The following is a 121,896-nucleotide window of genomic DNA, read 5'->3' as shown; positions in this document are numbered from 1 at the left end:
TGAATACAAATGACCCCCAGGTTCAAGAGGTGAGTGCTTGGGGCCCAAACTGCAGCACCACTCTAAGTGGAAAAGCTTGAGCTGACAAGGTGGATCACTGGAGACTGCCTTTGAAGCACAGTCCCCAATCCCTTCCTGTCTGCCACCAAGTAAAAACCTCCTCCACCATCCTGCCACTAGTGATGGTGAGTTAATTAACCCTGTCTGGCCCGAGTTCCATCACTGTTACTAACAGCTGCTGCAATGCTCAGGAGGGGAGTCCCCAGCAGGCAGGTTTGTGTTGAAAGGCTGTGCATGTAAACTTACAGAGATGCTGACTAATACAAAGTCTTATTCTCTACCCCACACTGTATACTGAATTGTGTGCAACTCCACCACATTTCAGGTTAAAATTATAATCAGTCTCATGCTTATGTGGGGGGTGACAGAGTGCTGTGGGTTGAATCCAGGACTTTCCAGGACAGGCAAACACTCTCCCGGTGAGCTACATTTCTGGTTCTACAGTCCAATTTAATGTGGGGCCAGCCCCAATCATATTACAAAACCCAAGTGATCACCCACTACCATTTGGCTTGTTACCTCTTGAATACAAAATTCCCAGCAGGGGCCGGGCGATGGTGGCACACGCCTTTAGTCCCAGCACTCGGGAGGCAGAGGCAGGCGGATCTCTGTGAGTTGGAGGCCGGGCTGGACCGACAGCCTCCAAAACAATACAGAGAAACCCTGTCTCGTAAAACCAAAAAAAAAAAAAAAAAAAAAAAAAAAAATTCCCAGCAGGAAGGCTTGGACAACACTACTCCTTGAACAACCAGGTATTCTGGTCCTAGCGAGGGTTTCGTGTAATAATAGAAAGGCATTTCAGGCAACAAGAATGATGTCAAAATGATATAATGAGAGGCAGGTTTTGTGAGAGCTTTAATGGCACAAAATGTTTATAGCTACAGGTTACACGTGTTCTGTAAACTGTAAGGAATGACGCAAGTGCTGATGAGACAGACGAAGGATGCTTACCACTCTGGCTCAGTTAATGCCAGGAGTCCAACAACTGGTTCACTGTGAGATTCGTCTTGGGCCAAGTCTCCATTTCACTCTGCTGTCAGCGAGTGACTGTGGCCATGTTCTCGGTGCTGCTTTCCTCTTGACTTACAAACATCTGAGCCAGTTTTCATCAAGCTTAAAATGAAGCCTGCTTTTCATTCCAAATTGTAAACAGGAATAAAGCTTTTAAAACATTATCTTAAATTTCAACTCCTGGTTGAATTCTGCTTTGCACTCGACAAGAGTCTGTGTAGGAACATAAATGCCCTGTATGTCAGGGCTGCAAATCAACACTGCACAAGCTCACTGACAGACAGTTGTACTGTGACCATGTTCCATCACATTACTGATGCTTTCAAAAAACGGCAAAACCAAATTTAATTGTAATGTTGAAACAAAATCATAAGTGTCCCCACAGTTCAATGGCACTGCTGATAAACTGCTACTGAATTTATAAAGAAGGTGACGTCTGCCTGTGAGGTCACTTAATGAGCGATCGCTCTGCTCGCTCACACAACCAGCACTGTGAACTGTGCTGTAGTTTAGCCTCAGCAGCCTTGCCAATCTGATTCAGGCTTTTCAAAAACAAACCAACAAATAGGCCATCAGATTTACTTTCTTCCTAAAGAAATTCAAATATAAACACTTGAAATAAATAGGCGAGAAGGCAAATCAAGCGTCACCAGGTTTAAAAGCAAGACAGGAAAAGGGCAAAAGACGCCCACAATCATTTAGACATTAAATGCCAGAAAGAAAATAACTCACAAAAACTACTTTGGATATATTATCTTTCTTAAAGATTAACAGCTATGTTCTTGAAAAATGATAGAAATAAATTTCTTCCTATCTGTGTTACTTTCCATTTCCATATAACACACCAATTTTATAACCCTTTATGTGAGAGAGGAGTTAGTTTCTACATGCTAGCAAACCTGGTTGCCATATTTATTCAAGTCAACCTGGTGCACCACATAGGTTGCTAGCTTTGAAATTCACAATGGTTCTGCAACTACAGCACAGTCTGCATCTTAAACAGTAATTAATTATATATAAAACATAGAGTCCTTCAGAGTCATGCTATGTTCTGAAATCCAACAAAGTCTACTTGAGATAATCTGCAATCCTGATGCTAACAATTTGGTCCTAAAGCTTCACATTTTAGAAACAGACAAAAGAAAGTCTGCCATTCAAAGAATTTTCTGAGTACTGTGGAACATCAGGAGTTTGACAGCACTGAAAAGATAACCACGTGAGAAAGGCACCAGGGTCTGGGAGATCCTAGGGACACATTGGGAAGACCGCGGCGAAGTGAGGGACTCGAGAATGAATGGCATCTTTCCAGAGCTTTGTCAACTGCTCCCACAACCCAGGTCTGCTTGTTGCAGTTACACAGGTGCTTAGAATAACTCTGAAGTTATTCTTTAGAGTGTAAAGGCTTCAGGTGTAAGTAAAGCTTCCTAAAACAAGAAGCCTCTATTAACACCATGAATCAGACTCATTCCAAGTCTCTTCTTAGAAAAAAAAGGAAGGAAAGAAACTAGAAAAACAAGAAAGTCATGAGAAATTCACATGCAGGTAACACATGAAAATACCAAATGCACAAAAATTCTCAAAAGCAATTTCATGTATGTCTAGGCCTGAGGCATTCCTTAGAAATAAAGATTCTCTATCATAGAAAAGATAGCATTGCAACATAGTAATGCTAAAATCTGCCAGTATGCTCTATTCTTCTAGTTCCTGTCACTCATACAGGCTGCCTCCTACAAATTGAAGGCGGAACAGGAGGCTTAGGAAAAGAGCGGCTCCAAAGCTGGTTTAAAGTAATTTTTATTGCCCAGGATATTTTTTTTTCCTCGTGTCTTGCTTTTTTTTTTTTTTTTTGGTTTTGTTTTCTTTTGTTTTTAATAACTATAAATTCAAGCTTAGGTAAGCTTGTCTTTGTCCTGGAAAACAAAAAACTAAATAAAGCTTTTTTATAGTATTGTTTGCAAACCTGACCTCATTTAGAAAGAGATGTAGTTGCATGGCTAGAATACAGCTTCTAGCATGAATGATGCAGGTGTGACTCTGTTGGTACTATGAGGAGACCATGGCATTGTTGACAAGATTATAATCTGCTGGTGGCATTGCTGAAAAAAGCCCTTGCAAATTTCTAAACGACAGGAAACTCTGTTAGGAATCTCTAAAGTGTCTTACAGGCCAAAAAGGGGGCAAGGTTAGTAAATTACCTCAACAGAGTTTGAGTAAAATACTGGATTTGAGAGTTACTGGAATTGGGTATGTAAAAATAGGGTTGTGGTTGGGAATCATGCTTACAATAGGTCTCAAATTCAAACTACAATACACCACTTCACAGGCCACGCGAATTTCCAGGAGCTTTTCATTTCCCTCAGTAGGAGCTGGCAGAAGGTGTGCTCAGTCGTTTTCCAATATAGATGCTGAAAGGAAGCAGAGCATACCATTTTTCATCTGTTTCCACAATTACACCAGCCTGGCTCACAGGGTGATCTCTATTGACAAGCTGGTAAACGTCTGTAAGTCTCAGCTCACACTTCCCAGACTCCTGAGCCACACTCACCTCCTTCTTGTATCTGCTAAACAAGCATGCTCTCACTGAGCTACAGCCCACTGACTAGCTCAGACCAGATGGTTTTATAGGATTCTGTTTACTTAATAAGTCAGGACTGGAAATCACAAGGGCACTGACGTTTAAGACTAGGTCAAGCTAGGAAAGAGACTCCATCAAATCACAAAACAGAGTTTTCCCCAGTCCCCAAGTGTTTGTTTGGATAAAATCTTCTATTGCTATTTCAGATATAGAGAGATGGCCACAGAGTCAGTGCTTTTAAGATGGGACTTAACATGACTTTCCAACACCAGGTAACTCCTTCCACAGCAAAAGCAAAGAGTACCAAGGAAAACAAGAAGCACACTTCTCAAGGCAATAATAGCAAATTAAATCCCCTTAAAAACATTCATTGGCAGCAAGTTAAACTTAATAAAGCAACCAAGAAATAGTTTAAAGATACATGAAAGCAAGAAATACTGCAAGGCCCCCACACCAAGCTTTTTAAGGTAAATGAACTGAACAGCAGGCAGATATTAAGAGTCCCCCCCAAGCGCCACAGTCCCACCCTGCTTCTTCCACAGGTGCCTCCCACTCTGTCTGTAAATACTGGTCCTGTCTTTACCAGCAGATCTTCCACCACGGAGACAGTGAAAGATGCACACGTGTCCATGCTCCAGAGCAGGCACGCCCCTCTGCTACACCTAGCCACTCACAGCAAGATCAGGGATGATCCACTTCCATGCATCAGACACAGAAAACTCACTGGGCATGCTCAGAGTGTAGCAGGGCAGTCGTCTTAAAAAATTAATTAAACTAATGCTTACAAACTGAAATCTTTCAGAAGTGTGTTTTCTTAAAATTCCAATCAAGGGAGAAAGGCCGTTAATTTAAAAGACATGCCACCAGTTAATGAATTAAGGTAAATGAGGCTGACTCTTGAATAAATACCACAAAGTTAAAAGAAAAAGACAGTACCTACAGCAGCCTACCAGTGTATTCAAGAACCCTCCTCCACAATGGTGTGTTTTACCATCTAGGGGGAAAATAGTTTTGCATTTACTCCCATATTTATATTTAATAACATAAATAACCCACAATTAGCTAAATTTTGAATAACTCCAAAAAGAAAGGTAAACAGAAGACCCCTTGGGAAGTTATTACCCAGGGAAGGAAGGAACACCTTGCTGCCCATTACCATTAAGCAGTGCATTGTCATCGGGTACTTACCCCAGCCCCAAAGCCAGCACGTGAGAAAGGAAGAGAGACGGGATGAAGACCTTCAGGAACTCTGCAGAGAAAATGCCCCCTTTCTTCATGGCTCCGCTCTTCCTCATGCTTAGAGACACAGCACGCTTAGGGTGTCTGAAATGGAACTCTCTGGGGAAGAAGTTCAGAGGCTGGTTTCAGAACATAGGTGCTGCAGATCTGCTGGGACTACACCAGCCCCACAGACAAGAACATAAAACACATCGCCAAGATGCGTGGGAGACTTACTTGGGTGGGATGTTTTCGGGTCTACTGGACCAGTCTGATACCCAGTCTGCACTTTTCTTCAAAGCCTCAACTTCTTTCTCTCCTTCTACAACTTCTTCTTCTGACTAAAAAGAATTCAAACAGTGAGAGGGGAGGAATAAGAGAACAGAAAAGAAAGACCAATTCTTTTAAATAGAAAACAAACTAACCAGTCATCCATTAGTAATTTTTACGTTGGAAATCTGTTTTCAGAAAGGGCTCAAAACCGACCTAGGAGCATCCCAGAAAGAGCAAGTAAGAGCAAGTGAGGAGGCTGACGTAGGCTGCACTGAAGGACAGACTGTAACCTGGGAAAAGCCCTCTTTAGGGATGTGAAGACATTCATAAGGACCATGTTTCTTACTTCCTAAAGGGAGATTGTTTTTTAAAGAGGAATTACTGAACATTTCTCAAGATTCTGAAACTGGGTAGTCAAGGTTTTTTTTTTTTTTTTTTTTTTTTTTAGGGGGTAATCTATTTTAAAGTGAGTCAGAAGTTAACATCTATTGTAGTAAATAAATGAAAAATATTTTTATTGTTAGTGATAACCTGAGTTTTAAGGCCAGAAATTTTTTTTATTTTACATTTCCACAAGCTTTTTCTTATAGCCAGGCTGGCCTTTGATCTCCCAAGTGCTGGGATTATAGACTTGAGTTACCATGCTTGGCAAACTCTCTTTTAACAGAAATGAAGGGATGAGAAATCCCTAAAAATGACACACTTGTTGAATTTATTCAGTTTTAAAGGTGAGACTGTGACTGGCCCACTCACAGGACGCTTTTCCACAGCCCCACCTCCTAGAGACTCAGCTGTCTGGAAAGGGAGCTTGAGCTTGGCTCTACACATAACAAACACCCTTTACTACCAAATCCAGGCCTAAGCTCAGGGGCTGTTTGAGTCCCTTTGTCAGCATGGCCCTTATCTAGTTCTGCTGAAGTTGGCAAATTCCACAAACAGCACAATGCAGCATTTAGGATGGCGCTTTTTCCAGCAGACACTGAGATTACTCAGAATCATGAGCTGGCTCTTTGGAGAAACCCCGAAGTCATCTCTACAGAAACAAACCAGCAGGCACACAGCAAGCACTGAGCAGCCTGTGTGCACACCATTTCTGAGTCTTCAGCCTTTTGGTTTTCCTTTTGGATTTATATCTATTTATGAGGGGTGGTGCATGTGCTATAGCACATGAGTAGAAGCTGCTTTGCTTCCTCCGTGTGTGCTGGTGCTCCAATGGAACTCAGGTGGCCAGGCCATCTCACTGGTCCTCTTGTTCTTTTGGTTTGGTTTCAGCAATGCTGGAACTTAAGCCTAATGCCTCCAACATGCTAGCAAGGGCTTTGCCTCAGTAAGTACACCCCAGCCTTATAGCATTTTTTTCTGTTTAGTTCCTTCTTGGCTCCCAGGAGTCTAACTGCTTGCTGATTTAGTATAGGGTTTTTTGAACAAGTTCGTACTTTCTCATTTTCAGAGAAAACAAAGTAAGATTTGTGCTTTGAATTTTCAAGATAGTGGGATTTTCTCCAGAGGAATGAAGCAAAGTTATCTCTGGATTCATACAGTTGTTTCAATCCATAGGCATATTTCTAAACTTATTTTAAGGCTCTGCATTTCCTTTATTAATCTTAAACTTGCCAATCCCAGAGTTTGGGGAGAGGGTGGTGAGACAGCCTCACCAAACACTACAGGCTGACCTCAAACTTACTATATAGCCTAGCCTGGCCTTCAGACCTCATGATTCTCAACCCTGAATTCAGAAACTACAATACAGATTGTAACATCATGTTTGGTCCATTTAGAGGTTTTGCATCATCTTTCTGTAATTAAAAATACATCAAAGGGGCACCTCATCTAACCACATAGGATTCTGCTCTTCCCACAACCACCTCAAACAGTCCTGGGAGGTGGGGGGTTGGCCGTTACCTCACACCCATTTAATTCTTCATTTTCTGGCCCATATCCAGTTCTCTTCAGGTCTCTAAACAGGGACATTAAACTGCAAGTCTGAATCCACGTACAGATAAACCACAGTCTCACAACTGAAAAGGAGGCTATTTCCAAAGATGGCAACCTAAAAACACAATGTCTGCACGAGGCTGAATATACTTCTTGCTACACAATGGAGCCTCATGGGCACCATCATCCTTTCAATAAGAGGAACACTCTGCCCAGGGCCGTGCCTGCTTGGGAATGCCCACAATGGGGTTTTGCAGACCTGGGAGGTCAATTTGTATGCCCAGTCTCCTGGGATTGACTCCCTTCAGAGGTTAGTTTCAGTGGAAGGTCTGGGTCACAGGCTTAGATTTGCTCTCAGTCCTGGCTCTAACAGTGATTTGCTTTGTCATCTTAGATGATAACCACATGAGGACAAAGTGCCTCTCCCCATCTTCCCAATAGAATAACATTACCCCCACCACTGGACTGAGAAACTTAGTACTGAGAACAAATACTGGTAAGTACTGGTGTCTTTCCTCACTTCTCTGGGTAAAGCAGGAACATGACATCTCATTTATCCTTGCAAGGACAGCCTTAGTCAGCTGTTCTTAACAAAAAATTTACCCATTTATGAAATACCACTTTCCTAATCCCTACTAATTTTTCAATTACTTCATTAATCTTAGAAATATAAATGCTTTACTTGCAATATAAAGCATCCACTAATTCTCTCTCTTCTTTTAAGATTCTTACTTCACAGACCCAACATTGTCTTTACAGGAATTACACTACCTTGCCAAAACCCATGCTTGCTTGTCCTAGCTGGTCAGTCTATCAGCATGTCTTATTCCCTGCTTAAGATCAATCTCACTGACACCTGTCAGAATGTCATAAGCTACCCCCACCCCTCTGATTTCTTTCCAATTTTATGGTGGCTGCATTCATCCTTAAGATCGCAGTTAAATTCAGCGACCACATGACCTGATCACACACTCATTTTTCTGAGTCAGGGCTGCACACATCAGTGTTTCATTGAGCCAGAAGTGCCCATGAGGGTTAGGGAGAGAACAGAACTCAGAAAGCAAATGAGTTTGGGAAAGACTTGGCTTCAGCTGGTGTCTTTCTTCGGGCTTTGCACAACTTGACATGACAACTCATGGGGCAAGGACAGAGGACTGCCACTTATTTGAGGGAGCTTTCCAACTCTTGAAGACACTCTGGAATATGTCTAAACAAAAGAATCAGACTGAAGGACATCTATAGCAGAGTACCAACACTTTCCTCTCCTCTGTCTAGGGGACACCCTTTTTGCCATGAACTTCGTGTGCTTTTTCCACACCAGTTACAGCATCCTGCATATGGCCAAATTCATACACACAAGCCAGAGATTCAAACATTTCAGCCAATCACCAGCAAGCAAGCCTCTCTACACAATGAAGTGCATCACAGAGTAAACTGGTGGTGCAGGTTCCAGCATGTAAGTGACTAAAGTGAGCATAAGTAAGCCAGTGTTGAGTGCATGGATTTTTCAGCTTCAGAAAGCAGCAGAGCAGTGAGGTATGGAGAAGCTGTGCAGGCTTCTGGCAGAAGACTAGAACCATGGCACCAGGCACACAGCTCCAGCACAGGGGCCTGTGCTTATGCAGTGAGAGACCACCACAAGATGTCTGCAGGCCTCACTCGGATATCCCCCAGTAACTTTCAAAATGACAAGAAACAACAATTCCTGTCTTCAGTTTATTGTTTTTATGCTTGTTGTGGCATCAAGGGCCAGTCTTAAACAACTGAGACTAAGGCCAACAGTCAATGTGACAGGTATATGAGCTCACAAATGTGCAGTTTTCCCCTGCACTCTGGGCTATAGGCACAAATCTTGTTGGAGAAAAACTCTAATGGTAAGCTACTAACTCAGAATGCAACCAGGCTTGGAGCCCAGCTCCATATTTCAGCCAACAACTCATAGGTGTTTTCCAAATCAAAGTAAAACACACACCCACCTGAGAGCTATGATCCCTGCTGGTGTGCATCTCAACATCAAACATGATCTGTCCATCTTCTTGTGGTGAAGGGCTAGGAGAGAGGAAACTTAGTCCTTAGTTTTTGTTTTTTACATTTATTTTTCTGGACATGTATGTCTCTGTGTATGACTACAAAAATTTCCTGGTGCACATGTGAAGGTCAGTGGACAACACTGGGAGTCTACTCTCCCCTTCTACCATGTGAACTCCTGGAGATAGAACTCAGGTCATTAGACTTGGCAGCAGTCACCTTCATCAACTGGACCACCTAGCTAACCTCATTCAGTAGTTTTAATTCTTGTTTTGTCATATCGTAAGACTTTATTAAAAAATAGAAAATGAAAGTTACAGCAAGATAGTTTTGAAACAGGGGCAAGTCTATCTAACACTAAATGAGCAAATCATATATGTTGAGAGTAAGAGGCAAATGCAAGGGAGTAATCTCACAGAGGGCCCAGACTTTGTCAGTGAATGCCTTCATAGTGACAAGCCACAATATATGGCCTGAAGATACAGAAGCACCAAACTTTCTTGTACTGCTGTCCAGTGATAGTGAAATGATCTTCAAAGTCCAAACCACCTGAGTTCTTTCATAAATAAGCCCCCAGACCTTAGCACGACTGACATCAGGCTGGAGGCACCATTCTGACCTTAAAATCCAGCACATAGACCCCCAACTCATGCCAAAACAGGAGCAAAGCCCTAATCCACTGAAAACCTAATCTGTAATTCCATGATCCAAGAAAGTCCCTAAATGAACTAAGCTTGTTTTTGGGCTCCTGTAGTTTCACTTCTTAACTGTTCTAGCTAACTGAAGTGTGTCAACCAGGATGTGGGTTGCGTGCATAAAAGACAAAATGGTGAAGCTCTGGGCTGCATGATTTAGGCTAGCTCCTTGTGCAGCCACTGGCTGTCATTACAAATTTTCTATTTGACTTTAAGAGTATCTATGTATGTTCTCTGATGGAATTACCTTACAACACTCTCTCTCAACATTATGCATACAAAACAACTCAACATTTCTCAGTCTCTTTAGAGCAGCATTTCTCAACCTGTGGGTTGCCACCGCTTTCACAGGGGTTACATTAGCAAATATCCTCATATCAAATACTTGTAATTTATAAAGTAGCAAAATTAGTTATGAAGTGCAACAAAAATAATTTTATGGTTGGTGGTCACAACATGAGGAACTGTGTTAAACACAGCATTAGGAAGGTTGAGAGCCACTGCTTTAGAGAATTCTGTGAACTATGAGCTGCTTTCATGGTCCTGTCAGGATCTGTCCTTTCCACTGTCACCATCTTGTGAGTATACGCTACAGCTTTTAACGGCTACACAATGCATGTGTTGGCTTGCTTCATGTCAACTTGACACAGCTAGAGCCATTTTGGAAGAGAGACTCTCAATTGAGAAAATGCCCTCTCCAGAATAGTGAATTTCCTTGATTAATGATCAATGTGGGACGGCCCAGGTCACTATGAGCAGGGCCAGTCCTGGGCTGCTGGTCCAGGTGGAACAAGCGTGAAAGAGTGAGCCAGTAGGCAGCAACTTCGGTCCATGCCTTGAGCTTTTCCCCTGACTTCCCTAGATGGCTGACTACAAGCTGTGAGATGAAACAAACCCGTTCCTCAAATTGCTCTTGGTCATGGTGTTCATCATAACAGAAACCTTAAGACATGAGACTACAGATGTCTTGTTGAGTCAGAAATTAAAGAGGTCTACAAATTGTAAAATAATTGCTATTATTCATAATATTTTTGGTGATGGAGCTGGACATGGTGACACACACCTTTAATCCTAGCATCTGGGAGACAGAGGCAAGTGGATCTCTGTGTTTGAGGTCAGCCTGGTCTATATCAGTGTTCCAGGACAGCCAATGTTACAAAGACACCACCATCTCAAACTAACAAAAAAACCTCAAAACAAAACAAATCAAAATTTTGTTATAGGAAACAGTTACGTTTCATCATGAAAGAATTATGTCTGGGTCCCTGAGATGGCTCCATGGGTAAAGATGCTTACCTGACAACCTGAGCTTGATTCCTAGACCTATGTAAAGGTATAAGGAGAGAACCAGATTCAAGAAGTTGCCCTCTAACCTATACACAACACACTGTGGCACATGTGCACAAAAAAGCACATGCACATAATCAATTAGTTTTTTATTTTCAAAAGGAGTCTTAAATGGGAATAGAAAAAGGTTCACATCAAACAAGCATTATGTAAATTTAGGAAACTTTTTTCTTGAACAAGCATGCCAGGCTTCAGAAGCTACAGCACAGAAAGCACACAGGACAAGGAATTCCCGTTTTTGTGCTGGTAATACTATGGCATCAAGGGTCGCCCCATATACCTATGACCAGGCCCGACAGTCAATGTGACAGGTTGACAAGCCCACAGAAGGGCTGTTCTCCCCTGCACACTGTGCTGCTGATAGCAATATTGTTCTTCACCAGTAAGCTGTTCACACCTGACGATGTAGAACAACATCAAGCTTGGAGCCTAGCTCCTCACAGGCTCAACCAGGGAGTCTGTCAAACCACTGCGATGTGCTTGTCCTGCAATGACAGCCAAAGGAGGAACTCTAGGGATAGGTCCACATTGGGCCTTTAGAAACTGCCTGGAATGGCAGGATAGAACACAAGGCAAGGCATGCTGACACATCTTCTAACCACCACTGCGGTGTCCTAGGACTCAAAGAGCCACCTGCTGCTGTCTCTAGAGTGCTAAAATTAAGGCTTTGTACCACCACACCTGGCATGGGATAGCTTTTAAACAAAACATCTGTAAAACAGGCTAGCCGTAGTGGTATAGGCCTGAAATCCAGCTATTCTAGACTCTGGGGCAGGGAATTTTCAAGTTCAAGGCTTGACCAGGCTACAGAGCAAGTTTAAAACCAGGCTGTGCAACTCAGCAGGGCTATTCCCAAAGCAGACAGTCACAGAGGGCTAGGCATGTAGCTCTGCAAAGGAGCTCTTGCCCAGCATGCTAGAGGCACTGGGTTTAGTCCTCAGCACCAAGATGAGAAAGTAGAGGAAAGGAGAAGACAGAAAAGGGAAGAGAGGGAAGAGGAGAAGAGAAAATGTCTATCAGCTGAGGTTAATATCCAATAATCCTAAGAACCCCTCCACCTACAAGAAACTCTTCCTGAAAACTTCAAATACAAGTCAAATGGCAGGGACCTGTCTGTTGCAATGTAGTGCTATGAATGTTTGTGTACACGTGTGTGTGCCTGTGCAACTACATGCCCTTGTGGAAGCTAACAATGATTCTCTTATTTCCTCGCTTGTTCCCCATCGTATTTTGTGACGAATTCATAGTCCATCACACACACATCACTGCCATCATAAGTTAAACAGGATGCCAAGCAAGTGACTTCTCTGCACCCTGTGAGCAACAGGCTCACGGGCACATGATACCAATGATCAGGCTCACATATGCACATGTACAAAAATAACCTAGAGAGGACAAAAAATGTCAGAAGCCCAAATAGAAAGCTCTAGTAATCCTTCAGCAAGTCCCTGGATATAAAACTTTATTCTGGCCTGGCATGGTAGCACAAAACTTTAATCCCAGCACTCAGGAAACAGAGACAAGCAGATCTCTGTGAGTTCAAGGGCAGCCTGGTCTACATAGAGTTCTAGGACAGTCAGGGCTGCACAGAGACCTTGTCTCAAAAACAAACAAAAACCCTGAAAGCCAGACCAGTGCTGCAGCTTCCAGAATTGATGGCAACTGTTCAGAAAGAACCATGTGCTCATTTCTGCTTGTGACAGGAGACACAGCAACAAGGCAGAGATAACACCAAGGTGGCAGGGTGCTCACTGTGCCAAACAGTCAACGAACCTGTCCTCCAGCTGCCTTGGAGACAGAACTGGGTCATAAGGCATGCAGGAAGGTCAAGTTTGGTTTAACTTCTTTCTGTTTTTCTCACATATTAGCCATGTGCTATAGACAAATTTCCTCCTGCTGCTGCTTACATTTTTAAATGTTCCTCAATCTTTTTCCTGTGCACATGTTATCTCCAACATGGTGAATCATCAACTAGCTGCAAATGAACCAGATCATTGCAGCATGAGTACTGTATGAGGCTAACACCCTGCAGGGAACTTCTCACCACTTCTGGAGATGGGTTGGAGCCCTGGCAGACCTTCAATGTGTGGTCATCCTCCTGCTCAGCCTCTTATAGGTATATCTTACCTATATCCAGCTTACAACTGTTGATGTTATTTAATATCTAGTCTCTCCGGAAGGAAAAGAAAAAAAGGTTTAGATGAAAATTAATTAACCATGTGGTTTGTGTTTTTCCTTTCATTCCTACATCTTTCTGTATATTTACTCCTCACCATACAACCTGTAAGGACTGGAATCAGCTTTCCAGAGGCAAAGAGCCATGCAGAGATATAACATTTCCTCTGAGAGCATGGATGGCCTTCAGCACAGACGTGGCTGGGACCTCATTAACATGCAGGTCCTTTGAGCAGAGCATTTACTCATTGCCTCATGTATGCCAGCCTGTTCCTGTGAAGTGTGCAAAAAGGCCACATGGTCCCTGCATCTGGCTGCCTAGTAAGGGAGACAGAATTAAAGTGACTCAACATGGGCCCCAAAACAAAGGAAAATGGGAAACTCAGATGAACTCAGTAAGTGTACATTATTTTCACTTAAAACTGCATTTAGTCTGTGTGTGTAGACAGCTGTACATGTGTGGATGTGCATATGGAGGCCAGAGTACAACTTGAGGAAGTCAGTTCTCTCCTTCCACCGAGTTCGACCCAGGATGAAATGCAGGTCAACCAAGCTCGGCAACAAATGTCTTCATTAGCTTACCCATCTTAACAGACTGCTACTCAATTTGAAACTGATAAACATCCGAAAATAATTCAATCTGAGAATAAAAATGACAATGGGGGAGGGGCAACAGTGAGCACTCAGGTGCCTATTCTTTAGCTATTCACTTTTTAATTTTTCCTGAGACACAATCTCACTGACTGGCCTGGAACTCTGAGATGTAGACCATGCTGATCTCGAACTCACAGGCTGCCTCTGCCTTCCAAGTGCTGAGATTAAAGGTATGCACCACCACTCCTAGCCTAGCTGTCTAGTTTAAACATGTATGATACAATAAATGTGGAGGCCCATTCTCTTAGTGACTATTTAAGCAAACGAGCCTTCTCCTCATGAGAATTACCTTCATAACCACACAGGGCCTTCACATACCTGTCACAGTGAGAACTGCCTCTGGAGCTGCTCTGTCCTGACTCATGCTGTGCATCCAGAAGGATCTTCTCCATGTCTCCATTGTGGATTGAGGATGAGGAAGGGACGTGCTCCAGGCCCCCATTCTTCCCGTTGCCATTATCATTGCCATTGCTGCTGTTCATGGGTAGCTCCACCCAGGAACCTGTTGGACGGGTCAGATAACCAGTCATAACCACAGTGGGGCTGAATCCCTCCTGTGCACACACATGTCCATATGCTGAGTTCAGATAAGAATACTGACTTGCCTCAAACTGAAGTCAAAGTATTCCAAAGAAAGTAAACAGACAGAGTCAGAATCCGTGTTGTTCTGTCCCAGAGGAACTCACACATTAAATCCACTCGGAAAGCAGAAATCTAAAACTAGACATGCTTGTCAGCCACTTTTCTTTCTGGTTAAAGCTAATATATGTCCAAACAATTCTTTTGTGAAAACTCAGGCTGTTCTGCAAAATTATGTCTCTTCCTTTACTAGACAAATTGTTAAAACCATTTCAGTTACACACAAATGCACTTGCCATGGGTGCCACAGGATCTTCACCAAATTAAATCAGCATATGACTTAGCAACATCATCCAGTCCATCTTCACAGACCACAGCTGTCTCCTAACTAACACGTACTGAAAAGCTCCTGGAGTAGAAACCTGAGTGTAATTACAAAGTTCCCACACCCAGAGCATGTTCTAAATGCAGCTTGTCCTTAATAAACCAAATGAAGTTAGAAACTGAGGGGGGGAAGTGGGAGTATCGGCCCCAGTCCACGCATATTGTCTCCCTTTCGTCCTGCCACGCTCTTTCAAGTCTTTCTCTTCCACACTGAACGTACCTTACAAGATTGTTCCTTCCCTCTTCTCTCCCAGGACCTCTACTTTCTAGTGTTTTCATTAAGTCCTGAGTGTGTGGAGGAGGGAGAAGCTACTGTAAATGGGCTACAGTCGAGACATTTGGGATAAATAGTTGAAGGGGGTGGAACCATAGGAAAAGGGGATGGGCCTTTGTAATCTGCATGTTCTTGAAAATTCTTACTGGTCCAATAGGCAGAATGATTAAGGTGCTTACACCTTAATAGGAATCAGTAACAGTGGACAATTAATCAACTTCACAAAAAAGACATGCTGTATATTCCCTGTTGCACAGTCCTTCGATTTAGGAAATGGTATCAACAGCAAGTACAGTGCTCACACCTGCACTACTCAGGAGTCTGAAGCCGGATGACTGATGATCAAGAATCAGTCTGAGCCTGGGTTGGGCTACAGAGTTAAAGCTCTTTCTCAAAAGAAAATGGAAAAACAAAATCCTCCCAAACCAAAACCTTACAACCTCCAAAATGTAATCAAGCAGTCAGTAGGGCCACATCTCTAAATCCTTGGCAGACCCAGTCCAAATCACCAAAGAACACCCTAAACCCTAAAGTGCACTCCAAATGAGGCAATGAAGCCAGATTCAGCAGGAGGGTGTGCTCACCTGGGGGAGAAGCTCATCTGCCTAGGAATGGAACTCCAGCACTTAACCCCTTCTGTCCTTGATCTCACCAGTCAACAGAGCTGGTGACACAGGGAACCTACTTCCCAGAGCTGCCAGAATCAACCAGCAACACAAATGACCATCAAACAGCAAGCAGACGCTTACTCACACACTAAGGAGTTTGTGTCTATTGCTAAAGAGTTAGCCTGTCCTCTCCATCAAAGGCAGCCCACCCCCACCCCAGCAGTCCTGAAATCACCAATTAATTCCAAACAACATAGGCACACAACAAAATCTAGCCTCATTCTACACTATCTACACTACGTGAAGATGGGCATGGATGAGAACAGAGGAGGAGCAAATAAAACCAGTATCACTAAGAGAGATCTAGTTTAATTAAATATTCAGAGTGTCCGTGGAATAGATAGGAATATGCCAGAGCACATCTAAATTTAGAGCTCTGTAAAATATTCTGGGGGGGGGTGACACACAGAGAGAATAAACAATCTTTCCATCATTCCCACTGTGTCTTGGGTTTTCAAACGTCTGTTAAAACGATTGGCCTTGGTTCTTACAGACAGCCCAGTATGCAAAATAAACAAAACCAAATGAAGCCCAGAGCTGCTCTGGCAGGAGCACTAAGGACCCAGGTCTCCAGACAGGCCCCTGAGACAATCAACATGTGCTTAGAGAATCTAATCAAAGAATGGTACCCACAGAACCTGGGCTTCTGCTCTTCACTTTACTGAAGGACTTCCAATCCACCACGCCAATTCTATTTTCTCCATTATAGTCCTAACATTAGGAACTTGAGAAGACACACCTAGAAATGCTTAGAAGAGACCCCTGGCCAGGCGGTAGTGGTGCACGTCTTTAATCCCAGCACTCAGGAGGCAGAGGCAGGCGGATCTCTGTGAGTTGGAGGCCAGCCTGGTTTCACAAGAGCTAGTTCCAGGACAGGCTCTAAAGCCACAGAGAAACCCTGTCTTGAAAAACGAAAAACAAAACAAAAAGTGGCCCCTGCTGTGCCCTCAACAGCCTGGAGCATGCTGCCCCCATTCCCATCATAAGACAGAATGTCCTCAAGTGGCATATACCAGCACCACAGCTAACAGCACAGACTGAAGCCACTCCCCATGCTAACCCTTACAGTTTATACCCAGACAGGTGCCTTAACCTCTGTGTCTCAGTTTCCTTATCTGTAAACAGGGATAACAGCTGTATCTATTTCAGAATTATTAGGATGGCATAAATAAAGCACACAGAAAATGACAGAATTGCCACATACAGATCAGTCACTATAAGTATATTCTGTATGTCTTCAAAATCCCTGGATTGTAAAACTATGTTCCTTGAACACAGAAATGTTAGTACATAAAACTAAGACTCAGGACTGGAGAGAATGCTCAGCAGTTAAGAGCACTGGTTGTCTACCAAGCGAGTTCCAGGACAGCCTCCAAAGCCACAGAGAAACCCTGTCTCGAAAAACCAAAAAAAAAAAAAAAAAAAAAAAAAAAAAGAGAGCACTGGTTGTTCTTGCAGAGGACCTGGGTTCAATTCCTAGCACCCACATGAGGCTCACAGTCATCTATAACTCCAGTTCCAGAAGATCCCCTACCTCCTTTCTGGGATCCCTGGGCACCAGGGACATTCAAGAAAAACACTCACACATATAGTTTTCTAATCTTAAAAACAAAATCTTAATCGTTCTTTTCTCCTCCCATTTCTAGTACCTACTTTTGTTGTTTCTGTGCTGCTAGGGACTAAGCACAGGTGCAACAAGCCTATTAAACAGTCTCATGTAGCCCAGGTATATCTCAGAATCCAACATTTTGTGTGCTGGATTATAGGAATGCACACCACTACACCTGGCTCCCATTCTTACTTTCAGAGGAAATCACTTTAAATGGTTTCACATGGAATTTCTACAAGTTTATTGTTTTTCTTATGAAATATCTTTTTGGGGATGGAGAAATGGCTCAGTAGTTAAGAGCACTGGCCGCCCTTCCAGAGGTTCAATTCCCAGCATCCACATGACAGCTCATAGCTGTCTGCAACACCAGTTCCAGGGAATATCTGACACCCTCACACAGACATACATGCAGGCAGACTACCAATGTACATTAAAATAAAAAATAAAGAAAATTTATTTGTGTGTGTGTGTGTGTGTATGTGTGTTTGGTTTTTTGAGGTTTCTCTGTGTAGTTTTGGAGCCTATCCTGGCACTTGCTCTGTAGATCAGGCTGGCCTCGAACTCACAGAGATCTGCCTGCTTCTGCCTCCCATGTTTATAGTTTTTTGAGACAGGGTTTCTCTGTGTTCCTCTGGCTGTCCTAGAAATCACATCGTAGATGAGGCTGACCTCAAAAGAAAATAAATATCTGTTTTTCAAGAAAGGGTTTCTCTGTGTAACAGTACTGGCTATCCTAGAACTAGCTTTGTAGACCAGGCTAGTCTCGAACTCACAGAGATCTACCTGCCTCTGCCTTCCCAATGCTGGGATTAAATGAGTATGTCACTACTGCCCAGCTGAAAATGTTTTTTTTTTTTAAATAAGCAAATGGATTTTGCATGTATGGTCCTTTAAGTCATGGTCTTAACCTGTGGGTCATGACCCCACTGGGGCCACATATCAGATAACCTGTATATCAGATATTTACATTATGATTCATAACAGTAACAAAATTACAATTATGATGCAGCAAGGAAGTAATTTTATGGTGGGGGTCAGCACAACATGAGAAGCTGTTAAAGAGTGGCAGCATCAGGAAGGCTGAGATATGCCTTTTCACGGTTACTATGTGCATTCTTTTGAATACCCTGACTCTCACGTTTACAATTTCATGCGTATGGGTGTTTGGCTGGCATGATGTTTGTGCACCACATGGATGCCCGGTGTCTACGAAGGCCAGAAGAGGGTGTCAGACCCCATGGAACAGGAGTTAACAGTTATGAGCCACCATGTGGGTGCTAGGAATCAAACCTGAGACCTATTAAGAGCAGTTGAGTACTCTCACTCCAGCTACCTCGAATCTCACCTTTTATAAAGACACAGCACACTTTAACCACTATCCAATGACAATGGTTAGCAATTACCCAGAAGACTATATTCCCAATATTTTACTACACTGAGGGTTTCAGTAAACATTCTGGAAGGTTATCTGGCTACGTGTAACAAGAACCTTTAAAAGTTATCCTTAACTCAGCAACTGTCTTTCAGAGATAGCCTAGGTATGTGTACACGTGTATCTGTGTGACTGCATGTGTGTACGGAGGTCAGAGGTCACCCTTAGGTAGTTCCTCAAGAGCCATCCTTCTTGTTTTCTGAGACAGCATCTCTCATTGGCCTTGAAGGTGATAATTAGATGATGATGGCTAGCCACTGAGCCCCAAGGATCTACCCATCTCTGCCTCCCCAATGCCAGGGTTTCAAGTGTGGACCATCACGCCTGGCTTTACAGAGGTTCTGGGGAACTCAAATCCTCATGTTTGCAAGCACTTTAATCATGAAGCTATCTCCCTGACCCCAGAAATATTCTCTACGGAAGCACACAGTGCCACAGGGAAAACTAGAACACCTTCCTTAGAAGGAAACCCGTTAGACAGGTGTGGTAGCTCACACCTGTAATCTTAGCCGTGGGAGTCTGAGGCAGGAGGGTTGCTACAAACTCAAGGTCATCCTGGGCTGCACAATGAGACCATGTCTTAAAGCAAAGCTAAATAATCTGGTGTTGATAACAGAAACGGAAACTTTTAAAACATTATCTTCTGAGTGAGACACACAACAAGGAAATAGGTGGGGAGGGGGAGCTAGTTTCTTCTGTCGCTGTCTTTCACCACAAGTCTAGGCCGCCCTGGACGCTATGCCATCTAGGGTACCTTAGAGCATGATTTTCCCTCAGCCTTCCCAGTGCTAGGATTACGTCTTAACAGACAAGACACATGCCTTCTCTTTCCACCTAATTGCTCATGTGCAGTCTCGGGTCCTCTTATGTGCTAACTGCCAATGCTCACAAAGTCCCCTCTTAAGGGGGAAAGGGAACAAGGCAAAGATTTCATGTCATCCAAGAAATACACGGAGGAAACCACCTCCAAGTCAGTTCTCTTCCTCACAAGCAAACTTGAAAGAGCTGAAGCTATTATTGTGAAACGACTGCTTACATGCTGGAAGCTGTCCCTTTGTGTTAGTTGGTACAAAGCCACGATGACTTATTTTCTAGTTGAAGTCTTCTGGAATAGCAGGAGTGGGAATACAAGTTCTGGTCAGTAACTGATCACATTACTCTTGCAGCTTGCAGGCCCTAAGCTTCCATCAACAATTAGTCCTCTTACATATCAGAGGAAACATTTCTTTCTTTTCACGACTTCCCATCTTCAGAGTCTTTCTGTCTGCTTGTTTCAGGTACTGGACGCTGGGACCCCAGACAACCCTGCAACAGTCCCTTACACTCTTCTGCACAACGGACACATCACACTGGTGACTGTCGAGACAGTGGCATCTCACATGCCATACGCTGCCTGTGAAGTGTTGTCAAAAGGAAAGGCAGTAACTACAATTACACAAGAGCTTCCATACTTTGATCTTCCTTATGTCAATTGTGCAGTTTCCTAGGTGTCTTATTCATCTCTTGAGAAACTTGACAGTTTTCTTAATTATAAAAGTTAACAACTAGAAACATCCTTTTAACTCTGGGAGAAATTAGGATATTTGTCCTCCAATTTGTAATAAAATTGAACAGTCCCTCTACAGTGGTAAACAGAATCAGAGCAAACTTTCACTGTTTCAAAATCATCAATAATTCGGACTAGAAAGATAGCTCAGAGATTGGGAACATCGGGGGAGGGGAGAGGGAACCAAGAAAAAGAGAGGGGAATAAGAGGAGGGGAGAAGAAGGACTTGGGGGAGCAGGAAGGTTGAGTCGAGGTAAGAATAGAGGAGAGCAGGATGAGGGATACCATAATAGATCGAGTCATTATAGGCTTGAGGAGAGAGCTGACACTAGTGAGATCTCCAGAGATCTACAAGGATAACATCAACTAGCAAACTAAACAATAGTGGAGAGACTACACTAAAAGCCCCTCCTTGATGATAGGGTTGATGGCTATCCTATATGCCATCCTAGAACCTTCATTCAGGGACTGATGGAAACAGAGACAGATACCCACAGCTAAACACTGAACTGAACTCCTGGAACCTAGTGATAGAGATGGAGGAGCGATGAGCAAAGGGGTCAAGACCATGATGGTGAAACCCACAAAGACAGCTGACCGGATAAGGGGGAGCTCTTGAATCCCAGACTGATTGCTGAGAGGCCAACAGGGGACTGATCCAGACTCCATGAATGTAGTGCCAGTGAGGAGGCCACAGAAATCACTGGGGCCTTGGGTAGTAGATCATGGTATATGAAAGATTTTTGGGAGCTTATTCTAAATAGAGGGATGCTCTCTCAGCCTGGACACATGGGGAAGGGCCTAGGTCCTGCCCTGGATGAAATGACAGACTTTGGAGATCCCCCAAGGAGGGCCTCACCCTTTTTGGGGAATGATGTGGGGATTGGGTGGGGGGCTGGGGAGGCTGGTGGAGGGACAAGGGAGGAGGGGTGGGAGAGGGAGCTGGGATTGACATGTGAAGCATTCATATTTCTAATTTAAATAAAAACATATATTGAGGGGGGGAAAGGTGGATCAGCTATTAAAGAGCACACACTGCTCTTATAGAGGACCAGAGTTGGATTCCTGGTCCCCACATCTGCTTGTATTCCAGCTCTCAAGGATCTAATGCTCTCTTCTGGACTCTATGGGTATCTGCACTCAACTGAGAGAGACATAGGTATATAATTTAAAATCATCTAACAAATTTCAAGCCGGGCGTTGGTGGCGCACGCCTTTAATCCCAGCACTCGGGAGGCAGAGGCAGGAGGATCTCTGTGAGTTCGAGGCCGGGCTGGACTACCAAGCGAGTTCCAGGACAGCCTCCAAAGCCACAGAGAAACCCTGTCTCGAAAAACCAAAAAAAAAAAAAAAAAAAGAAAAGAAATTTCAAAAAACTGCTATTAAAACTCTGCTGTGGGGCTGGAAAGATGGTTCAACAGTTAAGAGCAGTGTCTGCTCTTCCAGAGGACCTGGGTTTGACTTCCAGCATGACACAGAGGCTCACAACCACCTCTAACTCCAGTTTCAGAGGAATTGATGCCCTTTTCTGGTCCCAGTGGGCATCAGCAAGAACTCAGTGAACAGGCAGAGGCAGGCGGATCTCTGTGAGTTCGAGGCCAGCCTGGTCTACAAGAGCTAGTTCCAGGACAGCCTCCAAAGCCACAGAGAAACCCTGTCTCGAAAAACCAAAAAAAAAAAAAAAAAAAAAAAAAAGAACTCAGTGAACATACATACACGCAGGCACACCCATACAAAACCTCCTCTGCCATGATTCTTGAACTAAAGATAAAAATCTCAGGCCAGAGATAATCTGTATTCATTTCAGCTCCTGTTTTCCACAGCTGTGGAACTGCAGCCAGCAAAGTACTTGGACTTATCAGGAGTTCAGATAGTATTAAATTCCTGAATGAATTGTTTTGCTCAGCACCTTAAAAAAAACACTTGGAGGAATCAATAAGGCTTGTTTTGTTCAACTCAAGGCTGTGTGAGGAGCTTTACAGAGTAAAGTGACCTGGCATCATCTAACAGCTTTTCGGTGGCTTTTAAAAGTGCAGCCTAGCCCAAGTCCAATGCTTTCTATCTAGCAGACTTTCCAAAGTAACATCTGGTATCACATGTAGGCTGGGGGTTGGTCTGATCCTGTAAGAGCCACTAAAAATGAAGCAGAAGCTGTCTGGCCCATGACAAACACCTCAAAGCTCTATCAGACTTTGGGAAAAACAATCACACAGAGCTCAACCATTTTTGGTCCTGTTGTTAATAAAGAGTTAAGGAAAGTGAAAATCCCTTTGTATTCTGTGAAACCCCATACCCACACTGACCAGACTCTAAGTATTAGAAGACACTGAGCACAACTGACTCAGAAGGGGCCAGGCTCAGAAGGCACACATGTAAACGTGCACGCACACCCCAAGACAAGGCTCCTGCAAGCACCGTGGGAACTCAAAACAGAAGCGCCACTTCTAGAAAGAACACAACAGGTGTCTCTGTAGTCTCATCATTTCTGAAAATGTATGCTAAGGACAGGTAGAAAAATTTCAATTTCATAGTATGTGATAGGAGTAACATTTAAGGACACACTGACTAAATTTGTTTTAAAACCAGCACTTAAGTGATGTGTCTTATCAAAAGATGGGGCAGAACATCTAAAAATACCTGAATTCTTTTCATTTACTGATGTTTTGGTTTTGTTGTGTTCTGAGACAGTCTTACTCTGGGGCCCAGTCTGGTCTCTACTCTACAGCGCTGGAATGGCAGGCATGCGCCACCACAATGGGGTAAAATACTCAAATGGTCTTCTCATCCTGTAGGCTCAGCAACAACTCTTCGCCAAACTGCCTGGCCACGCCTGAAGCACCCCCTCTTATGAAAGACACCTCCTGACCTTTAAGCATCCAAATGGCGTTTAACGAACTTCGCCACGCCATATGCCAACTACCCCCACTGCCTCTTTCATAAGACACGAAGGACATACAGAAAAGGTTGGGCAAGAAGGTCGATCTCACAACAGGGGACACTCTGAGGACAAGATGTCTGTTAGAAGTGCACTCCGTTTGACTGCAACTCCATCCTGACCAGTGCTTGTGTCCTGGGTCTGCTGTGTTGTTCACTGTATTTCCTGACGTCCACTGCCCAGACTGACGATGGGTGTGATCTGAGGGGTCGTGCTGGTCACTCAATCTATTTCACACAAGAAACAGCACTTGAAAAGCCCTAAGCCTGTCATTCCAGAACGTGGGAGGCTGAAGGCAGGAGGATCAGTTCAGATCATCATCAGCTACACAGAGAGTTCGAGGCCAGCCTGGACTACATGAGACTGTCTCAAAAAAGAAAAGGTACTACAATAAAATGATTCAAGGTTAACAGCAACACTTAAAAAACTCACTTAAAGAACTTGGGAAGTTTTCAGAAAAAAAGGTAAATGACAGGGGCGGTCCAAGCACCCTGCACAAAACTCCGCTGACCCCTGGACTGGCTGGCGTGTGGTAGCAGGCGAGCCCCGCACACCTGCGCTGCCACACGTCCACCCACCACGCCCGGCGGGCCGCGTCCATCTCCCGGCGTCCCCGCCGCACGTCCCCGGCCCCGCTCCGCCCGCCAGCCCCAGCCCGCCGCCCCCAGCTGCGCGCGCCGCCCGCTTCCGACGCCCGCCGCGACCCTAAGCCTCAGCGCCCAGAGCGGAGGCGGCCAGCCAGCGCCGAGCGCCTGCTCCTGACGGGAACGCGCCGCTGTCAGTCACACGCGCAGCCTCGGTCCCGACCAATGGGCTGCCGTCTGCTCCCGCCCCCCGCACGGCGGCGGCGGCGGCCGAACGGCTCCTCCTCCCCCATCCCTCCGCCGAGCCCGGCGGCCCCGCGCTCACTGTTGAGGCCGGCGGGCGGCGGCAGGGGCTGCTCCCCTTCCTCGCAGTTGTTGTTGTTGTTGTGCAGGGGTGGCGGCGGCTCAACTAAGTGAGACATGGTCGGGAGACTGGGAGCGGCGCGGCCGCAGCACGACAGTATCCGGCTCTCGGGCAGCAACACAACAAGTCGAGTCCCCCGGCCCCCTTTTCTGCGTCTGCGCAGTCCCTCCCCGCGTGACATCAGGACCCTCCCAGACCACGTGATGACAACACTGGTGGCAGGGGGCGGGGTGTGAGCGGGGAAGGGGCGTGGCCGGGCCGACCTGGGGCGGGGCACGCCACGGTTGGTCTGGACGTGCGGGTGCCTGAGTAGTGCTGACGCAGGCGCTAGGAACGAATTCCTGAGTGAAACGCACTAACTAGCCAGAATGGTTGGGCAAGGCAGTTGGCGTTGTGTCGAGCCCAGGGAGGAGAGTGCAGCCCGGAAGCGCGGGGCGTGAATGGAGCTCCTCCCACGCCTGCAGCGGACACGTAAGAACTCAACCCTGGCTTTAAAGAAGCAGAAAACCCCAGTTCCTTCCCTTGGTGAAACATCCATCCGTGCCTCCCACAGGACACCGTGTGAGGTACCTTGGAGCTAATCACCCGGTTGGAATTTCTAAAATTTTAATTGCAAAGGTAACATGCGATCCTAGTGAAGAATCAATAATGGCTGGGCGTGGCGCATATCTGTCATCCCAAGCTGAGGCAGGAGGATAGCGAGATCTCTGCAGCCTAGGCTATAAAGTAAGCCCTCGACTTCAAACACAAATTAAAAAGCAACAACAACAAAAACCAGATTTACCCAAACCCTGACGCTTACCAATCTCTGGAAATGATCTAACTCTTGTATGCTCCTGACTGTTCCTAAATACTCCTACATCGTTTCTTTGCCAAGTTTCTCTCAATACGGTACTTGTCTTTTAACTTTGTTTCAGTCCGTAAAGTTGAAAACTTTCATGTATTTTTTTTTAAAGTATGACCTGGGAATATCCACACACCAAGCTATTCCATTTAGGACCAGCCTGTGAGACGGCTCAGCTTGCAGTGCAAACCTGGTGACTGAGTTCGTTCCCCTGAACTCAGGGTAGATGAAAAGCTAACTCCACAAAGTTATCCTCTGACCTCCACATATGAACTGTGGCATGCGCCCTCCTCATAAACCATACACACGCACACAATAATCTAAGATTTATTTTTAGTTACGCATGTGTGTCTGTTGAGGCCGGAGTACCTTTCGAGGCCAGAGGTAACATCTCGCTGGTGCTAAACTTTCTGGAAGTTGTGAGCCACCCAACAAGGGTGCTGAAAATCAAACTCAGGTCCTCTGCAAGAGCAGCACATGTTGTACACTGCTCACCCATCTCTCCTGCCCTAGTAATAATAACTTTTTAAAGATTATGAACTTATTGTAAAACTAACGTTGTAGCCAACTGACCCAATGATAAATATCTACTGATCTATTTTATGTACTGGCCTTTTTGAGAGGGGCTCACTGTGTCACTTTGTAACCCGTTCTGGTTTAGAACTCACTGTGAAGTTCAGTCTGATCTCCAGCCTTGAGACTCTCCCTCAGCCTCCTAAGCGCCAGAATTACAGGTGTGAGCCACCATGCTTGGCTGATATATAGCCTCTTTTGGGGGGGGCAGGGATTGGTTGGTTTGGGTTTTTGGTTTTTTCAAGACAGGGCTTCTCTGTATAGCCTGGATTGTCCTGGAACTTGATCTGTAGACCAGGCTGGCCTCAAATTCAAAGATCTGCCGACCTCTCTCTCCCAAGTGTGGGGATTAAAGGTGTGTTAACACAAAGCCTCTTAATGAATGCACACAACTTCCCCTCCTATTTCTCAGTACTTGTTAATTTTTTCAAAGAACTCTACCAAGCTAGCTATATCCTCAGCCCCATTTTTTTAAATTTTAGATGCTTCTCTTTAAAGATTTATTTTTAGCCAGGCATGGTGGTGCATGCCTATAATCTCATCAGACGCTGGCTTGGACTACAGAGCCAGTTACAGGACAACAGGACTATACAGAGAAACTCTGTCTCAAAACAACAAAAAGGAACAACAACAACAAAAAACAAGATTTCTTTTTTAAATGATGTTTATGTGTGTGGCTGTGTACACAAGTGCAGGAACCTCAGAAGTCAGTGACATTGATCATGGATCGGATCCCCCTTGAACTGGAGTTACAAGCAGTGGCTTGTGAACTAGGAACCCAACTCAGGTCCTCTGCAAAGAAGTATGTACTCTTTGTAGCTGAGCCATCTCTCCGGTCTACTTTTAGAGGCTTCTTCAAAAAAGTTTAAATTATTTTAAAATGTTTTTGTTTTGTTTTGTTTTTTGCTGCCTACTGGGCCATTTCCCCAACCTTGATTTTCAGGTGTAAAAAAAATTTCTATATTTTGATCTGAGGACATAGACACAGATCATTTCCATCCTATTGAAGCTTGTCCTATCTTTTTGACAAGTGTTCTCTGTGAGAACTTGGCTGCCTGTAGGAAGAAGTAAGGGGGGGGCACAACAAATGGAGCTTTCTCTTCTTAGATACACAAGATTGTATATGACATTCCAGTTTATCCTAACCACTCAGTTTTTTGCTATCTGCGATAATTCAATTACCAAGTAAACAAGTATACAACAATTCAATCTAGATAAGAAAGCTAAATATCAGATGTAGTGGCACACGCCTTTAACCCCAGAACTCAGGAGGCAGAGACAGGTAAGATAGATCTGAATGTGAGACCATCTCTGTGAATTCCAGGAAAGAGCTACATAGTGAGACTCTGTCTGAAAACAAACAAACAAAGTTTGAAGGCATTCATTCAACCCCAGGTTTGTTCCTGAACATTGTGGAAAAGAACCCAAAATAATGCCAGTATACATTTTCAAAAACTGTGCATATAAAGGTATATAAAGGAACCTACACAGTTGTATATATACTTTTCTGAGTGCCTCTCTGTTTATTTTTACTTTATGTGCATTGGTGTTTTGCCATGAGTTTCAGGTCCTCTGGAACTGCAGGTACAGACAGTTGTGAACTGCTATGTGGGTGCTGGGGATTGAACACGGTCCTCTGAAAGAGCTGTCAGTGCTCTTAACCACTGAGCCATCCCTCCAGTCCTGAGTGCCACTCTTTGGTGCCTATGCCTAAATCTACTGAAAACTGATTTTTAAAAATTATGTATGTAGCTGGGCATTGGTGGCACATGCCTTTAATCCCAGCACTCAGGAGGCAGAGGCAGGCGGATCTCTGTGAGTTCGAGGCTAGCCTGGTCTAGAGAGCAAGTTCCAGGACAGCCTCCAAAACAATACAGAGAAACTCTGTCTCGAAAACAACAACAACAACAAAATTATGGATGTATATGCATGTCTGAGTATGGGTTTGTGCATGTGAGAGCAGTACCCATGGAAGCCAGAAGGCATCAGATGCCTTGGATTTGGAATTACAGGCATCTGTAAATTAATTGCGCATGGGTGCTGAGAATTGAACGTGGACCCTCTACAAGAGCAACCAGTGTGCTTATCTCCTGGACCATCTCTCTAGCCTCCATGAAAAAAAAAATCTGTGAATACCCTCCAACTTTTTGAAGAAAAAAAAAGGGGGAGGCTAAAATAGCAAAACAATTAAACACATTATTCACATATACTACTTTATTTCCAGACTTATTTACTACAGTAACCAAGATAATAGTGTTAGCATAAATATAGACCTGTGTATTAATAGTTTAGACATAGACCCACAGGCAGATGGATAGTCAATTGAATTTCAAGAGCATTGTGAAGAAAAATGATCCTTTACCACTTTCCTCAAACTATGTTTTATACATCTCAAAAAAAAAAAAAAACCTCAAATGAGTCATAGACCTAAATGTAAATCCTGAAAGGTACTAAAAATTTGTCTTTGTCGCTATTAGTGAGGCAAATATCTTAGAAGTCACCAAAATACACAGTCCATAAGAAAAATGAATGTATAAAGCATGAGGTTTAAGAACTGCTTTCCAGGGCCTAGAGGGATGGCTCAGGAGTTAAGTGCAGTGGATGTTCTGCAGAGGACTCATTTAAGACACCACATGACGGCTCAGAGGGGATTCAATGCTGTCTTCTGGCCTCCACAGGCATGCCTCTTCCCTCAAATAAATCGATGTGATAAAATTAGCACAAAGGCCCACTTTTCAAAAGACCCTGTTAGGAATGGAAAGAAACAAGCCCCATACTGAGAGTGGACTTTATGAAGCACATCATATAGAGGTCTTCCATCTAGACTAGAAACACTGGGAACAGAGTTACACTGTTTTAAGATTTTGTTTGAATGTCAGACGCTGAACCAGGTCCTCTGAAGAACAATAGCTGAGCCATCATTGCAGCCCTCACCCCCAACTTTTTGATTGTGCCTCGTGTAGTCCAGGCTGGCCTGGAACCTATACAGCTGAGGATTTTGAACTCCTCCTCCCAAGGCTGCTGTGATTACATGTGTGCACCACTACACCCAACCTAGGTCACTACTTAATTTTCTTAAATTGATAAAAATGAAAACACAGGTGTTTGTGCAGTTAATGGATGTAAAAACATGGGTAATATAATTATGATCCACGCTTTTGGTATTTGGGAAAGTGTTTTTGCCAGCAATGTCCCAGATCTTTTTTTTTACACGAGCCTCTTTGTATTCAGTGCTGTTTGTTGAGGAGTGGTGAGACTACTGCAGACATGCCAATGACACCTCACATTCAAGGGCCGGAAGTGGGACCACATGGAGTCACTGCACACGCCTTTGGGGGAGGAACCAACAGTGACAAGTGACAGCCCATGCTGCTCTGCCATCACTTGCTTTCGGCTGGGCAAAGGCTTCTTTCTACCCCACATACAAGGACTCTCACTCCAATTCACAGAATGAACACTAGGGTGTCTCCCAGTCTGTTCAACACACTTCTGTATGGACTAACTCATCTGAAAGCCGGGTTCTGTAGGTCTACAGAGAAAAAGCAATTGCTTCCTCTCTCCCTTCACACAGTAGGAAATGTCCCAGATCTTAAATGGCTGTTTCCTGAAAGTTACTAATTCTGTCACTAGCACTGTACACACTAGTAGTTTAAACACTGAGACTGGCATGCTTATTATTTCAGTATTTTCTACTTGCAAAATAAAAACAAAAATCAATTAACAGAACTGACCATGAAGCCTGCACTCAAGTGAGGCTGTGCAAACAAGGAAATTCTATTTACAGAAAATACCTGAAAGTCAGGCATGATGGCACACACCTGTAATCCCAGCACTTGGAAGAGAAGCAAGATCATGAGTTCAAGACAACCTGTCTCAAAACAATTCCTCAACATTGGAATCTGCTCAAGGGTCAGGTGAACAGGAAGACATTACGATTATATTGGAGGATTCCAGTTCCTAGAGAAAAACAGGTCTAAGAAATCTGAGTGGGTGGCCTCTCTGCTAAAGTACTTTTTAACTGTCCAAAGAATCTAATTTACACACACTGCTGTGAACTCAGCACAAAGGTACATGAGGGTATGACCTGCCTTTGCGAAGAACAAATACTAAGTTTTTCCCAGTAAGGCTGGTACATTCCAAACATCAGACAGCTTCAGGATGTCTCTCGGAATATCACTGGTCTCCGCAAAGCGGCATTGAATAAGGGATTAACCTGGACATAATCGCTCTTTAGAACTGCCCTTAATGTATAGGGCATTGGTGGTGCATGCCTTTAATCCCATCACCTGGAGGCAGAGGCAGGCTGACCTCTGTGAGTTCAACGCCAAGCAGGTCTACAGAGTGAGTCCCAGGACAGTCAGAACTGTTTATATAGAGAAACCTTGTCTCAGAAGAAAAACAAAAACAACAACAACAAAAAAAGCCCTTCATTTGATCTTTTAATAGGTCTCTCCTAGATCAGAAACCTAACACTAACACTCCTCTATGTATAGTTTCAAAAACATACCACAAAGACTGGTCAAGACTTACTATTGCCCCCTAGTGGGAAATTACCCAAAGAACCTGCTGCTGGTCCTGTTTCTTAAAAGTTGTTATGCTAGTTCAACTTCCTGCTTGGAGAAGAAGTCTTTGCAGAATTTAATGTTCTGTGGTTTTCTATGTGAGAAGCAAGGTGTTATGGAGGAACATGTTAATTTCTGTAACATACTATGTTAACAAGTATTCTGTGACAAATACACACCTACACTCAAACACCATATATATAATTAAAAACAAAACTCTAGTCATTAAATCTCATGTGTAAGGAAGATTAAAAAAAAACACCTTAACAGGAAAAAAGTTCATGGATACTTTTTTTTTTAATTCTGAGAGGAAGGCTACACCACTTAATATCTAGAAGTTACTTGTTATGGGAGTGTATTATAGGTTTATGCATTAACCTCTTATTGCCCAGCCACCAAATGAAGATTGACATTTAACAGAAAGAGCTCTCACATTCTAGCACATCAAAAACATTGAAAGAGGATAAAATATAGGTACTGGTTTTAAGAGATTAGGAAAATACAATCAAGTTGACAAGACTAAGTTTATTCTGTAATTTTTATTAATAAAAGTTGACGATATAAAATGAGTGGCTGGGCTTATAGTTTGCTACACCAAAGAAATTAAAAAATCACTTAAGATGTTACAATAGCTTATGATAGCAATCCTGATATAAGCATCTTAAGTTTGGCAGGTTGGTTTCCTTTGACTATATAAAACTAACCCTTAAAGTTATGAATGAGAATCATAAAATTACCATTTGAATAAAAAAAAAGACATCTAAGAACTGTTTGGTGGTTTCAAAGCCAAACTGTAGTGAAACCACGATCCCAAAAGATCTGGAAAGTTACCCAATCAAGAATGAATATAGTTGATCCTTCTGAATGGACAACTATCTACTTGCAAGCCAATAGAATAAATAACAGACGAGGAATGCACCCAAGATCCCCAAATAAATTAGTAAAAGTGCCACCATTAAGAATTGTCAGACATATCATCATTGTTTAAATACAAATTCAAATTTAAGTCCAAAAGATACAGTAACTTTATTACATAAAATTTATCCTGTGTGCTAAAAATGTTAACGTACAAGACATAATATATGTGTAAGTGTAAAGGGAATTGTGGAGGAGTTTAGTCATTTTTCATTACTGAAGAACAATAAACAGTGGAAATATATAAGCACGCAGAGTCCTCTAAATTCAACATTGTTATATTACCGTTCAACCAAAATATACTGCCATTCTCATATAAATGCCTGCTCGTTCATCTTTGAAAAATAAAGTCCGTTCTCTCTCCATAAAGCTTCCTGCAACACTGACCAAGGCCCGTCCCATGCTAACTGGGGCACTCTCCGTCTTTGGCTAGGGCCTCAGCACTGGGACAATGTGGATCAATACACATCTGGTGCTTATGCAGTTGTTTGAGTCCGTGCAGCATAGCATTGTAACTTTAAAAGCTTGTCCCGAATATACCTTTGGAAAACTGAAAGAAAAGACATATCTATGGTAAAGTACAATTCATTCTGACTCCATAGCAATCAGTACAAAACAGCTCTTTCGTGCAGCATGGAGTTTCATCTACCAAGTTACTTCCAGAAGGAATTCCACTCTGCTGTGCCGGAACAGCAAGAAAAGTCAGCTTGTCTACTTGGTATTTCCTAAGGCAAAAAAGAAATTAAGCACTGGAAGAAGACTTCAGAGTGAAGCTCTACAACCGTGGTTCTCATTTACAGCAACTTTCATTAACAGAAGAGTTAAGCACAGACACAAAAAACAGAACCTTCTAGCATCTCTAGACTGTGAACCCTTAACAATATATGTTCAACACATGGGTGCACAGAACCACACCTCTCTGAGGCTCCATGGAAAAGAACACTTGTTAAAAAATAGCGCATAAAAATACCAAGGAGACAATAGAAATCCATTTCATTTCATTGCACCCAAGGATATGACACAAAATATTGGTTTAAAGAGGTAGATGAAAAAGAAAAAGAAAACCAGATTCTCCATTCTTTGTCACTTTTATTCAGTAGTAGTTTTTTTTTTCCTTATTTTCAGTGCCAGACATGGCAAGGAGTGATTACAGCCAACTGTTATTAAAACATTTGTTCGCAACATATACCCCCGTTACCACTGACCCCAAACTGACTCATTTTGTGTGCTTTCGTTCTTCCTTTTTTTAATATGCCACCACCGAGACCAGGTGGAAAGGGCAAGGGTAAGAGATGGAGGGGAAGAGTCCAGGAGGCCAGAGAGGAGGAATGCTACAAGCCACAGTAAGAATGAGCTGTATTTAATTTAAAAAAGAGAGGAGGGGTGTACCCCACAAATGATACAGTAATGAGGATACACAAATCCCATAGCATGACTGAAGGCGTTCACTGTGTTTGACGTCATCACAATGGAAGGCATAAAAAGTGGAGTACATCAATGTTGACACAGTCCAGTCCAGTCCACCAGGCAAGATGGTGCAAGAAGTCATTAAATTAAAAGTGCCCTTCCCTTCCCTAAATGACTAGCAGACATGGAGAACAGCCCGGGATGCGACCACACTGCTTTCTCCATGTGGCTATCAAATGTGTTGTCGAATGGCACACTGTCAAACACTGGAAAGGGGCGCCACAATGGACCGCTCTCTTATAGGTATGAATGCTAGATTCAACTATCTCACTAAGCAGGAAGTGGCTCCTCTGCTAGGAACACCAGCCTAATTCACTTTGTCTTGAAATATGTACAGATTGTTTGTAGTCGCTACAGCAATGATGTTTTCCTTGGGGTGCCAGGCTGTGTGAAGGATTTTCTTGTTGAAGTCTAGGCTGTCAACACTTATTTCATCTTTCTTTCGCTTGCCGCTTGCACAGACTTTGCGTGGCTTCAAAACTGTGCGGGGCTTATTGTTTTCTCGTGATGCTTCTAGAGTTATATCCCGCTTTGTGTTCCTGTCGAACATTCTGAAGAAATTATTGTAGGATCCAGTCATGACAACACTGTAAAAGTAGAACACCCAATCAAACTGTTAACAAGAGACTCTACTGTAACAGGTCAGTGACCAACCTGGTCTAGCAATGCACCGTCCAGGAAGCAACCTCTTTAAGTTTATCTGAATTAAGACACAGGAAATATTGATACCAAACCAAAAACACTAGAATCCTCTCTCCAAAAAAGCAGATCTAAGAAATTGTACAAAGCTGATAGCACCCAAGTACATTTCTCTTCTTGGTGTGAATTACATTAATAAAATAATTTTTGCCAATAGTAGGGCATGCAACCAACCATACTAGGGAGCTTCTAGAAGTAGCAACCTATGGAGTTCATTCTAATCTCCTCCAAAATGGGGAAGAAAAAAAAAAGTTGTTGTTGTTTCATGAAGCAAATTATGAGCTATTTTACTTGTCTAGATAGTTTTTTTGGTTTTTGGAGATGAGGTCTCATTATACAGCCCAGCTTGGCCTCAGAACCATAACCCTCCTGACTCCATATTCCTGGTGCAGGGATTATAGGCATATATTTACCATGCCTGGTTCAGATAATGTTTTATGAATGCTTACAATAGACCTGCTCAAGAAAATAACAAAATCTTCATTAACAAAAAAACCTATTGTACCTATGACACAAAACAATTGTTTTGGATTCTAATGAAAGCCATCATGGTTTCAAAACTCCCTGTGTAGTGCAGAATGACCTTGGACTCCTGGCCCTCTTATTCTTTTAAATGCTGAGGTTATAGGTTGTGTGCCAGGAGACCTAGCTTCCAAAAAACACCTTAACCAAACACTTACTCAAATCTTTCACTAAATATCTTCAAAACCACCTTTGATGTTTGTTTCCTTTCCTGGTTTACCCACCTTTCTACTGGAGTCAAACCGTCTCTGTATGAGCACGCATAAGGCAAACTGGGGACTGGTCAGCTAATATATGGTGTGTCACAAAGGGTTCTGAGTTATTCGGAATGCCAGTCCCTCAAAGAACAACTGGCAATATCAATCGAATTCAGGGTGGTGTATGTCCCTGACAATAAAACTATGTTTCTTTAAGAACAATTCACATAAATTAAGCTGGTGGTACCAATTCATGTTTGTAAAGTTTTAACTGTTACTTTATAGCACAAAATGCCCAGGTTATGAAAGACAAGAAAGGACTGGAGAATTCTCAGAATAAAGAGAACAAGTTACGACACCATGTCACTTTAAGACAAGAGCAGGTTTCTCTCTGCTGTGAAGGGACTGAAGCCACCTGGTGGGTCACTGAGCTCTCTGGACAGCACTAAAGTTGGCTTTGAGCTGTAGCTGTGGCAGATGGGGCCTCTGTCCTTTAGGAGGTGGTGTGGGGCTGGCTGAGGGGTGGGGGGAGTTGTTAGTGGCTAAGAACAATTTCTGCTTTTACAGAGGCCCTGGATTCTGTTCCCAGAAACCCATGGTGGCTCATGGCCATCTGTTACTCCAGTTCTAGAACTCACTACCCTCTTTTGGCCTCCACAGACACCAGGCACAAACATGCTTCACATACATGCAGGCAAACATTCACACCCATAAAATTAAGATAAACATCAGAAGAATAATTTTTCAATGCATAATTTAAAAGTGTGTGTGTGTGTGTGTGTGTGTGTGTGTGTGTGTGTGTGTGTGTGTGTGTGTTAGAAGTCAGAAGACAACCTTTAGGGATTGGTTCTTCCTTCTCTGAGGGTTCCAGTAATCCAACTCAGCAATTGGTAGGCTTGGCAGCCTTTTTGCTGTATCCATCACCCTGCCTGCCCTCAAAAATTATTCTTAATGTTGAGAGTCATCACTTTCTTGATAATGGAAGGGCACCGAGAACAACTACCAGACATGGGGAAACTGGCTGTTAGACCACACACCTACATACACCAGTACATTCTCTTCACATCTGTCTTTCCTGAACTCACATTTAGCAATGACATCACAGGTGCTTTCCCTGGAGGAGACATCCGAGTAGTGGGAGTAGCCTACTATATAAAACTTAGGCAATTATAATTTAAAAACCAGAAAAAAGACAAACACCTCAAGTTCCAGGGTTCTAACATCTAACACCAAAAAATCTGAGTCATATTAAGCTTTCTAAATTCAACTACTGCCAAATAAAGCATCTGTAATTGCTTTAGATAAGGCCTAAAGTAACTGCAAAAGTATGCTGTTTGAATCAGAATACACTAAGCAGTAAGTGCTTGCAGTAACATACAAATTACTTCTGTGGAGTGAGTGGCGTGGTTACAGACACTGAAGTACAATGCTGTATCAAGTACCCAATGCTGCCAAAACAGTTCTCCAAACAGCAGAGTAGCAATCCAATGAAATCCACCACTTTAACTGCTGGCATATCTGAGTTGTGGTTTTGTTTGAAATGTTTCATGAAACATGAGGCTGACCTCAGACCCCTCAAACACTCCTCCAGCCTCAGCTGCCCAAGGGGGCGGAACTACACCATATAGGGCTAGCAATGTCGTTTATATGGCTCACAAAAAAGGGGGAAAGATTTTAAAATGTAACTTAAACACCTGTACATTCTTGTTACAGCTCTTATTTACTTTGAAAACCAACACTTTAAAAAAAATCATTATCACTCTATTAATGATTACTAGGTTTATTTCACAAGTACCTGGAAGGAAAAAGAATGACTTCTGTCAAAAGAAAAGAAAATTACAGTCATATTTTTACCTAGTGTGACAATCAAGAGGGGATAAAACAGCAAGTTTCTTCCTTACCTGTCAGACCCATTCCAACAACATTCAAATTTGTCAAATATGCAGTCATTTTCATAGAGTGAGCAAAGTTTACTTCTGAGGTATTCATGGACCTAGAGAGAAACACATACTCCTCTCAAATCAGGAACATTAAAAATCCATTTAAACAGTAGACACAGAAACACACCATCTAATGTTACTTCTCTTAGTCCTTACAAAAACTCTTAGCAGGTACACTTTCCTGTGGCATAACTGAGGAAAACCACATTTCTGGGCATTGCAATGTACCCTGACATGCCTAACCATAACATCTGTAATTATTCAAATAAGAATGCACAGCCTCCATAGGTCATATATATATATATATATATGAATGTTTGATCCACAGTTGGTAGTCTATTTAGGAAGGATTAGGTGGTATGGCTTTTAGGAGGAGGTGTCACTGGAGGTAGACTTTGAGGTCAGCCTCCCTCTGTCTCAAGCCAGGAATCAGCTGTAAGCTCTCACTACTGTTCTAACACCATGCCTGCCTGCTTGCTGCCCATATTCTCTACCACGATGAAACTGTAAGCAAGTCCCCAATTAGATGCCCTCTCTTCCCCACCAGGAACAGGGTTTCTCTGTGTAGCCCTGCCTGTCCTGGAACTCACAGAGATCCACCCGCCCCTGCCTCCCGAGTACTAGGATTAAAGGCGTGTGCCACCGCCACCACCAGTCTTAAATAATTTCTTTCATATGTTGCCTTGGTCATGGTGTCTCGGTCACATAAGTAAAACAGTAACTGAGACATCTAAGTCAGAAGGTATTTGAAAATAGTAAATAAGAGACGGTGGCCCATTATTTTAAATTTACAGCTCAGCAAGTATTAGGCTTAGTGTCACCATCTCCTCACTCTCATTTACCCACATCATTTAGAAAGTCTACAGTAGGCTGAGATGGGTTGGTGGGTAAGTATGCTTGCCATCAAGCCTGAGTTTGATTCCCAAGATATGCAACATTAGAACTGAATCCTGAAAGTTATTCTCTGACTCCCACATGTGCTATGCATGCACATGCCATACTCCAATACATACATATACACAACAAATGAGTGTAGCTTCATATTATTTATTCAATATAAAAAGGCATCAAAGATGAATCTCTTTTCGAGAGTAATTTTGGAAATTATCCAACCTAGGATAAACTTAAAAGTAAGTAAATCTGCTAATTTAAAAGGCGGTCAAGAAGCACACATTTTCACACAGATGGTGCTAACAACAAAGATTGGAGAAAAAAAGGTGTTAACCATCAGCCATCTTCTTTTTGCTGAATGACAACATTAAAAAGTGACAGGCGCCACTAGGTACCTTCTACTTGTCTGTTTACTTATACTGCCCAGGTTGGTCTCAATCATCCTGCCTCATGTTCCAAAATTCTGGGATTATATATATGCTTTAGCACACTCAGACCTAAGCTTATTATAAATGTCCACTTTACTTGATGTAAGTAGTGACAGATTGCAGCCATGTCTATGACATTAAGTAGAAATTTCTAACACTCCGGAATTGCAACTGATGTAGGGTTAGGACAGGATTAGTAGAAAGAAAAGCAAACATCAGAAATAGCCTCCAGTCTCACAGAGGTCAGCAAGATGACCATACAGATTCTAATGCTTTCACATAATAGGACTTCATCCTCAATGGTAGTCCAATTCTACAGGCAGAACAGCAAGTCAAGTAACATGTAGGCACCAAATGCAGCATTCACAATGGGTACAGGGTTTCTCCCCAAACAAGAGGAGACATGAGGAAGACAGCTAGCTCTCCTGGATACTGCCAACACTTTGAAAACAAAACATTTCGCACTGATTTTCTTTCAATATAACATATATTTTGTTTGTAAATTTTGTAAGCACCATGCATTCCTAAGTCTGCTTCAGAGCACTGCTTTCAACACCCTGGTCCACAGGCTCTGATGCCATAGATAGATACCAGTCAAGGATAGTAGCTATATGACAGGGAGAGAATATTGAACTTACATTCTACACTGAAGAGGTAACTCCTAGAGACATTGGCTGAGAATTCAGGCCCTTTGTAACTTGAAACAATTAGCCAAAAGATGGATGAGTCATGTGACTGTCAGGTCAGTCTTAAGTCCCAGTTCACTATTGCTGTACATGGTCAATCTAGAGTGTGCCCTCTGTTGAGAATGCTTCCCTTAGCCCTGCTGCTGCCCACATTTCTCACTTCCACATACAAAGCAGCCCACCAAATAGTCAACATTGAACCACATGACTTAACAAAACTAAGTTTACCCACAATCTTGAACAAACAACATACACTTTACATAGGCAACACTCCAAACACCCTGTAAGAAAGCACCTCTAATTACTGTCCACAGGTACACTCTTCCAAAGAAACAAACTGCAAATACCTGGTATGTCTCCACAGGTCTGTTTTCCATATTCAAGTCCCAAATTTTGACTGACAAATAGTCTCTAGTCATCATATAGCGACCACTATGGCTGAATTTTACATCAGAAATAGAGGAGATGATTTCAGAAAAAAATGACCTATTGCTGGGATCTTCAGGTTCTTCAAACACTGAAAACAAAGGGGAAAAAGTTTAGTATCTGGGTTTGGTTAATCATTTTCTAATACATTCAAATGAGGGGAAAAAATCACAGACTAATACAGAAAAATTAAAACATTTTGCCAACTTTGGGGGCATGTTTCCTCACAAACTCCCTCAAGGAACTGAGTGATTACTGCACGGTGAGAGGTCTGCTTTTGCACAGGAGGGTTCGTGTGGGACACTACTCCAGTGCAGTCTGACTCACTGTCTACTGTTAGCACTCTGGAGACCATCCTCAGTCCTGCCCATCCAAATCTCCCCCCACTCCTGTGTGTGTGTGTGTGTGTGTGTGTGTGTGTGTGTGTGTGTGTGTGTGTGTGTGTGTGTGCGCGCATGTGTAAAAGTGTACCATATGTAAGCAGTGTCCAAGGAGGCCAGAAAGTATTAGATTCCCTGGAATACACACATTCAGACAGTTGTGAACTGCCATGCCCTTAACTGTTGAGCCATCCTTTCAGCCTCATCCATTTTAATACTAGTGTTTTTGTAGGGGAAGGGTGGCTTCCTAGTAAGTTGAAAAGGTTAAGGAAGGAGGGATGAGAAAGGAGAAAAAAAGGAAGCTCTGCTTGAACACAAGGCTGGAAACCTCAACCAACTTCCATCCCCATACACTCCCACCTCATGTGTTTCCTGTGGAATAAGCAAAGTCTCAGATGGAGCCAGGCACACAGGCCACGCTGAGTCTGAGTAGACCATTTTAAAGGAAGGGCAGAAACACTTACATTTAGAATGCCTGTCACAGAGCGCAGCTGCCCTCATGTCACATAACCGAATAGTTCCTTTACTGCTGCTGTACACGAATGTGTTACAGCTGTTGGGATGGAATTCTGCTGCTGTAATCACCTCTGTGAGCTCTTCCATATTGGCCGGCTTGATATCCACAATATCTAGATAGCATTTCATTAAGGAATCTCCACACAGAAAAGGAAAAATAACTAAGATCAAGTATTTCTTCTTAATAACACTCCATTTGTTTTTTATGAGCAAACCCCAGAACTGTTAAAATAGGTTTTGTATTTTCTTTTTCTTTTTTTATTGAGAGACCTTACCATACATATAGTGTAGGATGGCCTGGAACTCCTGTTCCTCCGGCCTCAGTCCGCTGAATGCTGGGACTGTTAGATAGCACTATCACACACAAGAGTAATACATCTTTAATTTCATGTTCCAACATTAGTAAGAGCATTTTTGAAATTAAAATCTTAAGTACTTTACAAACATAGCAAAACACTCAATTTCAATTTTTATAGGCACAAAAGAAATTCCCTAGAACTTCAAAAATTCTGTTTTGGATTCATCAGCTTATATGATACTTTTAATTTCTCATTGAGTTAACTTTTTCTCAGTTTTAATTACTTAAAAACAGGGATGGGAAGACATAGTAAAGCAAAGGACTAAGTACACGAAGGAGAGAGAAGATAAATATAACATGGGCACAATATGATTTCTTTACCAAACACCAAACTAATCAAGTGGATACTAAAACTCCTGTCTGTAATTTCCAGATGCCAGAGATTAATCCTCAAATCATCCGCTGATAAGTAGGTTTCATAATCACTATTGATAGAAATTGAGTTGATGTGGTAGGTATGGGCATTGGCAAATATTCTCCGTGGACTGGCCTCCACCATTAGATCCATGGGCCTGAACACTGGCACCTGTCAATAAAATATGAAAACCCATATTCACAACACCATTATTCTACTTTTCAGAAAACAAAGACTATAGCGAAGAATGAGTTTGCTTGTTTTTTAAAGCCACTGATGTTGGTTCTCTTTAAGCACCAAACTGGGAGAAAGAAAAATAAACGATGTGGACAACTACCTTCTCCAGGAAGAACAGTACTAGTTTACAAATCATAGTTCTGGTATAAAACTAGTCCATGTTTATGGTTTGAATTAATAAGGCTAAAATGGAAAACCCAGTTTCTTATTCTTGGCATCTTTGATATTAACTGTAGCATTCTACTTTTTTTCTAATATTTCTACTTTCTGAGCTCCAGAGATGCTTACTTTGTAGCAACTGAGATTCCAACTCTGAAAGCCAAAACCAGTGATAGAACAGTGTTAGACAGTCTATGTGAGTCGCCCCATCTCTGTGTAGCTGTTTCTATTTCAATAAGATGCAATGTCCCATAGAGAAACGCCCACCAGTGGTTCTGGGAACAGAGGCATTTTCCCGTCTATGAAGTCAGAGTCTCTTTATAGCCCTGGGTGTCCTGGAATGCACACTATGAAGATCAGGCTGGCCTCAAACTCATAGACATACCTTCCTCTGCCATGCTGGGCTAGGACTGAGATTCCCTTTTTTAAAAAGCACTTACCCGTAATGTAGTGACCGTAGTAGGATCTCTATATCTTCCATCTTCCTCTTTCAAGTTATAGCCTTCTGGTCTTTTGTCTCTTTCACTGATTTTCCATAATTTTATTGTTTTATCTGGGGAAAGAATGAAGAAAATCTTCAAAAATGGCAGAAAAAAATAATCCTGATAGAAAAGCTATTTTAAAACATTTGAAGTATGTCATTTAAATCACATAAAGGAATTCCTCCCTCCATCCTTTCTTGTGACAATGTTTCAGTGGATAGCTTTGACCATCCTAGAATTTGCTTTATACACCAGGTCAGATTCAAACTCAAAAAGATCTTCCTATTTTTGTCTATCAAGTGCTAGGATTAAAGGCATAGGCCATCAAGGCAGGCTTTTTGTTTGGAGACAGGGTTTCACTCTGTAAACCAGACTTTTCTAGAACTCTTGTGTACCTCTCAGGTGCTGGGATTAAAAGAGTGCCCCACCTCCCATAAAGCGACTCTTAACGACAAAAAGCATCTATGTGCCTTTTCATTTTCATCAAGTCAAAGTCAGGTCTCTAACTTTCAAAAATAGAACTGTTTCATGTGTATCAAATGCCTATTACAGAGCTCAGTTAGCACGAGCCAGATCCTTGGATCCCATCCCAATGTATAGTATGGAAGACCAGAATGCTTGATAGCATAGAATGATTTCTTTGAATTTGCCCTTTCTCCTTTTGGATCAGTGATTCCCTAAATACAAAACAGGGGTCTGGAAAACAGTGATTAAAAGCAAATCCTCACTGGACAATGCATGCTATAATCCTAGCACTTGGGAGGCAGAGGCAGGCATATCTTCTATGTGAGTTCGAGGCCAGTCTCCTCTACAAAGTGAGTTCCAGGACCCCTTCAAGACAAAATTCCCTATAATTCAAGGATGTATACAACAGTCTATATAAAACACACACACACACACACACATTACCTTGTAATTAAGTTTAGACTCACAGAAAGTTTCAAAGATAGGTGTATTCTCATATACACACACTTTACCCAGTCTCTCTAATGTCAACATCTAAGCAACAATAATTCTTATCAAAACCATGTGTAATACTAGTGAAACTAAGGTGTCCTGAGATTTAAGTTTCCTACTAAACACCCCTTTTCTGTTCCAGGATCCAAACACCTGAGCATTTAGTCATCAAGCCTCCTCAGTCTTTAAAGCTGCCTCACAGATTTTGAACATTATTCTTTTACCTAGACAGCTGTGAGCAGTGGTCCCTTATTGTCCGTTCCTCGTTGGATGTTTGGAAGAAGACAATGGTGAAGTGATCGCTAAGCTCACTGCACAAGGATATAAAGACTCTGTCAACATAACTTATGGTTGGTAGCTGATGTTGCCACTGCACAGTTACACACTTGCTCAGTTTACCTTTGCAAATAAAATCTACCTATGTATTGCTTATAATTGTAAGATATTTAGTTATAATTCTAAAATGGTATTTTTATTCAAAAGCAAGACATTTCTAATGTTCTTACATAAGCAAAACTAAACACCCTAGTCTTACAATAACTCAGAAGCCATTTTATAAGTAGTACAAGGTAACTGCTATAGGGAAACATCAGTGACAATGTGGCCATTATTACTGCCTGCTTACAACACTTGATAAAAGATGAAATGTAAACATAAAAACTGATAGCTTCTAAAAATAAAAATGGAAAAAAGAAAGCATCTTCAAATAGTGCTGTCATAATTGGCTATTGACATATAGAATACTGCAAATAGATCCATGTCTATCACCATGCACAAAACTGAAGTCCAAATGGATCAAAGACCTCAATATAAATTCATCCACATTGAACTGCATAGAGGAGAAAGTGAGAAGTACCCTTGAATGCATAGGCACAAGAGACCACTTCCTAAATATATAACACCAATAGCACAGACACTGAGAACAACAATTAATAAATGGGACATCCTGAAACTGAGAGGTTTCTGTAAAGCAAAGAACATGGTCAACAAGACAAAATGGCTCCCTACAGAATGGGAAAAAAAATCTTCACCAACCCCACATCTGACAAAGTAAACAAAACTCTAGAAACTAGACATAAACTACCAAATAATCCAATTAAAAAATGGGATACATGCCTAAACAGAGAATTCAACAGAACAATCTCAAATGGCTGAAAAAACACTTAAGGAAATGCTCAAAATCCTTAGTCATCAGGAAAATGCAAGCTGAAACAACCCTGAGACACCATCTTACACTGATCAGAATAGCTAATATCAAAAACACCAGTAATAGCTTATGCTAGAGAGGATGTGGACTAAGGGGAACACTCCTCCAAGGCTAGTGGGAGTGCAAATTTGTAGAGCCATTGTGGAAATCAGTAGGGCAATTTCTCAAAAAACTAGGAATCAATCTACCTGAAGATCATGCAATACCACTGTTGGGCATAAACCCAAGAGGCACATTCACACTACAAGGACATTTCCTCAACCATGTTCATAGTAGCATTATTTGTAATAGCCAGACTTGGAAACAACCTAGGTGCCCCTCAACAGAAGAATGGATAAAGAAAATGTGGTACATTTGTACAATCGAGTACTACAAATGGACAGAACTAGAAAAAAACCATTCTGAGATAGCCCACAACCGGAAAGACAAATACAGTATGTACTCACTCATAAGTTGATACCAGACATAAAACAAAGTATAACCAGCCTAAAATCTACAACCCCAGAGAAGCTAGATCCCTATTCTAGAAACAGAGAACTGTAACTAACCATTGGGCAAACCTCCCAGAGCACAATCGAAGAGAAGGAGGAGCCATAATATGAACAAAGGAGTCAAGACCATGATGGGGAAACCCACAGAGTCTGCTGGCCAGAACTAGTGAGAGATCACTGACTGTACTGTCAACTGGGGAGCTGCCATAGGACTGAACTAGAACCCTGAAAACAGTGTCAATGGTGTGGCTTGGGCAGTATATGAAGTTAATGGCGGTGGAGCCAATATAATGCATAAGCTGACTTTGTGGAGCCCATTCTCTATGGAGAAATACCTTGCTCACCTAGACATTGGGAGGACAGGTACGCCTTGATCCTGCCTCAGTGAGGTGATAGGACAGACTTAGTTGACATCCTAGGGAAGGAGCAGGTGAGATGTAGGATGGTAGGAAGGAGGGGAGAGAGCAGGGGGAGAAGAAGGAGGGGGAACTGGGAATGTAAAAAATGTAAAAACAAACAAACAAAAACCCTGCTAGCTTCAATAACTTACAATCTACTCCTAAACTCTAGTGTAGGTGCTTGTTTGTAATTCTCTGATAGCCGAGCTATGTGTTTCCTATTGCACTATTTAGTTTATAAACAGATGATTAAGAAATAGATGCTCAGCCGGGCGGTGGTGGCCCACGCCTTTAATTCCAGCACTTGGGAGGCAGGCAGATATCTGTGAGTTTGAGGCTGGGCTGGACCGATAGCCTCCAAAACAATACAGAGAAACCCTGTCTCGTAAAAACAAACAAACAAACAAACAAACAAAAAATAGATGCTCAGATACAAGCCATATACATACTTTTTCCCCCAGAAGATGTAAACATCTGCTTAAAAATCCCCTTCCGAAGATAAGGATGATAAATACCCCAACCCCTTTGGCTGTCTTCAGCCTACTGAAATTCATCAACCCTATAAAAGGTCCAGACAAGAAACCACAACATACTTACCAGACTTTCAGATGGGATGAATTAGTTAACGCTTTTTACATTTACAAGGGAAAACAAAACAATAGCAAAAGGCCCTCTAAAGCAAACAAATCACCCTGAAAAAAGTTAGATATGCTTTTTAGGCATTTTTTTTTTTAGCTGTAAAGCTAGTCATTTAGGATTTTAAAAATAATGTTTTGCTACAGTGATAAAATATACAATACTAAAAAGTGCTAGGATGGATGCATGATCTCAGTGCAGTGCTTTGAGGAGCAGGCAGACAGGAAGTAAATTATCACATGAAAATCAATTTTACCAAGCATTTCTGCCCCCACAGCAGGTGTGAGAATGACCAACTCCACAGAACCACACCATGAAGTGTGATGTTATACCTCACTGGAAAGGACCATTCATCTCTCAAGCTCTCTTCTTCCTAAAATGTCTATTTTCCTAAACTGACAAATAACTCAAGCATTCCACCAATTCAAAGGTTTCTCCTGCTACAAGCAAAGGGTCAGAAAACCATGTAGCAAAGTTTCTTTTGTGGAAATGTAGCTCTCTGTGGTTTAAATTTTCTTGCCAAAAGCTGTGGGAACATGGTAATCGGGTATCCTGGGTGTAGAAACATTAGCAGGACTCAGGGAGAGGCAAACAGTTTGTTTTTAAATTTGAACTTAATTTTATGTGTATGGGTTTTGCCTGCATGCATATTATGTGTACCATGTATATGCCTGTTGTCCACAGAGTCCAGAAGAGGGTACTGGATTCCCTGGGACCGTAGTTTAGAGATGGTGTGAGCCACCACGTGGGCACTAGGAATCAAATCTGGGTGCTCTTTACCACTGAGTCATCTTCTGACCCAAGGATTTTGTTTGTTTTTAAAGAACATTCAAAGAATATAGACAAGATACAGTTATTCCAAGAAATGTCTACCTTTTTATTGGTATAAAGACCCATTTTGGGGGAGGACTATGATGCTATATCTCACAGTAAACAAGAACTATATACTATGGATGCTGACATCTTCAAAATGCTTTCTCTCCCTCAAAACCTTGGGTGCAGTTCAAGTCCTATTCTTCCTAAATTTCCAATATCCATTCATACTCAGACACAGCAGTCTATAAAATGCTGACCTTTTAATGCTGTCACATTGAACCCTATTTTAAATATATACAAATAACTCAGTTCTGTCTTATTTAGGAATCAGCAATACCAAAAAAAAAAATTGCAATCTGTTCTATCAGGCCTATAGTGGTTTGAATAATTGTGGTCACCATAGGCTCATATATTTGAATGCTTAGTCACCAGGGAATGGCAGTATTTGAAAGGATTAGGTTGTGTGGCCTTGTTAGAGGAAGTGTATCACTGGGGTGGGCTTTGAGGTTTCAAAATCCCATGCTCAGTTTCAGTTTCTCATCTACCTACCTACCCCCAGCTTGCAGATCAGGATGTAGCTCAAGTACTGCTCCAGCACCATAGCTGCCACCATGCTTCCCACCATGGTAATAGACTAAACCTCTGAAACTGTAAGCAAACCCCAATTAAATTCTGTAAGAGTTGCCTTGGTCTTGGAATCTCTTTACAGTAACAGAACAGTGACTAAGACAAGACCCTTAAATAATATGTAGTCAGTACTTACAAATGTAGGTAAACAGTGTTTAGAGATACTGTCCACGGTCTATAGATAGACTATAGACTTACAGACCCCTAGCCTAGCTATAGCAACATCCAGTTGCCTCATCCCCAAACAGACCCGAGTGCTCAGTGCCTAAAGGCTCATTACAGTTAGGCACAGTGACTTACACCTATTAACTCCCATGTCACAGCCAATCAAGGTAATGCTTATTTGGTGACACTTTTGCTAGAAGAGCAAGACAAGGCAGCCTATGAAACTGCATTTGGACATACATAAGTGAATGATAACTAATGGTCTGCACTGGAAGGGAAGGGAGTTTCATTACACTATTGTCTTGTCTCTACTTGAACTCTTAAAAGGCCTGTACTCTCCCTTTAGAAAAAGTAAGACTATGAACTGCCATGAGGTACACCTTGTGACCCAAGCTCAGCCTACAGAAGCTAAGGCTACCCCAGGCTAAAATGCAAGACTGTCTCATTACTTCCCTTACCTCATGCATACAAAGTACCATTTATATGAAAAGGGAGGTAGACAGAGGGGAAAAATTAATTGGGGAAAAACAGGTTCCCAAGGAGGCAAATACATGGAATCAGGAATGGCAATAGTTTATGGATGCATTCCTCAAAATTCAATATAGTAGACTACAAGGCATAGAGTAGATTGGGGGGGGGGGGCTTCTAAATATCTTCCACTGTGTTATCCTAAGAAGTCATGAGTCTATACTCTGCAAATAGAAAGGTATAAGTGTTAAAGTTTGCTTCTATTAATAGTTAGATGAGAAAACATGAGGTTTCTGCTAACATGTGTCGGCGTCAAAAGTTTTAATCTAAATTTTATAGAGCATGCCACCCAGATCTCCAAGTACCACCCTCATCTCTTTAATCTCAAGTTCCCAGTGATAAACCAAGTCATATTGGGGGGGGCAGCAACACTCAACTCTAACTCATACAGGACTTTGAATTTTGGCCTCCACCTCACATAGCTTTAACCGCCATTTAGCAACGTTCCTTGTACAAGTACAGTTCATATGATAAGAAAGTTATATGTAAATGGAAGCCAAGGAAGACTACTCTCCTAGAGATCATCCCAGAACAGAAACCCTCCTCTGCCCACTTTAGAAAAGAAGGGAAACATTTTTCTGAACACGGGTTCTGCATGCCTAGTTATCACATTACTATGTATTCCTAACAGCACTGCAATACAGACACTGCCGTCTCTCCATCTGATGGTAAGAATACTCAACTCAAGGCCACACGGCTAAAAGGAAGCAGAGAAAAAAACTGGCATACATAAAAATTGGCACCCTAGAATTTGAGACTTGCAAGTAAATAGTAAAAGAAGAGAAAGTAGGAAACTTTACATTCTGTATAGGGAAGGGATTCTGCTACTAGTTCTTTACAAAGAAACTCTCAAGAAGTTCTCTGAGAAGGGGCTATATCCTCTACAGGACACTTGCCCATGTGGGCGCCTGAAAAGAGAAGATGCACACTTACCATTGGTAGACAATAAAAACTGGGCAGCATTTTTCTGGGGTAACCACCTAATTTTGTTGATCTTCTCTTCTATTTCTAAGCTTTTCAAGTAGTCAAATTCTGGCTCATGGCTCTGGAAGGTGCTGTAAACATTGTATTCTCCTCTGCTATGAGACTGGATTTTGTTCTACAACAGAAAAAAATATTTGGACTATGTTGAGAAATTATTTAACCATAATCAACTCCAACAGACTGAAATTGTCGATAAGCCTACCAGGCAGCTCTATCTTATATGCTATTACACCGTTTTCTGTATTTAAAGTCCTTCAAGAAGAAAGCTTTACAAAGAATAAGATGAAAACGCTTCATAATTAAGGTAATTCAATAGACAAACAGCAGACCAAATACAGACTGGTTAATTAACTTGCATATTAAATAGCACTGCTATTAATAGCGTATTAAATAAACTGCTAAGAAATCTGAACACCCACAAAAACAGACACGATCTAAAAATGTAAAAATTAGGGAGACAATGCTCAGAAACAGCTGGCTGGAACACATTTTGCCTGCTCTGTTATCTAATGTGATGACTGGTCCTGTCTTTTCTGAAGCCCCCATTCTGTATTTCACTGCTGAAAATCCTTAAGAAAGGCATTTTCCTAAATCCTACAGCACCATGTGTGATCCCTACTGCCCATCCCAGTTAAGGAGAACTCTGTTACCCATCAAGTATGTATCAGAACCCTGGTGATGCACGCCTGAACCTCGGCTATACAGCTCACTTTCCTGAGTTCTGATCACACGAACCTTACATCCTGATGCTTAGTGTCAGTCTGCTGATATATACTGGTTCAACTGAAGGTATTAATATGAATGTTAGTTGGGAAATGCTTCAGTTAACACCAGCAGCCCAGCAAAAGTGAGAATTATAATCATACAATTAGAAATTCTTCATGGAAAATAATTTTTACAAACCTTATTTAAAAAAAGAACTATTGGAAACTATTGGGAAAACAGTTTAAACAAAAATGTAATTTAACAGATAGACAATTGTTATCAACTATTCCCTATCCACATTAGAAGAAAACTGTTAAACTATCTTGGATGCACATGCTCTTTCGTTCGTTCGTTTTCTTTTAACAGGTAACCAGTACTGTTTAGTCAGTTATTCTTGAACATATTAATTACTGGTGAATGGCTTGGCCAATGTTAAGAATGCACAGAGTACGTAGAACAAACCCAACTTTGGGGGTATGATGATGTGAAAGTCAATTTTAATGTTTGTTCCACTGCCACACTCATATGCCAAATTCCATACAGTAAACCATGACTCTGTATATTCAAATACCATGTTAGACAGATGCTGTCAAACTTCCACATATATTTATCCAACCAGCCTTATATGAAATACAGAACTATAATTACTATAGTGAATACTGTTTTAGCTTTTTATATCATTATTTAAACAAGGAGCAATGATATATAGCACTATGACTATCAAAGGCTGAAAGAGAATAGTTAACAGAATCCTGTGTGTCAGAATTATACACTTCAAGTACACAGAATATAGAACAAAGGAGAAAATATACACTGGTATTTAATGAAAAATGCAAAAATCTATTAAAAAAATCAAGATTCTCAGAAACAGAACCAAAACATCATCCTACAAACTCCCAAGATAGCACACCAAGTCCACACATGATCAATTACGAGCTCCTTAAAAAAAAAAAAATCAAGGAAAAAAATTTACCACAGAGAAAAATTGTATCTAAAAGCTAAAAGAAACCACATGCCAATACACTACAGAAGAACAGTGAAGAAAAACTCCCTCCCAGGACAAGGTAACAGGCTCAGACTACAGAATTGAACTTGCAGCCAGCCCTGACCTTCCCGCCAACACAAGAACCTGTGCTTAGATTAAATAACCACGGCAGTAGTGTTCTCTAAAGGACCCGGGATAGTAACCAAATATGAAAATACTAAAGTCTCATGTCTTCAACACAGACAAAGTCATAAGGCGGCTTTCTGGATTTCACTAAAACAGCAGCAGCAACAACAACAACAAGCCCCAGCTCTTCTACACCACAAAGAATTATGATTACCTTCCATGGTTTTTTTCACGTCCCTTTTTCTTAGTTTACCTTTGATCACAAGAATCTATTTTCTTCATCATATACTCTATTTGTATGAAATTTTCCATAACAAATTTACAGATGTTTTTTCAACATCTGTATTAGTATCTGGAATACAGCAAACCTTCATTCAGTCAAGATTTCTACCCGAGCAGTAGCAGCCAGAAGACTGAATAAAGGTGATGTTTGGGACATAAAAGAGGAGTCAGCAAAGTACACAACTTAAAAACAGCACAAAACCAAAACCACACACTTTCAATAGAGCGGCAACACAAGAGGACCCCCAACACAGAAGACCCTGTCCTCATAAGACTCAGACTGCAGTAAGGAAGGCAAAGCTACACTCAACGGGGACAAAAGAGATGCAAACAAGGCACGCATGCCAAGAGGCAGGCCTGGGTTCTGACCACGGTGGTATTGCTGGGTAGCACGAGGTGCACTGGCAACCTGGCCCCTATCTCAAGCCATGAAACACTTTACAGAGACAAAGGTGAGCGAGCACACCATAATTCTACTAGGACAACTCTGTTTTCTATCTGCCATGTGTTAAGCACTGGCCACACACTGAACACCAAAAATATGGCTACTATAATCAAAGGGAAATTCATCTCACTCCAGTTTTGCCATATAAACCAGCATTACCTCAAACCTTTGATTGTACCATATCAGCCTCCCTTGTGCTGGAGTACAGGTGTGCACCACAACTCTTGGATGAGATTAATGTCTTGCTAGTTTGTTCATTCGTTCATTCATTCATTCCCAGCTTTTAAAATGGGTTTATTGGTTATTTGCATGAACAACTATATCATTAAAAAGTCCAACCCCCCCCCCCAGTCCATTTTTACATCTTACACACTTGAGCATTTCCTTTTTTGTTTTTCAAGACAGGGCTTCTCTGTTTAGTCTTGGCTGTCCTAGGACTCACTCTGCAGACCAGACTGGCCTTAAACTCACAGAGCTCTGCTTGCCTCTGCCTCCCGAGTGCTGGGATTAAAGGCATGTGCCACCACGGTCCTGATACTCTTTTCTTTTCTTTCTTAAAGTGTAAAACCCAGTGTAATCCACAGGGTCCCTGGTTACTCAGCCTGCAACAGCTATTAAAGTAAAAGAGGCCACTATTACTATCATCACACAGCTGTGGTTCAACTCCCAGTTAGGCCTACTTGGGGAATAACAGCTCCTAAACCAGGCACCCTGACCTCCTAGACTGAACACACAACTCTACCACATTCAAGTCCCATCTGCATAACTACAAAACTTAACTTCATTGTAATAGCATCTAGGGAGAGTAAGTCAGATGAAATCCCAGACAGAGTTCAAAAAGTGTTCAAAGACACAAAAAGCTGAATGAAAAAAGGAAAGCAATGGATGATATGAGCCAAGAATTGGAAGAGAAACACTGAAGAAAAACTAATCACAAATGCTGGAAATAAAGGTTCCATGAAGTCTCAGCAATAGAATGGATCAAGGAAAACAGAGTGCCTGAGCTTGAAGACAAGGCAGAAGAATGAGAACACTCCAACTATGAAAAGGATAAAATAAGGGACCAGTGAGAATTGCAAGACACACATGGAACTCTAAAAGGAGCAGATTTAAGCCATACTTAGAGAAGAAACTTGTTCTCAAGGCACAGGAAATATTTTCAGTTAGAAAATATCTCAGTTAGAAAGAGATGATACAGGAGACATTCAGGATACAGACAACCAGAAAAGAACATGCATCATCAAACCATAATTCAAACACCAAATAAACAAAACAAAGTAATCTCAAAGCAGCAAGAACCAAGTCATTTATGGAGGCAGGCCTATCAGAGTAACAGCAGAACAGCAACTGAACCTTGCAAAGCCCGAAGATCTCAGTTCTAAAAGTTAACAAATAACTACTACATCCTGCAGATCATCTGTCAGAACAGAAGGAAAACAAAAATTTTCCACAATTAAAATAAAGATGGCTCAGAAGTTAAGAACACTTCTAGAGGTCCTGAATCCAATTTTCAGCAACCACATGGTGCCCTCTTCTGGTGTGCAGGCATTCATGCAGGCAGAACAATATACATAATAAATAAATCCAAAAAAAAAAAGTTAAAAAAAAAAAAAGGCTAAAGCAATGTGTGACCACAAGGTCAGCTTTACAGAAGATATCTAAAGGGAGAGAAAAGCAAACCCATCTACAAGGCCACAGGAAGAATAAGCAACATTAGAATAATAGTTAAAGTGAGATAAAGATAACATCAAACACTACAAAATACATACCTTTTACTAACAACTCTGAATATTAATGATCTCAATTCTCCAATCAAAAACCAGATTACAACTGGATCACAAAACAGGTGTCACCTACTTGTGAACTCCAAGAACTGCAACTCATCACAGAAACACACTTTACGGTGAAAGAATAGAAAAGGGTATTCCAATCACTTAGACAATAAGAAGCAAGCAGGTATCACTGACAGGTAATAAAAACAGGCTTCAACCACAGCAACTGAGAAAATATAAAAAGCCACTTCACACTTACTGGGGAGACAGCCCATCAAGTGGACAGTGTAATTTTAAAATCGCATGTCCCAAACACAACTGTAAAGTCACAGATAACCCCAGTACAACAGTAACTTCAATACCCCACTTTCCCCCAATTGACAGGTCACCCAGCTAAGAAAACAAGAGAAACATTAATATACTTGCTTAGGATCCCATGGAACTTCTCTGAGAACTGATCACATATCTGTTTCAGACAGGAAGCAAGTCTTAACGCACACAGGAAACAAACAATTCATTGCACTCTATTTGATCACAATGGAGTAGGACACAAAGTTAACAGCAAGAGGAACTCTTGAGCATACAACAACCTCGTGGAGATTAAGCAACACTCTAAAATCAAGAAGGAAAGAAACATATTTCTAGGGCCAAACAAAACTGAAAACATTAACATATCCAGACCTATGTGGCACAATGAAGGCAGTCTTAGAAGGGAGGTCTAAGAACACCAGGCACCTGCATTAACAAGTCAGAGACATTGCTCGACAAAGCACTAGAAAAAGAACAAGTCAGCTGGTGGAAAGAGATGGTGAAGATCAGAGGATAAATTAGCAAAATGGAAACAAAACTATCAAAAAAAAAACTAGACAAATCGAACTAGCCAAAAGTTAGAGAAGATCCAAATAAATAAAATTAGAAATGAAAAGGAATTCATTACAGTGGATAACAATGAAATTCAGAAACCTATTAAATCTTACCTAGGAAAACATATATAGTCAATAACTTGGAAAGTCTCAAAAAAAAAGTGAATTTTCAGACAACTGTTCTACCAAATCAAGATGAGATAAAGGAAGGAGCTAGAGAAGGAAGATTCAAGGATCCAATCACCCAGCTACACAGCCAGCCATGGAGTAAGAAGTAAAGAAAGGTACACAGAAATAGAGTAAGATAAAAGCCAAGAGGCAAAAAATAGACGAGACAATTTAAGTTAGGAAAAACTGGCAAGAAACAAGCCAAGATAAGGCCAGGCATTCCTAAGAATAAGATTCCATGTATGATTCATTTAGGAGCTGGGTGTCGGACTCCCAAAAGAGAAAAGGAGGAGAAACAAAAATAAAACCAAAAAAATGCAGCCAATTACAACTAGTAACTGATCAAAGCGACTGTTAAGTGTCAGCCCTAAATATATTAACTCTCCACCCCTACCTTCACCTCAAGAAGCATCCCAGAAGCCGGGTGATGGTGGTGCACGCCTTTAATCCCAGCATTCGGAAGGCAGAGGCAGGCAGGTCTCTGTGAGTTCGAGGCCAGCCTGGTCTACAAAAGCATTTCCAGGACAGCCTCCAAAGCCAGAGAAACCCTGTCTCGAAAAACAAAAAACAAACAAACAAAAACAAACAAAAATCCTAGAAAGGATGGAAAGAATGTAACTTGGGGATGAATGCCATGAAATGCTTTCTGGACAAGATCAGACTATTGTACCAGTAAATTCACAGTAGAAAGTGGTGAGCGGCATACAATTTAAACAAGCCAGTCAGCATTCCAGCATAGATGGGAGAGGGGACTTAGGTTCCATGCTAACTGATGATCTACTGACAGTTAGTGAATGCTGGGGGAGGGATGAGTCATTTTTCTTTCAGGATGTACTGTTGCCCAGAGTCCAGTGGATGACCCATACCCTTCTGTAAACACGGACACACTTAGTGGACTATATGGGCTTATAAAAGGGAGGGAAGAGAAAGGGGACAGAGACAGGAAGGGCTAAAGGGAACTTGAGGAAAGAGTGAAGGAAGAAACAGAAACTTGTTGGAGAAGTCCTGTGTATGTGTCAATAAAGCACTGTTGGCCAATAGCGAACTAAGATAGGTGGGACTAGAAGTCGAGGAGGACTCTGGGTGGGAGAAACACAGAGAGTCAAGATGTAACGCCATGGGGTAGGAAGCCCGGAAACTTCTCCCGTAAGAGATATACTTAGATTAACAATTATGGGGTAATTACCTAAGTCAGAGCTAGCCAGTAAGAAACAAGCAAGGCCAACAGCTTCATAATTAATATAGCCTCCTGTGTGTTTATTTGGGACTGATGCGGCTCTAGAACCAGGCTGGCGGGAAGGCTTCTCTCAAGGAAAAGGTTTCCCTTTACAGAAACTACTGGTTAAAAACAAACCAGCAAGGTGTAGTGGTGCACAACTTTAATCAGCACTTAGGATGCAGAGGCAGGAGGATCTCTGTGACTTTAAGGCCAGCCTGGTCTACAGCTAGGTCAGATAGAGTGACAGTTAAGACAAGACCCTGTCTCAAAAAACAAACAAACAAACAACAGGAACTAGTTACTCCAATTGTTCACCACCTCATCTGAGCTTCCATGGAAACAACAAAACCCATTGCAAGTCAAAAGGCATCTGTCCAATCTTCTAAAACCTGGACTGATATCATCAAAAAAGAAAACTTTCAGATATGTTCTTTGCTTTGGTTTCCCGAGACAGGGTTTCATTGTGTGACAGCCCTGGAGGTCCTAGAACTCACTCAGTGTTCTGTAGACCTGGGATTAAAGGTCTGTACCACCACTAGTCAGCTCAGATATTTTCTTTGCTGTCAAATGCTATTTTAAATTGTAAAAACGAATTAGGAAGATGTGTCATCTATTTCAGGATATACCTAAGCACCATGGCTGTGATCACCCCAGGGAAATCTCTCTTTACTTTTGTGCCTCAATTTCCCTACTAAAATAAGCAGTAAGAGCCGGGCGGTGGCGCATGCCTTTAATCCCAGCGCTCGGGAGGCAGAGGCCGGTGGATCTCTGTGAGACCAGTCTGGTCTACTCTCTCCCCAACACAGACTACTGGGCTACTTTCTAACATACTTACATTACTTAAACAATTTCCCTCAAGTATGTCAGATTTTCATTAGCAATCACTACTGCTGGGGCTTTTAGAAAGATTTTAGAATACTTTGAAAACTAACAAACTCTATAAAAGCAATCATTTGCCCCATTTTGTCCTAAATTCCCATCCCTTCTGCATCTGATTTGACTTTAATAACAATTTAGCACTTAGAAAAGGTGGAAATGACTTCATTCTCATACAAAATATTTCCAAGTTAGCTTTTAGCTGACAACTTCCACTTTAAAATAGCAGTGACCTATGACCTCAGTGAGGAATCTGAACCCCAGAATGAAAAGCCTATATGTATTACCCTTTGCAGTAATGGGAATTGATTCTCAAGTTTCTCTTTAAACCAGTTGTAATATTACACACCCCTAATCCCAGAACCTGTAGAGTCAGAAGACCCAAGATCAACCCAAGGTCAAATTCTCTGCCAAATTCATTGTTGGTCTAGGTTATATGACACACTACCAACACCACTATCCCCGTAAGTTTTTTAAGGGCGGAGAATGCCTACTCTAAAGTCTTAACTAATGAAAGTAACTTCACATTTTGGGAGATCTAACACAAAAGGCAAGGGGGGATCAGAAAGATATGCCAGAAGTACTGGACACTGGCTGTTCTAACTTTACATTTTTATTTGTAAAGAAAGGCAAGTCCCATTCTACCTCTAAGTATTCAAAGATAATATGGTCAGGTTCTAGCTATTTGAAACAATGGGCTGGGAACATGGCTCAGTTGGCACACTGCTTGCCTAGCAAGCATAAACTCCTGGGTTCAATCTACAGCAAAAACAGAACGGAGCATGGTGGTATAGGCCAATAAGCCCTGAACTCTGGAAGTGGAGGCAAGGTCATTAGAAGTTCAAAGCTATCCTTGGATAATTTTAAGGCCAGTCCAAGCTATCTGACAACACCTTGCCTCAAAACAACCAGAAAGAGAAAACTGATTCTGCCTCCCTTCCCATCAAGATCACTCTTGTCAGGCAAAGGCTCTTGAGTCTTATTTTTACTTTCTTCCAACCCAAGGAAAAAAAGATTAAATTTAAAAATAAATATAAGGAGACATTTAGTGTTTGTGCATCTTCTATTCAGACACTATTAATCATTTCTTTTAAAATTAAATTACCTACCTCACGGGGGTGTTGTGAGGATTAATTCATTAGTGTTTCTAAAGCACTTTGAGATCCTCAGGTCAAAGGCGCTATAGAAGTGCAAAGTAGTAGTATTATTACTATATTCTTTGCTTAGTTAAGGAATTTCACAATCCTTTAAAACCTTACCCTGTGTTTTGATTTAGACATTTATTTGTAAAGTCCTGTAATTTATCTCAACATTAAAGTCTTTTGAGTAAGAAAGCCAACTGTCTTAAAAAAAAATTACACCTTGACCTAAAATGACTGGAGCAAGCTAGGAAATATTCAGTATGACAAACTGTGTCCATACAAAATTTTTTTGTGAGAAATCCTGCTATTCAGATTTGCAAGTGTGCATTAAGTTGTAAGAAAAACAAAGCTGAAATATCCTTAACCATAGATTCGCATTAAAAAATGCATTTACAAAAGAGGAAAGGAAACAGCATCCAACTTATTTTAAAAGCTAGCACTTTGCGGATGCGTTAATTACATCCATATACGTTACGTGCAAGTGCAATGCAGCAGACATTTAAGGCCTAGTAACTGCTTTTGTATAAGCTGATAGTAAAATAATTTGGCTGATATTCTTCTAGTCAACCTCACCCTCAATTACACAGAGTAGCTAAGCCTTGAGAGAAGGTCAACTTATTACTGATGGTAAAGGCTTCAATCTGGTTAAATCTTGGATTAACTACCTCATACCGTCTTCTCTAACCAAAGGTTTTCAAATAAAAGCAACAAAGGCATACATACACACACAAAAGCTAAGAGAAGCCATGAGCTGTCTGCACACAAAATACTGACTCAGGGTTTTAAAGCTTCACCACCCTGAGGATTTCTACAGCACAAATCCCAGTCTCAAGATCAAACTGAAAAGGAGACACTGAACTTTCACCACTTACCTCCTGCTCTTGTTGAAAGATGACAACTCTCCCACCTTTATCTCCTGTTGCTAGTAATTCTCCAGAATAATTAAACTCTACTGTAGAAATTATATCTGCTGTATAATTGAAACAAAAACAAAAAGACGTCAGTTTTTGTCCCCCAACTCATTGAGGGTGTTCCTAACAACACTCTAGATGTATGCAACAGTCTGGCATCAGAAACAAAGAGTTCCAAGGTCCTTTTGTGAACACTTTCATGGGGGGTGCTCCCCCCAAAAAACAACACAAGAAACATTCTGGCAAGCATGAACACAATAATGCTAGACTTGTAAATACTTCTCCTAATTTGTGAGTGCAAAGAAATCACTATTTGTAGAATTTTGTTTTGCTGGTCAGATTTATTATCACCATGTGTATGTGTGACTTGTAGAAGAACGAACAGGCCAAGGTGTGCATGCGGGGGTCAGAGGACAACTTTGTGGAACAGGTTCTCTACTTCAATCTTCATACAGGTGCCAGGGTCTGGATTTAGGTCTCCAGGATTGCACTACAAATGCTTTACCCCACCGAGCAATCTTAAAAGCCCAGTGTTTTGGAAAAAGGGTTGCTTGTAGCCTGATAACTTATTTTTCCTTCCTGAACTTCCTGAAGTATAATACCCCTGAACAATGATTATTTTGTGAAATAGTCTAACTTAAATACTGTTTGTTGATTTGGTGTTTCAAGACTAGTTGAGTGGCTCATGCTGTCCTCAAACTTGCTTCCTACTCCCTGAGCTTCTTGGGCTCTGGAGTTACAGATATGTGCCACCACACATGGCTCAATTTATATACTTTTGATGAGCATGACAACATTTTTGCTTTGTTATGTTGGAGGGGTTACTATGGATTGAACTCTCAAGACTCAAATAGACTAGGCAAGTGACATCTCTGCTCCTAGGCTTGCTTATACAAACCCTAAGTCTTCAATACTTGAGAGTCAGAGGCAAAAGGATCAGGACTTCAAGACCAGCCTTTCTACAGGAAACCCTGTCTCAAAAGGTGGCACATGCCTTTAATCCCAGCATTTGGGAGTAATCCCAGCACTTGGGAGGCAGAGAGAGGTGGATCTCTGTGAGTCTGGTCTACAGAGTGAATTCCAGGACAGCCTCCAAAGCTATACAGAGAAACCGTCTCAAAAAAAAAAAAAAAAAAAAAAAGGAATCTTTTTAAGGACAATAAAAATGCTATTTTACAATAAAGACTGTCTTATTAATCTTAGAACATTCAAATATGGTTAGTTAAAAGGAAGCCCCCCAAACATTCATCAACTTAACACACAGTACATTTTAGACACAGAGATTTTCAAACTATGCAACAAAAGGAAATATTTAAAAGGCACTATCAGTTTGTACATCAACGCAAACTGAGTTTAGAACAGATCCTAGGAACATAGCAACTCTTTTTTAAACTTATCCAGGTTTGTCCTTTGCAAATGAAATCATCACTTCTTTTGGGGGTAGAATGTAGTTGGCAGGACTGACAGCAGCAGCATTAGTGGCTTATTCTGACCTTGCCTGTTCTTGCTTTGCTATCTATTTCTCTGAAGGTCTTATGTGGCATAATAAACAGAAAAGATGATCAGACAGACAGCCAAGAATTCAAAACTTTGAATTAATTCAACACTTTAAAACTCAAAGGAGCCGGGCGGTAGTAGTGCACGCCTTTAATCCCAGCACTCGGGAGGCAGAGGCAGGCGGTTCTCTGTGAGTTCGAGGCTGGGCTGGACCGATGCCTCCAAAACAACACAGAGAAACCCTGTCTTGTAAAAACAACAAACAAACAAACAAAAAACCTCAAAGGAAAACATCAGTTTGTAGCATATATAAACTTTAATACAGTGACAATTGCTGCACATTAATGAACCAAATTCTCAGCCTTATCATTTTCTAAGTTATTTCAGAGTTGTGAAGCACTCACTGGTTTTATAATTTTAATGCAGATGACTTTGTAAATAAGTAACTTGAAAGAAATCAACCAGGTACAGATATAGAAGATTTCTGAAATGGAAAAGAGCTGAACATATTTTAAACACCCAATAAATGTGAGATGTAAAAGTCACAGGTTGGAAACTATGGCCCACCAATCTCTTTATAAGCATATATAATGAAGTCCAGTACTAAACACTAAAACCTAAAGCTATTTACCAGTTAGCCATTTTCAGATAATGGCTGACAACCCTAACATTAAAATAATGCAATGTGCCAAGTGGGCATTAAATATGTTCATTTCCTATTCACAGCACTACTGTAGTTTTTCATTTTCCAAGTATAGAAGAACAAAGGAAAATTCTGGAGATCAGGTATGTTAGGGAGTGGTGCTACAAACAAGTATCAAGAGCAAAGCCAGGATTCAAATTTCGTAGCCATATGGTTACAGCAGCAACACAGGATTCTGTAAATCATGGAATGAAGGTAAAGGAATGCTGTGTGAGTGTTCAGTTTGTTGCTCACTCGTGCCCACTAAAGTGCCTATATCCAACAAAGCACATAGAAGCAAACAGATCAACTTCATACCTCAGTATGACTAAGTAATAGTAAGTACTTAATGCAGCACCTGCCACAGTCAAGACAGTGAGGGAGGGCACTGGGTGACTACACACTCTAAAGTCCACTTCTGCAAGAAAGCAGAGCACAAGGATGCATTCACAAAGAAAACAGACAGGTAGATGAGGGCGCACATGGGCACGTGCACACACAACCAAGAAGTTAGGTAGCACAGGGGGTCAACTGCCTATCTAAATGACCTCTAGGTTCAGTGAGAAATCCAATCTCAAAAATAAGGTAGAAAGACTATCAACACTGACCTCTGGCTTACACATGCACACGTACACCACATACATGTGTACACACACAAGCTATGCATGGTAGAACAAGTTTATAATCCCAACCCTCAGAAGGTAAAGGCAAGAGGACTGTCCTGTTTGAGATTAGCATGGTCTATCATAGAGAGCTCTAGACTTGTAAGAGTTATACAGCTACCCTGTTAAAAATAGATTAATAAAGCCAAAGGAGAAATATAAAAGACAAAATGAATCCTATCACATAAAAATCAAATAAGTATGTAAATGCCTCCTCGTTTTAAACTTGTACAGGACTGAGTGTGGTTCAGCGGTAGAGCACATTCTTAGCACACAGGAGTCTGTTTCACCCCCATCAACAAGTAAATATAGCCCAGCAGTGGTGGCACACACCTTAATTCCAGCACTGAGGATGCAGAGGCAGCTGGATCTCTGAGTTCTAGTCCAGCATGGTCTACATAGTAAGCTCCAGGACAGCCAGGGCTAGAGAGAAACTCTATCTTCAAAACTTTAAAAACAAATTTTTCTAAGTGCAAATAAAAGGAAGAAGACTCAACTTGGATAAGTTGCTGGTTTGTCTAATCATCTAGGCTGCTGAGTCCTGAAAGCTGCACTTCAAAATATAAAATAAAGATCAAGTTCATGCCCAGCCATGTTCCCAGCTGATACACATCTTCAATTGTACTTTTAAATCTCAAACTTCAAGCGAAGATAATTTTTAATTCTACTTCTGAGAACTACTACTATTTTAGTATCTCAGCAAAGGATACTGTGTGATTGAACACACTCAGTAACAGAAGGCATGTCTGCAGCCTAAAGCTGCCTATAGTATCAGTTTTCTAAAAGTTACAAAGCAAGTTTGACAATTTGGACAAAATAAAGACAATCACGAAATTGGAAACAAATTACTTTAGACAAGTAGATAGGTAACAGATATGAAAGCCATTATTGTGTCATTTCCATGGAAACACCAGAATACCTCTACATACTACTCAAATGACAAAAATGAGAAAGAAATCAAAAGGCAGTACTCTGCTGACAAAGCCATTGGCCTTATATGCTGCACAGGTGTGCAACACTGCAAACCCACAGAGGGTGCAGCACTGGCATGGTGAATCTTCAGTGTCAACCTGACCAAATTTGGAAACATACCCCCCAAATGTCTGTGTTTTCAGATTAGTATAGCTGAGCAGGCAAAAACCCATGGGTGGCAACCGTCCTGAGTGTGGACAGGATTAACAGCCACCACTGCCTTCCCCAGCATGAGACTGTACCTCCTCAAACCATAAGCCAAAAACAAGCCCTTTGTCATCCCCAAATTGCTTTTTATCAGCTATGAGAAAACTATTACAAACACCTAGGTTAAAATTTTTATGCTGACTGAGCATCTCACTGGGTACTTATCCAAGTAAAATGAAAACTGAAAAAAAAAAAAACCTGGACATCCATGCTCGAAGAGGCTTTGTAATCACTGAAAACTGGATACAACTCAACAGCCTCAGCTGAGGTATGGACTGATAAGTAATAGCACGGATCCATCTCACTGGGCTAGTGAGCAAAGCTAGGTACAAATGGCACAACCAGAGGTTGAAATAACAGACCACTAGCTGACTGCTCGGGTCAGGGATGGGATACACACTACAGGACCTGGAGGTTTTGCAGTGACTCGACTGTTTGGTGTACCACTGTTAGGGTTGACTATGACTGCTTTTCTTAACCAAAAGGTTAAGTTCACCGTGTGAAAATAAGTTTGTCACAGAAAAGTAGCAAAATCCAAATACTGGAATATCGTATCCCAGGCATTCTAGACTCCTGACACTACACTTACTTGTTGCGTGTGCCTTTTCAGTTCCAAGACCTCATTTAGGTTACCCTATTACAGTGTCTGTCTCCCTAGCTTCCTTGACCTATGAGGTTCTCAGACTGCCTTGTCTTTGATGAACTTGACGGTTCTGGGACTCCTTGGCGGTATACATCAGGATATCCCCCTCCACAATCTGAAATTGAAATCCATTTTATTTTTTCACAGTGAAGCTACAAATGGGAGTTTCTGGCAGAAGATCATAGATGTTAATGGGCCATTCATGTCACAAACCTGATTCTTGATCTGCTTGTTACACATACATATTCCAATTACAAGGCACGATCCATTTCCACAATCTTTTCCCTGGCCCCACATAGCTATTTAGATATAATTAATCCACATGTTTTCAGAAAGACTCCTTTCTCCCTAATGTAAACACTCAGAATGGGGTGAAGTTAAGTTAGCATCTGTGAGGTGTTCTGACCTGTCTGATCCCTAACACCAGAAGGGGAGGACAATGTATTCATACAACAGTACTTCCTGAAGAACTTTAAGAGGATCTTTTTTTGACTATTGTCCTCTAGAGGGAGCTCAAAGTCCTCAATATTCTTCCCAAGGTAGGCCACTAAACCCATAGATCTGGTTTTGTTGGAGCAATGTCTCCTATACCTTGCAAAGCAAATTAAACGTAATCCTGCCCTTTGGGAAACTTTTCCCTTCAAAACAAAAAAGGCTCAGCCTACTCACAGACCCCCAAGAAACAGGCCCCAAACATTTCTTTTCCTCCTCTTTCTTTTCCCCACTTGGCACTGACTAGAACATTCCTTTTGTACTTGAAAGGCTGAGGGAAGACCTGTAGTAAACATCTGGAAACAAGAGCCTCCACTGTGTTCCCACTGCCTTCATGTCAGGGCATGGACAGAATGAAATGATTGACATACTTTTCCAAGACTAAGCTGCTTGCGTCTTCCTAGGTCCTACTCAGGGCTGGGATATCTTCATCTCTTCATCTATGAGGCCTTCTCAGGGCCACACTCATGGAACAGGCATAGTAAATGCCCCCAAAGAAAGACTGTCTAATCTCTACTTTGCCATTATCTGTATAACCTAGAGGAGGTACCTTAGCCTCTTAGAAACGCTTTAGCACTCAGAAGACAAAGGCAGACAGGTAGACATGAGACTTTTGTTGTTGTTGTTGTTGTTGTTTTGTTTTTCTGTATTGTTTTGGAGGCTGTCCTGGAACTCACAGGGACCCACCTGCCTCTGCCTCCCAAGTGCTGGGATTAAAGGCATGTGTCACCAACGCCCAGCTGACATGAGACCTTTTATAAAATAGTAAAATAAAACAAAATATTAACTGTTCCTAGGATGTTAAGGTCATATAGCATGACCTCTGTTTTCCAAATGGTCTACTTTAACTCACTGAAGTCTGAGCCTAAAGCCCAAGCAAGTAACAGTATTACAATTGCCTTGCTCTGCTGTCTCTTTTTACACATACAGAAGCCTGGGGCTTTACCAAGCTGGTCATGGTCAGGATTCCAACTGTCTTTTGGCTAAATATCACTCCAAGTTCTCTGTGATTTCCAACTAGAGTATAGAGAAATCTGCATTGCACAAGTGTCCAGAGCTTTCCTCATGCAAACTTAGTGAAAAAGACTATGTTGTGTTACAAGCTCAAAAAAAAAAAAACATTGGCTCAGAGAAAACCTACATTTTAAAGTTCCTGTGAGAATTGAGGTTCAGAAAGTGTTTTCCAGAGATGCAATCTGGAACCAGTCACTCTTTATAACTTGTTCCTGGATAATCTGGTATCATGTTTGTAACACGAATTAATCAAAAGACCCAGTAATAGATATTGGGGCTCAACCTGAATATCAGGGAAGCAAAGCAGATGGCCACTAGCTGTCACCTCAAGCTCAGACTGAAAGGGCTGATCCATGTATTAACTGTTCACCAAGCCTCAAATTGCTGCCTCTCCTCAGCCTGGCTGGAGAATCTGGAGCCCTCAATGTCTTCCTATCCTCCTTGATATTGAGCCTTTCTATCTTTAGTATGGCAGGAGAATGAATGCCTCCTACTGAATACTGAAGACCCTGCTTCTATCTTTTATACCCCTCTAGTGCTGGGATTAAAGGTGTGTGATCTGTTATTCTTTTAGACTGATTCAATCTCATGTATCCCTGGGTGGTCTTGAACTGAGAGAGATCTGTCTACCTCTTAATCCTGAGTCCTAGGATTAGAAGTAAGTAACACCACCTTCTAGTTTCTGGCTGCTGGGATAAAGGTGTATGCCTGGCTTCTATGGCTTGTGGCTGACTTTGCTTTCTGAAATCCTCAGGCAAACTTTAATAAATCGTAAATATCACTACAATGTGTAGATAAACAGAATATAACTACATACCCTCCTGAAACAAAGAGAGATAAACAGTTGTTAATACAATAGCCTCCAGGTATGATTTTAACAGGCAAGCCTCAATGTAAAATTGCTGTGTAAGTTTACAAGAAGAGCTATCAGCTGACCAGTTTAAACCTAAAGTTATATACTATCTTCACCAGATGTCCAGTAACTTTTAACTGGTTCATAATTAACTTCACATACTAAATTACTCAAGTTGCCTAATGCAAATCATGAGTGATGGTTCATACCTTAATCTCAGTACCAAAAAATGGGTGTTGCAAGTTTGCAGCCTGCATGGTCTACATAGCAAATCCCGTCAGCAAGGGCTATGGAGATCTAGTCCCAAATCACCAGTAATATCAACGATGGTAATGCCAACAGTTCTTCTGGTGTCTATGCAAACAAACCACAAACACATCTACGGATATCTTAGCCATCAGTCAAGGATGTCCACTTTCACTTTTGAGATAGGGTCTTGGTGTACAGTCCTGGCTTGCCTGGAACTCACTAAACAGACCAAACTGGCATTGAACACAAGAAATCTGCCTGCTTCTGCCAGGATTAAAGCCATGTGACCCAAATAACATTCCATGACACTAAAACACACAGACATCTCATATCTACACAGGTTTAAAATTTGAAATTAAAAAAAAAAAAGTAAGTTGTCATCCGGTAGGATGACAAGCAGCCCTCTTCCTAGCGTTCAGTGTGTATACAGAGCCAAGCAAATGTGGCAGTGAAGGAGATGCTGGTGGTCGTGGGTCCCTACAGGCAGTTCCAGCCAGCTGCTTGAGTTCATGAGGATGGGCTTTGTCATGAGCTGCACCACAGGCATGGCAGCTGGGGTGCTGTTTGGCACCTTCTCCTATCTGAGATCAGAATGCAGGGTTGGGAGCTGATGGGCAGCATGGGTAAAACCATGATGCAGAGTGGTGGTGCTTTTGATACATTCATAGCCATCGGAATGGGCATAGGATGCTAATCAGGGCAGTGACTGCTGGTTACATCTTTACTTTTCCATCATTTTGACCCTTGCACAATAATACAGTTTTTGCTTCTTCTTTTTTTTTTTTAGAGAAGTCCTTTTAAGGTTGAAAGAAGGCTCTGAGGACTCTGCATGACTCCAGTTCCAAGGGATCCAACTCTCACTTCTGATTTCCACGGGTACCTGAAAGCATGTGGCGCACACGCATACATACACATGAAACATTTTTTTAAATGGGCAGTAGTGCCACACACCTTTAATCCCCAACACTCCAGAGGAAGAGACAGATCTGAGCCAGCAGCCAGCCTATCTACAGAGTGAGTTCCAGAACAGCCAAGGGCTACACAGAGAAAACAGGTGGGAGGGCTGAAATTATTTTCAAAGTCCTTTTTAAAATCATAATGATTTCTACTGATGTCAATATAGACACTTTACAAACGGGATTATCATATCCACGCCATAAGAATCAGAACATACGACACTGATCATTTGTCTTGATGGTCACTCATAATGCAAATCTGTTTTCTCATGGGGTTAACAAAGTATTTAGATAAAAAGACTAAAGAGATTTTTAGATATGTTATAAAAAATTTACAGACCTTATTCTAATGCCCAAAGACAACACATTGAGTTTTTAACTACAAACAACCCAGTCAGCTGTGTGCCCTGGATTACTCAAGCTGCTTCACAGAAGACTGAGAAGGAAGAGGAAGGTAAGCAGATAGGAAAATTGGAGACCAAAGCAGAGATACTTCAGAAACCCTAGTGAGCAACCCTGGCGTCAGAGCCAATGCAGTGCGTGCAGTACTGTGCTGTTGTAAACGACATGCAGTGTGCTGGTTTTAATGCTTACCACAAACATGTAGACTTGTTCACATTAATAAATACATAGGCTAACAGATGAAAAACTAAAACCAAAAGGCCAAGAGGGCAGAAATGAACAAATCTTCAAACCCATACATAAAATAAAAATAAACATAAAAGATCCACATAAAAAGATCCAGGTCCTCCTGCAGGCTCAATGGACCTCATCACTAATAGGCAGGTATTTATCTCACAAGCTCCATTTAACAGCATCTAAAGGGGCAGAGAAAACTTTAAAGGAAAAAAATTCACTGGATAACTAATCCAGAAGACCACACCACTGATTACCTCAAAAAACCCTTAACTAAAAGGAACATCACACATACTTTTACAGAAAGGCAATGTAAGAGTAACATGGTGGCAGGGGATCAGAGTTCAATCTCCTGAAAAAGAGGTTCTAGGCTAGCTTCAGACACTTGAGAGCCAAACAAGAGAGGAAAAACAATTTCATTCAGTGAATTCTTTCTGCTTCTTTTTAGTATCTTCTAAATTTTTATTAGTGATCTATATATTTTTATTGTATTTATATGCATTAGTGTTTTGTCTACATGTCTGTGTGAGGATGTCAGACCCCTGGAACTGGAATGACAGATAGCTGAGTTGCTGTGGGTGCTGGGAATTGAACCTGGGTCCTCTGAAAGAGTGCTACTGCTCTTAACCATTGAGCCATCTCTCCAGGCACTGCTTTTATCTTTTTAAAAATCCCTTTTCTTCTCAATTTTGGTAGATAAAACATCAGGCAGTCATTTTCTGACCTGGTCTGCAGTCATATTTAAAATTCTAAAGGGAAGTTATGATTTCAAGGGGTGGTAACTGTGACTGCGTTCTTACTAAGCGAGTGATGACAAGGGTCAGAACTAGCTGGCAGCCAGAGAATGCATTCTGAAGGCAGCACTGCCAGAAACAGGGTGAATGGATAGATGGACCCAAGGACAGTACCAATGTGTAAAAAACATACCCAGAAGGAGAAAAACAGCTGGAGTTCATTGTACATCTTTGACTGGATATTCAAGCAGAATGTTATGTAGGCAGCTAGACTGATTTGTAACATTTCAAGGTGACTTCCTTGCTGTTAGGCAAAGAAAACCAGTGTTGTGGGCTGAGAGCCTTGAGGATCTCCTATCCTGAGCAGCTGAGCAGGAACCACATAAAAAAGGAGATGGCAGGACTGGGGCTGCTGGTGAGGTGGGCTGTTTTTCCAGAAGACAGGCAGACAGCATTTTTGACAGGCAGCAGTGGACTACTTTTAATAGCACAATGGGGGTTATAAATAAACTTTAGATTTGGTGCTATCTTCAAAATAAAAACTGTTGTTTCCTGTGACTTTATTTTTTGGTTGTCAGGTGAGGATGCTCCAGAGGTAAAATTATGTAGGTGTCAGCCACAGACTCACTCCCATGGCTGCTGTCAGGCAGTTTTCCTGGGTGCTGGTCTGAGATATCAGTTTTTTACCAGATGGATTCCAGAAAAGTTCACAATAATGGGAACTGGTTTCCCTCAAAGAAAACAAAGAGAGCAGCCCAAACCTCTTTGGTAGCCTCATCTCTAAATGTACGGCATCACTTCTGCCATGCTTGTAGCAGCCAGTTGCTAGGTCTTTCATATTTAAGGAGAGGGGCTTACACAAGACCAGAACACCAGAGGGCAGTATCCATCAGAGTGATCATGAGGGCTGCCCACTATAGTTCCTTAGTTATCATAGGAAAAATAAGAACTGCCTGGCCAGGTGGTAATGCTAAAAGCCAAAAAGAGAAGTCTAGAACAATTTCAACTGAGCATCAAGGTTAAGATTCTTGCCAGTCCTGTCTCTCTGAAGCACCCCACCCCTGTGTGTGTGAATGAGAGAGAGGGGGGGGAGGGGGAGAGAGGGAGAGAGAGACAGAGACAGAGACAGAGAGACAGAGAGGTTTATGTATGCATTGCTGTTGTATGCAGTACTGAAGACCTAACACAGGGCCTTGCAGGATCTATGAAGCAGGCACTCTATATTTTACTTATAGCCCCAGATCTCAATCTATTTGGTCTTTAATCCCTGGTTCAAAAATATGAAATACCCAATTAACCTAACTACCTGTCTTACAGGCCAATAGTCATTTCAAGGCACTCAGTACAAGGTCCCTTCTTTCTTACTCTCCAGGGGGCTCTCAATGCAGTAAACAAACACTAAGGGAGTCAGCAATGTTATCTCTGTGGCACTGGTTTGTACCTGCTTGTTTGTATATTCCTGACAAGTGCTTCTCACAGCTTAGGACACTTTTCCAGGGTTCCCAAGGATACTGAACTCTCCCCATTATGCTAGTTGAACATTTCACAGTGTTTGCCTATTTATTATAACATGAGTTTAGATCACCATTTGCCACAAGTCAACACAGCTATTTACTTAAATAAGGTTGTTTGCACATTCTTTCAAAGCCTCTGTTTTGATTTTTTAAAAAAAGTGACAGGAAATATATATTGGTTTTCCTACCTGGATAGTCTCATTCTACTGCTGAACAAAACATAGGATTTTCACCTACATCAATAATTCCCAGGAAATTCTCTTCTATGGTTAATTTTAACAAATGCTGTTGAATTCTGAAAAAACTTCAATGTCAAACTCAATTTAAAACATTAGTTTAGGCCAGGTGTGGTAGCACTTGGGTATAATCCTAGTACCCAACAGTCTAAGGCAGGAGAATTACAAATCATAGGCAGCCTAGGCTACATAGAGAAACTACTAGTCTACAAAGCCACAAAGCAATTTAAACTTTATTTCTGATAGTGTTTTATAGTGTAGCACTGGCTGGCCTGGTACTCACTATCTCATATAACCAACAGCAGCCTTGAACTTTGCAGCAATCCTACTGTCTGGGCCTCTTGAGTGCTGAGTTTTATTGTTGTTTTTTAATTTTAAAAAATGTGAGCCAGGGCTACACAGCAAAACCCTGTCTCAAAAAAATTAATAATAATAATGGCGGGTATGAGTGTTTTCCCTGCATGTATGTCTGTACACCTCATGCACACATTTCCCTCAGAGGCCAAAAGAGAGCATCAGATCCCTGGGACTGGAGTCACGTTAGGATCCAATGCTGGTCCAGTGCTGTTAACCTCTGAGCCATCATTCTTACCGAGTTTTGTGAACCACAAAACTCAGTAAGCTCAGTCACACGTCCACAATATAAAAATAACTAGACACATAACTGCTCAGCAGAGTACATAAATCATCCGCAGCTGAACATAAGCCCCTGAAATGATATGCTCAGTGATAGGCATACCTAGTGCTATATAATGTGTAAATATCAACAGTATTCTAGTTCACAAAACAAAATAGTTAGTTGAAGACAGAGTTTCTGTTATGCCTGCTACCATAGCCAACTGTTGGGCCGATGGCTCAGGCTTTTTATTGGCTAGCTCTCTCTTAATTACTAACCAATTTCTATTAAACTATGTATTGCCACAAGGCTGTGTCTTACCCGTAATGATTTGGCAAGTTACTCCTCTGGTGGCTGCATGGTGTCTCCCTTGGGACTCTCTCTCTTTCTGTCTTCCCCTTCCCAGCATTCTCCTAGTCTGGTAGCCCCGCCTGTACTTCCTGCCTGGCTACTGGCCAATCAGCGTTTTATTAAACCAATAAGAGAAACATATTCATGAAGAAGGACATCCCCCATCAGTTAGGTAGGGTTTAATAAGTGAAAAGCTTCCCTACGGTATAAATTAACTCCTCTACCTCGGCCTCAATATCTTACAGATAATTTAGACACACATTCTACCATCTGAGAATAGAGATTAAGAAGGGACAATGAGGCAAAGTATATATGGTAGAGTACACTCTTGATCCTGGCATTCCAGAGACAGAGTTCAAGGCCAGCCTGAGCCACAGTGAGACTGTTTCAAATAAAAGGAAGGTGTTGTGGGGGAGGGGTCCACAGAAAGTCAGAACCAATTTAGATTCTTCTGAAATTTAGTCTTCTGAAAGCGAATATTTAGGAAACAGAACTAAAAAGGATGTTAATGCAAAGACATCAGACTCAGAGCTATCACATAGCTGCACAGGATATAACTCCACATGCAGCCATCCTGTCCAGAAATGTACAGTACAGTGCCAAGGAGATCAGCTTCCTCTCTCCAGAGTCCCAGATACCTATTTTCTTTTGTTGTTCTTTTAGGAGCTGAGGACTGAACCCAGAGCCTGGCTCTTGCTAGGCAAGTGCTCTACCACTAGGCTAAATCCCCAACCCCAAGTCCCAGGTTCTTAAACAGGGATTTTCAAATATTTTAATACCCCACTTAAGCAGCAACAGTGCTGTTCCATGACGTTACAGAATACAAAATTAATTCACAAAAATGTGGCATGTTCCTACAGACTGGCAATGAGCAACTGGAAAGGGAAATTAAAACTCCATTTACAACAACACAAAAAGTATTTGGGAAAGAACTTATGTAAGGAACACATGACCTTAACACTGGCAGCTCTCAAATGCATAAAACAAAATGAAGATAGCCAGGCACAGGAGCACCTCTTTAATCCCAGCACTGAGGAGGCAGAGGCAAGCGGATTATCTGTAAGTTCCAGGACAGCCAGGACTACACAATAAAACCCTGTCTCAAAAGCAAACACACCTCATATGTATTTTCCTATAATACTGTTACCGCACATTAAAAAAAAGCAAACAAAAAAAACAAATGTAGGCTATTTCACTGGCTTCACCTTTCAGAGATCCAGATTCTGTTTACATTCTAACAAGAGAAGCACAGACAGTGCTACCTAGGCACTTCTAGGAGAGAAGATACAAATACAGTCTAGGAAGGGAAAGGAAGGACCAGAATCAGGATCCACTGCTATTTTAAATACTATAGTGAAGAGCACTTCAACACTTGGGAGAACAGGAAGAAGAGCAGAGAACAGTCAATTTCTATGTCTCTGTACAGGTTGAGTTGTCAACCTGACACAAACCTAGAGACCTGGGGGAAGGGACCGTAAGTGCTGTCATCTACAAAGTTCACTCGACAATCACACACAAAGTATCAGTCTGTGGTGGGGCTCCATTCACAGCTAATGCACCCTGAGGGCTATAGATTGGACATGCCTGGCTAGCTTCCAGTTTAGTGCAGTGCACAGTCAGGCTTGGCTTGTTAACCTTTCCCTGGCTTCTGGAAGACACTGATTTGTCTGCTTACTGCTGCAATGCTTTTGAGGAGCTGGGGGTCTTGGTGCTTGTTCTGGCTTCTCCCTTTCTGAGGGTATGCTTTGGCTATTTTGTGTAATCTATTGAGATGGTGGTGGTACATGTTGGACCTTCTCAACTTGTAAGGTAATCTTGTTTTCTCCTTTCTCTCACATTTGTTCTTTCTGGGGACCATGTACTACTGATCCAATCCCCACTCCCTGACTTCTCCATTTACTGTTCTACATTTTGGGAGATAATTTTTTTTTTCAAGGCAAGGTTTCTCTGTGGCTTTGGAGGCTGTCCTGGAACTAGCTCTTGTAGACCAGGCTGGTCTCGAACTTGCAGATATCCGCCTGCCTCTGCCTCCCGAGTGCTGGGATTAAAGGCGTGTGACACCAACACCCAGTTTGGGAAAGAATTCTTACAACTTTTAGTAAGGACTATTAATTCCTTTGGTGTTTGGTTCCTGCTTCTGATAGTACTGTGAATGCTATTAAATTCTAATTCAAACAAAAAAATCTTTACTATGAAACAATCAGGAGTCTGCTGATGAGGAGAGTCCTTTAGCAGTAACCCCTGTTGTATTTGTGGGTAGAATAATCTGTCTGAGTGTGCATGAAATATCATAGCCTGTAAGTTTTAAGAAGATTGATATGAATCTAACATGTTAAAAGTTGCTATCTTATTTTATTTGATAAAATACCATGATTGACTGTGAAAGAGTTGTTATGACACATACTTTATACCAGGTTGGCCTTGAACTCAGAGAGCTGTCTGCTTCTGCCTCTGCCTCTGCCTCCCAAGTGCTGTGCAACCACCACCACCTGGCTGGGATATTCTGTCTTAACTAAAAAAAACAATATCTAGTCATAAAAGCAACCCTAATTGAACTCAAAAACAAACAAAATGACATGAAAATTAAGAGGCCAGACTCCCTGGGAAGGGTTTAACAGAATGGGATAATGTGGTAGGAGGAATAAATGACAAAAAAACTCCATAAATTTGCATGAAATTGTGAAAGGATAATTAAGATCAAAGGGCTATTTCTTAAATGCATTCTCACAACTCTGGGAGACAATGTAACATATGTGAACTTGACTAAAACAGCAAGATCCAGCCTCAACTAAACCAGTTTAATACAGAGATGGATCTGCACTCTGATGCTCACTGCCCTTCTAAGGCCAGTACAAAGCTCCCATCCCAAATTTGTTTATGTTTCTATTTTGTCCACTGTGTTTGACATCTAACACAGAGCTCCCTGGCAATGCTTATTTGTGGAACAATTTTTAGAACAATGAATCCACTCAGAAACAAAGTAAAGAATTGTTATTTCCGTACCTGAACCCCTTTCCCGTGGAAAAAAAACCCTGACTTGTCTATCACAATGCAGTCTCCCTGACAGCAAGCAACAACAGTACTGGTGACCCTTCAATGTTAAAATTGTACAATCCTTGACCCAGATGAGGAATCAAAGGCTGAATCTTACCAAGACCCTACCCAGCACATCCACATAAAGCTAAAGACTTTAGAAAAACCATCATACTCTAAATTTAAAAAAGGAGATAAAGAAAAAAGGAAAATTGCTCACTGGCAATACAATTTGTTTTCCACTCTCGTCAAACACCTGTAGATCCTAAGGACACTGAATATATTCATCAGTCTAGGCAAGTTCTGGCAAAGACCAGAGAGATATACGACACACATTTGAGAGTATCTGCCATTTACACTGTCTGAGTGTGCATGAGTAGCAAGTTCCGGGTGAGGATTTTTAAAGCTAAATCAAGTAGTGGCAATACAACACCTTCAGAAGCTCCAATCTCTGCTGACCCTAGCCTGCTCTAAGTGGGGGCCACCCTCATCAGATTCCATTACTCCTGATACAAGGTATGGAATATACATTACAGCAGAGAACAAAACACTGGTGGAGGCTGAGAAAAAAAACAGGAGAGGAAAAAACAAAGATGACCACACTTGAACTTTTGTTACTAAACAATTCTAAATTACTCCAACAGTCCAAGTGCCACTGACTGCCTAACCTTAACAGTGCTAGAACTAATATTCTTCGCCTAGCTTTTCCAATCTCCTAGCCCACCCAAAGCAAGCAATGTTCATTAAAGCATTTCTGAATGTCCCGTGAGTTCCTAACAGCCAAACAACTAAGTGATCTTGATTTGAGGACTAAAAAAGGTTAAGAATCTTCTATCACAGACGGTGCTGGTGGCTCACACCTTTAATCCCAGTACTCTGGATGCAGAGGCAGGCTGATCTCTGTGTTTGAGGCCAGCCTGGTCTAGAGAGCGAGCTCCAGGACAACTTCCAAAGCAATACATAGGAAACCCTATCTCAGAAAAAAGAAAGAGTCTTTATTTCTTTACCATTGAGACTGACTGAAAAGATGACTCAGCAGACTCTTCCAGATGATCAGGATTCAAGTCCTAACACCCACATAGTGGTTCACGACCATCTGTAACTCCACTTCCAGGGGACCCGATGCCCTCTTCTAGCACATGGTGTAGACAAACATGCAAGCAAAATACTCATAAAATGAAAAACAAAATCTTAAAATAACAACAGTAACACACTAGAAGATTGTTCTGTTTGATGGAAGTGTGTCAATATTGCTGATGGAACTACAACTGAACTTCAGGAATGCTCATGCATTTAATCTTTTGACTAGCAAGGCAAGTGTTTGTTCCCCACCACTCACTGCCTTCCTTTCTACCTATCCAAAAATGAGATTTAAAAAAAAATCACTTCATTTAGAAACCTATTTCCAGCTGGAGCAGAGGTAGCACACACCTTTAATCCCAGCACTTGGAAGGCAGAAACAGGCAGATCTCTTGGGAGTTTGAGGCAAGCCTGGTCTACAAAGCAAGTTCCAGGACAGCCAGGACTGCTACATAGGGAAACACTGTCTAGAAAAACCACCAAAACCACTGGGCGGTGGTGGCGCACGCCTTTAATCCCAGCACCTGGGAGGCAGAGGCAGGTGGATCTCTGTGAGTTCGAGGCCAGCCTGGTCTACAGAGCGAGTTCCAGGACAGCCTACAAAACAATACAGAGAAACCCTGCCTCGAAAGCTCTGCAGCAGGCTGCAGTTTCAATTCCAGAGTACCTGCTTATACTTGCCCCAACAGTTTCTGTAACATCTCGTGCACTGGTATCTATAAAACACCACTTCACTCTGGCATACAGATTTCTCAAAATGTTGACTCAATCTATTACACAGCACAAAAGCTACATTCTTTATATTACTATTGATTCCATCTGCAAGACCTTTCAAAATCCAAAACTGGCTGGAAGGTGGTGGCACGTCTTTAATCCCAGCACCTGGAAGACAGAGGCAGATGGATCTCTGAGAGTTTGAGGCCAGCCTCGTCTACAGATCGAGTTCCAGGACAGGCTCCAAAGCTACAAAGAAATTCTGTCTCAAAAAACCAAAAGGAAAAGGAAAATGGCATTGCATTCAAGTCTAGAATTACTGACCTGTACCAATAATCAGCTCTATTTTTTTACTTATTTCTGAGACCAGATTTTACTATGTAGCTCTGGCTGCTGTTAACTCACCATGTAGATCAAGCTAGCTACAAACTCAGAAATCCAAGTGCATCTGCCTCCTGAGTATTGGGATTAAAAGTATATACTAACACACCTGGCTCATTTCTCAATTCTTAAAGTAAAATAAAATGAAGAGAGCAGCTAGCTCGGTAAACAAGTCTTACAAAAAGCTCTTCCTTATACAGTATATACCTTACTCTATTGCAGAAATGCTTTTGGTATGTTTTCCATTTTGTAACATAACTTTTATCCACCAGGCATATGAGCCAAAGTATCAGTAGTTCATACTCTGCCAAGGGTATTCTCAAGTACAACTGGCCAGTTCTAGCTGGGCATAGTGGTGCACACCTTTACTCCTAGCACCTGGGAGGCAGGTGGACTTCTGTGGTCTATGAGTTCAAATACAACCAAGACTATATAAGAGACCCTGTCTCAATGATAATAATCATAATGGGTGCATTCTCAGTTAGTTAGTGTGTGTTTCTGAGGATGACTGTGACCATTAGCAATATGGGTGCCACTGTACTGATTAATGCCAACTAAGATGCCTCTGGGCTGACCCATGTGGCTTTCTCTTTATTGTTCTAAATGGCAATAATGTATAATGGCAAATTCACTGTAGTATCTATCATTATGAAAAAACTCTGAATTCATAAACATTTTCAACGAGTTCAGAGGTTGCCAGACCATAACTGAGAACAAGGGAACTAAGTGGCAACTATTTTCACAGTGGTTATTTACTCTGACCAGAAAACTGCCTATGTATAAACATACACAATATAAATTTACAGCCATTAAAAGTTTCATAAAGCATTCTAATCCATCTATATAGTTCATATTTCAGTTCAAAATGGCATTAGCAGAAAATTTGGGACATCTCCAAACTGAAATAATAACAAAACAAAAATATGGGCTGGGCGCACAGCAGTAGAATGACTGCCTAGCGAGGGCCTCAGTTCTAGGTTCCATTACTGGCACCAGCTTCCCCTAAAACAAACCATATTGTAAATATAAAGAAAAAAGAGCAACTGTGGTCATGGTGGCCTATAATCCCAATACGGGAGTTGAAGGCCCAAGGATGGACTTCAAAGTCGACCTCTTTCTTGGTTAAACAAAAATCAATCAATCAAACAAAAAATATAAAATACCTTCATCTGAATTAAAACAGGATCAACTTATCTATTTTCGAAACAGGACCTTGCTCTGTATCCCACACTAGCCTCAAACTCATGTTCCTCTTGCCTCAGCCTCCAGAAGGCTGTGATTACAGGTTGAGCCACGGAGCTCAGGTTGGGGATAAGCATTTGAAATAAAATTGCATTAGGAAAATGAAGGCAAGATAAGCATCTTAGTAGCTCCACTTGCACAAGATTATAGTTAATACATTAACCTTCTCAACAAGGTCTGCTTACTTCACAGGATTTTTGTCAAGATTAATAAACAAATACACACAAAGCAATGACCCAGGAGTAATGCAGTGGCTCAAGCCAGTCATCTAGGCCCTTTGGGCGGCTGAGGCAGGAGGCAGACTGCTGTGAGTTTTGGGCCAGCCTGGGCAACAGAATAATGTGGACAGTATCTCCACATACAGAAAAGTCAGACAGAGCCGAGAGATAGCTCAGTGGTTAAGACTCTTCCGAATGGTAATGTGTGTTCAATCCCCAGGAACCCACATAGAAGAACACTGACTCCAAGTTCTCTGACCTCCACCATGTGGGTCATCACACAATACAGACATAAATGTAATTTCAAATTAAAATGAAACAAAGTATACCACATATATTACATAAATGCTCAATAATGCTAACAGTTGTTATTACTTAACAGCCAGGTCAACTCTTCTACATACTTGGCATAGACAGAAAACTCTAATCTGTGTCCAGGTTTTTATTTCTTTCCTTCTATTGAGGAAACAACTTGGGATTCCTTAATGACTCAATTATAACTTCTATCTTCACCTTAGGTAAAACAAGGAAAACATTACAACCAAAGATATTAAGCCAGACACCTATCTTCAATATTTCAATTTTCTCATTAAAGAGCTAACTTACAATATAGTCATCTTTCTTCTTGCAACTAAACCTGAAGATGAACCAAGCAAGCACACATTTATAAATAAAGAACTTGTCTACTCATAAGCAATCTTCCATCTCACCATTCTAATTATTCCACTATTTTCAAGGATTTGACTAATTTTAAATTGATTATAAAATTACTATTAGAGTATTATGTTTAATTTACAATTTATTTTCAAAACTTGAGACAAACGCCAGCTAACTCACTTTTAAAAGCCACTACCTCACCAGGCGGTGATGCACACTTTTAATTCCAGCACTCAGGAGGCAGAGGCAGGCGGATCTCTGTGAGTTCGAGGCCAGCCTGGTCTACAGAGTGACTTCCAGGACAACCTCCAAAAACAATACAGAGAAACCATGTCTTGAAAAACAAAACAAAACAAAAAGCTACTATCTCTTACAGGTTTTTATCACTAAATGTATAAAAGAAAAAAAAACTTACTAGCTTAAAATACAACAAAGAAACTGCCTGATACTACAGAATGCCACTGAGGATTATTTGTTGGGCAAATTTACACCGAAAGACAGCACTTGCCATGAATGATTAGGTCAGCAGCAAAGCTAATGTTGAAAGGTAGCCCATGTCAAAGGAAGAAAGCTAAATAAGACCATTGCCATTGGTCATTTGGTTGTAGAATATGGCCCACGTTTCAATCAATGCTTTGAAACCTGCAAAACAGGCTTCTACTGTTTTTTTTTTCTAACTTACCTTCATGTCTAAACCTAAAAAAAATACTACTCTAAGGAATAGAGACCACATTAAATTTGGTTTATATTCTACCATTAATCATACAGAATAGATTTTTAAAACATGTTTTGGTATACCCTAAAGACTGATTATTTCTCAAAATATTTTCATGTCCTTATTTGGGATATTTACCAAGAATCAGTTCACAAGTTTAAACCCTAACAGAAAAGGAAGCAAAGAACTGAAAAGATAGTGCATTTTGATTCAGGTTTCATAAAATTGGGTTTTATGTGACAAAATCCTATCCTAAAATAATTGCCTATGAAACAAAGTTCAAGACTGTCAAATATACAAATCAGAAAAATATACTTAAAAGTGAAAATTTTATTTAAAAAATTATTAAATAAGCAGGATATCGTAGTGCACTCCTGAAGTCCTTTCCCTTGTGAGGTCAGAGGATCACAAGTTCCAAGGGAGTCTCTGATATGCAGTGAGCTTGGGAGTCTAATATAAAGAATCTGAGGCCAGTCTGGGCATCTGAGATCTTGTCTCAAGGAGTGAATGGGAGGAAGGGGAATCCCTGTTTCACTTTTTTCTATTTTGTTGAAGCCATACTTCAAGCAATAGATGGGAAAAGATGAAGTGGGGGAAGTGTATAAAAATGGGGCAGCTGCTGGGCAGTGTGGCCTTTAATCCCAGCACTTGGAAGGCAGAGGCAGATGGACCTCAGTGAGCTCAAAGTGAGTTCCAGGGCAGCCATGACTTTTACAAAGAGAAACCCTGTCACGGGCGTGGGGATGGGGTGTCAAAACAAAAATGTTCAAGTTAATACAAAAAGACAAACATCTATCTATATACACCTACCACCCAGGTTAAGATGCTTGTTACGCCCTGACCTCATGAGAACTCCCTCCATCTGCTTACAGGGACTGCTTTTAGGCCAATTAGTAGCTTCTGTTTGTGTACTAGTTTCACATTTTCTCTAATCTTCAACTCAGTTGTTTAGACTTTGCTAGTGCAATCAAAGAATGTATATACAGTGAGGGAAGCAAATAAAAGCAAAATACAATGTTACATACAAATGAGGATGTCATAAATTCATTACAGTAACTAAAGAATTTTTAAGTTCAAGCATGATGGTACTTGCCTATAATCCCAGTATTTGTGAGGTGGAAGCAAGGACCACAAGTGTAATGCCATCCACAGCTGTATAGAATGAGGTTCCACACATAACGGTTACCATGCCTTCACTTTGACCGACAAAGCTTTAGTAGTTATTTAAGACCATGTACACTCTATGGGCTATAGAGAAGGCTCAGGAGATAAGAACACTGGCTACTCTTCCAGAAAACCCCAGTCTGATTAGGAGCACTCACTTGGCAATTCAGAACTGTCTGCAACTGCAAGTCTAGATTGTCTGACCTCTACTGACCACAGGCACACACATAGTAGAAAGAGTATGTGCAGGCAAAACAATCACACATAAAATAGTAAGACAATCCCCCGGTTTCCTAACCTCTAATTATCCCTTGCTTGCTCTAAGCACCAAAGTAACAATAAATCTTGACAAGGCTCTCACATAGGGGTATGCTCATATAAACCTGTAATTCCAGCACTACCAGCACTGGGGCAGGAATCTCTCAAGTCCCATGCCTGCATAGACTGCACCACACAGAGTTCCAGTCTCAAAAACAGGACAGATATCAAAGGTAGGTGGAGGTGGATCTCTGAGTTCAAAGCCAACAAGCAAGTTCTAGGTCAACCAGAGTTACATGTGAGACCATGTCTCAAAATCAAGACTGCCTATTCTTATCAGCAAGGTCAGTGTTCTGTTATAGGTATAAGTTCATTTAAACATCAAAATAGCACTAAGTCAGGGTTTACAGTAAGTCTTTTTTATAATGGAGAAAGAGGCACGGATGGGTAATGGATATGCCCAACACCACAGTGGTGTTACAGATCAAAGAAAATCAAAGACTTAAAATGCAACAGTGTTACAAGACTACAAGAACTCCATGACATGAGCAAACTAGAATGACAGATTTTAGTACTTCAACTTCTTCTCAAACAAGAACAAGGAGTTATTCTGAAGGTAAAACACATAAGCTGTATGTCTGCAGATCCAAGTAGGCAGAACAGTATCACAGCATGGGTGTCCTGACTTGAAGACCTAAATGCACCAAAGACAGCAAGAGCCTGTGGTTGAGTGTCAAGCTCTATTCTGTACTTAAAATTCCTGAGCCTTAAGAAGTAGATCCAGTTAAAACTCATTATTAAAACTTACCAGTAGTAACAATATGGGGCAACCTCTTTCTGACATCTTTGGAAAGAAGAGCAGAAAGTAAGAAACAGCAGCGCTCACTTCATCCAGTCCTGTGTATCCATCCAGTTCCTGTCATTGTTATGTCTGACCCAGAGCAACAGACTCATTTACAATGGAGCAGGGGCTCCTGCCTTCTCTGTATAAAGCTGCACACCAGAAACAGAAAGGCTGCAGAGTAAATAAAATATAAGAGCCAGAAGTTCACCCCAACTATCCTACCTTCCACCTCTCTTCTTCTCCTTTCAAAAACCTAGCAACAGCTAACACTGACTTTTACTCAAGATATTCAATGCTTCCTGTGTGCCAGGTACTGTTCTAGGCAGAGTAGTTTACATAGGACATTTGCAGGAAAATGAAGATCACTCTGGCTCTAGGCTTGCCGTGTAGCAAGAGAGGTTCAATGCACTAAATATAGTATCTATGTAACAAAGTGCTGTAAAAAGAGATTTTAAAAATGATTTCCTCAGGAGGTGATTAAAAGATTCTATGTGTGACTGAGGATGAGTAGGATTCTGATAAGGGAACAATTGTAGGAGGATGTCAGACACATCAGTATGGGATTGGCAGCTGGGGATGTACCTGAGTGGTATAGTAATTGCCTAGCATACACAAGACTCTGGGTTCAATCCCTAGAATAGCAAAAACAATCACAAGTACAGTGCATAGGGTTTGCTTATATGATATCAGTTCAGTGGCCTCATGAACTTAAGAGAACCATATTGAAGAAATGTTACACTTTGCCGGCTGAAATTTCATTCTAATCCAATGGATCCAATGATCCACTAAAGATTTCCGAGAAAAATGACAAACCAGGATTGTGTTTAAAATTAAATTAGAAGTGAAACAAGAAGAAAATGAGACTTACTCAGAAAATTACTATAGCTGGGCATGTTAGCCACACCTTTAATCCCAGTACTAGGAAGTAAGTGGATCTCTGTGAGTTTAAGGCCAGCCTGGTCTATGGAGATAGTTCCAGAGAACCAGGGGGGGGGGGGTACCCTGCATGGACACAGATGGGACCCAAACAACTACAATCCAGACAGAATGAATCAAAATTGGACAAATGTGAAAGCAGGTATAGAAGATTAAAGTACTACACAAGCAAATCAGCATGCCCTGGCAGCTGGCTGGCTGCAAGGGGACATTCACACATCGTAAGCCACTGACAGCAAAGAAATGAGAAGGTATTATTAGCAGAAAGCAGGCGATCTAAAGGTGGAGCAAGAGGCAACCATCTAAAGATTCTAATCTATATCTATGGGCCATGTATAACAATCATTCTACATTAGAAAAGCAAAACTTCCCTTTGGTAAATATAATAGACAAAGACATACATACAGTTTCCAAGAATCTGCAAATCAAAGCAGAGTAACTTGAAAACAATGGTGTTATGTACTTGTGAAGCCATGGTACTTGAACAAGTTCTGTTTTCCTAAAGCACACACTCCAAGTCTTGACATTTGAAGCTGTTAAGAATGTGCTGTCACAACAGCATGTAACCTAGAAAGCTATTTAATGAATCAAGAGCAAAGTGAAGCTATTAAGTACTAACAAACAGGAATTAAAACTGATCCACCATATATGTTTTTTGTATACATGGACATTCACAAACTATCACTTGTTTCATTAAGTGGTGATGTTCAGCTTAGAAAATCAATTTCTTCTGATTAAGTCTTCTGCCCCATGATTAACAAGCAAAATGAGTTTAAGGGTACACAACTTATGTTCTAGACACCACACACCCCAGTTCTTAGTATTCGGGAGACCTTTGATAAGGGGAATAAATAGAATGCAACCAAGGAATGTTTTCCAAGTACAGAGCACTTTCATAACGTGGTGAGTATTACACAACACAGAACTGAAGATCCAATATCTTGAGTGCGTACTACTCAACAGGTAATGGAGTTACAAAATCAGTAATACTGGACACCTCCCTTGGATGTAGGATTTATTTCTTTAAACGAGTTCAACAGAAAACCAGCACACACTGATTTTGTGACCATCGCTGAGTCACTCTCTCAAATTCTTTAATTCTTCCAAGTTTCTGGTTTCTCATGTGAAAAAGGGGATGAGGACCCACCAGAAAAACAAAGGTGGAAGAATTTGTAAAATATGACAACTACACCAGTGACTTCCAATAGGACTCACCACACTGAGCACACAACGGTGACAAATGTCACCAAACATCTGGTTAGTCAACAATCTTTGCCCTACCACCACCTGAAAAAAAAAGTATCACAACAGCACTCTGTGGTTGGGAGGAAGCACCCCAACCTCACCAGGAAAAGGTACACTCTAGAGAAAGGGTCTACATTTTCACAGACAACCTTCTGAAAACCAGAAGTTCATGCTGTAACTTGTCTGACTTTCTGTTTAGAAAAATCTCACGATTCTGCTGGGGAAACAGGTAGTCAGGGATTCTGTGTGTGTGTGTGTGTGTGTGTGTGTGTATATGTGTGTGTCTGTCTGTCTGTCTCTCTCTCTTTCTCTCATACACCTACCTATCCCACAAACTTGAACTATTTCTAAGCAAAGAAATAATGTAACCATCCTTTGAGATTATCTGTTTTTAACACAAAAGATCATCTCAGAATGAGTACAAGGTCTTCACATTCCAAAACTTCAAAGAAGTTCTGAAATAAATTAACAAGGTTCTATCTCAAAAAGTCCCCTAGAAAAGTGATTTATTATTATATCCTAACTGCAAACATGAATCCCTGCAAAATAATAAAGTGAATAATTTGAGCCAGCATGTTTTCAACAAACATGTTAACTAATATTACAATCACAAAGTAGTTAAGTTCAAAAGAACTTAAGTCTCCCCATAGAATAAAAGGGCTAAGTGTTGCTGGCATCTATTTCTACTTAATTATCTGAAAACAAAAAGGCAAACATGAAAGTCCAGTTATTTGCATGTAGAACGTATGTAACAAGGAAACCTCAATTACAGGAACCTCGGAGCACTTACTGCTCACCATTTACTTCATTAACTCAATGAAAAAAATAAAACAAGACAAAGAGATGTAAAGACTTTTTCAGAAAGAAGAACTTTAAAACTATTGTCCCACCTCTTAAACACAAAACAGTCTTCAAGTGTAATAGGCTCGGTTTAGTTCATGTTCCTTCAGTACCAGAACTTTTAAGCCAACACTCTGTTGTCATGGTTAAACTTTCTTACCTTCTGCTACATCATCATCTACTGCTCCTTTCACCTGAGAAAAACACCATTGAATATCATTCCCTCCTCCAGCTCCTAAAAGAAGAAAACATAGCAATTAAAACTGAGTTCTGTTCTGTTTACTCTCTTAAGCACGGAGATGGTATCTGAGACTAGCATGATACTACCCACATACACAGCCACCACTGAGCCCACGAATTTGGAACCGAACCAAATTAGGCTCTGATAGCTGGTAGAGCATTCAAAACAAGACTGCAAATATGAAATATACAAAGGCATACAGTTTATCAATCATTATCATAGTAAAGATATTCAAAACCTCATTTCCACTTTCCTTGCCCCTTGAAGACAGAGTCTTTCAAGTAAGACCTACCAGAAACCAAAGTAAATACCCAAAGTTAGTTTTCCTTTAAACATGCGAAAGGGCCTACAGAAGAGTTATAAGACTAAACTACCATGAAATATAGAACGAAGAGAAAACTTCAGGAACATTACTTCCTGAGAAGAGGAATGATTCATGTGAACCCTACCACCGAAGCATGGACACAGTAAACACAACACCCATTTCTTTGCATTCATTAGGAGCAAATCACTGGCGGCAGACACAGGAAAAGGGGTGGCAATGCCTGGTCAAAGGATGCTGACTCTGCCTCCCTCTGCCTAACCGAGAACCCAAAGGGCCCGGAACGGGCAACTTTGCCAACATGTCATCTCCTACAAAACAGTTCCAATTATCATTTTATTGTTCGGCAAGGTCAAAGGGCAGCTTGTTTGTGTAGCAAACTGTAAATCAGCCCAACATAAATTCTTTGAAAGTCCTATTATCTATGTAAATATTGAAAAGACAAGGAAAACTGGTTTAATCTCAGACACTGCCGGGATTGAAGAGGAAATGGGGGAGGGGGCAAACTCCTGGATTTCTGGAAAAGAAACTGAATGTCAATCTAGAATTACTCTACTAGCTGAAGGGCTTCAAGATTAAAATGTACAAAGAAAACCGACCCTCAAAGGCCATTAACCCTCGCTTTTCCTTTACCTATTACTTGCCAAATTATTCTCAATCGGGTTTTCTCCGTGCTTTTCCCCTCACTGCAAGCTTTTATGAAATCTCTCTCTCTCTCTTTGGCTATTTATATCACTGAACTCCACAACTATTTTAACTCCGAGAAACCCTTCTGGGAAAAGGACATCTGCACAAACGATAGCGTGCAAAATGCAAAGTTGAAATTACCTGCTTCTCCCCCATCTCCCACCCCAATCCTTAACAACTTCTATTAAATGCCTAGCACTCACCCGTGGTGACAACGAGTAAGTCATGGAAGGCAGCACAGCCGCCACGAAATTCAGGCTTACACCCTCAAAATCTGACCTACCCAAAACGTGCGTGTGGTGCTGGGGAGGGGCGGGGGGGACACACGGACATATGCCTCCATTGTATTTTAACTTGCAAAGCGCTCTTCCTTATCAGTGCAGAATATGTTTCTGCAGGAAGGCTCGCAGCTGGCGGGGAAGAGTGGAACGACTATGTGCGGAGGAGCGGAGCGAGCAGGGTGCAGAGGGGATCCATCTGCAAGCCGGCACCCGCCCCACCCTCGCAGCCCCCCACCCCCACCGCACCCGTGCCGTGTTCGTGCGGTGCCAGGCCCGGGGCCCTGCCTGCAGGCCCCACCACCCCAGCCCAGTGCCAGGCCCGCCCGCCCGCCCCGCACTGGGCCAGCGCCCCAGGCCAAGGCCCCGCCACCACGGTCGCTAGGGGGTGACGGAGAGCGCGCAGAGGAAGCGGCACCCTGTCAGCCGGCCGAGGGCCGTTTCTCCTTTACCTGCCATGTCGCGCTGCAAATGATGACCCTGCCGGGCTCCTCGGGGTCTCCGCGACCGGGGCTCAGCCCCCTCACCTGGGGATGGGGGGATCGAGGGCGCGGATGGAGGCGGATGGCACCTGAAGGGGGAGGGGACGGGAGCCGGGGCGGAAGGGAAGCGGCCCGGACGGAGCGGCCGGCAGGATGGTAGCTTTCACTCGGGGGCGTCCCCTCTCGTGATCCTTCTCTCGCGGTGGTGGCGGCAGCGGCGGCGGCGGCAGCGGCGGCGGCTACGACAGCGACGGCGGCCCCGGCGGCAGGGGCAGGCGACTCCACTTTCAAAATGGCGCCCGCTGGCTGGCCGGTGACGTCACTCCAGGGGCGGAGCGCCTTTGGGGTGGGCCGCTCTGTGTTGGTCACGCCTCCTTCCTGCCGGGCTCTCGCTCCGCCCCGCCCGCTATGACCCTGCTCTGAGCCCTGCACTGAACTGGGGCGGTGGTTAAGTTGCTCTGGCTGTGAGCTATGCCAAGTTGGCCCACAGTGCCCAAGTGGGCAGCGCCTCGGCCTGTCTGCGCCTCGCACTGACCCAAGGATTTGCACCAGGGTTGGGACTCTGGGATGGTCTCATCTGTCTGCTTATCCTCACCCACAGGGTGAGCTCGCTCTGTCTGGAGAATACCCCTTTTGATGCTGTGAGCCCCAGGGACACCAAAATAAAGGGACAGTGATGCATGCTCGCTGCCTGGCCAAGGTGAGAGTTCCCAGAGCCCAGAAGGATACAACTGGGCTGGTTCCATCTGGGTGAAGTAGATTACCTTCCCATGGATGAGAGTTCTTGGCCACTGTAAACAGTTAAAAATGGCTCCCGACAGAAAATTGAATGTGTTGTGAATGGCACAAAAAGTGGCTCGGGTCTGTTCAGGTAAAAGTGGCAAAATCAATGATTAAGAGTCTATATTCTAAGCCGGGCGGTGGTGGCGCACGCCTTTAATCCCAGCACTCGGGAGGCAGAGGCAGGTGGATCTCTGTGAGTTCGAGGCCAGCCTGGTCTACAGAGAGAGTTCCAGGATAGACTCCAAAGCAATACAGAGCAACCCTGTCTCGAAAAAAACCAAAAAAAAAAAAAAAAAAAGTCTGTATTCTGCTGGCTGTGGTAACACATGCATTACTTTGTGAGGTGAACGTAAGAGGCTCCAAATTTCAAGGATATGTGAACTATATAATGAATTTGAGGCTACCCTGTGCTATCTATATGAGACCCTGTCTCACATACACACATCAAACAAAAATGGAGAAGCTAAGTCTATTTAAATGCAGCCTCTTCCAGTCAGACTTTTCTGACAATTTCTCCCATTTCCTACTCACCTTTAGCTAGGTTGGATGCCCTTGTTTAATAGTGTCAGGGTGGTAGGGGTGGTGCATTCCTTTAATCACAGTACTCATGAGGCAGAGGTAGGTGAATATCTGTATGAGGCCAGCCTGGTCTACAGAGCTAGTTCCAGGACAGCCAAAAGGCTACACAAAGAAACCCTCTCATGGGGGTGGAGGGTAGGACAGATACTGTCAGGTCCAAAGGAAACTCCAAGTCCCCAAACTCTAAAAGGCAGTCCAAATACCCAGAAATGAGCTCCACCTGGACAATAGGAGGATTTCTAGCAGTTAGATAAAAGCCAGCATTCCTTGGGAACTTGTGAAGCTGTTTCCCCTCTATCAAAAAAGAAAAGAATAGAAAGGAAAAGCCATTTCCCTCATATCTGGCAGAAAGGACATAAGGCTACCTGTGGTGCCTATCAGCATATTAAAGCACATTCTGGTATCACTAGTGCCTGTTACCCAATTTCAAAGTCCACACTAGCACCCTGGTCCTTTCTCACCTCCTCTCCTACTCCCCCCCCACCCCCACCACCCTGCTCTCAGGGTTTCCTCACTCAGCTACTCCCTCTCCTCTAACCCTGCTATTCCCACTACACACTCTATTCCCTGCTATTCTCACTACACACTCTATTCCCTGCTATTCTCACTACACACTCTATTCCCTGCTATTCTCACTACACACTCTATTCCCACTACATACTCTGTTCCCTGCTATCCTCACTACACACTCTATTCCCTGCTATCCCCCCTGGACATGTCAGTCTACTTCTTTTTCTTTCTGCTCTGGACTCTTCCAGATGCCTTGACTGCTCTCTGTGCGCTCACACTCTCTCTCTCTCTCTCTCTCTCTCTCTCTCTCTCTGTCTCTCTCTCTCTGTCTCTCTCTCTCTCTGTCTCTCTCTCTCTCTGTTTCTCTCTCTCTCTGTCTCTCTCTCTGTCTCTCTCTGTCTCTCTCTCTCTGTTTCTCTCTCTCTCTGTCTCTCTCTCTGTCTCTCTCTCTCTCTGTCTCTCTCTCTCTCTCTCTCTCTCTCTCACACACACACACACACACACATCTATAATAAAACCCTCCCCTTAACCATACTATGAAGTGGTCATGTTTTCAGTTTGTATAAATAGTCTCATAAAGTATAATGCACTTTTCTATTTTTAAAGCTACGTTAAAATTATCTCAGTCTGTGTCTGTTATTACACTGAATTCTTTGAGGCTAGGAAGTATGTTATTCACTTTCCTATCACCAGCCACATAATTCATGAGGTTAATGGATGAGTAAGTAAGTCTTTCTGACTTGGGAAGAAAAACCATTTAAATGTTGCCTCCTTAAGGTTGGCTATATTGTAAATTTTTTCACTCATCTTTTTTTAATTTTTAAGATTTTTATTTTATGTGTATGAGTGTTTTGCCTGCATGTATGTATGTGCACCATATGTATGCCTGGTGCCCTCAGAAGTCAGAGACTGTCAGATCCCCTGGACCTGGAGTTACAGACAGTTGTGAACTGCCAATGTGGATGCTGAGAATCAAACCAGTTCCTCTTCTGGAGAAGCGAGTGCTCCTAACTGCTGAGCCAACTCTCACTCTTCTTCACTCTGGAAAAAAAGAGACTTTATAAATCATCTTGGTGATCTCACCTACATCTATTAAAACTCTTTGGTAAACAGATAAGTTGCCTGTGCATACATTTGCTCTAACTACTTCAAATCTGATTACATAGTATTCAACAGAGAGGTTATCCCAATAGAATAATGTTCCCTTATCTATACATGAACTTGGGAATTTTGTTTGTTTTGGTTTTGAGTTTTGTTTTGTTTTGAGACAGGGTCTCAGTCTGGAGCCCTGGCCTATAGCTATGTAGATAAGGCTGGCGTTGAACTCAGTGATCTGCCTGCCTCTGTCTCCCAGATTCTAGGGTTAGAAGCAGATCACCACTCTTGGCTACAAGCTTTTAATCATGTGAGCCTTTAGCCTAAATGTAACTCTTGATCACACATGGTGACAGGTCCTTGCAGAATAGAGCTCATTTGGGTAAACGAAGAAGAAAACTCCCTCTCCATCTGTCTGGTGAAATTCTAGAAAACTCAGGACTTTTCTGCTTCAAGCCTGAGTCAACCCCCCCCCAGTTACTGCTAGGTGACTTTTAAAAACACATTACATAATGTCTTAGGGTTACTTTTTTTTTTTTTTTTTTTTTTTTTTTGGTTTTCGAGGCAGGGTTTCTCTGTGGCTTTGGAGGCTGTCCTGGAACTAGCTCTTGTAGACCAGGCTGGTCTCAAGCTCACAGAGATCCGCCTGCTGGGATTAAAGGCTTGCACCACCACCAAGCAGGTTTCTATTGTTAACTGGGATTCACTCATGATATTCCGGGCACTTCCAGGGGGCTAGCGTCACTTCTCGGGCTCTGCTCTCTGATGCACACACAGCTAGTCTAGGCTCCTGCTGGCTCCACCGCTGCTGTTCTTCTTACTGGTCATTCCATGCTACTGCATCTCCAAAACGCTGGGCCCTTCTGCTGCAACTGGGCTGCACAATAGCCTCTCCTGTACTCTCTTCAGGGACTCCAGCCCTGCCACATAGTACTAAGCCTCAACCATTCTCCATGACCCCTTCACACCTCCAGAAAACAGCACCACCTGGGTGACTCACTACCAAGTTCAGCGGTCAGCACAATGGAACACAGCTCCTGTGTGCTGGCTCTTGGGAGACACTTTCGAGAAGATTTAGCCTTAATAATGTCTCTCTCTCTCTCTCTCTCTCTCTCTCTCTCTCTCTCTCTCTCTCTCTCTCTCTCTCTCTCTCTCTCTCTCTCTCCTCCCTCCCTCCCCCGGCACCTTGGTTTTTAGAGACCAGGCTGGCCTCTAACTCTCTAACTCAGAGATCCACCTGCCTCTGCCACTGCCTCTCAAGTGCTGGGATTAAAGGCTTGAGCCACCACACCTGGCTGCTCACTGAGCTCTTAACATGCAATGGCTTTTTTAGGCCAATGTTCCGAAGTCCCTCCACAATACTCCCCAAAACATGCTCAGGTCTATCCCAGCAACACTCCACTATACTGGTGCCACTTTGTTTTAGTTAGGGTTCTAATTGCTGTGATAAAACACTGAGACAAAAAAGCAAGTTGGAAAGAAAAGGGTTTATTTGGCTTACACTTACCATATCATAGTCCATCACTAAAGGAAATCAGGATAGGAACTCAAGCAGAGCAGGGAACGTGGAGGCTGGAGCTAATACAGAGGTATGGAGGGGTGCTGCTTACTGGCTTACTCCATATGGCTTGCTCAGCCTGCTTTCTTATAGAATCCAGGACCACCAGGATGGCACTGCCCACAATGGGTTGGACCCTCCCCCTAATTAAGAAAATGCTCTACAGGCTTGCCTAAAACCCAATTCTTTTTTTTCCTTTCATATATATATTGGTTTTTCAAGACAGGGTTTCTCTGTGACTTGGAGGCTGTCCTGGAACTAGCTCTTGTAGACCAGGCTGGTCTCAAACTCACAAAGAGATCTTCCTGTCTCTGCCTCCCGAGTGCTAGAAATTAAAGGCATGCATCACCAACACCTGGCTAAAACCTCAAATCTTTTGGAAGCATTTTCTCAATTGAGGCTCCCTCCTCTTGGATTGCTCTAGCTTGTGTCAAGTTCAAATAAAACTATCTAGCACACATGGCCAGAGGAGAATCACTCAAGATTTATTCCTTTGCCTGATGAAATCGATTTGGATTGATATTAATAAATACCCTTCCTCATTAAAAAAAAAAGGTTGGGGGTTGCTGGAGAGATGGCTCAGTGACTAAGAACATTGGCTGCTCTTTTGGAGACCCAAGTTTGCCAGGCAGTGGAGACACACACTTTTAATCCCAGCACCTGGGAGGTAGAGGCAGGCAGATCTCTGTGAGTTCAAGGCCAGCCTAGTCTACAGAGCTAGTTCCGGAACAGTCAGGGCTACACAAAGAAACCCCATCTCGGAAAACAGCAGCAACAACAACAAAAACAAAACAGAAGATCCAGGTTCAATTCCCAGCACCCACACGGCAGCTCACAACTGCTTGTAACTCCAGTACCAGGAAATCTGACACCATCACCAAACATACATGCAGGCACCAACACACATAAATAAATATCGAAAAATGAGAAAGGAGAAGTGGTATCATTTGGTGGCCTCTGTCCTGCAGGTGGAAAGTGTGTCCTAAGTAAGACTATGAATATGAAGATAAGAGCAGACATCCCAGATAGCTACTAGGACTATCTTGAGCTCCAGACCAGCCTATGCAACATGTTTAGACTTCCATCTCAAAAATAAAAACAATAGAAAATAAAGACATTAATCTCTTTTAAAGCCAAACATAGCAGGGCATACTTGTAATCCTAATACTTGGTAGGTGGAGGCAAGAGACTCAGAAATTCAAAGTCATCTTTGACTACATAGTGAGTTAGAAGCCAACCTGGACTACATGAGATCCTGTCTAATAAAAGGAAAATTATAGAGAGCGTGGGGGAGAAAAGAAAAGAAAAGAAGAACAGAAAAGAGGGAGGGAGGGGAAAATGAGAAGAAAGAAAAGGGGAAGGATGAGGAGTGAAGAAATTACCAGGGGGATGTCTGGGGAAACAGCTCAGTGGATAAAGTGTTTGCATAGTAAGCAGGAGAACTTGAGTCCACATCCCCAGCATCTGTCTTTACAAAACCCAGGCATGGCAACAGCATCTATCACTGCACCACTGGAGACTGGAAACAAACTGAAGCTTACTGGCCAGCCAGTCTAGCTGAATTGGTGAGCCCAGGTTCAGTGAGACAGCCCGCCTCAAAAAATAGAGGACAACTGTCTCTCCCTCCCTCCTTTCTCTTCACTTCCTTTTCTCCTTCCTCCCCTCCCTCCCTTCCTCTTTCCCCCACAGGCACACAAAGTAACAAAGATTAGAAGGCTAGCCAAGTCCTACTTAAACTTTCAAGGCCTGAAACAGTTGCTAGGTCTTTACAGGAAACAGTATCAACTTCTCACATCTTTGCTACAAACTTGGCCTAGAAAGTGATCTCCCAAAGCTAGGAGGAGTCTGCACTGTAACAGTAATTCATACTATGGTATTCAAAACACAGAATTCACTTTTTAAAAATCACCAGTATTCTACGCAGAAAAAGTGTTTAACAAAAACAACAGTGAATCTACCAGGTGGATTATTATGTAGTTAAATACTTGTTAAAACAAAACAAAAGGAAGTTGCTAAGACTCAGAAACAGGATATAGAATTCTTATACAATATGACTCCCCAGTATGTACAAGCAACTCGAAATCTGTCGATTCCTTACAGGAAGGAAATTCACCACTGTGTTCACAACAATGTATCTAGGCACAGACACGATGGGTGGTCATTTCCTCCTTAGCTGGTTGGGTTTTTCTAAATAGTATATATGTAACATATATCAATAAGAAAGAAGGATCTTAATGTTTAAAGTTCATTCTAGGACAGCAAGATGACTCCTGTAGTAAAGGTCCTTGCCACCTAGTCCAGTGATCTGACATTTATCCCTCAGACACATGGTGGAAAGAAAGTAAGTTCTGTGAATTAACCATTCACCTTCACATATGTATCATACCACAAGCACATACATCGCACACACACACACACACACACACACAAACACACACACCACATACACACACACACACACACACCACACTTACACATACCACACATACCACACACACCACACTTACACCACACACACACATACACACACACACCCGAGAGATTTTCATAAGCATTTAAAAAATAAATAAAAGTTCATTCTACCCAGACATATGCCTGTAATCTCAGCATTTGGGAGGTGGAGACAGGAAGCTAAGTAGGTGTTGGTGTGGGTGTGTATGCATGTGTATTTGTGTATCTGTGTTTGTATCTGTGTCTTTGTGTATGTGTGTGTCTGTGATATATAGGTGGTATGTATATGCATACTCAGTTGCTCAAGTGTATGGACACTTAAGTGTGATGGTCTGAGAACTATTTTTAGCAATTAGTTCTCTCCTGCTATTGGGATTCAAGTTAGGATGTCAGACTTAGTATCAAGTGCCTTTACCTGCTAAGCCATGCCACTATTCTTCCTCTATTATTATTATTATTATTACTTGTGTATGAGTGTTTTGTTGTATGTATGTATGTGCACCACATGCATGCCTGGTGTCTACTAAGGTCAGATGGGGGCTTTGGATTTTCCCAGGGCTACAGTTATGGATGGTTGTGAGCTTCCACATGGGTGCTGGGAATCAAACCTGGGTCTTCTGCAAGAGCAACAATTGCTCTTAACTGCTAGGCCAACTCACCTGGCCCCAAATTGTTTTTTAAGCCACCATGTGGTTGCTGGGAATTGAACTCAGGACCTCTGGAAGAACAACCAGTACTCTTAACCGCTCAGCCATCTCTCCAGTCCCTCCAGTTTTTTTTTATTTGTTTGTTTGTTTGTTTGTTTTTGAGACAGGGTTTCTCTGTGTAGCTTTGGAGGCTGTCCTGGAACTAGCTCTGTAGACGAGGCTGGCCTTGAACTCACAGAGATCTGCCTGCCTCTGCATCTCGAGTGCTGGGATTAAAGGTGTGCACCACCAACGCCTGGCTCCCCATTGTTTTTTAAAAAGAGGATTTCAGAGGCTGGAGAGAAGCTCTGTGGTTTAGGATATGTGCAGCTCTTATAGAGGACTTGGATTCTGTTGCCAGCTCTCACATCAGCTAACTTACAACCATCTGTAACTCCTGTCCCAGGGGAGCCAAAGACCTCTTCTGCCTTCCAAGGGCACTACATTTACATGGTGCATGCGCGCGCACACACACATACACACACACACTTTAAAATAAAAAATAAATCTTTAGAGGAGAGAGAGACAGCCTATTCTTGTAGTCCTAATACTTCTAGTGTTCACTTCCTACATAATGAGTTCAAAAGTCTTATTTTAGGCTATTTACTAAAACAGACCTATACATCAGTTGGGAGCCTTTTTCTTATTGTGATGACAAACTAGTAGTGCCAGGAACATGTAGCTAGGAAAGATTTACCAACTAGCACGAAAGCAAAACTGTGCTCCCTAACAAAGGTTATCTCTGAGTTGTGATGAGGAATGATTTAAATATGCTGAAGGCCACTGCCTATTATTTCCATCCAGACTGCTAGACAGCCCTTGCTGCCCCAGCTCCCCAGATGGCTCCAGTGTTTGATAATGCATCACAAGACTTACTTAACTATCGTTTGTGTGTTTGACCTCTTTTTGGACACTCACTGTGTTAGGCCTATTTTCACTCATATCTAGCTTGGGGCATTCTGTAGCTTCTATACATGCAAACAGTTCTTCCTAAGCCCCAATGGCTGAGATTCTGTCTGCCTTGTTCTTCAGTCCCATTAGGTTGTTTGACAGGCACTGAGAAAGCAAAATATTTCTGAGTCCTAAGATATTAGTGAAAACTTTCTACACCCAGATAAACCTCTCCAATGATTCAGCAATCCAAATCAGACCAAATCAAACTGAATTAGAAAAATCCCACATTTAATGAATACAATACTCCCAGATGGCCTTCCGGTCCGCCAGAGGAGGTGGGCAGTCTGTTTTCTGGGAGGCAATTTAAATACCCTCTGGGAGAGGTCTTGAGCATCTCTGGGGGAGGGGTCATCATTTGGCCTACTTTCTGAGATGGAGGGGAGTTGGGTGGAATTTCCACCATAACATTCCAGACTCTTTGGGTATATGGATGCCAGGGGTTGGGCAAAGCTTTCACCATAACAATTAGCTCTTCACATTCATAGCCTTGAGGAGTTTAGCCTAAATATTGGATCCTTTGATATGCTTTTTCCAGACTTTCTTTCCAACTGTCTTACAGTAGCTCTTGGGTCATGGACTTGAGAATTCAGGAATCTAGCTGGGGATGTGCCTCAGCTGGTAGAGTGTTTGCCTAGCATGTACAATGCCCTGGGCTCTATACCCAGAACCATATAAACCATGTGTAGTGGTGCATACCAGAATCCCAAGCAGGACTTGGGAGGTGGAGGCAGGAGAATCAGGAGTTCAAAGTCATCCTTGGCTACCAGCAAGTTTGAGACCAGCTTGGGCTACATGAGACTCAGGAAAACAAAACAAGACAAGCGGCTGGAGGACTGAACTGGTTCAGAGGTTAAGAGCGCTTACTGCTTTTGCAGAGGACCCAGATTTGGCTCCTCAGGCAGCTCATGGCCATCCAGTTCCAGAGATCCAAAAACCTTTGGCCTCTGAGTGGACTACATATATGTGCTATACATACACTCATACACACATGCAGGAACATATAAATACACACAAATAAGGAAACAAACCCTTCAAGTATTGATAACTACACCCTGGTCTACCATATCCTTGAGACTTCTAGTCCCTTTACATGCTAAAGTTTAGAGTGATAAAGTTTGCTTTTTATTTTATCCAAATAGAAAATAGCCTCTAGTATTGGCTCACATTTTTTTTGTGGGAGACAGGAGGGACACATGGGGACACTTTGAACTCTGCATTATAAAAACACAATTGCACTTCATATTATTTGACAGAATCTGCACATATATCTTTTTTTCAGGTCAATTATTTTTGCACATATATCTTTTTGTTTGTTTGTTTTTTGAGACAGGGTTTTTCTGTAGCTTTGGAGGCTGTCCTGGAACTAGCTCTTGTAGACCAGGCTGGTCTTGAACTCACGGAGATCCGCCTGCCTCTGCCTCCCGAGTGCTGGGATTAAAGGCGTTCACCACCACTGTCTGCATGCACATATATCTTAATACTAGCTTACTATGTACATGTTACTAATGGTTTCTTTGGTCTGAGCAAACCCCTTCCCAGCCAGTGTGACCTGGAGTATTACAAGGCTGATAGTCAGGTCCAAAGGAAATTCCATTTTCACAAATTCCAAACAACAGAAGGGACAAATGGCTATCTGTGGTGGCCTTTAGCATACCAAAGTGCTGGCCTCTAGGCTCTCTCAGTATCACAAGTACCTCTAATATACTTCAAAGTCTTAGCTCTTCTCCCCTCCCCACCCCTAAAACTCCCTCCAGCTCACCCTCCTTCTCCCTATAACACTGTTATTTTGGATATGCTTGATCACACTCTTTCTTTCTGTGTCCATTCTCTGCTCTGCTCCTGTTTCTCTCATGGTCAGGTCTAGTCTGCTGGCCACGTTCAGTCTACTACTTTCTGTGCTCCGGGCTCTTCCAGATGCTTCTGGTTATTCTTTCTCACATGTCTACAATAAAAACCTTCCCCTTAACCGTACCATGGAGTGGTCATGTCATCAGTTTATACAGACACCAGCAGAAACAAATTTGTTGTTGTTGGCTTTCCAAAACAGGGTTTCTCTGTATAACAGCCTTGGTTGTCCTGGAACTCGCTCTGTAGACCAGGCTGGCCTCGAACTCACAGAGATCCGCCTGCCTCTGCCTCATGAGTGCTGGGATCAAAGCCACCACAGCCCAGCTAGCAGAAACCAATTTGACCCAGCATTTTTAAGAACACCTGAGTCCAGATAGCCATGGAATAAGAGTAGAACTAAAAGGATGAGAACCAGAGAAACCCAAGACAGCGCAGAGTCTCAGAAATGTGGATGACCACCACCTGACCAGAGCGGCAAGACTGAGCCCCAGAATGACTGACTCTCTTGGTCCCCACCCCACTCTCCCTACCAAGCTTGCTGACTAGAGATGGGATGAGGTTTTGAGGGTTTTGTAGGATACTGATTGGCTGCCTTCTGCAACCCTGGCTCTCTGAGTACCACTCTGTTATAAAGATTCAGTTTCTGTCCCTCTGCTCCTTGGCCAGGCATCAAGACAGGCTCCAAAGCTACACAGACAAACCCTGTCTTGGAAAAAAAAAGTAACAAAAAAATCCTTGAGAATAAAACATGTAAACTCATTTATGAGCCAGAAATATGTCCTGGCGTGGTTATACTGTCTGCCTCGTCTTGAGAATACACTCCCCAGCCACACAGGGGAAAAGATGATAAATGTATCTACAAACATTTCAAAATTACTTTAGAGAAAGTGGAAAAGGTTAGTGAATCAGATCCAGCTCATGTTCAATAGACCAGCGAAAAGTAAAAAGCTCTACTGCAGGAGCTTATGTTGGTAGCGTTGCAATAAAAAAATTAAATTTAATGACTTCTAATTTGGAAGACAATAAAGCTGTAACAAAAGTGAAACTTCAAATTTCTTTCTGCAAGGAAAATGAAACAAGGCACCACCTGCAGACACTATCTGAAGCTCCGCCTCTACCATCTAACCGCCATGTCAAAGTTCAAAGCCCCTACCAAGTGCTGTGTGACTTCTTTGGAAGGTCACATGAGGACGCTATGAAGTCCCTGGCAGAGCTCTTTCCAAACCTAAGACTCCTTCAAGCACAGGTGCCCACCCCCACTGTGCATCTTTGTCACTTCGTGGCCTCAAGCAAGTTACACAGGGGAAACTGTTTTGCCGGGGAGACTCACAAAAATCAAGACAGCATGACTGAGAGAGGAATGTGTCCAAGTTCGTGACTCATGTAAGAATAAAAGGATATAAGCAAGAGCCTTATAGTAACAGCCAACCAACCGAGAAGTGCCCACGGTGATGAGCTTCTGGGAATGCAGATAATTGCATTAACCAACTGGTCTGTCAGGAAGTCTGAAAACAAGACAGCAGTAGCTGAGTGGACAGTAAGACACTGATAACTATATATATACATGCATATATATGTATGTATATAGTTTCTTTTGATGTGGGGTCTCTCTATCTAACTCTGGTTGTCCTAGAATTCTCTACGTAGACCAGGCTGTCCTTAAATTTACAGAGATCCACTTGCCTCTGCCTCCTGAGTGCTGGGATTAAAGGTGTACACCATCAGGCCCAGCCCTGTGTAAGCATTTAGCAGTGCTTGGATAACCCGGACTGTATCTTGTTCTCTCGCTGTCTCTATCTCTCTACATACATCGATCTCTGAAACCCAAGCTGTCCCTCGCCTCTGCCTCCTCTTCCCCAACTCTGCATGTGTTCTCATTTGTCCTGATTGTGAGTAGAAATGGAGTAAGTGCTAAGGGTGTAGCTCAGTTGGTGGTGTTTGCATGAAGCCTTGGGTTTGACTCCCAGGACCACAAACACTGGGGACATAATTACACATGATTCTAATTTTCGCTCTTGGGAATAGGGGTTGGGATGATTAGAAGTTTAAGGCCATCCTAGGCTACATAGTTCAAGGTCAGCCTGGACTGTATGAAACCCTTTTTCAAAAATAAAAATAAAAGAAGAAAGTCCCAAGAACTTATAGTAAGAATTCAGTGTGAAGAGACTCAAACAGGATTTCCCTTATCTTAGAGCCTGGAAAGAGATATTCCGTTCTTGGAAGATTCCAGAAGTCAATTTCTGATCATAGGAACATAAGAACAGCACCTATAGATCCTAGAGAAGCCAAGCACAGTGGCATATGCCTGTAATCCTAGCATCCAGGTGGTTGAACCAGAAAAAAAGGAGTTTACAGCTAGCCTTGACTACAGTAAGTTCAAGACAAGCCTTTAGATGACATGGCCAGGAGAGGACATTCAAGATATCAACCCAAGCAGGGACCTCACCAAACTGGCTTTCTCACCTGTAAAATGAATGACAAGCCAGTGGTCTCTTCTAGCTGGGAAACTACCTCCACAAGAGAAAACTTCTTTACAAAAATTTTTTTGAGACAAGGTTTCTTCATGTGGCCTTGGCTGTTCTGGAACACACTCTGTAGATCAGACTGGCCTTGAACTCAGAGAGATCTGTCATGCCTCTGCCTGCAGAGTGCTGGGGTTGAAGGCATGCACCACCACCGCCAGGCTGAAAATTTCTTAATTTTATTCTCGCTTTCTACCTCTAGTCACGAAGGGAGGGAGCATCTGTCCTGATGTTCTGCCTGATCTCTTCTGGCGTCCTCAAGCAGGCAGATTTCACTGAGTCAGCATGCAGGTACTGCTGCTACTCCTTCTGTCCCCCTCCTCCTCTCCTTCCTCCTCCTCCCCTTCCCCCTCCTCCCCTTCTCTCTCCCCTTCCAGTTCTCTTCCCCTTCCCTTCTTTCCCTCTTCCCTCCCTCTTTTCCTTCTTCTCCTCCTCTCCACGCCCTACCACCCTCTTCTACTTATCTTCTTCCTCTCCTCCTCTCTTCCTTTCTTTTTTGTTTTTGACCACCCTCCTCCCCACATTCCTTCTCCTGGTAAAGCACAGCCATGCAGTTGGACAGGGTTTAGTAACTACAAATAGCTCCTGCCCTGCTTCTCCTTCTGTCTCTCCTGGTCATACTCTCTGAGTTAAAGGTTTTTCTGAAAGGCCAGCTGAGCAATGCAGTCTTCATGACGTAGTACATAGCAGAAGATGAAAGCCAATTATTAACTGAAAGGAGACTAGGGTATATACCCACACCAGGAAGGAAGTGTTAGAAGAAGAATATGGGGAACTGGAAAGGGCTGGATTGCCAGGCAGAGGCTTCATTATTACCTTAAATTTTTTGTTTGTTTGTTTTAAAGCTGGATGTGGTGGCACACACTTTTAATCCCAGCACTCAGGTGGTAGAGGTAACTGGATCTCTGTGAGTCTGAGGCAAGCCCGGTCTATTGAGTGAGTTCCAGGACAGTCAAAGATTCATAGAGAAACTGTGTGTGGAAAAACAAAACACATTTAATTGTGTGTGTGTGTGTGTGTGTGTGTGTGTGTGTGTGTGTGTGTGTGTGTACAGGTGCCTGCAGAGGCCAGAAGGTTCTTGGTTAACATTTCTATTGCTATGATGAAATACCATGATGAAAAGTAACTTGGGGAGGAAAGAATTTATTTTGCTTATGCCTCCACATTGTAGTCCATGACTAAATGGAGTCAGGACAGGAACTCAAACAGGGTATAAACCTAGAGGCAGGAACTGATGCAGAGGCCACAGAGGGGTGCTGCTCACTGGCTTGTTTTCCATGGCTTGCTCAGTCTGCTTTCTTGAAGAACCCAGGCCTCGGGAGACTACTTTCTAAATAAAACACCAGTAGCACAGACACTGAGAACAACAATTAATAAATGGGACCTCCTGAAACTGAGAAAGCAAAGAACATGGTCAACAAGACAAAATGGCAGCCTACAGAATGGGAAAAGATCTTCATCAACCTCACATCTGACAGAGGGCTGATCTCCAAAATATACACGGAACTTAAGAAACTAGACACCAAACTATCAAATAATCCAATTAAACAGATCGAAACAGAAAATTCTCAACAAAACAATCTTTTTTTTTTTTTTTTGGTTTTTCGAGACAGGGTTTCTCTGTGGCTTTGGAGGCTGTCCTGGAACTAGCTCTTGTAGACCAGGCTGGCCTTGAACTCACAGAGATCCACCTGCCTCTGCCTCCAAAGTGCTAGGATTAAAGGTGTGCGCCACCAACGCCCGGCCTTCAACAAAACAATCTTAAATGGCTGAAAGACACTTAAGGAAATACTCAACATCCTTAGTCACCAGGGAATTCAAACCAAAACCACTCTGAGATTCTATCTTACACCTATCAGAATGATTAACATCAAAAATATCAATGACAGCTTATGCTGGAGAGGATGTGGAGAAAGGGGAATATGCCTCCATTGCTGGTGGGAGGGCAAACTTGTACAGCCACTGTGGAAATCAGTATGGTGATATCTCAGAAAATTAGGAATCAACCTACCTCAAGACCCTGCAATACCACTTTTGGGCATACATCCAAAGGAGGCACATTCATACCACAAGGACATTTGCTCAGCTATGTTCACAGCAACATTATTTGTAGCAGCCAGATCTTGGAAACAACCTAGATGCCCCTCAACTGAAGAATGGATAAAGAAAATGTGGTACATTTACACAATGGAGTACTACACAACAGTAAGAAACAATGACATCCTAAAATTCCCAAGCAAATGGACAGAACTAGAAAAAGACATCTGGAGTGAGGTAACCTAAAACCAGGAATATAGTATGTACTCACTCATAAGTGAATACCAGACATAAAGCAAAAGATACCCAGCCTACAATCCACAGCTCCAGAGAAGCTAGAACCCTCTTCCAGAAACAGATGAAAGCAGATGCAGAAATCCACAGCTGACCTGGGCCAAGCTCCTGGAGTACAATTGAAGTGAGGGAGGATTGATAATATGAACAAAGCAGTCAAAACCAAGATGGGGAAGCCCACAGAACTACCCGAGCTAGGGAAAGATCACTAACTCAGGTCTGACAAATGGGGAACCTGCATAAGACTGAACTAGACTCCCTTAATATAGATGACAATGATGTGACTGAGACAATATAAGAGGCCACTGGCAGTGGGTCCAAGTTCTAACATTAATGCACAAAGTGACTTAGTGGAGCCCATTCTATACCTTGCTCAGCCTAGGCACAGGGATGTGGCAGGTGGAGAGGTGCCTTGGTCCTGCCCCAACCAGATGATGACTTCCTAGGGAAGGCCTTACCTTCTCTGTAGAGCAGATGAGAGGAGGGGAGAAGTGGGGGGGATAGGAGGAGAGGAGGGAAGGGGAACTGGGATTGGAATGTAAAAAATAAATTCTTTTTATTTTTATTTTTTGGTTTTTCGAGACAGGGTTTTTCTGTATTGCTTTGGAGGTTGTCCTGGAACTCGCTCTGTAGATCAGACTGGCCTGAAATTCACAGAGATCTACCTGCCTCTGCCTCTGCCTCCTGAGTGCTGGGATTAAAGGCATGAGCCACTAATGCCCAACAAAAAATAAATTAATAAAAACACTTAAAAAAAAAAAGAACCCAGGCCTACCACAATGGGTTGGGCCCTCCCACATTAAGAAAACGTTACAGGATTGGCTACAGCCCAATCTTAAGGAGGCATTTTTCTCAACTGAGGCTCCTCCTCTCCAATTATTCTAGTCTGTGTCAATTTGATATAAAATTAGCCAGTAAAAGAGGCATCCATCCCCCTGGAGCTGGAGTTATAAGCAATTGTGTGCTCAGAGAAGTGGGGGCTAAGAACAGAATTCAAGTCCTCTGCAAGAGTATATATGCTCTTCTGACCATCTCTCTAGCCTGACTTCATTATTATCTTACGATGGAGTGTTATTATTTAACTGTACAATGTCTCCCTCAGGCACATGCGTTGGAACACTTGGTCCTTTGTTGATGGAGTTGTTTCTGAAGACTGTGGGAACTTTTGGATATGGAATTATGATAGTTAATCTTAATTGGTAACTTAATCAAATTTAGAATCACCATGGAAACTAATCTGGAGATGTTTATGAAGATTTATTAAGATTGAGGTAGGAAGACACACGATAAATGTGAGTTTTACCCTTCTGTGGGTTGGGGTCCCCAACTGAATAAAAGGGAAAAGGTGAGCTGAATACCATCATTTGTCCTTCTCACCTTCGTGAATTCAGAGGCACTGTGACCGGTGACATCAAGTCCCTGCACTCATGATTTCCTTGCTGGGATGAACAGTAGTGAGGCAAAAACCAAACCAAACCAAAGCAAACAAAAACCTTTCTTCCTGTTGGAAAAGCATCCATTTTCTGTGTATGTGTGTATGTCTGAGAGTATGTTCACCATATACATGCAAGACCCTGTGGAGAATGGAGGAAACATCAGCTTTACTAGAACTAATGTTACAGGTAGCTGTGAGTCCCCTTGCAGATGCTGGGAACCAAACCTAGTTCACAAAAACACTAAGTGCTCTTAACTACTGAGCTGTGTCTCCAGCTCCAGACCCTTCCTTCCTTAAGTTGCTTTTTGTCAGGTATTTTGCCCCAGCAACGAAGCAAGTAAGGAATACACAGACCTGACTGGAAAGTAAAGGGTCATAGAGATGGGGTTAGAGGTTAATAACCTTGCCTGGTTTCTGCCAGGGTTCTCTGTTTCCTGTTCATTCGAGATAGGAGTAATCTCACAGTACGATTTCATAGGAACTCCTATGGTTTTTCCTCACTGACTGTCCCTTTCAAACCATGAGCCAAATAAAACTCTCCTCCCTGAAGTTGCTTCTTTTTCAGGTGCTTGGTCTCAGCAATGAGAAAATAATAACCACAGGGGCGTTCAATTCATTTGGGGAGCTCCAAATGCTAAGGATGTCTGGCTCCCACCCTCTAGAAATTCTGATATGGTCGATCAGGGTGTGGTTTGGGCCTTGAGAGTTTTTAAAACCTCCATGTGATTCTAGTATATGGGCCAAGACAGGAGAATACTGCAAGAGGAGAAGTTAAAAATAATAATGAGAATAATTGGATCCTGAAGTTCATCAAACGAAGACGTGGCCCTGGAACTTGGCATTTGAAACTGTCACCATGGAGACAAGTCTCCAAGAATTTTGGAAAGAAGCTTCTGTTCCAGAACTTTCTTTTTTTAATTTTCTCATGTCTACAAGCAGGGGAATCTTAAATTGAGGTCAGTGAAATATATGCAACGTGTGTGTATGTGTGTGTGTGTCTGTAAACGTAGTCTGGTCTATTCCAAGCAAAGAGTAACTGGTATGCGTCTTGAGTTTTGAGGGGGGGTGCATGTCCATAACCCAAAAATCTTGGTAATCACAGACTGATTGCTAAGAAGGGTCTGATACAGGCTGGAGAGATGGCTCAGGTGTTGAGAGTACTCTTTTATAGGACCTGGGTTCAATTCCCAGCACCCACATGGCAGCTCACAACTGTCTGTAACTCCAGTTCCAGGGAACTGGACATACAGACATACAAGCAGGCAAAACCCTAATGCACATAAAATAAAGATAAATTGTTTTTAAAAAAGAAAGGTATGCTACAAGATGATTTCTTTGACATAATACTGACCTTGTAAGGTCACTGGAAATCAGTTCTCACATCTAGAAGTACTCTTGTCCTTTGAGTCTGAATTGTACCCTATAGGCTCATGGTTTGAATGCTCAGTTCCCAGTTTCTGGTGCTCTTTGAGTTTTATTTAGTTCCCAAGACAAAGTTTTACTGTGTAACCCTGGCTGGCCTGGAACTCACGGAGATTCCCCTGCAGGGCTTAAAGGCTTGTGCCACTTCACCCCCCCGTGTTGCTGTTTTGGAGATTTTGGAAACTTTAGGAGTTTGGGCCTTGCTGGAGGAAGCAGCCACTTCTTCTAGCTCCACATCAACATCTGTTGCTGACATGAGCATCATCATTGTCCAACCCACCGCGATGGACTGAAATCCCTTTGAAACTGTGAGCCAAAGTAAGCCTTTCCTCCTAGATTGCTCCTGTCAGGGATTTGTCACGGAAGCCGAAAAGTGAATCATAACAAGTGCCATTCGTAATGGGCTGCTGGGGCTTTATGGGACGAGGGGCCATTCTGTCCATAGATGTGTCACACCCGTCAGCACCGCCAGTTTCTATCCTGAGGCTAAATGAGTCAGTATTTTCAGAGGGAATGATGCTGACAGTGCACTCACTAATCGTGACAGGCACTGAGCTGACCCCTGGACAGGCACAGCTGAGTGTGGCTTAATGATGGGAAACTTTCTGAGAAGGACAGTGTTAGGTGCCTCTGTGCTCATATCAATATCAGGTGCACTTACGCAAGCCTCGATGATACTGATCAGCCAACCAATTGGGTGCAATCAAGAGATTCAGCTTCCAGGTGTGGTGGCTCAGGCCCCCAATCTCAGTCACTTGGGGTGCTGGTATGGAGGACCTTATGTTCAAAGCCTGCCTAAGCTATAGAGAGCATCTCGGCACCTTAGTGAGACCCGATCTTAGGCCACTGCTGGTAGAACATGTCATACTGCTTTATTGTCATTTAATTTTTTAAAAAATAATTCATTTTTCCAGGCATTGGTGGTGCACACCTTTAATCCCAGCACGTGGGGGGTGCAGAGGCATGTGGATCTCTGTGAGTTCAAGGCCAGCCTGGTCTACAGAGCTAGTGCCAGGATAGGCTCCAAAGCTACACAGAGAAACCCTGTCTTGAAAAAAATTTGTTTTAAGAATATTTATTTTACTTTATATGTATGAGGGTTTTTTTGCCTGTATATATGTATGTGCACCGTGTGTGTGCCCTGGAACTGTGGTTACAGTTGGTTGTGAGCAGCATGTGGGTGCTGAGAATTGAACTCAGGTCCTCTGCAAGAGCAACAAGTGTTCTTAACCTCTGAGCCATCTCTCCAGGCCATCTTTATTCTTTTTTTGTTTGTGTTTTGTTTTTGACATTTCTCTGTGGTTTTGGAAGCTGTTCTGGAACTAGCTCTTGTAGACCAGTCTGGTCTCAAACTCACGGAAATCCACCTGCCTCTGCCTCCTGAGTGCTGGGATTAAAGGCGTGGACCACCAACACTCAGCATCCATCTTTATTCTTTTAACAAATAGGAGTACACTGTAAAACAGACATAAAAATACAACAAGTGCATAGACCAATTACACAGTTATCAACTATTACATACTGTGTATAACTGTATGTGCTATGCTTCATAGAGTTTAATTTTATGTGTGTGTGGGTGAGAATACAGGCACATATGTGTCACAACACGTGTGAGGTTCCAGGGATTGAACTCAAGGCCATCAGGCATGTACAGCAAGGTTTTTTGTTTTGTTTTTTAATCTCTGAGTCATGTTGCTGGCCCTGATTTGTAGTTTTATACAACTAGGCACAGGAAATAGTCTTGCACCAACATCACTACAAACAAGAGAGGAACGTATTGTGTTCATTTGCTTGGGACAGGGTCTCACTCTATAGTACAGGCTGGCATAGAACTCACTATGTAGCCGGGTCTGGTTTCATACTCTCAGTGATCCTCCTGCCTCAGCCTCCTGAGTGCTGGGATTATAAGAGTGCACAACTCCTGGCTGAGTAAGGAGTTGTGCCTGGATGTTGTCAAGGCCCCATGGTCGTTAGGTGATAGAAACTTACCAGCTGTCTTAGTCATCATGTGGTCCACATCTGAATTAACTCACTCATGCCTCTCCATAACCCTAGGGTAGATGCACTGTTACCTCTATGTTATAAGCAAGTTCTCTTGGCTAATGAGCATCAGGGCTCAGATCCAGACCAGACATTCTGATGCCAGGGTTCATCCCCAAAGAGGTGGCAGGCTAGCCAAAGGAATAGTGACTGCCTCAAAGACAAAGCCATTGAGCGCTGTTTGTCATCCTCATTCCAGTACCAGCGGGAGGGAAGTTCAGGCTAACAGACATGACTGAGTGTGTTAGAATGGCGGTTACGTGGTAGAGGGAACTGGCATCAGGTGCAATGCTGCACGCTTTTGGTCTTTCCCTCACAGAAGGTTTCGGCTCACTAAAAGTGCTGCTGAGAACACACGTTCTCTCTTAAAACACCCATGGAAGAAACCTTTAAATACAATATGTATTTTCTTTATCTTCTAAGAATGTCACAGGTGTATACAATGTATTTTGGTTTTATCTACTCCCACTCCCCATCAAAAAACTCCTCCTAGACCCTCTCACTCTCCCATATCCCTAGAAAATATTTTAAATTACATTTTTTAAATTTATTTAATGTGTGTGAGTATGTGGAGGTCGAGGGACAACAGCCTTCTCTTCTTCGGCTGTGTGTGCCCTGGCCGATTGAACTGAGGCAGATTGTGAACCCTGGCAGCAAGTTCCTTCACCCGCTGAGCCATCTTCTTAGCCCCCTAGACATGTTTTTGAAGAAAAGCAGTACTGAGACGGGAGTTTGCTTCTTTCGAGAAGTAAGGGCAAGACCCATGGTGGATGGTGACCTAGTCATGAACACATAACATGCTACCACTCTTTGACTGGATGAGTAACCACATATCATCTCTCTCGGTGGCCATTAATTACCCAGCATCTCAGCTCCCTGGTTAAGTTCACCAAGAGCAGAGAAAGACTCACTATCAAATCATTCCTATCAGTTTTGTCACCTCAAGCCCTGACGATGACAGGCAGGCTTCTCTGGCTTACCTAGGAGATTCGTCCCCATCTTCGTGACTCTGCTGAGTCTCTCTGTCGAAGTCTGAAAGAACTGCGGGACAGTATGCTTATCTTGCCCTCATTAGTGCATCAGTAAACTCCATCTGTGCTAGAGTCTTCCTCCTTTGGTTGGTCTTTGGGGTTTTTGAAACAGGGTCTCCATATGTGTATCACTGGCTAGATTGGAACTCTCTATGTAGACCAGGCAGGGCCTCAAACTGGTGGTGCCCTTTCTGCTTCTGCCTTGGGAGTGTTGGGACTGTGAGCTTGTGCTGGCATGCCCAGCTTGTTGTGAAGCTCTGAACCTCTAAGGACTTCGTCCTTTGGGGTAAATATCTGGCCCTTCCAGTGAAACAGATTCTGCGACTAAATTCACAATAATGGTTTACTGCCATTCTGTTACTTAAGTTGCTAAAAACAGTTAGATGGGTCCGCTGTAGCTTTGCATTTCAGCGCTTGGTGGTTAAATCCAGAACCTTCTCCAACCGAAGGGCACCAATTACTTTGCCAGTGACTTACTAGAGTCCTCTCTTGGGGACCCTGTTGGAGTACTGTGGAATGATACACCCTTCACAGCCACTAGGCACAATATCCTGGGAGATCTTCCAGTTGCATTATTTATTTAGTCCGGCTGCATAGGCACCAGAAGCCACATGGTGACATGAATAAAGCACAGGGGATGGAAAGACACACATGTAGCACTTCACTGTCTCGGAGGGCCTAGACATGTTTCTGAAAGCATCAGACACTTGCCGAAGCTGGCAGTTTATTTAAATTGCTGTGCTATGGAATACCACAGACTTGTTGGTGTTCAACGACAATGTCAAAATTACATAATTTTTCATCAGTAATTGGAAGGGGGAAAAGGCAAGCAGTCTGGACATAGCTCAGTTGATAGAGTGTTTGCTTAGCACACCATGAGGTCTTGAGTTCAATCCCTAGCACAGCCTAAACTGTGGTGGTTCATGTCTGTAATTCCAGTACTGGGAGTTGAAGGCAAAGGGATCAGAAATTCAAGGGCATCCTTAGCTCTGCAGAAAGTTCAAGGCCAGACCAGGCTATGATTGAACCCACACCTTGGAAGCAGGAACTGATTGTTTAGAGTTGTCACTATTGTCTGACTTTCATACACATGCAAATAAGTAAAGGTAATGACCAAAAGTGGAGAGGGAGAGAGAACAAAGGATAGCTGAACACACCGGTATGAAGCTCCAGTGACCATGTCACCCTAGCCACGTCTCCACTTGGATACTATTGGGCTTGGCTATCTGGCATCTGTGTGTTTGGTGACATCTATGCTTACAGGCTTCACATTCGAGTACTTGTTTTTAACTCTCCTCTTGGCTTCCTTGGTAAAAATGGTAGAAAATCTACAAGTTCTCCAATGAGCACTTCCCAGCTATTTTTTTGGGGGGGGGACTTCTTACTGGAGGCTGTGATTAATGATTGAGTAGCGAGGTGGGCCAGACTGATCCAATTCAGAATAGATCTGCTTCTGTCCTCTACTCTAGAGACTTCTGGATTATGCAATATGTGAAGTTTAAAATAGTGTCCTTGGAGAGAGAGAGAGAAAATGTTTGTGGAGGAAAAGTGACTGCTTGTCATCTAATTAGCTTGTTTCAAGATCAAAGAGAACTAATGGGGTGGCACCATGGTCCAACAGAAACATTGCTGTAAGAAGTGTGGTAAACCTGGTGTAGAGTCACCAGATATGGGGGCACATGCCTGCAATCTTAGCCCCTGGGAGGTGGAAGCCGGAAGATCATTAGTTAAAGGCCAGCCTTGGTTATGTAACAAGTCTGAGGTCAGCTAGGCTATGTGAGATCATTATAGTATAGTAGTAATGTTGAACAACGCCAACTAGTTAATGCCTTTTGTGTTTTTAAACTTAACTGGTATATGTCAACAGGTGTTAACTCTTGTCACCAAAGTAGAGAGCATCCACAGCTGTAGGAGGAAAACAGAATTCTGCCATTAGTCATGTGACTTATTAGAGGCGCATACAGATGAGGTAATAAAATGGTGGTTTACCGCACCAATAACCACACCCACTTTAGGCATGACTAAGGACGTATACGGACGTAGGTGGTGAGCTACGTCACTAGCCAGGCCCACTTTTGGGCATGGCAAGGGGCGTTACGAAGGAAGGTATAAAAGACTGAACAACAGAAGTCTTGCTCTCTCTTTTTCCAGCTTTCCGGGCTTCTTATCCCTATGGCGGTTATATCTTGACTCCCTGTGTTTCTCCTACCCAGAGTCCTCCTGGACTCCTAGTCCCACCTATCTTACTTCCCTATTGGCCAACAGTGCTTTATTAACATATACACAGGACTTCCCCCATCACACAGCCAGGTGGATGGTGGCACACACCTTTAATCCCAGCACTCCGGAGGCAGAGGCAGGTGGATCTGTGTGAGTTCGAGGTCAGCCTGATCTACAGAGCTAGTTCCAGGACAGCTAGTGCTGTGATACAGAGAAACCCTATCTGGAAAAAACCAAAAACAAACATGAAACAAAAAAACTACCACCACCAGGAAACTCTCCCTTCCCTTGTTGGCATTATTAATTAATTTTTTTTTTGAGACAGGGTTTCTCTCTGTAGTTTTGGAGCCTTTCCTGGCACTCGCTCTGTAGACCTGGTTGGCATTGAATTCACAGAAATTGCCTGCCTCTGCCTCCTGAGTGCTGGGATTAAAGGTGTGTGCCACTACTACCTACTGGAAAAACTTGTTTTTTGTCTGTGTTGTTTGCCTCCTAAGAAGTTGCTTGGATCAGAAAATCAGGACAAAAAACAAAACAAAACAGGAAAATAATGAGCCTCTAATTTTGAACCTAAAGAGATGAGGCAGGAGAATATAGGGGAGTATGGGGTCTGGAAAGTCTTGAGAAAAGCCTAAGCATTTGATGATGAGGGAGATGGCTCAGCAAGTCCATGCAAGTGTTAGGACCAGAGTTCAGATCTCCAGAGCTCATGTAAAAGTCAGTGTGTGTGTGTGTGTGTGTGTGTGTGTGTGTGTGTGTGTGTGTGTGTGTGGTGGCCCTTCTGTAATCCCAGCTCACAACAGGAAATCCCCATAGCAAGCTAGCTCACCAGACAAGCCAAAATATTGAGCTATGGTCCGCAGGACACCCTACCTTAATAAAAAAGATGGAGAGAGCGATTGAGGGAGATATTCTGCACCATCCTCAAACACTCAGATGTGGGCTTGCACCCACCTATGACAACATGAATACACATGCATACATACACAGGAAATTAAAATAAAACTGAGGAGGCTGGAGAGATGGCTCAGAAGTTAAGAGTACTTGCTCTTGCAGAGGACCTGGGTTCAAGTCCCAGTACTCACATCTTTATCTCACAACCATTTGTAGTTCCAGTTCCAAAGGGTCTGACACTGACCTCTGGACTCTGATCACAAGGCATGCACATGGTGCACACACATATGTGCAAGCAAAACACTCATACACATGTAAGAAAATAGATACATCTTTTGTAAAATTAAAAAGGTAGCATATGGATGAAACAGGTGGCCAAGAGAAAGATCAAAAAGCTCAGCCCTGCATCGGATTAAATTTGGCCAAAGACACAGACACAGAGGAACTCCAGGGTCTGGTGGAGACCTGTGATTTACTGTGATTCTGAAAGGATCACCCCTGAGTGGAGAGTTAAGATGCCAATGAGGCATTATATAAATAAAATTGAATGTAGAAGTAAACATAATAAAGTATGCCTAGAAAAGCCAGGACTATGCAAATAAGTCAAAAGTCCGGCACTATGCAAACGACCGCCAGAGATCCAGCCACATGACATAAAGTCCAATATGTGTACAGTATGAATTGTTGGAGCTGCTTAACTTTTTTTCTACTCTGGCCTTCTTCCTGCCTTGGAAATGTATCTTTCCTTATCACTGTTCCCCTTCTGCCAAGTTCTCAAGTCTTTGTTTCTCAGCACAAGAGCCTGGAACTCCTCCAGAGGTACCCAGGGAACCGACAGCCACCTATCTGTACACATTCAGATGTGTTTTTGTTTTGCTTGCGTATGTATGTGTGCACATGTGTGTGTATTCACGTTGTCACAGACAGGTACAAGTGCACATCAGAGTGCTTGAGAATGGTGTGGAACATCTTCAACTGCTCTCTCCACCTTTTTAAATTAAGATACGGTCTCTTGCCTACCATAGCTCATCTCAGTCTGTAAAAAAGCAGTGTTGTCAATAGTGATAATAGTGTATTACATATTATAAAGTGTTGTCAATAGTGATAATAGTGTATTACATATTATAAATAGCTAGAGGATTTGGTGTGTTCTTGTCAGGAAGAACTAGTAAATGTTAAAGTTAACAGATATGCCAGCCGTCCTGATTTGATCACCATGCAAGGTGTGGCTGTTTCAAAATTCACCTTGTGTCTCATCAATACGTGTGATTATTATGTATGAGCCAAAAGTTAAAGGGCCAGTGAGATGATTCAGCAGGAAAAGGCACCTGCTGTCAAGTCTGAAGACCTGAGTTTGATCCCTGGAACCTACAGGGTAGGAAGAGATAACTCCTGCAACTTATACTTTGGCCTCCCCAGAATACCATGGCAGTTGCATACCCATCTTCAAACACAACATTAAAAAAATGTAAAAGCCAGTTTAATAACTGATTTTATTTATTTATTATTTATTTATTTGTTGGTTTTTTTGAGACAGGGTTTCTCTGTATTGCTCTGGAGCCTGTCCTGGAACTCGATTTGTAGACCAGGCCTCTAAACTCACAGAGAGATCCACCTGCCTCTGCCTCCCGAGTGCTTGGGTTAAAGGCCTGTGCCCCCAACGCCCAGCTTAATAACTGATTTTAAAGGATGGGAGACTGAAAGCAAAACGTGGTGGCCATGCTTTTAATCCCAGCACTTGGAATCTCTGAGTTCTAGGCCAGCCTGGTCTACAGAGTGAGTACCAGGACAGTCAGAGCTACAGGAGAAATCCTGTCTTGAAAAGAAGGAGGAGGACAAGGAGAAGGGTGGGAGGCTGAAACAGGATAATTGTCTGGGTTATGTATAGTCAGATTTTTATATTAAAAAACAAGTGTAGTTGCTTATACCTGTAATCTTCACACTTGGGAGTTATAGACAGGAAAAGGTAGAGTTCAAGGCCAGCTTTGGATCTATAACACATTTGAGGCTAGCTAGCTTAAGACCACAGGACATCTTGTCTCAAACAAACAAACAAACAAAAACACCCCTCCCCCATAAAAGGAAAGAGTCAGGTGGTGGTGATGCAAGCCTTTAATCTTTAATCCCAGCATTCTGGTGGCAGAGCTAAGTAGATCTCTGTGAGTTTCTGGCCAGCCTGGTCAACATAGTGAGTTCCAGGCCAGTACTGGGCCGCTGAGACACAAGAATACCCAGGGCTCATTGGCCAGCCAATGTAACCAGTGAGCTCCAGGTTCAATGACTTGGGAAGATCACTGGATGTATCCTGTCTCAAAACCGAAAGGTAGAAACAAAACAGAATAAGAAACAATAGGGCTACGGAAACAGCTCAGCTTGTAAAGACCATTGCTTCCGGGTCTGACATTCAGAGTTCCATCCAGAAGCCACACATGGAAGGAAAGAACCAATTCCTGCATGATGGCCTCTGACCTCCACATGTGTGACATAACATACACACATGCTTGTGACACACACACACACACACACACACACACACACACACAAATGTAGTTTTTTTTCCCAGCAAGCCCATGTGGGGTTTATTGAAGGGAAAGGGAAGAAGAAAAGGGAAAAGGGGGAAGAGAGAGAAAGAAGCAGAGAAGAGGAAGAGGAGGCAGAGAAGGGGCAAAGGGAGAGAGAGCCACAAACGGTAATTTTAAAGAATTAAAATATTAGAAACAACAAACCCAATTGTATGTATACTTAATAGTGTTAGTGGGGACCTGGTGGTTTAAATGTCTTTCTGTGTTTTGGGGGAGAGTTGTTTGTTTTGAGATAGGCCTTAATCCTGAATGCTAGGATTAAAAGGGCATGCTATTATTCTTGGATCATACCCAGCCTTCACATGGGTGCTGGGACGCTAACTCAAGTGCTTACGCTTGCAGTTAGCATTTTACCCACTGAGCTGTCTCTTTGGCTCCCACTATTTTGTCTTTAGGGACTAAATACTTCATTGACCAAAAGAGAGCGACATTTGCTAGTTCAATAATCAATAGACATCATTAAGCTACATTCTGTAGAGATACATATAAAGGAGGCATTGGATCTACATTCAGGAAGCTTCTAGTTCCAGGTGTGATGTACAGCCCTTTAATTCCAGCACTCAGGAGGCTGAGGCAGGAGGATCTCTGTGAGTAGGAGGCCAGTCTGGTCTACATAGGGAGTTTCAGGACAGTCAGAACTACATAGTGAAAGCCTGTTTCAAAAGAAGAGAAAGAAGAGGAAACAGAAACAGCAGCAGCAGCTTCTGGCAAAAATATGATAGCTCACATCTGTAACCCCAGCACTCTAGAGGCCAAGGTAGGGAAATTGTCATAACTTCGAGGCCAGCTTAGGCTACACAGTGAATTCCAGGAAGGTCTGAGCTACAGAGTGAGACAATGTCTTGGGAAAAAAACAAAAACAAACTAAAACAGTCACAGCAAACCTTAAAAAAAAAAAAGCTTCTATTCTAGTGGAAGACCATAGAAACATAATTGCAATCCAAACACTGCCATAGGCAGGCTAGAGAGATACCAGGGCAGAGGACTGGAGGCCTGTTCAGTGCTAATCATGTGCTTTGAACCTTGTTCTTTATTATACTAAGTTTCATTACAACAAACACCATTAAAATTAGGTAAGGGAGCTGGGAGCAAGAACTCGCTGTTCTTGCACAGGACCCACATGGCAGTCAAAACCACCTGTGACTCCAGTTCCAGGGCATCCGATGTCCTATTCTGACCTCGGTAGGCACCAGGCATGCATGCGGTACACAAACATACATGCAGGGAAGACACCCATACAAGCAAAATAAAAATAGTAGATCTTAAAAATGAATACATTAAGCCAGGTAATGGTGGCATTCACCTTAAATCCCAGCACTCAGGAGATAGAGGCCTGCAGATCTCTGTGAGTTCAAGGCCAGCCTGGTCTATAGAGCTCCAGGACAACTGAGGCCACACAGAGAAACACTGTCTCAAAAAACAAAAACAAAATAATAAATAGAACAAACAAACAAAATTAAATGAGGTGTTCCCATTGTCTTCTAGCTGGCCTTCAAATTTCTAGGTTCTTGAGAGTAGAAGGAATTGGCCTGGGGACTCTACAGTTATGAGTGTACGCTGCTTTGCAGAGGACCGAAGTTTGGCTTCCAGAACCCTTGTCAGGTGGCTCACAACTGCCTGTAACTCCAGCATCAGGAGGTCTGCCACCCTCTTTTTAAAAAGTAACTTAATTTACTTATTGTGATGGTGCATTACTGTTTTGCCTGTGTAAGCAAGTTGGGTCCCCCGAACTGCCATGTGGGTGCTGGGAATTGAACCCACATCCTCTGGAAGAAGAATCAGTGCTCTTAATCACTGAGCCATTTCTCCAGCCTTCTGACATCCTTTTTTTGGCCTCTGAGAGCCTCCCCACCCCCCAGATACACTTAATTTTAAAAAATGCACACACATAGCAAAGAAGCCAGGCTCGCAGGCTCACTCGAGTTCTAGGATGTATGCCCTGAACGTGATGATTGACTGGAAGGTGCACTTGAGGGGAACTTGAACCATGCCTGGTGCCCTAAGCCTAGCAGGGAGCTTGCCAAGGCATGCCGGACAAGGCAGAGCAGTCTTATAGAAGGATCCAAGGATCCCAGCTCCTGCAGCAAGATTGCTGAGGAAGGACAAGTGACTGCTGCAGAGGCTCGCGCCATTCAAGCGGGAACATGTGTCACTTCCTCCCTGGCTCCTCTATAATTTCTCTTCAGAGGAAGAGGGGGTGGAAGGGATGGGAGCCGGGAAAGAATTTAGAATGGGTCTGGGTGGGGGGAGGGGAAGGGCAGGCCGATGTGAAAAGCCAGTCTGAGTGGAAGAGTAGGATTTACCCAGCTGTGGCTACACCCAGTTTAAAATCCCCAGCATATTTTTATTTCTTGGCTCCTTCTCAGCCTCCCTTTTAACTGCACCCTCATCCTTTTTAATTCAGTGCTGAGAGCTTGGATTCCTCGCCCCTCCTCCACTGATTTCTCATCCAAAATCTCACCCCTCTCTCTTGCTTGCATGGATTTTTTTTTCCCTGCAAAGCAGAGACACATCAAGAGCAGGCTGGATGTGTTCCTCTTTCTACCCACCAAAGACAGTCACGGCCTCATCCAACAGGGATACACATCATGCACACATGAGCACACACACGCGTGCGTGCGCGCGCGCGCGCACACACACACACACACACACACACACACACACACACACGCACACACTACATAATCCCCAGGGGGCGGCTATTTTAGAGTACTGATTTATCCAGCAGCTTTCTCCCTTGTAGTCTCGGGACAGCTATGGGAGGAAAGGGGAAAATGGGGTCTGTAGTTGTTCTGCTGGACTTAGAAGGGAAAGAGCCCATTGTGTTCAGTGCCTACTTGCAGTGGATGAGAAGACAGAGGGTCTGCAGAGATCAGGACCCTGCTATTGAAGAGCAGCACCTAGGCTCGAGCTGAGGTGACTTCAGTGGGCTTGGCCTGGTTGGCAGGGATCTGCCATGATTGGCTCTCTGAGCCCTTGTGTACATTTTGGTACTGCCAGGGCTTCTGTGACGATCAAAGGTCTTCCTTGAAAGCCACTGCAGGTGAGATCTGTGTGCCAGCTTTTCCGGGAGCTGGTGTGTCACTCAAGTGCTTTTTGATTGTCACACTTAGACACACCTCTGACCTTGTGCATTTGACACCGCCAAAGCTTGGGCAGTTTCCTTATTTGCCCTGTTCCTTATCTGGAAGCAGCCAAGCTTTCCCCACAAGTCCTGACGATTCTAATTGGCAAGGTGTGTGTCAACAGCTCTAACCTCACAGGCCAGTCGGTGTGCGTAGCATTGTTCACCTCTCAGAGTGGTTCCAGAAAAGATACCAACTCCCTTCCCATCGCTCACTCGATACTGCACACACCCAGCCCAGGGGATCAGAAGAGCTTGTGCAAGGGCAATTTCCTCTTGTGCTGATTCATCTCCTGCCACGAGTTGGGAGGCAAGCTTACATTTTCTTTTACAGTTTAGGAAGGGAGGTGGGAGTCTTTAAAATTCAAATCTGTCTGAGGAGAGGCCAAGTGTGGACTGCTGTCAGGCACTTAGTAGGACTCCATGAAGTAATATCACAGGCATTTAGGATGGCCTTATGACCCAGCTAGTAGTGAACATGTGGGTGGAGGTTGCAGGGCTGTCTGGGAATGGAATAGAGCTGGCCAGGATGGTGGCATGCAAGGATATTCTTTGTGGGCCAGCTGCAACACAGCAATCAGGCATTGATCTCACATCTGCTCTCTGACCAGTCCTGAATCCAGGGAAGCGTGATTCAGATCGGGGAAGGAAGAAGATAATAGTCAGTAGTCTTGTAGTCTGGAGGTCATGGAGCCAGATGTCTGCCACGAAGATGGAAATTTAGAAATTTAGGAAGATTAAACACAAAACAAAACAACAATGAAAAACACTGCAGAGGCAGAAGCAGGCAGATCTCTGTGAGTTCCAGGTCAGCCTGGTCTGCAGACTGAGTTCCAAGACAGGTTCCAAGGCTACAAGAGAAACCCTGGAGAAAAAACAAACCAAACCAACAACGAAAACCAAAAAACAAACAAAACCCACTCTGAGTTCAAGCCCAGCCTGGTCTACAGAGCTAGTTCCAGCACAGCTAAGGTTATTACACAGAGAAACTCTGTCTTGGAGGGCCGAGGTGGCTCATGCCTTTAATCCCAGCACCCGGGAGACAGAAGCAGGTGGATCTCTATGAGTTTGAGGCCAGCCTGGTCTATAGAACGATTTCCAGGACAGAGAAACCCTGTCTCAAAATACAAAAAACAAAGAAAAAACAAAACAAAAAATGTGTGTATTTCAATGTATATCAATTCTACCTTAAACTAGTTAAAATAATATGAGTTTTGGTGAAAAAATGAGGGCCCATTATAATATTTTGCTATGTCTGGAATTTTTCACAACAGTATTTTAAAAACTTGTCTTTTATTTAAACATTAGTTATAAAAATCTCATGATTACTTTGTCATGGTAAATAATATGGGCATAAAATTATTTTGAAGCTGGGCAGTGGTGATGCACACCTTTAATCTCAGCACTTTGGAGGCAAAGGCAGGTGGATCTCTGTGAGTTCAAGGCCAGCCTGGTCTATACAGAGGGAGTTCCAGGACAGACAGGGTTACACAGAGGAATGCTGTCTCAAAAAAAAAAAGTCAAATTTTACATTAAACAATTAGTTTAAGGCCCTAGTTGGCTTCTAAATTTTCTTTTCTTTTTTTTTTTTAATGCTAGGGATCCAACTCAGGGATTCATACACAATAGACAAGGGGTTTACCACTGAGACACACCACTAGCCTTGTTTTTGCTGCTGCTATTTTAATCTTTTGTTACATTTGTTTGTTTGTTTGTTTTGAGACAGGGTTTCTCGGTATTGTTTTGGAGGCTGTCCTGGAACTCCCTCTGTAGACCAGGCTGACCTGGAACTCACAGAGATCCACCTGCCTCTGCCTCTCGAGTGCTGGGATTAAAGGCGTGGGCCACCAATGCTGGGCTTTTGTTACATTTTATTTCCTTCTTTGTGAGTGAGTATGCTGTGGGAGGGCAGTGGAGGTCAGAGGACCACATGGGTCCTAGGTGTTAGACTCAGGTTGCCAGGTTTGGCAACAGGTGTCTTGACTCACTGAGCCATCTTTCTGAACGTCTTGTTTTGTTTTTATTTTGTATTTATTTGGATGATGGTACTGTAACCCAGGCTGCCTGTGAACTTGCTGTCACTATGTAACCTAGGCTGGTCTCATTTTCCATCCTCCTGCCTCACCTACTAGGTGCTGAGATTGCAAGTGTGAATGACCACCTTTGGGTTCCAGACAGTAGATTCTTCTTTGAGGTTCTTGTCTTGCCACTGCAAGACCGGAATGGAGAGATATCAAAGGGCAAATGAATCAGGAGGATTTTACTTACAGGGGAGTCGTGAAAGTAAGCGCTCTGAACCCCTCTATGGTGGCAATACGAGGGGCTGGTGAGATGGCTTAGGAGGTCAAGATGCTTTGTCACCATGTCTCATCACCTGAGTTCAACCCGGAGGAAAGAACCGGTTCTCTTAAGTTAACCTTTGACCCCCAAATGCACCACTGTGATTTCCTGTTTCACAGCAAGGTACCGTCCTTGTCATTCTGCTTTACTGTTCCACTCTGAGACAAGCTGATTCCATAAGATCTTTGGAACTTCCTATTTCAGCCTTTGTAGACAAAGTTCTACATACTGTATGTAATCTGAGGCCCCTTTGTGTGGCTCACAGAGCCTCATTTCACATATATATTAACTGGACATTTTGGAAAAATATTACACCCCCACCCCTTTTAATATTTGTCTATTTCCCCAACCCCCCTTTAAGACAGGAGTTTCCATAGCTCAGGCTAGCCTCAGACTCTCTATTTAGTAGAAGCTGGATGTGAACTTCTGACCCTCCTGCCTCAGCATCCTGAGTCCTGGGGTTATAGGCATGTGTGGTCACTCCCAGCTGGCATAGCTACATGTTTTTGAGGTTTTCGTTTATCCTGTCAATGCTGGTATTCTGGTATTTCTCCTTCAGAAAGGCTTTTGTGACTCATGTCATTTTACTTCATGTGGTTGCTGTGAAGTCATGAAGCTAAAATAAATACAGAATCTGAGAATGGTGGTGCATGCTGGGAATCCCAGCGGTCAGGAGGCAGAAGCGAGAGGATCAAGAGTTCAAGGTCATTTTTAGTTACACAGTGAGTTTGAGGCCAGCCCGGGCTACATGAGACCATATTTAAAAACCCCTGCACAGAGACTGGAGAGGTTGCTCAGGAGGTAAAGGCGCTTTGCACCAAGCCTGACTGGAGGAATGCAGCGCACACGCTGCTTCCCTTCAACTCACTCCTGCCGGCAGCACCAAACTCTTAGCAGGGTCGTTGAGTGGGCTGGCCAAGTCTTTCTGGTATTGTTCTGTGGCCACAGTGTCCAGACCCCTGGCGTCCTCTTGATTCTCAGGTTGGTACATGATCGCAGGAGGACTGTCTGCATAGCTAAAGGCCCACGCTCCACAGGCCCAGGGCAGTGGCATCATCTCCGTGAGTAAGGACACAGTCACGTCCTTGGCTTCCACCCAAGAGTCCTTCCACTCCCTCCAGAAGGAACCAAGAATAAATGAGGCTCTTTCCAGAGAATTCTCTCATTTTTCTCAGTCTGAATGTTAATTCTCTGAGGAGACTAGGCCAGAGGTCCTGGAGAAAGAGAAAGAGAAGGGGCGGGGGGGGGGGGGATGGGACACAGAGTCCTTACACACTTGCATGGGGGGGAGGGACAGTCCAGAGCTTGAATTCAAGCCTGGCTCATGTTCTGGCTGGGACCCTTCCTTGCTGGCACCCTGGTGCAGGACATGTGGACACATGGTAGACACTCACTAGCCAGTTGTGAAGAAAGCAGCGTGTTTTCCCATGTGGCCTTGCTCAGCCCGCTTGACCTGGCCAGGCTTCTGTTTCCTTTGCTGTGAGACTGAGAAGGCCAGCATGAGCTTTGTTTTTCCTCTCAGCTCGAGTATTCTTCGGTTTGAGAAGGAACTTTCTAAATTTAACTGTTGTACTTCTATGTCAGCATGTTCTGGGTAGGGATACATTCCAAGAGAATTTTCTTTCCCAGAGAAATAAGGCTTTGTTTTCTCAAGGTAGCCTTTAAGAGCCAAGGCTGGGGAGGGAAACAACAGGGTCACAGAAATTACTCATCGCCTCGAATTAGTCTACAGATGACTTGCCTGTCACAGAGTCAGGTAACTGTGAAATTAGGAATATTTTGGTGAGGAGGACAGAAAAGTGCACTGGAGAAAAACCAAACCAAAACGAAACCTGGGGCTGGCGAGGTGACTCGGCAGGTGGAAGTGCTTGCTGTGGAGCCTGATGACCGCGCCACCACAGGTCAAGCCCCAAGACTGCGGTGGTAAAGAGAGTGACCTCGGCAAGCTGTCCTCTGACCTCTACACGCATGCATGCTCTGGCATGCACGAGTCCATACAGAATTTTGGTTCCTTTGAGCTTAAAAGGCAAATCTGAAACCCCAAAGGGAATCTGTGATAGGTAGTTTTCCATCTCTGATGTGTGGGATCATCCTGTGGAGTGCCTGGGTCCCCAAAGCTCCTTGCTTACCGCTGCCTCTTGTGGTCAAGACACAGCCTCTTGTGGTCAAGTCTGATGGGAGGATGATATTCTGGGGAGGGGTGGGTTTGGTGGGAAAATTAAAGCATCTGAGTAGTGCATTTGTTTTCATCCCCAGAAAGGTATGTGCTCCTTAGGAACTCTAAGAAAGATCCAAGGAGCCAGAGAGCAAAATTCAGACACCAGTGAGTCCTGATTTGATAGATTTTCTTTACTGTTGATAAGGTGGTGACACAAACCTTTGATCCCAGCATTTGGGAGTCAGAGGCAGGCAGACCTAGATGAGTTCCAAGCCAGCCTGGGGTCTACAGAGTGAGTTCCAGGACAGCCTCCAAAACAATACAGAGAAACCCTGTCCTGAAAAACAAAAACAAAAATGAACAAACAAACAAAAAAACAAAGATACTTGACACAAGTACACTTATATTGCACTGGAAACAAACTGGTAAAGGGGAGATAATTATATGTTTATTACATGTTTCTGAATATATGTAAAATATTTTTAAAATGTATTTAATTTTATTTTGTATACATTGGTGTTTTGTCTGCATGTATGTCTATATGATGGTCTCCAATCCCCTGCAACTGGAGTTATGGACAGCTCTGAGCTGCCATATGGGTTCTGGGAATGAAACTCTGGTCTTTCGGAAGAGCATTCAGTGCTCTTAGCTGCGGAGCTATCTCTCCAGACCTCTAAATATATATTTTTATTTGCCTCTTTATTTTTTTTAGGACTCAATGTGGTGTGGTGCTGTAGGATTTTAATCCCAGCTCTTGGGAGGCAGAAGTAGGCAGAATCTCTGTGAGTTCAAGGTAGGCTGGTCAGCATAGGAATTTCCAGGCCATCCAGATCTACATAGTAAGACTTTGTCTCAAAAAGAAATATTGTGTTGTATTGACAAGATGGCTCAGTGGGCCGGGCATTGGTGGTGCACGCCTTTAATCCCAGCACTTGGGAGGCAGAGGCAGGAGGATCTCTGTGAGTTTGAGACCAGCCTGGTCTACGAGAGGTAGTTTCAGGACAGCCTCCAAACCCACAGAGAAACCCTGTCTTGAAAAAAAAATAGCACTATCAAGCCTGACGACCTGAGTTCGATCTGGGAAGACACATAATGAATGGACTCCTGCGATTGTCGTCTGGTCTCCCATACATGCCCCCACACACAAAAGTATTCACGTGCTTGAACACACACACACTAAATAAGTAAATGTAAAAATAAAACTCACAAGAAAAGAAAGCATTTGGATAGCTTATGAAGTACTGTATCAGTTGGTCTGTTTTGATTAGGACAAGCGTGTTTATGTATTTGACTTCTAATCTGGTTATTTCTGTAAGCTTATATGCTGTCTTTGTCTTTAGTATTTATATAATAGTAATGTTACTGGTTAAAAATTATAGCTGATAGCCAGGCGTTGGTGGCGCACGCCTTTAATCCCAGCACTCGGGAGGCAGAGGCAGGCAGATCTCTGTGAGTTCGAGACCAGCCTGGACTACCAAGCGAGTTCCAGGACAGCCTCCAAAGCCACAGAGAAACCCTGTCTCGAAAAACCAAAAAAAAAAAAAATTATAGCTGATTATGGTGGTATATACCCTATAATTTCCAGCACTTGAGAGGCAGAGGCAGGAAGATTGCCTGAGGGTTCAAGGGCAGTCTAGTTTACTTGGAGAGTTCTAGGCCAGTCAGGCCTACATAGTGGAACCTCATGTCTAAAACTAGAACAAGGATGAAACTCCCAATTTACAAAGGCTAGGGGGGTGAATGAGTGATGGAGTGCTTGCTTAGCATGTTCAGGATTCTGGATTGCATCTCTAGCACAGAAACTTGGCATTTACTTATTTATATGGTTTTTCAAGACAGAGTTTCTTTGTGTTACAGCTCTGGCTGTCCTGGAATTCACTCTATAGACAATGCTGGCCCAGTAACTTTGTCTTTATTCTGAGGGACCCTTTTACTATTCTCAGGCTTGACCTCTCTCACACATAGCGGCTTGTTCATCTTAACATCTACAATGGCAGCTCAGGAAAGGGTAACAGTCCTAGGTATTTGTAGATATGCCGAGTATGTCTACTTTAGAGACATGATTTTATCTGGTTTGCTCCTGATGCAATGAATCCCTTGTGGATGTGGATTCCAGGGGACTTAACTTTTCCTCTCAGCTAGGTAGCACTTTCCTGCCTCTCGCCTCAAGTTCACCTGAACGCACAGTTGAAAGCCTTTTTGCCCCAAAGGTGAAGTTTCAAGAGGACCAGCTGACACAGTAAGAGGTGAAGGGAAAAATCTCAAGATTCAAAAGATAAAAATCCCAGCCTGGTCTTCAAAGTGAGTTCCAGGACAGCCAAGGCAACACAGAGAAACCGTTTCAAAAAAAAAAAAAAAAGATAAAAATCAGGGCAGGATGTAGCTGGGTGGGTGGG

General features: G+C 42.6%; 2 protein-coding genes and 1 pseudogene across 3 annotated transcripts; 1 reads left to right on the top strand and 2 right to left on the bottom strand.

Annotated features, from left to right (window-relative positions):
• Nucleotides 1-898: 898 nt before the first annotated feature.
• Bnip3l (BCL2 interacting protein 3 like) lies at nt 899-24,499 on the bottom strand. Of its 2 annotated transcripts, none has more exons than XM_005075233.4 (6): nt 24,308-24,499; nt 14,290-14,473; nt 9,049-9,121; nt 5,102-5,205; nt 4,835-4,984; nt 899-3,476 (listed from the first exon to the last, which is right to left on the bottom strand). In XM_005075233.4, exons 1-6 carry the CDS (start codon nt 24,402-24,404, stop codon nt 3,428-3,430), a joined length of 657 nt encoding a protein of 218 aa, XP_005075290.1. In that variant the 5' UTR covers nt 24,405-24,499; the 3' UTR covers nt 899-3,427. The 2 variants fall into 2 exon arrangements, with proteins under 2 accessions (XP_005075290.1, XP_012972742.1); XM_013117288.3 differs by lacking the exon at nt 24,308-24,499 and adding an exon at nt 15,155-15,178.
• Nucleotides 24,500-32,312: 7,813 nt separating this feature from the next.
• Nucleotides 32,313-85,226, bottom strand: Ppp2r2a (protein phosphatase 2 regulatory subunit Balpha). Its single transcript, XM_005075224.4, has 10 exons — nt 84,908-85,226; nt 83,088-83,162; nt 57,248-57,345; nt 47,742-47,907; nt 40,942-41,054; nt 40,099-40,276; nt 39,341-39,505; nt 38,418-38,587; nt 36,027-36,118; nt 32,313-33,294 (listed from the first exon to the last, which is right to left on the bottom strand). The coding sequence occupies exons 1-10, from the start codon at nt 84,912-84,914 to the stop codon at nt 33,015-33,017; spliced, it is 1,344 nt and encodes a 447-aa protein (XP_005075281.1). The 5' UTR covers nt 84,915-85,226; the 3' UTR covers nt 32,313-33,014.
• Nucleotides 65,015-65,251, top strand: LOC110341860 (annotated as a pseudogene).
• Nucleotides 85,227-121,896: the final 36,670 nt, after the last annotated feature.

This window comes from Mesocricetus auratus, unplaced genomic scaffold, assembly GCF_017639785.1.
Source record: "Mesocricetus auratus isolate SY011 unplaced genomic scaffold, BCM_Maur_2.0 Super-Scaffold_100707, whole genome shotgun sequence".
Lineage (NCBI taxonomy): Eukaryota > Metazoa > Chordata > Mammalia > Rodentia > Cricetidae > Mesocricetus > Mesocricetus auratus.
Note: the sequence above shows the minus strand (reverse complement) of the source record. Positions and strands in the feature narration are given on the sequence as shown.

Coding starts and splice junctions, on each gene's coding strand:
- Bnip3l (XM_005075233.4), bottom strand. CDS start 24,404: ATGTCTCACTTAGTTGAGCCGCCGCCACCCCTGCACAACAACAACAAC. Junction 14,474..24,307: donor GCCGCCCGCCGGCCTCAACA/GTGAGCGCGGGG, acceptor CCCGTCCAACAG/GTTCCTGGGTGGAGCTACCC. Junction 4,985..5,101: donor CCCGAAAACATCCCACCCAA/GTAAGTCTCCCA, acceptor CTTCTTCCCCAG/AGAGTTCCATTTCAGACACC.
- Ppp2r2a (XM_005075224.4), bottom strand. Junction 40,277..40,941: donor CTACGGTCACTACATTACGG/GTAAGTGCTTTT, acceptor TTTTATTGACAG/GTGCCAGTGTTCAGGCCCAT. Junction 38,588..39,340: donor CTGTGACAGGCATTCTAAAT/GTAAGTGTTTCT, acceptor CTTTGTTTTCAG/TGTTTGAAGAACCTGAAGAT.